General features: G+C 43.2%; 1 pseudogene; it reads left to right on the top strand.

The window, feature by feature from the left end:
* Positions 1-44,789: 44,789 nt before the first annotated feature.
* LOC118789158 lies at positions 44,790-126,477 on the top strand (annotated as a pseudogene).
* Positions 126,478-144,179: the final 17,702 nt, after the last annotated feature.

Here is a 144,179-nt window from a genome sequence, read left to right as displayed (position 1 = left end):
TTTACCTGGTCCCCGGGAGCCGAGGAGGCATTCCGCAACCTGAAGGGCCGCTTCACCTCAGCGCCCATTCTAACCCAGCCCGATCCTGCCCGACAGTTCGTCGTGGAGGTGGACGCCTCGGACGTGGGAGTGGGGGCCGTCCTTTCACAACGCTCCGCTTCCGACAACAAGCTCCGCCCATGTGCTTACTACTCCCACCGTCTTTCACCCTCTGAGCGTAATTACGACATCGGTGACCGGGAGCTACTCGCTGTTAAACTGGCGCTGGAGGAGTGGAGGCATTGGCTGGAGGGGGCGAAGACGCCGTTCCTGGTGTGGACCGATCATAAGAACCTGGAATACATCAGGTCGGCTAAGCGTCTGAACCCCCGACAGGCCCGCTGGTCCCTGCTGTTTTCCCGGTTCGACTTCACTCTGTCCTACCGACCGGGAACAAAGAATGGGAAACCCGATGCTCTGTCTCGCCTGTTCGCGCCAGCAGACGAGATCCAGGAACCCAGCACCATTTTGCCTGCCCGATGCGTGGTCGCAGCGGCGCAATGGGACATCGAGACCATCGTCCACGCCGCTCTCCGGACCGAACCGGGTCCTAGCTCCTGTCCCCCTAATCGCCTCTTCGTTCCTCGTTCTGTCCGATCCCAGGTCCTGCAATGGGGACACTCGTCCAGACTCGCCTGCCATCCCGGCGCCCGACGTACAGCGGTGTTCATCAGTCGGCGGTTCTGGTGGCCCACCATTAAAGAGGACGTCCGCAGCTTTGTTTCTGCCTGCTCGGTCTGCGCCCGGAACAAGACGCCTAACCAGCCGCCTGCTGGTCTGCTGCAACCCCTGCCGGTTCCCCGACGACCCTGGTCCCACATTGCGCTGGATTACGTCACCGGTCTGCCCCCATCTGATGGTAACACCACCATCCTCACCATCGTTGATCGGTTTTCCAAGTCCGTCCACTTCGTTCCACTCCCCAAACTCCCCTCTGCCAGAGAAACCGCCCAACTGCTTGTACACCACGTGTTCAGGCTGCACGGGCTGCCCACTGACGTGGTGTCTGATCGGGGTCCCCAGTTCACCTCTCACTTCTGGAGGGCTTTTTGCAGGCTGCTGGGCGCCACGGTCAGTTTGTCGTCCGGGTTCCACCCCCAGTCCAACGGCCAAGCCGAGCGGGCGAACCAGCAACTGGAGACTGTGCTGCGGTGTCTCACCTCCCAAGAGCCGTCAGCATGGAGCCAGCAACTGCCATGGGTGGAATACGCCATCAACTCCCTGCCCTCGTCGTCGTCGGGACTGTCTCCCTTTCAGTGCTGTCTAGGTTACCAGCCCCCCCTGTTCCCAGCCCAGGAGGAGGAGGTCGGCGTCCCCTCAGCGGCTGCGTTCATCCGGCGATGTCACCGCACCTGGAGGCGTGCGCGGCTCACCCTGCTGCGAGCCTCAGCCCAGACTAAGCGCTTCGCCGACCGCCGCCGCTCCAAAGCCCCCCGCTATCGCCTGGGTCAGCGGGTGTGGCTCTCCACTAGGGATCTTCCCCTCAGGACAGACTCCCGCAAGCTCACTCCTCGCTTCATCGGGCCGTTCCCTATTGCCAAGGTGATCGGTTCCGCGGCGGTCCGCCTTAAGCTACCGCTCTCTCTCCGCCGCATACATCCCACCTTCCACGTCTCCAGGATCAAGCCCGTCGTCCGGAGCCCCCTCTGCCCGGCTCCGCGGGCTCCTCCACCTCCTCGCCTGATCGACGGGACAAAGGCATACACTGTGCGCCGCCTGCTTAAGGTTAGGCGACGGGGGCGCGGACTCCAATACCTGGTTGACTGGGAGGGCTACGGCCCCGAGGAGAGGTGTTGGGTCCCTGCCAGGGACATCCTGGATCCTGCCCTCATCAGGGACTTCCACCGCCGGCATCCTGGCGCACCCGCTAGGACGCCTGGGGGCGTCCGTAGAGGGGGGGGTACTGTCAGTGCTCCGCCCCCTTAGCTGTCGTGCTTTTGTTTTCCTTGTGTTTTTCCTGCCCCGCTCCCCGCCCGGTCTCCGCCCGCCTGATTGCCTGCACACCTGCTTTCCATCCCCTCGTCTGCCCTGCCCTATATGTTCCCTGCTTTTCCCTGTCCTGTTGCTAGTTCGTCACAGTGTTTTTCGCCTGTTTCGTCCCCGCGTTTGCTTTATGCTTCTGTCTGCCTGTTTCCCGTTTTTCGACCCTGCTTGTACCCTGACCTCGTTTTTGCCTGCCCCATTGCCTCGTTCGCTTGATTGCCTGCCTGTCCGGTTCCCCGACCTTGCCTGCTCCGACTTCCCGATCCTCGCTTTGTCCACGGACTGTCTCCTGGTTTTCGACCCTGCTTGTTTTCGGATTAGCGATTTGCCTGACGATTCCATTAAAGACGCACGGAACCCGACGCTCCCGTGGTCCGCGCCTGAGTCCCTGCCTGAGCCCCGACAGAAACACTATCTGGAAGCCTCCTAGAGCCCAAAAAAGTGATTCCCAGGGAAGACAACCTCTCAATTTTGAGTTTACTGTAAATTGCCAGAAAAGCAATCTGGAAGACTCCCAGATGCAAAAAATTTGACCATGAAATTTGACTTTGACCACCATCAGCAATGAGTTTCCCATAGATTGCCAAACACGCATTCTGGAACACTCCCAGTTCCAAAAAAAAAAAAAAGATTCCCAGGAAAAACATCAAACATCAACAAAAAAAAAATTTTGAGTTTACAGTAAATTGCTAGAAAATCTATCTGGTATACTCCTAGAGTCCAAAAAAGCAAATCCCAGGTTTGACCACAACTCAGTGATGAGTTGGAAAGCCAGAAACTTTATCTGGAAGACTCCTAAAAGTGATTCCCAGGGAAGACAACCACTCAATTTTGAGTTTACAGTAGAAGGACTGAAAGGCAAACTGAAACACTCCTAGAGTCCATAAAAGTATTCCCAGGGAACACAACCACTCAATGGTGAGTTTCCAGTAGAATGCCCAAAACGCAATCTGGAACACTCCCAATTCCAATAAAGTGATTCCCAGGGAAGACAACCACTCGATTTTGAGTTCACAATGAAATGCCAGAGAAACTCTCTGGAAGACTCAAGCCAAAACAGTGATTCCCAGGGATGACAACCACTCAATTTTGAGTTTACAGAAAATAGCCAGAAAAAGCAATCTGGAAAACTCCCAGGGTCCATAGAAGCAAATCCCAGGTTTGATCTCAACTCAGTGATGAGATTGCAATGGAAGGCCAGAAACTTAAACTGGAAGACTCCAAAATGTGATTCCCAGGGAAGACAACCACTCAATTTTGAGTTTCCAGTAGAATGCCAGAAAGGCAATCTGGAACAGTCCCCGGTCAAAAAAGGAATTCCGAAGGAACACAATAACTCAATTTGGATTTTACAGTAGAATGACAGAAAGGCAAACTGGAACACTCCTCGAGTCCATAAAAGTGATTCCCAGGGAAGACAAACACTCAATTTTGAGTTTCCAGTAGAATTACAGTGCAACCCCGTGCAACTTGATTAATTGACCCTTTGGACTACGTCCAGGACCACATTTCACATTCCCTACACTTAAAAAAGGGGTTTTTTTGTAAACATCGGGGTGCATGTTTCCATCCACAAGTTCGTATAATAACAGACACGCATACCAAATTTGGTGTAAATCGGACTTTTATTTCTATACGTTTGGCCTGCCAGAAAAACAGGATGTGTGTTGTGTAGTGTTTTTATTTCTGCACAGTGTAGTGTTTTTGTGTAGTGTTTTTATTTCTGCACAGAATGATTCCATCATTACATTAACACCTTCAGTGCTTTCAAAACAAATTAAACAGCACAATTCAATGACATACATTCCTTTAATTACACCTATGTTCTGTTTTATACTATACAAATTTAAATATTCTGTAATAATAATCATCTTGTTGCAATACCAAGTTAAGTTCAGATTCTACAAAAGGAGGACTGTTGTTACATGACACACAGACTACTTCCTTCCAATACATTTTACCATATTAAATGAGGTACACTTTGTTTTAAAGTTTAAGAAGTAGAATCTATGTACACAAATATTTAAAAATATTAGCAAGCCACCTAGCAACCTAGTACTGCTTTCATATATTAAACTACGCTACAGAAGGCAAGCCGCTTAGACTGAATAAAGCAAAAAGAATGGAATAAACTTCTTACCGTAATTGTTCCTGATAGTGATGTGATCTGTGAGAGAGAAATTGTGGGAAAAATATTAAACTCATCTATGTTTTGTATTAGATGAGAATGGAGAAAACAAGTGGTAGACATTTGTTATTGTCATATATTATTAATAACTTAAGTTGAAAAGAGTGGGTTTCAAAGACAATGTTCTTCGGCTATGCAATTAATGTGAGACATGGTACAGAAAGTAACTTTTGTTTGATATGAGATATGAGAATCAGGCATTTTGAGAATGGAGTAGATGTGATTCTTTATTGTATGTGGTAGGATTTAAAATTGTGTGTAGAAAATTGTTGTAGTGTGCATGTGTTGTGTTATTTGATATGTGCTCAATAGGGAGAGAAGTAGTAGTAATTACATGAGTTTTTGGTGGCAGTGCTTCGACTTCTTTTTGAGTCTTCAGAGTGAGAGAAGAAGTGCTTTTTGAAATTCTGTTCGATTCGTTTGTAAAGTGACTTTGAAATAAGGTTTGTTTTTTGCTGTCTGCAGTGGTGGAGTTGATTGGACATAGCCCGATACGATTGTTGGTGATGCTGTCTCTTCAGTCTTCATCATCTTCTTTGGTGGAGTAGAGTCCATTTTTTGTAGAGGTTCAAGGGGAGAAAAAAAATCAGGTATCAGTTATGGAAGAAAGTGAGGAATGACTCTGCTGGTGAGGGTAAATTAGGGAACCTCTCAGTGTAGTGACTAATGAGGTTGCCAGATATTTTTGGCCAACAGGATTTAAAGGTGTGATTTGAGTTGGGTGTGAAGAAAGGGTGGACTTGGTTAATCTTATTAGCACAACTGTGTGGTTGAAGGTGCCAGGAGAAAGGTCATTTGCATATAGGAAAAAAGGAATTTAAAATTAATGTGGAAAATGTGTGTTTAGAAAGTAGGCCTAAATGAAATTGTAAAGGTCATTTGTAATGGAATAGAAGAACAGGAGACATGTATAGTTTTTAGGTATGCTTAATGTGTAGTTCAGAAATAATGTTTTATGTATCATGTGTAAATGTAATGTAAAGTCTGCTGACAGTGGTAGATTATCTGAAAATAGTACAGCGAATTTTGAAATGCCATACATTCAGTAGAGCAATGTTTGAGAAATGAAAGTGAGGCTGCTTGAGAAGTTGTGTATTAGTGATCGTTAAAAATTGGGAATGAATATTGTCAATGAATTGAGAACAAAAAGAGTTATGTTATAAAGAAGTGTTTATATAGTGGGCAGTGAAAGTATGATTGAGGTTTTGTACACAATTATTGTGTGAATTATTGTGCAGACCAGTTGGCTGGGATCTTTACTAGGATCTTCAACAGGTCCCTATCCCAGTCTGCCGTTCCATCCTGCCTGAAGTCCTCCACCATAGTCCCTCTGCCCAAAAAACCCTCCATCACCAGCCTCAACGACTGATGGCCAGTAGCACTCACCCCTTTGGTGATGAAGTGCTTCGAAAAACTGGTACGGAGTCACATCATATCATTCCTACCCCTCACCTTCAACCCACATCAGTTTACATACAGGGCTAACAGGTCTACGGAGGACGCTGTAGCCACAGCCCTTCACGCTGCACTGACCCACCTGGAGCAGCAGGTGAGCTACGCTTGACTCCTCTTTGTGGACTACAGCTCGGCATTCAACACCATCCTCCCCCACAGACTGGTGTGTAAACTATTGAACCTGGGTCTGCCTTACTCCACATGTCGCCTAGAGACTGCTGGTGTCCTTCTACCGCTCCACCATAGAGAGCATTCTCACTTACTGCCTCTGTGTGTGGTTTTCCAGCTGCACTGTGGCACACAAAAAAGAGCTTCGCAGGGTCGTCAAGACTGCTGAGGAAATCATTGGGTGCCCTCTCCCCACCCTGGAAGACCTACACAGTTCCCGCTGCCTCAAGAGAGCCCATAATATCATAAAGGACACATCCCACCCCGGTCACTCTCTGTTCGAACTGCTACCGTCAGGCAGACGGTATAGAGCCATTAGAACAAGGACAAACCGACGCAAAAACAGTTTTTATTCCATAGATGTACAAGCTTTAAAAGCCACAAAATAATGTTCACATTCACTGTGCAATAAGGGATCTATGCAATTAATGCTCAGGGTTCTTCACTCTGCAACAAGGGATCTGTGCAATCTTTCTGATCTGTGCAATTTTTCAATGTAGATATCTCCGGGTGCTTTTACTTGTGTTCTACCTTTTTTACTTTTTTATAGTCTACTTTTAAATTATTTTTATAGATTATTTTTCTAGTTTTTTATTGATGTTTGCACTGTTGAGGATTGCACTCAAATTTCGTTGTACATGTAACAATGACAATAAAGAAATTCTGATTCTGAAAGAAAGTTTTATAAGACATAAACAGGAGTTTGCACAATAACCAAAGAAAAAAGCAGAGAATACTTTTGTTGTGACTGAAAGCTTAAATTGAAAACTAAAACTATATGAATGGCAGACTTGATATGGCTGTGTATGGTTGTAAATGCTTAGGGTTAGGGTTTGTGCAACAGTTTAAGGAAGTTGTTGTTATTGATGAGAATTTCAGTGTAGTACTGTTGTTCTGGTTTAATGTTTAGTTTTGATGAAACTGTAAGAATGCACAGAGATAAAAGTGAGGCAGAAAACCTCAGCTCTGGAAATGAGAGGAGTGTGACTGATGAGTGTTGGAGATGTTTTTATTTCTTGTGATGGTTTTAATTAAGGGAAATACAATTTCTGTTGTAGTGCATTGAGAAATTTCATTGGGAAAAATTTGTGTTTTATAGTGCTAAAAGAAAAGTAGTTCATGAAAAAGTTAGTTCCAAGAGCTGAAGGAAAATGTAGAAATTGTGTGAATTGAAGAATTGTGAATGTGTGAATGTGAGTTGGGAGAAGCTATTGAGTGTTCAAGCACAGATGGGAGACAGTGATAACAGTGTAAGACCTGGAATGCATTGATAGGTACTTGATCTTTTTTGATGTGGTTTGTTTTGATGAGTAATCACAGTTGTTTAGTGTTCTTAGCTTATCTGTGTGTTGAAAGCTGTGAGACCATGTTGTGAAAGGTCATTTGCATACAGTGCTCATTGTGAGTGTCATGGAATGAAATGGAATTTAGATCTAAATGTGAATAGTATGTGCACTTAGTAAATAACATTGTAGAAATTATTTGTATTGACATTTGACAATGTTTTTAATAAAGTAGTTTTATGTACAGATTAAATGTAATACAACAATCATGAATGCAAAAGGAGGAATAGATATGAAGGTAATACATTTACATGTATCCTTGTCTGCATAAATGTAGGAGTGAAGGAGACATGTCCCATGTGTCACCAGTGGAAATTACACTGATGCCTTATAGGTAATAGTCTGATGTTTTCTGTGAATATTCTTTGTCATATATTGAGTGTGTATTTGAATTGTCTGTCATTTGATGTGCATTTGTTTAGTATGGTAAAGTATAAATATTGATGTGGCATGAGTGATAAGTATTGTAGATTTCTTTTGTTTTTGAAGATGGTTTTGGTTATTATATCAATAGTAGCCTATATGATGCAAACAGAAATGGTCTAAACATAGTTGTGGCTGATAATTGTTATTGTAGAGCGCAGAAGTATTTGATAGATAAAAGGTAATGATGGAAAGGTGATGAAGGATATGTATGTTTAAAAGAGAAGTAATATGAAAGACTCATTATCAAGGATTTAAAGGATATGTTGTAGAATTTGTGTGGATTGATTCTTAACTATTATAGAATGTATGAATCTGAAGTTTGGAGTGTCTACTGAAGTGTAGCTACAAAAGAGATATTGATAATACAGTGTGAGATGGGAAGGGCATTGATAAAAGCTTGATCTCCTTTATGTGCCAGTAGGAGTAGGCAAAGTTGATAAGTGTTAAGGGACAAAGAGTTGTTTGAATGTAGTTGTTAAACACAACTATATGTCATATAATCAGATGCAATTTGGAGGTAAAGTATATATGCGGTTATAAAGTAAATAGTGTTGCAAAGGTGATTTATATTAAAAGGTAACTATATTTTGAAAGTTAACTTATTTTGTGGAAGTTATAGTAGTAAATGCCAAAGATTAATGTTAATGATTTAATGTTGGTTAGTAAAATGTAAGAGGGAAAATATGCTATCATATACACTACAGTATTATAATTATAATGTTTGTCATGTGTCAACTGAGAATATATGTGTATACATGAGAATACAGAATACATCAAGAATACATAGTTAGTAGCAGTTGTGTCACATTGATATTAAATGCTGAGGACACATTTGAACTTTGGGGTATGGAAATATTTCCATGTGAAAAGTAGTTCATGTGAGGCAATTTGATGTTGTCTGGGTATATAGATATATATTACTATTTTGATGTAAATGATATACAAACATTGTAGCTGCATAGCTTTATTGTCAAGAAAGAAGATGTATCAATACAAATGTGTGAAAATCAATTTTTGTTTGTTTGCTCGTTTTAGTTCTCTAGGTATCAATGATGAAAAAAAGGTTTGGCAGATGAACACAAAATGTTGAGATTTTCTGTCACCAAAGTATACATTTTTGGTTCTCATTCTCAGGTGCCTCATGTTGCATAACATGTCAATGAGTGCATTATGGAGAAGAGGCATTTCTTCTGCATGGTTTTAGTGTTTGTTCTTTTACTGTTTTTATAAACATGATCCAGGGGCCTCTTGTGATACTTACAGGTATGCTTTGTAGGTATTATATAAGTTGTTATATGTAATACATTATACATTATACAAATACATTATATAGAGTATTGCTGTAATGAACAAATGAAATGTAGTGAAGGATATGATGTCATGGTTTTTTTCGGTAGAATTTGTGGGGGGTGTTCCTTAAAAGTGATTGGTGTTTGACAGGGTATATAAAGACTAAGGGTCTTTATATACACGCTGGTTCTTTGACCTCAATGCTGAATAAGCAACACTTGTGTTACATGACATACAGACTACTTCCTTCCAATACATTTACCATATTAAATAAGGCACACTATGTTTTAAAGTTTGAAAAGTAGAATTTATGGACACAGGTATTTAAAATATTAGCAAGCTAGCTAGCAACCTAGCACCACGTTCATATATTAAACTACACTACAGAAGGCACGCCAGTTAGACTGAATAAAGCAAAAAGAGTGGAACAACCTGCTTACCATATCATGAATAGCATGTTACGTAGACTCTTAACTGAACAAGTCGCTCCTTTGGTAATGCATGCGCTCCTTTCTTTAAATAAGTTATTCCATAACAAGCACGCTTAGGTTTTAGAAAAGTTATTCATAAATGTGTTCATAATACTAGCAAACCAGGTAATACATGCACTTCTTTCTTCAAATATATTCTTCCATAAGAAGCATGCTTCGGTTTTACAAAACGCATTCATGAATGTTATTCACAATACTAGCAATGCAGCAAACATCCTCTTATATTAAACTACATTATGAAACATTTTCATTACAGTGAAATTTGTCGACAGTAAGTAAATTCCTTTTTCAGTCCTTTTTCCTCAACAGAATAAATATCTTAACAGAAAAATTAAGTGCTGCAGTGTGATACAGCATACATGTAAGATGGCTCAGACTGAAAAGTTTAAAAGTGTTTTAAAGGATAATCTCAATAAATAAAACAATAAATAGACAGAAATCTTAATTCTGGTCAGCATGCCCAACCTTTTGTACAGACGGGTTGAAACATTTTGTAAGTGTTTTAGCTGACAATGTAAACTAAACAAATAGACAAAAGAAAAATCTCAACTGTGCTCAATATCTTCTGTACAAGTTTTAAACAAGCAAAGCTATTACCCTACAAGTTATGGGCAAGAAAGACAAGTCTGTCTACAGTCTCAGGTTTTAAAGATGCCCTGTGACAGCTTCTTGAATCACTCATTTTTGACAGTGCTAATTCAATCATTCAATTCAATATGCAATTGCATTTGTAATGTCTTTGTGTCTTTCCATTTTTTGTCGTAAGGCATGGTGCTGGAAAATGCTGATACGATCTTTTGCTGATATGATCGTAGTCGCACTGGGTACTAGCCTGGTGCTTGTTGAGGGTCCATTAACAACACTCGGTTGGGGACTGTAATTTCCTACTTTCTGTGTGTTCTAACAGGTGATACTGTTTCAAATGATGAAACAGGTTTGTGGTGTTGCCTGCCTTTGATGGCACGTGTCTTTGGCATAGATTGCAGTGCACACTGCTCTGTTTTTGTCAGATTGTAAATAGCTAAAATAAACTAGTGGACAGTAGACAGTGGATGGTTTGTGCAGCACACTTAAAAGAAAAAGTGTATTTCTCAAAATTATGTTGCAGATTATTCCCCAAACACCTGAATAGTCTTTCCAACTTTCCCTAATAAGCGAACGTTACTATCGTCCAAAGTAAGCTAGTTACACTCTGCTCCAACAATAACTACTATGCAATAGATAAACTATTCATTCATCACATTACCTCTGTCTGCTTCCTGTTTTTCCTCCTCTTTTCCTCTATTTCTTCCCTGGGCACCAGAGGGCTTTGGTCTTTTTGACATGATATATATATATATATATATATATATATATATATACACATATACATATATGTTATATATATAATACTGATATTAATCGTATCACATTTCACGGTCAGTGTCACTCACTAGTTCAGATAACTCGCCCATCCCCCACAATCAGGTAAGTCTAACTAAGAGCATGTGTGTGGAGGGGGGGTGATGCGCTAGGGTGATCCGGCGGGCAACCCAGAAAATACGCTATGTAGTTATATTGTAATTATGTTGTTTAGTAATATTTCGAAATAACAGTATTAAAATACCATTAGTAAAAAATAGTAAAAGTTAAAAAATCTGAATTTTTTTCTTCCCTCATTTGGGATGCCCCTATGGATGGACGGCACCCCTAGCATTCGCCAATACTGGTGAATATTGGTCAGCAAAGAGCTTGGGCGTCATCCTCGACAGTAACCTGGACTTCAAGGAGTACATTGCTCGCACGTCACGGGCCTGCCGATTCCTCCTCCACAACATCAGGAGGATTTGTCCGTTCCTGACAACATGCGCGACGCAGCTCCTTATCCAGGCCACAGTTCTCCCTCGACTGGACTACTGCAATGCTCTCCTCACAGGCCTCCCAGCCTGCACCACCCAGCCTCTCCAGCTCATCCAGAATGCAGCTGCCCGACTGATCTTCAACCTCCCCAAATTCTCCCATGTTACTCCCCTGCTGAAATCCCTCCACTGGCTTCCTGTCGCTGCCAGGATCAGATTCAAGACCCTGACCCTCGCCTTCTCTGCAATCAACAGGACAGCCCCTGCCTACCTCCAAGAACTCATCCAGCCCTACACACCAGCCCGACCCCTGCGCTCAGCAGCAACTGGATGCCTCGCTCCTTGCATGGTCAAGGCAGGAGGTGCTCGTTCTGCCAGACATCGGTGTTTCACCTACATCGCTCCCCAGTGGTGGAACGAACTCCCTCTCTCGCTACGGACAGCTTCTTCACCCCATTCCTTCAGACGGGGCCTGAAGACGCACCTCTTCAGACTCTACCTGGACTGACCCAGCACACAATTGCTGCCCCCCCCCCCCCCCCCCAATCAGTGCTGTGCTTTTTAAATTGTGCTTTTTAAATTGTTTCTTGTTGCCACCTTTACCCTGACGCTCATTGCGCCGTTTGAAGTTGTTGAAGTTTATGGTTTGAAAGTGTATCGTATTAGTTGCCCTATAGTAATAGTACTGTGTCCTCAAACAGACCTTGCTCTCAGCTGAGAACTGTCTCATTGTGGAACTATACACATCCTGTCCCCGTACTGTCGCTATACTTGTTGTATGCACTTTTGTAAGTCGCTTTGGATAAAAGCGTCTGCTAAATAAATAAATGTAAATGTAAATGTAAATACTGCCTATGCCACGGGCCAGCCCTGCTGCAGTGACAGCACAGTCTGTCTTCTCTGGGCGGCCGGGTCTGCCTAATTCAGCCCTTCTCTAAGGCAGGGCTGAACTCACTGATCTTTCTCTCTCTCATACTCAGTCTCTCTCACTCTCTCTCTCTCAGACACTCAATCTCTCTTTCATTTTCACACACTCAGCCTCTCTTACTCTCTCTCTCTCTCTCTCTCAGAGACTTAACCTCATTCCTGCTATCTGTCAACCTCATGTTACCAATCATACTTTTTCTTATATGCACTCCTTCTTTCACCTTCACTCTGTCATATATTTCTTTCTCCGTCTTTGTCTCTCTCACACACACATACACAAACATGTAGTTATGTATGTCTGACTAAACCACACACACATAAATGAACACATTCACTTAAATGATGTAATCATAATCTCAGGCTCATGCTCTCCCCACACAACCTGATACTGTCACACCCCAAGTGATACGGTGACAGTGTTCCCCTGCTTCCATTGTTTGGATGTTACAGTAATACTCTTCTGCTGGATTACCTGTTAGTGTGCTTGCAATGCGAAGCAGTGCAAGCAAACTGTTGTTATCCGATAGTTTTATTGTTCTTCTTCTTCTTCTTCTTCTTCTTATTCCACCAAATTCTGTCCCACTTCTCCTCCCACAGGTTTCGAGATATCGACCCCAAACCAACTGTAACCCGTTCAGTCTGACCCTGATCGGTGTGCTTGTATACAGCTAAGCTGTACCTGCACTCGTTCTCCAGTTTTTGTCATTTTTTCATCCCTTTTTTCCCATAGACTCCCATTCATTTTTAAAATCACCCCCTTTACACTTCATGGCCTTCCCACTCGGTCACTTTTCACCCCATAGCCCCCATACCTCACATGTTTTATCAGGACAAATCACCCAACACTCATACAAGACTGTCTTGACCTGCACCCATCTTTTTGTCTTTTTTTTCATCAGTGGTTTTACTCATTTTTTCATCTCACCATCGTGCCATTGACTTCAATTAATTTTTAAAAGCCCTATCACACGGTCACACTTAGGCCGTCAGCAAAGCTACCTCACATGCTGCTTCAAGTCATGCCACCAAATAATCATTGAAACCCATACTGACCCACACTCATCTTTTACTTGTTTATTCATCCCTCCATCCTCCCATTGACTTCAATTCATTTTTCAAAGTCTTGCCACTCGGTCACCTTTTGGCCTGCAGTCACAGTACCACATGTGCTGCCTCAGGTTGAATCACCCAACAATCATTGAAAGCCATACTGACCTGCACTCATCTTTTTGTTGTTCATTCATCCCTCCATCCTCCCGTTGACTTCAATTCATTTTTCAAAGTCTTACCGTGCGGTCACCTTTCGGCCTACGGTCATGGTAAGTCACGTCGGCTTAGGTCATGCCACCCAACACTCATTTAAAGCCATACTGACCTGCACTCATCTTTTTGTCGTTCACTCATCCCTCCATCCTCTCATTCACCTCAGTTCATTTTTAAGGTCATACTTGTCAGTCACCTTTGGCCCAACAGTCACCGTACCACATATGCAGCCTCAGGTCAAATCACCCGACACTCATTCAAAGTCATGCTGACCGGCACTCGTCTTTTTCTTGTTCACTCATCCCTCCATCCTCTCCTTCACCTCAGCTCACTTTTAAGGTCTTGCCACTCGGTCACTTTTCAACCTGTGGTCACAGTACCTCATATGCTGGCTGAGGTCAAATCACCCAACACTCATTGAAGCCATACTGACCCACACTCATCTTTTTGTTGTTCACTCATCCGTCCATCCTCCCGTTCACTTCAGTTCATTTTTCAAAGTCTTACCACTCGGTCACCATTTGACCAATAGCCATGGGACCTGATTTTGTGCTTTGGGTCATGTTACCCAACACTCACCAAAGGTGGGTGTGTCCCTAGCAACCATATTGTTTACCTTAGCAACTGCCTAGCAGACACGTAGTAACACCCTAGCAACCGCCTAGCAACACCCTGGCGACCGCCCAGCAACGCCCTAGCAATGCCCCAGCAACCATATTATTTACCCTAGCAACACCCTAGCAACCACCTAGCAACACCCTAGCAACCACCTTATATACCCTAGCAACCACCTAGTAACACCCTGGCAACCACCTAGATACAGCCTACCATCCATCTGGTTTAATTGTTCAGGCATTACAATGGGTATGTTCCCCTGATTTCATTGTTTGGGTGTTACAGTGATACTCACTGACACAGTGACAGTGACTGTGATCTGATTGGCTGATACAGTGAGCCTGTGGTGTTTGGGAGTTATTCAGGTCAAATATGTAAGCATCTCCCTGACCACACAGTGAACCAGCCCCTGGCCAGTCTGGAAAAAGATATTTGCTGCTCTAGCACTGTAATCTGGGGCTATTTACCCATAATTCCCTCTACATGTCCATCCACCATGGGGCCCTTGTTCCCCGTATGTATCACTGGTCAGTGTGACCCCCTTATCTTATTGCACTTAATGCTAATTACTGTTGTCTCCTGCTGTGGGGCCTGGAGTCACTGATGACATAGATTACCATCCAGATCAATACTTCCTGCTTCAGAGCAAACTGGCCTTACATATGTTAGTAGTATTATACTCAGTCATTCCATATACAGAGCCAATCCACACTAAGAAACACACATGCACACTCAAACAAGGTTTGCATGTGTGTAGAAAGTTTGTACTATGTTTAGAAACCATTGTTAGCATCTGTCAGCACTGATCACTCAGTTTTTAATCCTGTCCTCATCCATGCTGTTGTTACCATTAGCATCCAAATATTAACCCAGAATAAGCAGCAAAGTGCATACACAGATGGGTCAGCTGATTCCCTATTGTGGAAGGGCTGAGTTAATTGGATACTAACCATCAAAAGAAGCAGTATTTATTTCCAGAGTTTAAAGCGTTTTTTTAATTTTATTTTTTGCTTTTGTACTTCCTGCATTGTTCATTATATTGAATATCAGACTTGGATAAATGTCTCTCTTTATCTTAGTTGGATCACTCCTAATCCCACAATGAGTCTTGCTGGATGGCGGAGTGAAGAATTCCATTGAACTGTCCTCTGGCTAAGTCAAGGGCATGAGTGGGGGGATGGGGAGGGGGAGCTCATTTGAAGTTCTCCTTCCAGGAAAGGGCTTATCCATCGCTGAAAATGGAAGCTTTCTCTTCAAAGTGTTGAGCTTAAGAAAGTGCATGTGATCAAGACTTCCTGGGTGCAGCGGAGCATTTTGGGCAGGAGTGGGGAGCGAGGCAGAGAAGAGGAGTGTGGTGCAGCAGAGTGGTGTCTCTGTGTTTCTCTCTCTCTCTCTCTCCATCTCTCACTTTCCCTCACTGTCTATTCCACCACACATACACCGCACACAGCTTCTGATATGCAGGAATTCCTGCTGGTGATACCACCCTCTACACCTCCATCAACTGAGACATATAGCAATGACACATGCACATCCAAACACTCCCACTTCCACTTCTATGCCTTGAAAAGCTCTTTGGTTGCTTTCGCAGTATGTTTTGGGTCATTGTCCATCTGTATTGTGAAGTGCCATCCTATCAGTTTTGAAGCCATATCATCTATAAACACTAGTGACCCAGTTCCATTAGCAGCCATACATGCCTATGCCATAACACTGCCTCCACCATGTTTCACAGATGATGTGGTATGCTTTGGATCATGAGCCATTCCTTCCCTACTCCATACTCTTCTATTGCCATCATTCTGGCACAGGTTGATCTTAGTTTCATCTGTCCAAAGAATACAGTACCAGAACTGGGCAGGCTCTGGCAAAGTCTAATCTGGTCGTCCTATTCTTGAGGCTTACCAGTGGTTTGCACCTTGTGGTAAACCCTCTGAATTTACTTTCATGAAGTCTTCTCTTGATAGTAGAGTTTGATAATGATACCCCTACCTCCTGGAGAGTGTTCTTTACTTGGCTAGATGATGTGAAGGAGCTTTTCTTCACCAAGGAAACAATTTTGCAGTCATCCACCATAGTTGTCGTTCAGGCCTTTTGGTGTTGCTGAGCTCACCAGTGCGTTCCTTCTTTTTAAGAATTTACCAAATTGTTGATTTGGCCATTCCTAATGTTTCTGCTATCTCTTTAATGGGTTTGCTTTGTTTTTTTTTCAGCCTAATGATGGGCTGCTTTACTTGCACTGACAGCTCTTTGGGCTTCATATTGAAAGTTCACAGCAACAGCTTCCAAATGCAAATTCACACACATTTGGAATCAACTCCAGACATTTAACTGTTTAATTGTTAATGAAATAATGAGGGAACAGCCCATACCTGGCTCCTGGCCTTCTAAGTTTCCTTTGTGTCCCTTTTATCTCACAGCAATGATTAGTGTCTGGTTCAAGGGCAAAATATCATTGATGTTCCGGGTTTAAATATATTGAAATGAATTGTGAAATGTCACTGCAAAACAATTTCTGGAAATGTGTTCACTCAGATTGCCCCACGTGTACCTTAAATCTCTAGAGCCTAAATTCAGAGGAAATATCAATTATAACTAGAAAAGTGCATTTCAGGTAAGACAAGACAAGTGCAGGTCAAGGTGGTCTTGGATGAGTGTTGGGTGATTTGTCCTGAGGCAACATGTGAGGTATGGGGGCTATGGGGTGAAAAGTGACCGAGTGGGAAGGTCATGAAGTGTGAGGGGGTGATTTTGAAAATGAATGGGAGTCTATGGGAAAAAAGGGATAAAAAAATGACAAAAATGAAGGAAAAAAGGGATAAAAAATGACAAAAACAGGAGAACGAATGCGGGTACGGTTTAGCTGTCTACAAGCAACCCGATCGGGTCAGATCGTATGGGTTACAGTTGGTTTGGGGTCAATATCTCGAAAACTGGGAGGAGGGAGGAGAAGCGGTACAAAATTTGGTGGAATAATAAGAAGAAAAAGAATAAAACTATCAGATAACAATAGTTGTGCTTGCAATGCTTTGCATTGCAATCACACTAATAAAACAATCGGATAACAATAGTGTGCTTGCGATGCAAAGCATCAAAATCATACTAAATACATAAAAACTTATTTGTAGAGCACTTCTGAAAGATACAAGCAGCCCAAAGTGCTTCACAGTGGAATAAAAGACAGTATATTAAAAATGAGGGTGAAAATATGTTAAAAATAATCAACTATGTGGATAAAAATAATAAAAAACTGAAAAATGGAGGCAAAATCAGTAACAAACTCATTCTGTTCTCCGGTGTTGTGTTAGAGGAGGAGTCAGTACTACTGAACACTGTGATTAAAGCTAATTCTGTTCTCCAGTGTTGGGTTAGTGATTTTTTACACACACACACAAATATATATATATATACACACACATGTGAAATCATTCCGATTAATGATTCCGAATGTACTGTTTACATGAATAGATAATAGATACTCTAGCTAGCCAACTAACGTTAGTTCTAGAGTGGACTGGTGGCTACACTGTATGTACTACCTCAGGTTGCTTTATAGGATATTGAATAGAAACAGCAACCTCCGACTTTAACCTGAAAAGTAGCCAGCAAATTAAACACAAAAATCTAGCCTACAACTGTAATCCAAATGTACGAGTACTGTGTGTGAGGTGGGAGGGAGAGGTGACGGCTGCCAGAGATGTTTTCCTTGGAGACAGAACTCTCTGGTGTCTTAGGTGAGCTGAGCCTAACATCAACACCGTGTTGGGCTGCGGTAGCCAGTGGCCGTTGTCCCATAATTTCCTTCATTAAGCCAAAAAATGGAAAGTTGGTAGGGGCTGCACTAGGGATGGGCGATACCAGTGATTTTTGTTTCGATCCAATACCAAGTAATACTAGCGCTAGTATCCCGATACCGATATTTTTTAGTCTTGTTGTGTACACAAATCCAGGAAATACTTCTAATTTCTATGATGAAATTGCATCAAAAAATGCATTTAAAAGCTTACTTTTAAGACACTACTTGGTCTATGATTAAAAAAATCAAACTTCTCTATTTTGTTTTTCATTTATTTAACAAAACAGTGATAAAACAGTTTATTCTTCAACATTCAAACAAAAACTTTGAATAAAACAAAGACTTTCTTTGCAGCAAGAGAGAGAGAGAGACAGAGACACAGAGAGAGAGAGAGAGAAAGAGAGAAAACTGGTGACGGGCAAGTGACTCACAGGAACAATACATACAGAGCCATTCAGATTTGCTCTAATTCTTCTCCTCCCTATCCTCCTCTGAGAGAGAGAGAGAGAGAGAGAGAGAGAGAGAGAGACCAACAGTGAGACAGAGAAAGTGAGGAAAGACAAGAGACAGAAAAAGATAAAGACAAAAAAGAGGGAAAGAATGAATGAGAACCAGGCGAGAGGATTGCCATTTTCACAAGCAGTGAAATTCGTCTCATAGGTTCAAACAAAAAATTTAGAATAAAACAAAGACTTCCTTTACATCTGAAAAACATCCAGGTCTTCTGATTCATTTTTCTACATTTTTAGGTTTTTGTTTAGAAACAGCAGCATGTTTATATTCTTCCCCTTCAGTCGGTTTCTCCGTTGGCTTATCAGTTCTCCCGTCTTGGAAAAAACTCTCTCTGCGGGGACAGAGGAAGCAACGATGCCCAAGTATTTTGCTGCAAGTCTACTTAGGGATGGGAAAGTTTGTTCATGCTCTTTCCACCAGTGTAACGGGTCTTGGTCCGGGAGAATTACCCTTTCCTCTAAGTAGCGACGCATCTCAATGAGCGCATCAGTGCCTGCTGAGCAGTACTGTTGGGCTGACAGAGCTTGAGTGTCAAAATGCGACCATAACCCTCCTTTTGCTGTGGATGTGGTAGAGCTCGGTTTAAGTGCAGAAGACACTGGGGAGGCAGAACTTGGCACAGACGTGTAGGCCATGCATGGTGCTTGTGATATAGGCTCATGAATTTCTTGCATTTCTGTCAGAATTTGAATTTTTACATTTTCCACGTTGTCTTGGCTGCGAAAAACAAGGTTTTTAAAAGGGATGTCTAGGAATGTGCGAGCAGCAAGACTGTGAAACGTCTCAATGCCACGGAATCGCCATTGGCACTGCTGTAACAGTTCTCTGGAAAGTGTGTTTCCTTGACACTCCATGGCTGCAGCTGCTCTCAAAAGTAGAGAAACAAGAGGGATCACCTTCGACATGGACACATATTTTGCCGCAGAAGTTTCTCATGTTGCCTCTTCGAACGGTCTCAGGGCCTCAAAGGTTGGCTGGATCAAGTCCAGCTCTTCAGTGCTTAAGCAGAGGGCATTCTTTCCAAGTACACAAAGTGCGGTGATGACTGCTTCCCTCTGCTCCTGAAGTCTGTCCAACATATAGAATGCAGAATTCCACCTTGTTTCTACTGACTGAACCAGTTTATGCTCTGCCACGTTCAGCTGCTTCTGTATGTCTGTGAGTTTCTGCGTGGCTTTTGTGCTGTGGTGGAAAAATGATACATTGCTACTGCGTTTTTCCAAGAGCTGAACAATTGCAGGGACAGCTTTAATGGCATCTTTGACTACCAATTTCAAGGTATGGACGAAACAGGGGTAGTGTGTCCACCCAGCCTTGTGTACCGCAGAGACAACATGGGGACCACTGTCTGTGACAACTGCTAGCACCTTCTGAGTTATGCCCCATTCATCTGTGATTCTTTTTAGCTCTAAACTAATATTGACAGTTGTGTGTTGTTCATGGAAACAACAGGTTTCTATAAGAAATTCTTCCATTTGCCAGTTGTCAACAAAATGACATGTTACAGCCAAATAGGCCTCTGTGCACCTCGATGTCCACATATCTGTGGTCATCTTTACGCTGTTCGCACGCTGTAAAGCTGCCTTTAACAGTTTTTGTACATGTCTGTGATCCCTTCCATTAGCCGTTTGCGGCTTGGGATTTTATAGCATGGGTCGAGAGTCTTCACAAATGCAATAAAACCCCTGTCCTCTACAATTGAAATAGGCTGGAGGTCCTTGCATATCATCTTTCCAAGGCATCTTGTAATAAGTATGGCTCTCGGAGAGTCATCTATAAAAAAAAGAAAAATTCTTTAGCTACACTACATGTAGTTTAATCTTTATGTGCCACTAAACCTTTCATAAAAGCTTAAATAGGCCTAGGCCTAGTTTCACCAAGTAGCCACAAACAGTTAGAATAGGCCTACTTAATGACACATTTTGAATGAAACTACAGCCATTCCAAAATCTCTTAATATCCACCATTAGATAAAATTGATAAAAGTGTGCTAATGCTGACTTATAAAAGAGTAATATTCATTGTCGGTGGCCTTTTCTCTTCAGATATCAGCAAGACGTGGCTTTAAAACATATTTGGTTTTCTTTTTGAAAATATGTCCTATATAGGCCTATAGGCATCTAACAGCAGCCTAAAGCCTACTGACTGCAAAATTTGGGCTTATATGTAGGCCTAAAATAATCTACACCAATACCATGACTAGGGTTTCATACAATAAATATCCTGCACATCAATATCCTGCTTACATTTTACATGGTTAACAATTCTATTATCACCTGGATAATTCCTGCCTTTCTGAAACGCCTCTGCTAAAGAACTTTGCCTCAATGAAGTGGGGGTATCTGCCTGAAATTTCTCCATCTCTCATCATTTCTCCTATAACTGGTCATGTTCTTTTGGATGGCAATTTTTTAAACATTTCATGAGATTTGTGGTATTGCCACAATATCTGGCCGTTTCATTGCCATTTACCATATCAAAATAACTCCACACGAGGCTCTGTTTACATTCTGCCATTCTGCAACCGGCACTGGGGCTGAGTGACTGAGTCTGTTTCTGTGTGTGCCTTATTACAGACGTTGTTGGGTGCTGAGTGAGAAAGCGGAAGGAAAAGTAGTTCCTATTCAAACTAACCATTCAAAAAAATGAGCAAAAATACTATGAAATTAAATTAATGAAATCAGACGTTTAAAGCATTACCTGTTATCGATTTTTTAATATGAGGATCGATCCTTAAAACTGAACAATCAGGATCGAAATATCAATATTTTGGTATCGATCCGCCCATCCCTAGACTGCACCACTTTTGTTTTGGTCAGATCAGATTTGCCTTATAATACCCACTCTTCACCCCCTTCCAGTGGTTCTTAATTTGGTCAATAGACCCGTTTACCCACACTTCATTAACCTTCTCCCAAACTTGCTTAAACATTTACATTTTGCATTTATTTATTTAATACATTATTTATTTAAACAGCTCGTTGTTGCAGGCTTTGCGCCCATCTAGTCGCTCGACTATTCTTAATTCTTTGAGAATGTTTAACATAAGTGTACTGTTCCCGCTACGTGCTATATACCACTGTATGTTGACGCAGTTAAACAGCCAGCCAAACTCGGTTTTCACGAGCCAGGAAGCGAGCGCCTTGCTCCTTTATTGACAATGTTGGGGTAAGGCAGGTGAAAATTCAGAAGTGAAACTGTAATAACAAAAACAGAAAAGACTTAGAATGTCTCTTTGCCAGCATAGCAAGGTTACTGTATAACAACACAGCTGGCGAATAAGTGCTAACATTAGCCATCATCAGAATTACAAATAAACGATATGCTCATTAGCATGCAACGCTATCGTAAATTAGCATCACTGCGAAACCAGAATGCATTAGGCTACTGTAATGTCAATCTGCACATCAACGAACTAACACCGTGCATAAAAAGTAAATCTAGGTTACAAAAATATGTTAACTAAGATATTAAAAACCAATAAACTTACAGCCATTGCTTTCGAGGGCGTAAGAAAAGTACGGGAGAAAACATGCGCAACTTCTGTGCTTCAGGCAACTTGTTTGCTACCGGGGTTCCCTATCCCATATTACACAGCAGCGTATCTCTCGCAACGTATCAAAATAAAATTACATAATGAGTTAATGTGATACTATTTGTCTATCTGGACAGTATTTCAGTATTTTATATTTAAGCATGAATTATGATTAAGTGCCACAAGCAATGTGCATTAACCTTTACTAATGTAAATCAGAGGGCAGAACAATAAGCGCGGTCTCCATCGTCAACCATTTTTTTCGCACTGGCCGCTATGTTTTTTTTTAACTCTGTCATGCATAGTAAAATGTCAATACGTCATTACTTCGCATAATGAACATGCACAGAAAGCTCCAAGTGCAGAAGGCAATCCGACTGAGCGTCTACATGGCTAATATTTTCCTGTCGAACGGATTATCAGAAATCTACACCACCTCTGAATATCTGATTGAATTCTCGATGGGACTGGGGTATTTCATTCCATCAAGGTTTTTACACGAGGCGTTTTCATTCCGATTGAGCTTGAATCCGATTATTAACGGAATATTAGGTTCCATGTACACGCACCTGCTGTTTTTAATTTTAAATGGTTCTTTAAAGAATGTTCACCCGACTAAGGTTCTGATCGGTTATTGTACTTGTTGTGGCTAACATTTTGGCAACCCCACTCGCCCTTTTCACCTGCGTCGCCATATTGATTTCACAACGAGGCTTGGGTGGGTAAATGAATCTAGTTAAGCCAGCTAGTGGACACTCGACACTACAAATCTACTTTCTACTCAGTTATTTAGCGTTACCAGAGCGTTTAAGGGTGGTCTTAGCTACCTACTTAGCTTCATTCATATTTCAACCGTGTTTAGCGATTTTAAAAAAGCTAGCTAGCTAGCTAGCCAGCTGATGACTGTCATGCGAGATGACTGTCAGATGCGAAAATGAGGTAGCTAGCAGCTAGCTAGATAACAGTATCGAAACACGATTAACCTATGAATGGACAACATTTCAACAAGAATGATCATCAGACTAACACATACAGGGTACACAAACTGTGGGCAAAGTATGCCCTTTTGCCTTTGGGCACAAGCAGTAGGTTTTGTGTCAATGTTCCACATGCCATGCCCAGCTAATGTGAAATTCCCAGTATTTCATTTTCAGTATGGCCGCGAGGTGAAAAGGGCTAATGTTAAGTCTATGGCCGTTTCATCGCAATTGCTTCAGTATTGTAAATGTTAATTCAAAAACTGTACAATACACGGAAACATGAGTTAGAAAAGGCACAAGCCACCCTAAATACATTGTGAGTGAGAAAGGAGTAGCTTAACAATTTAATGTATTATATGCGTAGTGTAAAATTGTTGGAGTAATCGCAGTTTTGAACATGTGAAATTTCACTTGTTTTGTTACTGTCAACTCGTTAGCTAGTTAGCTTTAATACTAGGTGACGTAACAGTAGGCGGAGTCACTGCGGTTACACCCACTGAGTGGCAAAGAGACTACTGGGTGGCAGCGTTAGCGTTCAGCTTGAATGCCGCGACAACACAAAAGACACATCTAAAATGGGAAAGAGCCGTTGTGCGATTGACTGTACAAATAGATTCAACAAGAAATCTTTTTAGACTGCCTAAAGCTAAAGAAAAGAGAAGCAAATGGATCGCTGCAATTCGCACAAACAACTGGAATCCAGGCACCGAAACATGTATCTTACAGCTTTCCAAAAAAAAAAAGTTGTAATAAAATAAAAATATTTGTACAAACCTGTCCACATACAACCAGAATATCCATTGGTGTCCTTGTCACTTTAATTTCGCCAACAAATCCCGCCTTGAAATAGCCTACGACCAGGCTTTTGTGGACATTCTAAAACGCTAACGTGAAACAGCTTAACGTGGCTTAATGTTCCGAAACATCGATCAATGATGACCAAATTTCTCTCGGACATCTCTTGTCATAAACGCTTCCACTTGTCAAAAAATCAAAACAGAAATCCTATGAGTATGTGTAACCAAGTGACAGTATCCAGCAGAAATGAACAGACCAGATTGATTACTGGAATGGAGAATTTATTCAGGGTTACTACCTGAATCCAACAAAATTATTGAACTGGAACTTATCCCTCGTATAATATCTTACAATTTGGATTTTATTTTATGAAACCTTTTTTCTGTTTTCTTTTCAGTATGATCATGTATAAAGTAAATTATGCAAATGAAGATTTGTTCCACCTATAAAATAAAGTCTTTCTATAGTACCTTTGTTTATATTACATTGCTTTTGTTCAACAATAAAAAATAATAATAAAATAGATTCTCACAAAGTTTAAATTCACCTCCAAATGTTACTTTAAACGCTTCAATTAAACACAAACTCCATTAACAGTTGTGGACAATATTTAAACCAGTTTATAAACTTGTTACTTCGGCAACAGATTAAATGAGTCCTAACTGTGTGTGTTCTTATCACCACACTTCAGTTTAGAAGCAAAAATACTGTACCCAAAAAAATTGTATAGAGCTCTGTGTGTAATTTTTTCTTTTATACTCAAGTTGTCCCGGTGGGGTTACCAGTACAGCTCCGTCTGCTCTTCTCCGCAGTGTCCAGTGTCCAGCATCCAGGACTACCAGAGACAGACAGTCCGTCTAGCAGGAAAATATTGCAGAGTTATACATGATAGTGAAGCTTAGGCGAGAACCACACAACTCCTCAGACCTGCTATCTGCCTTTACATAGCCGATCTGAACCCATTACTCGGTTACTACAGTTATTTATAACACTTAGCATAAAGAAACACACACCTTAATGTTCTTTGAGTAATCAACTCATACTCAATTACCTTAGAATGTAACAAAATGCTGTTTTACCATGTCGAATTTCTGTCAGATACTTTCACTTTTTCTCGACGTACAAATTTTAACAAAATGTATTTAGCCTACTTGTTAGTTTAAACATTTAACATAACCCGCATGAAAATGCGTGCTAAAACAATGAGGTAGCTCAGGAACCCGCTTAAACGAGCCTGTCTACAATGGCGGCGATTTAGCAATCAGCAGTCGGTTTAAATTTAGTTAGTTAATATTGGGGTTAAATTGGGCCGGGGCTGTCCGCGGCTCAGCCCTGGCACATAGACATATGCTCTTCTATGTCATCAGGGGATGCTCAGCCGCGCACATCTTCAGTAATGTATATATTTTTACACTTTTCTCGTTCTTAATAATTCAGACAATGTCTAAAACACGTTTCCTGTAGCTGTGGAGAACACAAATGAGGTGATGTAAGAACTTGCGAACATCAGAACTTTCACGGGGTTTCCCTTTTTTTGTCAATGGGTTTCCTTACTTTCGCACATAACTTATTTTTTGTAGCGCAGGTATTACGTTACCTGGTTCGCTGTGTTTTCATTAGCGTTATTAAGCGTCTCATAGTTTTCAGTTAGCATTTGCTATATTTTTTTAATGTTAAATTGCTGTTTCCTCAAAGCTAAAATTAGCAAGAATTTTTCCAATTGCACCGGTTTTAGCATATGTGCTAAATGGCTAATCACACCGGTGTGAACGTACGCATGAAATGGTTAAACGCTACCTAGCAGATCAGCGACTCCAGTCACATGTCAGTCAGTCAGACAGCACAGATGGCAGTGATAGGTGGTTGGCAAAAATAGGTCAGAAACTGACACATTTAATAAAAGAATGTAAATTGTTCTGATATTCTGCTTAAACAATGTTTCGATTTTACTAAATGATAGTTTGATGTTAACGTAAAATAGTTTGCGGCAGGTGCCTCCAATCTTTGGTAGCTAGCTGTTACATTAAGCCAGCGTTTCTCAAACCTCTCCTGGCGGCCCCCTGTCCTGCGTATCTTCTGTCTATCCTTGCTGCTTGATTAAATCAGGTGTGCTCAGCTAATCAAAAGTGCCACTGATGAGTTCAGTCAGGAGCAAAGATAGGCAGAAGATTTGCAGGACAGTGGGCCACCAGGAGTAGGATTGAGAAACACTGCATTAAGCTAGCTGGCAAGCTCTAGTTCGAGCTAAACTGTCAAGCAAGCTAGCATGTATTGAAATCTCTCAGCCTTGTCAGGACAATCGTGGTTTGAGCAGAATAGATCAATTTAAATTACACTATGGCTAGGTAATGCAGGCTAGTTTGACCATTTCCTAGCTGTAACATTAATTAATGAAAAGGCACTAAGCTTGCAGTCTTTGTCTCATAGGAGCAAGACTTCATTTAAGTTTAGTTTATCAAGCTTTTTTTACACTCCTATTTTCACTTAGATAATAATTATCTGATGAACTAACTGGTTTTACTGATACTTTTACAGTAAGATGTTGTACCCCAAATTTTTGGGGTCATGGAATTTGATTGTGTTCTCTGTGATGGAATTAACTGTAATATTAGCCTACCGTTTCCACTGTGTATTGATGTGGAAATTAAAATTCTTCTATCTAGCTAGTTGGGATAATGTGTCTTCAGTGAGTGCACATGTAGTTGCTTCTCCATTTTTTTCACTTTTCTATCTATAGATTATGGTTAGCAAGATTGCGAGGAAATGGTGATTGAAATTTTTTGTGACTTTGAAAAGTCATGGAAAGGTCTGGAAATTTGAAAAGGTGTTGGCAGTCTGTGTATATTGTAATATTGTAAGATATAACTTAATTCTAGTTTAATGTGACTATTAAAAAGACTGTTCTATTTATATTACTTTGTATTATTATTCTCTCCTTTAGTGGTAACAACACCATTCCTATATTTGATACAGATACACAGGAGAGTGCACTTACAGAAAGATTTTATTGTCATCAGCTGTAGTTTTGCGCACTACCAACAGTATCTAGAATGACTTTGATTAGCATTTTAGTGTTCAGAGCAGAGGGTTGTCTCACCTTGTTATATTTTATTTACAGTTTGTCAAATGACGTCAATCAGATTTTGTAGTCTATGCGCACACACAATTGCACCCATGGCAACCCTGAAACTACAGAGCCCCCTCACATAACAAATCCCAATTTAACCCCTGATTATCATTACACTTCTCACATACTCATGTTAGAAGCTACTATACTTAATACACAGCATATTACACCACACAGAAATAACCATGCTCACCTATCAGGAAAATATTGCAAGGTTATACACGATAGTGAAGCTCAGGTGAGGACCACACAACTCCTCAGGCCTGCTATCTGTCTTTATTGTATTTGTATGGGAGCTTCCTATCCTAACCGGAAAGCAGTTGCTACTGTCCTATACCAGGACTGAAAAAAAATTCTACTGTCGTACTCTTAAAGTGACAGCAACTATTAAAAAAAAAATCAAAAAACACAAGCTGACTAAATTACAGCTGGGTTACATATGGACATTATCTTACATTAAGCGTTTTCCTCTCCATTGACGCCCATTATAAGGAAAAGGCTTAACGTGGCTTAATGGTCCAAAATAGCGTCTAATGATCACCAAATTTGTCTGACATCTCACATGTCATAAACACCATCTCCTATCAAAAAAGCAAAACTAAAATCCAAGGAATATGGTAATTAGGCCGACATTACGTTAAGCGCTGTCCTCTCAGTTTTGCTTTTTTGTTTTTGATCGCTGTTTGGAAAATTAAGTTACAAAACGTTTTCCTTATATTGGACATCAATGGAGAGTTTTACTTTTTTGATAGTAAATCGTGTTTATACCATGTGAGATGTCAGACAAATCTGGTGATCATTGATCGCTGTTTTGGGACAGTAAGCCACGTCAAGCTTTTTTCTTATAATGGGTGTCAAAGGAGAGGAAAACGCTTAACGTGAGATAACGACCATACTCCTAGGATTTCGGTTTTGATTTTTTGACAGGAGGTAGTGTTTCTGACAGGAGGAAGTGTTTCTGACAAGAGATGTCCTATAGAAATTTGGTGATCATTGATTGCTGTTTTGGAACATTAAGCCACGTTAAGCGTTTTAGAATGTCCAGGCTTTTGTATGCCTTCAGGCTTTACTTTGTGTATTTCTCCAGCGTCGAAATCAGGTACATATAAATGTCAGGAAACCCAATTCCTGGCCACATGTCAATGTCCATGGACCACTGGTTCTTTGATAAGTGGTAAGGATCACTGTTGAGTCCAGCTGCCTTTCATTTAAGCAGATAATCTTTTGTTTTATTCCTGGTTTCGCAGTTTCCCCTACTAAAGGCAGCCATGTTGCAGGATGTCTTGTCACTCAGTCCGACTGAGGGGGCGTATTCCGGTGGGAAAGTGACGTCAGTGCATACCCTCTATACCTACTAGCTTACTAGCTAGCTGAATAGCTAATCCAGTTCAGCCAAACTATGTAAGATAGCTAGCTACCGATCAATATTATCTTAAATAATTTAGAGATTACTTATTTCAAGATGCTTCTTCAGGTTAGAGGTTGACTCTTTTGAAGCGGATAGCAGTTTGGTTGCTGGCGAACACAGCTTGCATTGTAGGCCTACTGTTATGTTGCAACCTTATTTGAAATTTGAAAGTAAAATGGTCCCGGTATTTCCATGACATAAATGCATTGCGCTGGTTTCTGTCTCACTTTCCATTCTATTGTCTTGTGAGTCAGGCAGGCTGTGTGCTTTTTTTCCGTGAGGGGGCATGTGGGAGATATACCCCGGAGTTGCCTATCATTGGATAGATTTTCCAACTGAATAGATATTAAATGGAAAAAAAATAATGAAAATGAAGTTTAAAAAATCCAATGCAATCCCTTCAGTAATCTAAATAAAAAGTAACTGTAATTTGATTACCATCAATTTAAATGGTAACTGTAATGGAATACAGTTACTCATATTTTGTATTTTAAATATGTAACGCCGTTACATGTATTCCGTTACTCCCCAACCCTGGTAATGAACACTGTGAAGTGAATGCTTTTACTGTGAGATATTAGTTATTATTACCATAGTTACTGCATGCTTTCACTTCTGCAACTGTTCTGAGTACTGATTGTGAAAACGAGACCCTATTCAACAGTATATGTGATTTTTCTAAAAGATGTTCCTCCTCTCACGGCTTTGTGTTACAGTGGGGTTCCCAGTGCTTGCTAACCTGTGCTTTCTTTCTGTGTGGACCTCTAGTGGCTGTTTATTGGAGCCACCTGGGAGCTGTGCTTGATTGCTTATTGGAGCCACGTGGGAGCAGGTTTTTAAACCATGAGGCCTCTGGATGTACTCTCTCTTATTTTTTTCACTTTGAATAGGGACAGGGAGATTGACATTCATCGCCTCATGAGGAGTCGTTACTGAGTGATGGGCATGGATATTTGTCATGTACAGCTGTCTGCTGGATGGTGGTTGGGGGGCGGGTGCTGTTGTGCCTCAGGTGTATGCATCAGGCCACCTGGTGTGGTTGCCTGGTGTGGTACATACGGACCCCTGAAACATTCATCACCCTTCCTGTTATCATCTTCTCCATCTATCTACTTCTCCTCCACCTCGGTTTCTTATCCCTCCCCCTGGCTCTTTTTCAGGGATCCCACCCTTGAAATTGGAATCCTGGACATCTTTGGCTTCGAGGAGCTCCAGAGGAATAGATTTGAACAGGCACAGGTGGACTTATTTGCAAGAAAATGTAGCTCAGAAGCAGCTCAGTACCCAGGCTGTCTCTTGAATCTTGCTGCATGAACTACTTCACACAAATTAAGCTGGTGACTCTTTAAAACTGCTTGGGATTTACTGGAGAAATTCAGAGCTGTGGTCTCACTTCTGACTGTATCCAGGGTCCTACTCATTACAGGTCCAGAACCATAACCAGCACTCCACACTACTGCCCAGGCCTGGCATTCGGACATACCCTCAGCCTGAACTCAGCTGTAACCATCAGTCTGCTCAGGACACAACCAGTTGCAGTCAGAGCAGGAGAACTACTCCAAAACTATGTGGATCTGGTCGTGTCCCCAGAGGACCCGGGCACCATGCTGTGCTGGCAGGCCTATATTCCCGTGGGGTCCTGTTTGCTGCGGGGTGTTTACGCACAGCTCCCTGTATGATCATGGGTGTGGGTGTTCTCATCCCAGAGCAGTGACACCCCAGACACGTCCCCCTCTTGATGGAACATCTGAGTCATGGAGATTCCAAGGTATGCGCTGCTGTTGAGGTATTTATTCTCTGTTTTTACCCCCCGGGGATGTTGATTTTAATTTTATGCTGAGGTCACCACTCTGTTAGTAGGCTTGTCGCCACATAAACACATGTCCGAAAAGCAAGCAATGGAAGTCGGGCTGCTTGAAGATGTTTAAATGTAACCCTTCACAGAAAGGCATGCGATTGTGTTTTTTAAGGAAATGTCTACCCATAAACTCTTGCAACAAAGCATGTAATTGTGTTTTTAGGAGTCATTTGGGCAAAGTGCTGCCTGAGACGGGGTTTGATGTGGTCCTGGCTGCTCTTTATAGCAGAGAGGGAATGAAGACATTATCTTGGTGGTCAGCTCTTCCAGCTGAGTGCACAGTTCTGATGGCTTCTACAGCTGGGTTCTGTAATCTCCCGGAATTCCACTCATAGACACACCCACAATTCCGGTGTCATTATATGTTCCGGCATTTCTACAGGAAGAGGGATATGAGAGGTGGGATATTTAGATGCCTTAGTATTTTTTCCAGTCAGAATTTCTTGCTTTTAGGAGAGGCTGCAATGTCATTTGTGATTGTAGAGTGACAGTTTGGGGTGTGTCCAAGAAAGCACTGGTGTCAGCTGCCTGTCAGCATCGCCATCAGCGCAGATAAGCTCAGGACTCACCACAGTAGAAGTCTCAGTGCCAGGCAGGGTTTGGCTCTGAGTGACAGGACTGTCAGGATGGCCCGTAAAGAGGGAGGAGGGAGCAATAAAGCAGGATTGTATCGTCTGCTCAGAGTAATGCCCTTTGAATGTGGCAAGCATCTGCACATTCTCTGTCACATCACAACGCAAATCCACCCTGGAGAAAGCCGATCTCGTCCCTCACAGTCCTCCTCATTGTGACAGGGACACGCATCTGTCTGTCTCTCTGTCTCAGACCCAGCCTCTCACTGTAACATAGATCTTCTTTCTCTGTCTCTCCCTCTCTCCCCACATCTATCTTGCTTTCTCTCTATCTCTCCCCATCACCCCTGCTTGTGCTATGGATTCTCCATGGTGCCTGTCCATATTGCATCCCATGGCTGGGCCCTCTGCAGATAGCACTGTAAATTGTAAATCAGAGAGCTCAGAGGATATAAATGCTTGCCTAAAATCCCCTGGGGCTCCCCTGCGCAGGAAGCCAGGGAGGAGACACGTGTCAATGGACATGCTTCCCCCAGACTCCCCTCCAATCTGTCTGTCTGGAAGCAGGGGAATTGGCTATGACCTTCCAAGGACAGTGGCAAGGGACAGAGTGTAACGGGGCCATTGTGCTTCCTGTGATAAGGCTCACAAGATGACATCAGGGTCACTCAACAATGCTTGCTTCAATCAGAGGCATGAGAGGAACACCAAGGAGATTCTTTCCTGAATAAAAGTCTGAAGGTGTCTCCATCTCCCAATAGGAAATCTGGGGAATTTTCTTGTAAAATAAAGATCCAGTAGTGCCTCCCTCTCTTATATGCCTCTAATATGTCCTCCAATGCAAACAAGTCACCAAAGGCAACATACTGAAAAGCATGTTCACATCCCATTATGGTTAATGGTGTCGTCTATCCAGCCCCAGCTACCCTGCTACTTCTGCCCTCAGAGTGGTAGCCCAGCGCTGAGGTGCCATCCACATGCTGGGAGGAGAAACAGTGAGTGTCAATCAGACTGTGCATGTATAACAATGGTGCTGATTTTTCCATTCAGAGTGGGGGCAGGCTCTACGTGTATAGCAAAAAGAACACCCTCCCACCACCTTGTCTTCACCGATAAGTGAATTCTCTGTTTCATCTCCCTCTGCAGCTGCAGAAGAAAAGAATTTCCCCCAGCTTTCCTTTTCTCAGGCATTTTTCTCGAATAACCTGCTCCCTAATTAGTCACACATTAATTGGCATATTAGGTTCATTAAAATGTGTAAAGAGAGGTTGTAAGGATGTTAGGAAAAATATTATCACTGGAAATAGCTGGGGCTGGCTGTTCGAACATGCATGTATACAGTAATCAGGTCTGTTGTTGTGACATGGCTGATTAATTGACAGAGGAGGGCATGGATTTGTAATCATGAAGGGGTGCTCTTTAATTAATGAATCCCATAGCATGACCTTGAACTGCAGAAGAGAAGTGTCAGGACTCAGGCACGGACTCAGACGCGGACCACGAGTGCTCCAATTACAGGCGTTTATAAGCAAAATCCTCAAACAAGCAGGCAGTCCAAAAACAGGCAGGGTCAAAATACCAGGTAAGCAGTCCAAGGGCAAAACAGGGATCAAAAACCGAAACAGGCAGGGTCAAACCTAGAAGGCAGGCAGATCAGGCAATCAGGACAGAAGGGCAGGCAAAAAACGAAGTCGAGGAACAGGCGAGGCAAAAACCAGCAAAATCCAAACAGGGTAAACAGGCGGGAAACGAGACAGGCAGAAACACTGAAACGATCTGGCAAACAACACAGAGACAAGCAGGGTAGATATAGGGCTGGGCTGATAGGTGATGGGAAGCAGGTGTGCAGGCAGGCGGGTGGAGACAATCAGGTGGGCGGAGACAGGGCGGAGAGCGGGGCAGGGCTAGAACACAAGGAAAACAAAGGCACATGGACAGGGAAAAACAAAAACACAACAGCTAGGGGGCGGGAGCCCTGACAAGAAGGTGCTTCCAGGGCCTTGTATATGAATGAGCTTCCTTTAAAATAGGTATCTGTCTAAAAATTCCTGAAATATATAACAGGGATATATACAAAGGTATCTCTGATGTGTTATATCCCTGTCCCTGAAGGCTGAGAAAATGGTATACCTGTTAGTGAATGTACATACTGTATGTGTGTGCTTACATATAAACACGGGACAGAAAGGAGGAGCCATGTTTCTGTCTCCTAGACGAGGACTTTGTGTCCCTAATTAATTACAGCCTCTCCCCTATGCTGAGCTCATCCACCCCTCCATGTATTCTTCACCAGGGGCCTACAAATGCCACAGTTTCTAACAGCAGGTGAAACAAGGTCAGGCTCGTTCGACTTGCACATTGGGTGATTTCACACTGCCTCATCCCCAGTCCCAACCCCCCTCCCTCCATTCCGCCTTTACCTCTACACTATTCTTGGTGTCCTAGGGGGTCACAGTGAGGTCATGGGATAGATCCAGCAGAACCTCTGGTGCAGAAGAATGGGGGGGAGCTTTGTGCAGGATAATGGTGGGAGGAGAGTGGGAGCAGAATCTGGTGCATCAACTAGGGGTGAGGGTGAGGCGAGAAATTGTCTGGGCTGCCAGGGGCTCATTCACAGCTAGAGCACACTATCAGAGGTACAGCCTGGAATTGTCAGGGATGGAAAGAAACAGAGCTCTTCCTCTCTTCGTAGTCCTTCCTGAAGTGTATTGATTACTGTAGCTGAACCCTGCCCTCTAGTGCTGAGGAGGAGTTGTCCTCTGTATCTGGGCCCTGCTGCCCCAAACACTTCTGTGCTATATTCTTCTGTTAAGCTGCTGTGGTTTGGATGTTGGTTGTGTTTTTCAGTGCGTGGGATCTGATTATCTCCAGTACAGACCCACATTCAGTGAAAGTTTATCAGATTAGTCACATGGACAGTAAATGAGCATTGTAAATGACTGTGGATGAGGATTACAGCTAAGATGTAGCAATTAAGATCATGTAGCAGTTAAGTGTTTTGTATCTTTTTTTGTTGTGTATGTGCATATGTGTTTGTGTGTGTCTGCATGTTGCACGTGTGTCTGTGTGTGTCTGTGTGTGTACGGCTCTGCATCAACATGACCAGTGAGAGGATCCACCAAGTGCTCTTCCAGCAAGAACAGGAAGAATGTCTGCACGAGGGAGTCACTACACTCCCCTGGCAACCAGTCTGCTGTACTGAATTTCTTCTTCCAGGTACTGGTATTCATGAGTGGGGTGCAGGTGGGGGCCCTTCAAAACTCAACTTCCCAACTCCTTAATTTCGGGGTGTTACGTGCGGCGTGTGGAGTCTGGGCCGTCTGCGTCTCAGTTTCAACCCCCCCCCCCCCCTCTCCTGACGCAGGTATCCCGCGGCGCTGCGCCCTGCCTCCTCGTTCCAGCGCAGCCAACCAGAAACGGGGCGCCCCAATGATGCTGGATTCTTGGGGTGCTCGCTCGCTGTTTTGATCCTTCGTGTTCATCATTTGCTTACAAACTTGCCTGTACTATGTTTTTGATTTTGCATCGTTTATTGACTTCGATTGTCGATCTTGTCTCGGTTTTGGTTCCATTCGCTTGTCATGGGAGGAGGACAGGTAAGCTGGGGGGTCCCCATGTGAGGGTTCGCTGTGTTAGGGTTAGGTTAGAGGCGGGTGCCGCTTCTGTGTATTCTTGGTTAAGTTAGTTAGAGTAGGTAGGTTTTTGTTTGGCTCTGCCATCCCTTTTGTTTTTTGTATTCAGTTGGATTTGTATAGGTATGTAGGGTTGGTTTTTTTTTGTTTTGTTCTTTTCTTTGGCACCGTCTGTTGTCCTCCCTCACCCCACTTTTCCTGCGAATGTTTGTCATTGTATATCGTCTTGCTCTCCTACATTGCTCCCACGTCTGTGCTTTCTTTGCCCCCCTGCACTGTCCAAGCCAGCGGAGGCTGGTTGTTTTCTTTTGTGTTGTGTCCCGCATACGTACCCCTGGACGCCATTACCCATCTGGGACGTAACACGGGGGGGACTTCATTTCAGGAACTTAATACAAGTCTTATTTTAGACTGCCATTTGTTCCCATTTTTGCAGCAACAGGAATCACTTCCACCCCTGGAACACCAGACGCCATTCAGTGGCAGAGCATAGCAGCTGGGATGGAACATAAGCTTGCCATTTCTGGGTTGTTAGGCATGGTTAGCTTGGTTGTCTTCCTCAGGTCTCTGCTGTTACTCTCTGCCTTAGAAGTCCCAGGGCTTGCTCTCAGCTCTGGATGAAGAGAGCCAGGCCATGCGCCCAGCTGAACAGAACTTCTACACGAAGTTGCAGGCTCAGCTGGATGCAGATTTTTACTGTTCACCAAGGATGGCAACAGCAACCCGCCACCGAAAGACCAGGGCCCCTCCTTCACGATCACGCACTACTCAGCCAAGGTAAAGACAGCCAGAATTCAACTGAATGCCTGTATGTGCACTCCACTGGTGAGGGCTTTCTACAGAGAAACTGATGGGGAACTACACAGAGTGAGATCACTTATACAGTAGAAACTTTGAGTTACACAAATAGAGTGAGAACACAGACAGTAGAAAGTTACTGTGAGTTCTGTGAGATCACTTGTACAAAAGACACTTACTATGCCTTATGCAGGAAGTGTGATATTCCACACAGAGACTGATTGTAGCCTACGGAAGATGTGTGACCACACAGAGGAACTAAGGGTGAACTGCATAGAGGAGGCAATGGTGGCTGTATAGATGAATACGATCAAATGATCAGTTTGTTATTCAGAATACGATCAAATGATCAGTTTGTTATTCAGCAGCTTCAGGAGTTGATCATTTGAATCAGCTGTGTTGGAGCAGGGAGAGATCTAAAACATGCAGGACATGTGGCTCTCCAGGAGAGGGTTGGCCACCCCTGGCTTATGTCATCAGTTTCCCACTATTTAGGATGCTATAAGATGTTCTTTGTGAGCAGAGTCCCCCTGCAGCTGAGACGGACCGGACCGTGAGAGGGTGATGAGTGTGTAAGACTGCAACAACAGTCCAGACTGAAGTTCTTTGTGTAACAGTTTATTAGTTAGCTTACAAGTGCATCAATTTCACCGAAATCCAACAGTTGCTAGCAGCAGGGCCCCCCCAGTCCCCCCCGTCTCCTAACCTTTACGTAGAATGGGGATGGGGAGGGGTGCACAGCAACCTGGTCCTGTCCCTGTGTCAGAGCCACAGTCGACACAACTGAACGTATGTAGCTCCTCCCTCCTTTGCTTCGACCGCCACGCTGTCTGGGGATCAGTGTCATGCTGCCACTGGTATTCTCTGACAGGTTTAGCGTCAGCTCCAAAGGACAGGGTGTGACAGAGGGATTCCCACATTCCACCAGGCTGGAGGGGTCACACACACTCCTCACTGTGGAGCAGCACTTTTCACATTCAAAACAAGTGGAAATCGGAAAATCGCAATCCTATATGCTTCATGAAATGACAAACTTTTTGCAGCTTCAAAATTATGTTTTTTCTGTGTTCCATCTTGATGTTTGAGTTCTGCTCCACTCGTTCTTCTCATATGGTCATCTGTCACAGAAGCGTTTGGCCAGGTCATTTCATGATCAGTTTTTGTTTATGTGTCTTCTGACCTGCAGGTGACCTATGAGCTCACAGGATCTCTGGGTCAGGGATGTCTGATTCACTTGTTAATGCTGTGCGATGCTACATCACATAGGCTCCATATACTTGGCTTTTGTGCACAGCTGTTTGTTTGTTTGCATGGCAATTAAGGCAGCAGAAGGTGGAGCGTGATGTGGGAGAGAGGACAAAACATGCAGATGGAGAATGAGACCCTTGTGAGGAAGGTCAGAGTGGCGTGCACGAGGGCTTTCTTCCTCGGATGGGCACTCAGGGAAGGTCAAAAGGCCACGCCCTTCCTTGTGCTCTCGCTGAGCAAGGGAGATCTCCTACAAGTTTGTCAAGCTTGCCATCACTCATTTGGCACCCTGTTAAAAGCTAAGGAATGTGCAGTGTCCCTGTAACATTCGTGTGACGCACTGCAATGCAGCAGGGAGAACACTACACACTGCCTCTCCAGAAGAGCGGCCAGGGTGACGCTCGGCATCCAACACCTCGGTGGCCATGTCGATCCACCAGTCCACCACCCATGCCATGTCCCCAGTCCTGCGTCCCCATGGTCAGGATGGGCTCTGATCCTTGGCTGGGCACCTCCCAGCTGGCTTCCCTGTTTAGATGCAGCACGTTCCTTTTCTTCCCCAGGTGAAAGGTCAGCTTAACTTGGGAAGGCTTCAAAAGCATTTAGCAAGCATTGAGCACTATTTTGTCTCAAATGTGAGGAGGCAATTACCCCTGGCACCTTGTTTATTTAACGCTAATCATGCACTTTTCCATTCATTTGCTCCCTCTCTGTTGATTTGTACGCAGACACACGCGCATCCATTGTTCGCAGGCCTGCTGCCTCTCTGGGGCACACTACAGCAAGAGTCTAGCACAGGGAGGGGGCCCGTTTGGGCCCTCAATGCTCCTATTGTTCGCAAAGGGGACTACAGTGTGTTTTCAGAGGCAGGCAGCTTCACATCTGGAGTTATTGTTTATCCTGGTAATCCCCCCCTGACCCCCCCCCCCCCCTTCTCACCACACAGCCAGCGAAAATGTGATCTGGTTTTACCTGATTTTTGGCTGGTTTTCTGGAGGGTGTGGGGGAAGAGAATAATGGCACCCTTTTATATGACGACAGTCAATCACTGGAGAAATGTGTGTGTCCCCGTTGACATGAGGCAGGCTGAGGAACCTTCAGTTCCAGCACTGTACTCACAGCTATCTTATAAGCAGTCAGCAAAACCTATTCACAGGTAATTCAATTAAAATATACAGAACTCTTGAATCCTGCAACTCCTTTCAAATTATGAAGCACCTTCAAATTCAAGTGATTCTCATTTCCACATTTTATTTCTGTGTGTAATACCCCTCAGGTCAATGCACGCTACACCACCCTTTCAAACACCAGGAGTGAAGGGAGCTCCGTGTGGTCCCTATTTTAATGAAGAGGCTGAAGTCTTTAATATAAAAGGAAATGATGCTTTATTAATACAGTCTAGAAAGACAGAATGAGAGCAATAAAAAAATAACACACACTTACACGCAACACTTCCCACTCTGCTCAGAGCTAGGATAGCCTCAAGATCTCATACCTCCACCTGGTGCTCCTGCTAGAAAAAGGGAGAAATCACTTGTCACAAGTGTATACCTTTACAGCACACTACAAGTGAAATAGGCACGTAAGCAGAATGTAAAGGCCATGCAAATAAAGCCAGTAGCACAGCAAAGCAAATGCAAAACAAAATACACAGCAAACCAAACCACAGTAACGTAAACCACTTTTTTTGGTAACTGCACGCACAAGCGGCAGAGCGGGTTAGCTAGCAATAGCAACATGGGAAATGGTCAGGCAGACATGCAAGCAAGCCAGCCTGCCAAAACTCTAAATCAAAGCACAACAAAAGGAGCGCTACACAATAAACGCACTCAGCATGGTTGCTGGCTAGCTAGAAACAACTTGCAAATCAATACATCAGAGGAACAGCGATTGACCATGCGCATGCCTAAGACCAAAAAAAAAAAAAACAAAACAAAACCCAATAATTTGCACCATTATACACAAACAACTAAAACTGTATGTCTACATGCGATATTTACTTTACCATTCCGGCCAGAAACTAGAGACCTCAGTCCGGCACACACACTCCCGTCCAACACTCCAGGTTCTATGACCGTGAAATGATCAAAAAAGGAATCAATTTAAACCAAACACAGTATATCTACATCCCTGATTGCCCTAAATTTGAGATCCTTTACCTGCACACAGTGGTTACCGAAATACAGTCCCTGGGAACACCACACCATGTGGGATAGGGCAATCCTATATACAAATACAAACAACAGATTAATCAAAAAACTGTACCAAACACAAAGTAAATTTACACAGCGCCTACCTTAAACACCCACGTCCCACATGCACCCAATGCCGGCAGCGCTGCCACAGCAAGGTAAGGACCCCAAAATTGAACTCTGCCTCATGCCTGTTCAAAACTCTCTTTTTTATTGTGTCTGTGAGCCAATAGGAACGCTACTTCCCATTGGTGTGCTGCTCGCTGACTACATGTGGTAAAACAGCTGTAACAACAGACTGTAGTTACCTACCTAATGAAGCACCACCATCACCAAAAGACATCTATAGAAGCTAACGCATGGTAACACTATTATGTTTGGTTAATTACCTGTGCAATGAGTAGTTATAAACATGAGGAAGATTCTCTGGTCTGGAATTTGTGGTTGATTAGCAGTCTTGACTGGGAAGTGAGAATTTAATAGAAATTACACGGTCTGAACCCAGTGTTCTTAGAAATTAATGCCCTTGTTTATTGTCCAGCACTCTGAATACTGAACACAAATGACACCAATTACTAAAACTCCTCACTTAACCAACATGTAAAATAATTAAAAGAATTGATTTAATTTAATGATGATTATTAAAGATATTAATTATCAATTAAATCGCCAAATTCGTTGATAGGAAATCAGCAGTCTGGTGGATCAACCTTTGTCAGAATTATACAAGCACACTTGAATAGATTAAAAAGGTTTATTGAGCAAGACAAAATTCAGAGTCGGGGCTACAGACCTGGTCCAGTACCTTAACAGACACTAAATTATATAAAGACATGGGTGGATCACGGAATGGATGTGTGAAGAGAAAATTACCCAATCCAATTGTTTACCTCTCCCAAGGAAGAACACAGGAACCACTCACCATAGCGGCAAAACTCCAAAAGGAAAAATCTGCAAAGTTGCAGGAGAAACTGAGCCACAGACTGGATGACTGAATGGATGACTGAGCGTCTATCTGAGCATAAGGCTGAACGTCAAGACTGAGCATAGGCAAAAACTGAGCATAAGCAGAAACTCACAAAAACTGATCCAAGAGTCCTGTTCTAGGCCTGACTTAAGAAGAAGCTCTCTCCACCTCCCTGACCCACGCATAATTAATTTTATGGTGGGGGAGTGCCTGGAAGTTTCTTCAGGACTTAATTTAGTGCTTCAGATCCCAACATCTGGAAATACCAGATATATTTTTGAGATTATCATTTTTGCAGTCAGCTCTTCATGAGCATCACCTCGTTTAGCCAAGGATTCTACATCTGAGGGGCAGATTAATGCTTACCAATACACAAAGCGGACTCAACACACCCTACTTCTGCTTTTATCTGGCAAAATCAAATGTAAATCCAAACTGGCAATCATTAGTTTGAGTGCGACTACCCAGCAGCAAACGATTCTATCAGCATTTTCCAGCACCGTGCCTTACGAAAAAAATGAAAAGACATTAAGACATTACAAATGCAACTGCATATTGCATTGCAAAAGACATGCTTCCCATTAGCACTGTCAAAAATGAGGGATTCAAGAAGCTGTCACAGGGCATCTTTAAAACCTGAGACTGTAGACAGACTTGTCTTTCTTGCCTGTAACTTGTAGGGTAATGGCTTTGCTTGTTTAAAACTTGTACAGAAGATACTGACCACAGTGAGATTTTTCTTTTGTCTATTTATTTAGTTTACATTGCCAGCTAAAACACTTACAAAATGTTTCAACCTGTCTGTACTAAGGGTTTGGCATGCTGACCAGAATTAAGATTTCTTCTTCTATTTATTGTTTTATTTATTGACATTGTCCTTTAAAACACTTTTAAACTTTGCAGTCTGAGTCATCTTACATGTGTGTTTCACACTGCAGCACTTAATTTTTCTATTCAGACATTTATTTTGTTGAGGAAAAGGGATTTTACTTAATATTAGCCTACTCATGCATATTTTGATGTTGAAAAAAGATTTTATCATTATAATTGTTTGGAATGTTCTACCTCAAATTTGTGAAATGTTCTGCTGTTTGGCAAGGGTTTGTCATGTTCTGACCATAAAGAATAGTTTAAAACCACAATTAACCGTGGTGGTGGAATTGGCTGCGATGCAAGGGGCACCAGCTAAAATCTTGCCTAGAGTACCAAATTGGTCAGGGCCGGCTCTGGGTTGGAGCGTTGCAGGCCTGTAACCATAGCGGATCAGCTCAGAGTGAGTGCAGTGCCTGGGAAAATGTTGCATGGAGTGACATCGCATAAGGGCCAGCTTCCAGCCTCATATCGCGAACTGGGCCCTTCTTTTTTTAAACACATATTTTTATTGGTTTCATACATTATACAATACAGAAGTATAAGAAAAAACAAGTGCATAACCGCTGCACAAACATTGCAGTAACTACACCCTTCCCTCATTTAAACAGTTGGCATTACAAAAAACACACATTGGGAAGACAGTTAAATAATAAATAAAATAAATACATTAATGTAAAAGGTTAAATTGCACATTATAAATTGCTGCATTGAATAATTGATGATACAACCATATCAGCTCAGGGTTCTAATGCTTCATCGATGTTTTCATTTCTTACAAAATCCAAAAACAACTCCCATGTTTAGTAAAATTCAGATGGTTTACCTTTCACTAAGTAAGTAAATTTTTCAAGGGCCAAATTATATGAGAGTTCTTTCAGCCACTGACCAAGGGAGGGGGGCCAGTATTCTTCCAACATATAGCAATCAAGCGTCTAGCCTGCAGTAAGCAGAGGTCAACCATTTTTTTTTCCGTTTTAGACAGAAAAAGGTTAGACGGACAAAGGCCCAAAATGCATAATTTAGGATTCAGTGGTATTGGAGAAGATGTGAGATGTGAGATATACTGTACTATTGAGTTCCAAAACTTTTTAATCTCATCACATTCCCACATACAATGGTATAAAGTACCTAAGTGAGTATTACACTTATAGCACTGGTCTAGGATATTAGGATCAAATTTGTTCAACTTTTCAGGAGAAATATAAGTTCTCATTATCCAGCTATATTGTATTAATCGAAGTGGAGTATTAATTGTTTGTGTTTGTGTTTTTGAGCAAATAGTACTCTATTGATCCTCTTGGATGTCATCTTGTAAATCCCTTATCCACGCCTGTCTCTGCTTTTCAGTGTTGTCCTTATGGTTTTCCACCAATATATTGTACAGTTGTGTAATTTAACCTCTCCCTTCACAATTCTTCATTGAAAATGTTTCTAGTATGGACATTTGGGGCAATATTACAGAATTCTTTAGGTGTGCCAGAAAAAAACTTCTAATCTGTAAATATTTTAAAAAATGTTTCTGAGGTAAGTAATATTTTTGCTTGAGCTCATCAAATGACATTTTATTATTGTAAAGATCACATAGTCTTACAATACCTTTTGTTGACCAATTTTTAAAGCCCATGTCATTCTTAGCTGGTTTGAAATATTCATTTCCCCAGATCGGTGAAAGGCAAGACAACAAATATTTCTGTACTTAATGCCAGACTCTAATTGTATTTTTCAGAAAATGGTTATCTGTAGTTCTTTTTAATTTCTTAGGGGGAGCAGAGTATAAGAAACTATCCAGGACTAGACCCTTTGAAGATAAAAGTTCAATTTGTAACCAGGACAATGTTGATTCTTTAGAAAACCAAAACATTGAGGATCTTATTTGAGCAGCCCAATAATACCAATTTAAATTAAACAATTTAAATTGCCTCCATAAAAATCTTCTTATACGTGGAGCACGATTAACTGAAAATCGCTGCGTTGCATAATCAATGCTAACTGGCTGGGGAGCTAACATATAGTTATCTAGCGATAGATTTGACAAACATAGCTAGTTAGGCTACATATCGGAACGATTGTTGAAATCTAGCTACTTAAACAGGTTGGCTGCTTCCTTTGTGATACTCTGACTAAGCCCCTGACAACAGCAATGCTTACATCGCCACATAAAGTATGGTTAATTTTATTTCACTTGCTAGTAATCAAGCTAATGTAGGGATCCACACAGTTGTTTTTAGGTATAGATCTACAGAACTTACTAATTATTATGACTGGGTGTGTAACTGATATCTAGTTAACTGTTTGCTATAACGGATATATTTGTTAAATGGGGCAGTCGCATCATTGACATCTTGTTCGAGTTCCGTGCTCGAGCACGGGTAGCGATCACACTGATGTGTACCACGCCTGAGTCCAACTGAACTGTGCCCGAACCCATCTCTTCAAGCGGGCCCGGGCACAGTTCAGCGTACCGCACCCGGGCACAGTACGGAGCGATGACACTAGTCAAACGAACCGGACTTTGGGGGTCAAACGTGCTCAGGCATGGTACGGATTGCCTAGTGTGAGTACACCCTAAGTGTTATTAGGGCACTCCGTAGTGAAGGGGGGAGAAGACCCTCATTAAATGATTCCACATATATATCCAACAGAGATCTTATTAGTTTTTCTTCAAAAATTTTATAGATATCTATTTGAAGTCCATCCGGACCAGGTGTTTTACCCCCCTTCATGTTAAGAATAGCATTGGAAATTTCCTGTTATTCCAATTCCTTATCTAATTCACATTTTGCATGTTCAGACATATGGGGGATGGCTAGGTTATCTATCTATCTGTCTCCTGGGTTAATGTATTCTCTGGGTAATCTGATTGATATAGGGCCTTATAATATGAAACAAAAGTCTGATTAATTTCTAATGGGTCTGTAGTTATTTCCCCTTATTCATTTCTAATTGAATTGATTGCTCTTTCTGAATTAAGTTTTTTAATTCTCTAGGCCAGTAATTTACCTGGTTTTTCACCCTGGTCATAGAAATTTTGCTTCAGTCTTATTAAACTGTTATTAAGCTTTTGAAGTGGAGAGTCCCTCATACTCCGCTTTAAGAGCAAATAGTTCCCGATTTAACAGCACTGAGTTATCTGAGCTAACCTTTTGCTCCAGTTCTCTAATTTTCAAGTCTAATGAGTTCATTTTCTGTCTAAATTTATTAGTTCTATAACTAGTGAAACTAATTATTTGTCCTCTTAAATATGCTTTGAAAGCTTCCCATTTAATCGAGGCTGATGTTTGAGTAGTATTCATTGAAAAAAAAATCTATTTGCTCACCCAGGAATGCAATAAAGTCTGGATTCTTTAGCCATTTAGGATGTAAGCGCCATCTATTGGAATCTCTAATTAACTGCCCATCATTGTATAGTAGTGATGCAGGGGAATGATCTGACAAAATGATGCTATCATATAGACACTTAGTTATATTGGGAAGTAAAGACATGGAAATTAAGAGATAATCAATACAGGAGTAGGATTTAAAAATGCCGAATAACATGAATATTCCTTCTTATTTGGATTTTGTATTCTCCATGGATCACATAAATTTAATTCTTTAATAAACTGTTGTATTTTCTTTCTACTTTTGGAATGCGAATTATCTGTATCTGTATTATCTGGATCAAGTGTGCAGTTAAAATCTCCAGCCGTCATTACCTTACCTGGAAGGGAGGATATTAGTAAAAATAGTTTCTCAAAGAATGATAGATTGTCCTCATTTGGACCATATACATTAAATAGATTAATGTTTTCTTTTAGAAGTGTTCCCTGTATTACCAAATATCTACCAGCTGTGTCCGATATAATGTTATCCACTTGGAATGGAACAGACTTGTGAATCAGAATCATAACCCCCTTGGAGCGAGAGGAGAAACAGGATGCCAGTACTTGCCTTGCCCATCGTCTACGTACCTTCAGCAGTTCTTCTTTAAGTAGGTGACTCTCTTGTATAAATACAATACTGTAGATGAGTCAAGCTGCTATAACCTAGTAATAACCTTTTTCATTTTAGTAATTTTAACCATCCCCCTCACATTCCATGAGATAAATTTTAAATTCTCATTTGAGTTTATCATAATCTACATCACTGAAGATGTGTCCAGAGGCATCAGCAGATGTATGTACACTGCTAACACCCCGATTCTATCAGTGACAACCAGGAAAGACTGGGTGACAACCATGAAAAGTGTGGTGACTACTGGAGAGCCAGTGACAGCTCGGAGAGACGGCAACCGCGGCAGAATTGGCTGGCAACCCAATCTGCATCCTCTGTGAGGAGGAACTCCAAAAGCTACAATGAATCCAATGGGAGGATACCCCCAGGGGTGCCCGAGAGGAGGGGAGGATGAGCACCCCAGTCGGACGGACACAACAGCATCAGACCCAGGAAATGAACAAACAACTATGAGCAAGCAGTGCACATGTGGCAAAATCTGCAAGAACGACTGCGGCTTGAAGATCCACCAAGTGAGGATGAAGTGTTTGGTGGGAGTAGGGGCAGCACAACGCACAGGTGTCCAGCTTGGTCAGACGCAGGAGAAGCCACGCCCGAAGTCACCCCATAGTGCCCGGAACCTCCAAGTGTTGCAAACTAATCCCTCTAACATCAAGTCTGACAGGAGGCGGATCAAATGGCCTGCAGCTAACATGACTTCACTGTGGAACCAGTTTGATGAAGATGTCAACCAAATTCTGGAGGCAATGGGGAAGGGGGAGGCTGACAGGAAGCTACAAGCCATGACAACAATCATTGTCAGCATCGCAGCTGAAGGGTTCGGAAAAGAGGAGGGCGACAGTGTAGCATAGTGGTTAAGGAGCAGGACTCGTAACCGAAAGGTTGCCGGTGCGATCCCCGCTGGGACACTGCTGCTGTACCCTTGGGCAAGGTACTTAACCCACAGTTGCCTCAGTAAATATCCAGCTGTATAAATGGATAACATTGTAAAGAACTGTAACCTATGTAAGTCGCTTTGGATAAAAGCGTCTGCCAAATGAATAAATGTAAATGTAAATGTAAGAAAGGCTCCAGAATACCCTATTTAAAGAACTAAAGAGCAGTGAAGATCCACAACATCAGGCAGGAGATGAAAGTGCTGAAGTCCCAGTACAAGGAGGCAGAGAAGAGGAACGCATTGGCTTGGCTCAGCCAATGCACATCCTATGAAAGAGGATCAGGGTCTTCCGCCAGGCAGAGTGGCATCGGAGGCGGCGTCGTGAAAGGGCCCAAAACCGTGCTGCCTTTATCGCCAACCCTTTCAAGTTCACCAAGGAGTTGCTGGGGCAGAAGCGTAGTGGGAGGCTGGCCTGTTCGCAGGATAATGTAGACCAACATCTGAGGCAAACTTTCAGCAACCCGGAAAGAGAGCAGGAGTTGGGGGAGTGCAACATCCTAATAGACCCCCCTGAACCGGATGCGCAGTTCGACATGTCAGAGCTGCAGCTAAAGGAAGTCAGAGAGGTCATCCGAAAAGCAAGGGCAAGCTCTGCTCCAGGACCAAGCAGCACCTCGTACAAGGTGTACAAGAACTGCCCCAAACTCCTGCTGCGTCTGTGGAAGTTCCTACGAGTCTTCTGGAGAAGGGGAAAGATTCCAGATCAGTGGAGAGTGGCTGAAGGGGTATGGATCCCAAAGGAAGAAGACTCCACCCAGATAGACCAGCTCCGCATCATCTCCCTGCTGTGTGTCCAGGCGAAGATCTTTTTCAGTGCCGTTTCCAATCGGCTGTTCACCTACCTGGCCAAGAACACCTACATCAACACATCAGTCCAGAAGGGTGGCATTTCTGGGATGCCAGGCTGTCTGGAGCACACGGGTGTGGTGACACAGCTCATCAGGGAGGCTAGAGAGAACAAGGGCAACCTGTCAGTGTTGTGGCTCGACCTGGCAAATGCATATGGCTCCATTCCACATAAGCTGGTGCAGCTCACACTGACCAAACATCACGTCCCCAGCAGAATCAAAGACCTCATCGCTGATTGCTACAGCAACTTCAGGATAAGGGTCTCTTCAGGAGCATTAACTGCATTAGCTGGCACAAGGTGGAGATCGGCATCATCACAGGGTGCACTATCTCTGTGACATTGTTCTCCCTAGCCATGAACATGCTCACAAAGTCTGCTGAACCAGAGTGCAGAGGGCCCAGAATGAACTCTGCGCAACGGCAACCACCCATCAGGGCCTTCATGAATGACCTCACAGTCACCATAGAATCAGTCCCAGGCTGCCGGTGGATTCTGCAGGGGCTCGAAAAGCTGGTGGAGTAGGCCCGGATGCGTTTCAAACCAGCCAAATCAAGATCAATGGTGCTGAGGAAAGGGAAGGTGGAGGACATGTTCCAGTTCAAAATTGCAGGCACAGCCATCCCAACCATCTCAGAGAAGCCAGTCAAGAGCTTAGGCAAGGTTTATGACAGCTCTCTGAGGGACACAACATCGATCCAGTCGATCTGCACTGAGTTGGAAGGCTGGCTGAAAGCCGTGGACAAGTCTGGCCTACCCGGGAAGTTCAAAGTCTGGGTGTATCAGCATGGCATCCTTACCAGAATCCTGTGGCCCCTCCTCATCTATGCAGTTCCAATCTCGACAGTCGAGACCTTAGAGAGGAGGGCCAGCAACCACTTCAGGAGATGGTTGGGGTTGCCAAAGAGCCTGAGCAGAATCGCACTCTATGGCCACAACAAACTGCAACTGCCCTTAAAATCCTTGGAGGAGGAATTCAAGGTAGCAAGAACCAGAGAAGTGATGCAGTACAGGGACTCAAGCGACCCAAAGATGGCCAAAGCAGGGATCCAAGTGAGGACTGGCAGGAAGTGGAGGGCAGAGGAAGTGGTTCAGGAAGCAGAGACAAGGCTGCGTCACAAGAGGCTGGTGGGAGCGGTCACACAAGGCTGAGCTGGGCTAGGATCCTTTCCAACTCCCCAAATGAACACCATCAGAGGGAAGGAAAGGCGCTGCCTAGTTCAGGAGGAGGTGCGGGCAGCAGTGGAAGAGACGAGAACCTGCAAGGCTGTGGTAATGAAGCAGCAGGGAGCTTGGACAAGATGGGAGAATGCGATTGAGAGGAAAGTGACCTGGGCTGAGCTTTGGAAAGCCAAGCCACACCGCATTTAATTTCTCATCCAGGAAGTGTATGATGTGCTTCCAAGCCCATCAAATCTGCACACATGGGGCAAAGCAGAGGCACCAGCATGCCCTCTGTGTTCCAAGCGAGGAACCCTGGAACACATCCTCAGCTGCTGCGCAAAGGCTCTTGGAGAGGGAATATACCGATGGAGGCATGATTAAGGCCTGAAGACCATCGCTGAAGCTATCAGCGCAGGAATTGAGTGGGCAAAGTGGTCTCGACCCTCCAAGCAGGCCATCGTCTTTGTCAGAGCTGGGGAGCAGCCAAAACCTGCCGAAAGAACATCTGCAGGCATCCTGACCTCTGCAAGGGACTGGCAGCTGTTGGTGGACCTCGAACGGCAGCTGAAGTTCCCCAACCACCTTGCAGCCACCACCCTGCGACCAGGCATTGTGCTTGTGTCTGAGTCCACCAAGCAAGCTGTGCTGCTGGAGCTGACAGTCCCATGGGAAGATCGCTTGGAAGAGGCCTTTGAAAGAAAGCTCACGAAGTACGCAGGACTGGTTAGTGACTATCATCAGGCTGGATGGAGAGCGAGGTGTCTCCCGGTAGAGGTTGGATGCAGGGGATTCACAGTCCGTTCCTTAGACAGAGCATTCAGCCATTTGGGCATCGAGGGAGAGAGGAAGAGGAGAGCTATCCACAGCACCACCAATGCAGCAGAGAGGGCTTCAAGATGGCTGTGGCTAAAAAGAGGAGAGCCATGGAGTCAGAAGTAGCTAGCCATCTGGACACAAGCTGGGGTCTGATCAGCCCCGGCGGGGTCACCTGGAGGAGGGTGTATGATGTTGAAAGACCCGAAACACCCGATGATTACAGGAACATCACTGAAGATGTGTCCAGAGGCATCAGCAGATGTACAGTATATACAAGTGTGCCTGTAGGTTTAAAAGTCAATATTTAAACCGAAAATACCGCTGTAGCACACATGACGACTTATTATGCGTCTTCCTTTCAGTTTTGAGTAACATATATTAAATGAGTGATGTAGAAATGTAAACATATGTTGTGCTTTATAAGTATCTCAACAAAGAAAACACTGAGATATTTAGCCAATTGAACAAGTCTGCCGAAATCAAAATTGCCAACACACGTCCCTTATCACATTTGACTCAGCTGTGTGTCTCCTGAGTGAGGCAAACCTTGAATAAATTTTTCGGCCTCAGTCGGAGATTCAAACTCATGTACGCGTCCGTCCACCTTCAGGCGAAGCTTAGCCAGTTAGATTATTCTGTAACGAATGACGCGGGATCTCAATTGCTGTTTTACCCTGTCAAAACGCCTCCTCTGTTGGTGCAGCTCCATAGATAAATCAGGGAAATTTCACCGAACAATACCTTTCCTTTCGATCTGGCTGCTCGCATCACCCGGACCTTGTCTTGGAAGTTTAAAAACTTCATAATAAGGGCTCTTGCTGCGGGGGTACGACTGGATGGTGAGCGGCCAGGGATCCTGTGTGCCCTTTCAATGATCGGCGGTGTAGGGAAGGCCTCAGGTCCCAACACTTCTGGCAGCCATCCCTCCAGGAAAGCAATTGCGTTGTCCTTTTCCACCCCCTCTGGAAGATTAATCAGCCTAAGGTTGGATTTCCGCGAGCGGTTTTTGAGCTCGTCCAGCTTGGAGGTAAGGAGAGAAATGTGTTTCACAAATGCTGTTTTGCCTTTCTCTGATTGTACAACGTCTTCCACGTTGCTAATTCGTTCCTCTGCTTCGTCCATGCGTTTGGAAAAATCTTGCACTTCCCGTTTGACCTCTTGAATTGCATTTAGAAATTTTGTAACAAAGTCATTTCTCATCATATCAAGTTTTTGGATAATATCTAAGTTTCGGGAAGTTTCTTCAGTGGCCGTTTTAGCTGCTTGTTGCCGCTGGGTTGGGCTAACATCATTCGAGCTAGCTAATGCAGTGAAATGGCAGCACTCCCTTGTTTGTGCTCTTAGTATTGTAGAAAACAAACTGAGCAGGACCTGAGGAGTTGGGATGAAGGGGATTTCTCTGAATCAATGGGAAGGGCTCTGTGAATTAATGCATGCCCATGCAAACCAAATCATCAATATCTGGTGGAGTTTGATTTGGGTTAGACAGCTCCAAGTTTCTGGTATGTAGTGAATGAGAGCCATGTGTTCAGATGTTTTTGCCAAGGGAATGGCATTAGAGAATAAGGGGGTCATTTGTTTCACAGGCCAAGTCCTTTAGCTGTCTGTATTTTGTGGAGTTGGATTGCTTGTATAAGGAAATACATTGTGCCTGGTCATGCATTGACTGTAATCAGAATGACAAGCTTAGATGGGCTGAGTGGTCAGGTTTTTTTTTTTGTCTTTTCATTTCCCTTTGCGGTGTGGTCCAGAACTCCCTCTTTGACATCACCAGCAAATTGTAGTGCTGCACTTCCTGCTTCATCCAGTGTGTCTGGCCCAACAGAACCAAGCAGCTCGACTCCTTCGACAGCTTCGATGTGTCCACCCAGCATCACTACGTCAGGGTTCTGGAGATGGTGAGGATGATCTGTTATGGGTACCCGGTCCGGTACACACCCCCCTCCAGGGGCTGTGAGCCCTCACTGCCAGTCACAGCCAAGACACCACCATATAATAGTATCTATTGCTGCTTGACATTCACAGGAAGCTCTTTGGCATAAGTCATGTTTCTCAGTGGACATGTCATGTTTGATAGACTGGAAAATTTTGTAAGTCTAGCTGTCTATTTCTTTTTTGGTTAAAAAAGAATACCTTGTCTGAAGCTCTCACTTTTTGCAGACGTTATAAAATGAATTTGAAAAGTGCTGTAAATATATAAGCTTAAAGATCATGGGAAGCTACACAGTAAGATATGATCAAAGCTTAGAAGCAGGGAGAATAAGCCCTTCTGGAAATTTCCAAATTCCCCTCTTCACTAATGTCAGCTTCTTAAGGTGCCACGAGCTACGGTTCTCAGTGCCTTCACCCTTCCCTGCTCTGTCACCCTTCCAGTAAGGAAAGAAGACAGTGTTCCAAATGCTCACCATTTTGAACAGAATGTAAGAACAAACCTCAGCAGAGCCAATTTCCCATAAATGAGCTCACCAGGCCATGTCACAGTGACACTCCTGGAGAATGGGAAAAAAAACATCTGAGGTTTTTAAAAGAACAACAGCTATGAAGACTCCCTTCCCTCTCTCTGCATTTACCTTTTAATGGGGAGTAGTTATCAGTATCTCACCTCATTCAGTAATGGATAAAAGGACTACAGGCCTTATGCTGACATTTCAGGCAGATGAAGGTGGACACAGCAGGTCAGTTGGTAAGAATAGTTTCCACCACCCTGCAGTAAACACAATTAATCTCTCAACTGCACCAAGCCTGTTCACTCTCCCAAAATCTGAGGTGCAAGTGTCCTCAGTTGTCTTGCTTGTTATGGGAAACCGCAGTGAATGTGGAGTAGGACTTAGAAATCAGTAATCACTGCCAGGTGAAAGATCACAGTGCAGTGCACTGAAGATGGGGGGGTGAAGTGCCAAAGAGGATTCTTGCCTCTTTTTTTCCCTTGGTCTCCCAAATTTACTACAGAATATTCTTGAAACCTATTATTTAATTGAGACAACACTCAAGCTAAGGAAAAAAACAAGAGCGCACAAAAAGGCCATCATGGCACCTGAAAAGAGTAACTCTCTGATATAAGCTCCATATTTCATTATTAAAATTTTAACAACACTAGGTAGAGCTGGGCTGTAGCTGCAAGGTCTCTCAGTGTTCTATACGACTGATTCTCAGTCCTGCTCATGGGGTCCCCCTGCTCTGCACGTTTTCCATCTTTCCCTGCTCTACCAACCTGACTGAACTCATCAGTGGCACTTTTGATTAGCTGAGCACACCTGATTTAATCAAGAGCATGTTAGTCATTTCAATCAGGTGTGTTTGGAGCAAAGAAAGATAGAAGATATGCAGGACAGGGGGCTCCAGGAGTAGGACTGAGAAACACTGTTCTATACCATGAACATCTGGCTGCATGTGACCACCACCTTTCCCATAGGTGAATGAGGATCTTAAGGCTGTCCAAAAGGCTGCTGTTTTTGGACTGTAAAGTCCAGAATCTTTGTTTAAGCTGGGACTCCTGTGGCATTTCTATGGTACAGCTTCTGAAATTAATGCCACTGCTGCCATTTGAATGAATGTATCGCTGGTAGTACAGATTATCCTACTTACAGAGGAAGTGTTATAGAGGAGGTGTTTTAACAACAATGATGTTGCATAATGTTTCACTTTTTTAACTAACAGAAATTCTACACTGCAAACTGCCTATGGTTTTACTAGTGTCTTCCTCTAACACTAAACAGCTTTGACACACTTGTTAACTTTTTCCCCACATTCATTACTGTATAACACAGCTTGTAAACAACCACTGCTTGATCTGCTATTGCGCTTCATTACAGATGGCCCTACATGCCTTATGATGGAGACATTCAGCATGCAATTCTCCAAATGCCAAGTATCACCAACTATTTTGAGGAATCCAAAACCATTTAAGAAAGGAAGCTGTTCAGCCTGAAATTGAATCAATTCCTGCTGGCAGTACTCCCTTATTTTACCCAAATGTTAAAAATGTTCAAAATTAGACTTGTCAATAAAGAAGAAAGGATGTTTCTATGTGGCATAGTGATTAGGTCTTCAGTCAGATTATATCCAACCAACCAATGAATTGAAATCTATTTACTGCAGCACTCTTAACAGGGGAGCTGAAGAAAAGGAAAACTAGACAGGAATCAAAGCGGAGCGCTTCACATGTTTAATGCATTTCAAAAACATGTTACATATCCAATGGGAAACCCTCACATGCTGAAAGATGATATAGCAACTATTGAAAACAAAATAAGAATGATTCACACTTGAGGTCTTGAAAATTATAAAAATCCTATCCGAGAGACAAAAACTGCCCTAGCTGTTTGGCTGACTTATATAATTAAGCTTATTTTAGAGGAAACTGGGCGGCAACAGATCTGTGTGTCCATGATCTTTTTTTCTACTTGGTGGTATTCTCATCCTTTTGAACTCAATCAACCTTCCCTCCTTCCCAGTATCAAAGGAATGAAAATGAACACAGCCTGTGGGAAGAGTGATTTTTTTTTTCTTCTTAGAATCTTGATGAAAAGGCAGGCCTCTGTCTGCCGCTCTGGCTGAAATCTCAGATGGTCCTCGGCTTTGACTGTCACTTCTGTAATTTATAAATGAATAATCTCTGCTTCCCCCCTAACATTTCACCATGTGTCAGGGTGTGGGTCTTTGTTTTGGGTGGCGGCACACAGGGAGGGTGGTGCGTGTCATGTGGTAGAGGTGCATGGGTGTTTAACATCACAATGGGGTGACGCCAGCCCAGACGGGGGCATGCAGCGGGGGGTCAGCAGAGGGTTATGGCTATTGTGATGTAAATCCATCTCTTATTCAGAGGTTGGGCTTGAAATAGAGCTTATGCACTGACGTCACTTTCCTGCCGGAATACGCCCCCTCAGTTGGACTGAGTGGCAAAACATCCTGCACCAGGACAGCACTGAATGTAATGTCGGCCTAAATACCATATTCCTTTGGGTTTTAGTTTTTGCTTTTTTGTGACGAGATGTCCGAGAGAAATTTGGTGATCATTGATCGCTGTTTTGGAATATTAAGCCACGTTAAGCCGTTTCATTTTAAGCATTTTAGAATGTCCGCAAAAGCTTGGTCATACTTCAAGGCGGGATTTGTTGGCGAAATTAAAGTGACGAGGACACCAATGGATATTCTGGTTGTATGTGGACAGGTCTGTACAAATATTATGTTATTACAACTTTTATTTGGAAAGCTTTAACGCTACCCGTATCGGTGCCTGGATTCCAGTTGTTTCTGCGAATTGCAGTGATCCATTTGCTTCTCTTTTCTTTAGCTTTCGGAAGTCTGTAAAAAGATAGCTCCGATTTCTTGTTGAATCTATTTGTACAGTCAATCGCACAATAGCTCTTTCCCAGTTTAGATGTCTTTTTTGTGTTTTCGCTAACGCTGCCACTCAGTAAGTCTTCCTGCCACTCAGTGGGTGTAACTTGCAGTGACTCCGCCTACTGTGACGTCATGTAAATAACCTCTATTCATGGTGGTTTCACATCTTTTGTGGACACTCTGTGGGTGTGACCTTTCATTTAGTGTGCTGGGCTTCATGGTGGTGCACATTCATCAGGAGCAGAGGGTAAGGCCCGTGGATTAATATTGGTTTATCACAGGGCTTAAAGCCTCCTTCCAGGGGGGGAGGGCTCTCAAATTGTGAGTCCTTCTCTCTCCCCCTTGGCCCGTCTCTGGCGTCCTTGTTCATCATCACATCCTCTCCACTCCTCTGTCAACTTGCTCAGACCCTCCTGATCCTCCTCACACCTCCTCCTCAATTGCAGTCTTTCTTGACTCCTCCTGGGCTCCTCTCCTGCCTCTGTCTGTGACAATACTTCGTAGATCACCCCACAGCATCCCCACACCTCCTCCTCAATCCTGGGGTCCCCTGGCTCTTCTCTGAACCCTCTGATACACTTCTCTCACCTCACAGGCGTGCTGGTGTGAAAGTAAATCAGGGGTTGTGGACCTGTTTTACGCTGCATGAAAGCTCTTCGTGTAGAGTCTGGCTCTCTTGTGCTCAGTGTAGAGCATGGACAGAGTGTGGTTGATGCTCAAATTAATGTAAAATATTGTGAGGTCAGAAAAAATGTACCATTCAGTTAAATGTGTCAGTCAGAGCTGAGGGCAAACAGAGCCATGTAGAGAGAGTCACGTCAACGGAAGTCCAACATGCTTTATCGTCACGTCATTCACGTAGACTTCAGATAGTTCCAGGAAGTTCTCGGCAGGCAATTTGAATGCGTATATACAGAGACACAACTGCGATTTTTGGTAATTAGTAGTCAGTAAATGTATTGATTTACAATATTTATATAGCACACTGACATGTGTATGTAGTTACATCAATATGTTTTTTTAAGTAAAATTCGGTACTATTTGAGGATTAGTGTGAACAGCTAGCATTACCTGCTTTGTTGACATATTTTAGGCTAACGTTACCTTGGTTAAAGAGCGTGTTGCTGTTGTTTATTGCTTTGAATTGTTTTTTTTATTATTAAGTTCTTAAACTTGTATGGTAGTCAAGAGCAATCATATCCTAATGTTTATTGATATATTTAGAGGGAGGGGAAGGGAAGGAATGTTTCAAAATTCAGATCAGATTAATTTTCTAACATTTCTTTAATTCATGGTGGTTTCTGTAATCCCATGGTAACTGAGGGCCTAAATAATCTTACATGAATAATCTTACATGAATCTCGAAACATGAATAGCATGTCAAGCAGTCTGCCTGTGCCCTTTCCTCCGTGTCATCCTTGCATATAGTCCCCACCATGGTTTGCTGTGCTGCATGGGGATGCTCCAATCGCTCTGAGAAAGGAGTACGAATGTACGGTTTCCCCACTGACATGGAGAGGAGAAAAAATGGTTGGCTCAAGTCAGCAGGAGCAATCTTACTATCACTAAAGATTACAACAGCAAAAAAATAGTGTGAGGTAATCATATTAATAGGCTGTTCGTGGTTAATGTTATGTGTTGCTAACTTTATCCAATATCCTACCCTAATCTAGTGTTCCCTAAATCTACTAATTTAGTGGGGGATAATCCACTAAAATGCTTTAATGCACATGTTAATTTGATTCAGATGTGCTGATAATATACAATCTGATTCTTTAACGTCTTACTCTTTAAAAGTGCATCACAAATGGTCTATTCTGCTGCAACTCTACTGCGCTGCTAGTATTTGCTGATAACTTCCGGGAACTATTGAGAGGCTCCACGATCCATCATTGCTGTAAAAAAATGGTCCATTGGAGCGAACAGAGTTGACACAACTCTCTCTCTACATGGCTCTGAGGGCAAAGTGTCAGACACTGCTCCTGACCCCACCCCCTGGGCAGGCAGCAGGAAGATATAAAGGTGTGGTTGTTTCCCTCCAGCATGGAGTCATGTGTGCATACTGCACAGAGAGCAAGACCTCCCTTCCAAAGCTGTGCTTTTTTTTTGCTTTTGAACTAGAATATTACTGAATGAATCAGGGAACCCACAGTGTAGTCCTCTGTATGCAGCTGAAGCTCCCACAGGCTGCTGGCTGGGAGAGCAGCAGAGCTAGCCGTCTACACGGAGGCTTCAGCCATTTCCCACTAAAAGGCACAGGGTCATAAATCAGACCCTGGTTCTCAGCACAGCATTTGTGCAGTGCTCTCCCACTGCTTACCCCACAGCCCCCCCAACCCCCCCCCCCCCCACAAATACAGTTTTTTTTAATGAATTAGAGTCTGATAAGACGTTATAGCAGGTGAAGGTAAATTGCCTTGCCATTGCTTTTTCACCTCAGTAATTTAATGTGAAATGTCTTTTGGATGGTACTGTGCTGTATAGCTTAAGAGACTTGGCTTGTAATAAGCACATTACAGTAGTAATTCTCTAGCAGTGTGCTACTGTCATGCCCTTAAGCCATGCATATGAGGAGATGGTATGTCAAATTTAAGGTATTTGAGTCATCCTCAATTAGGGTATCTGCCAAGCTAATGATCGCATTTCTTTGTGTTTTGGTGTATTGGGTTGCATGTCTGCTTTTATAACAGAACATTAAAAATCATGTTTTTCTTCTGACCAGTATCTAAATCACTTTCACATCTCTTGAAACTAATTTGATGTCCATTTTTCATTTTGTATATGGGATGTACACATTAGAACCACCATAAACAGCGTGCAGCTACATAAAGCATTACCTGACAACCAAAAACATGACAGGTGGAAAGAAACCTAAATGTGAACATGTACATTTGGTCACATCCAGGACATCTGGCCCTGCCATCAGGAGTATCAAGATGGGGGAGGGTCATCAGGACACGTAAGCCTCCTGCAGTGCATCGTGGGATTGGACAGGGTAGTTGAACATTTCCCTGCTTCTGTGTGGTGTCAGCCCATAGCTCTGTCCAGAACTGCATTTTGATTAGCTACAGAAATCCGATCACAAATCTTTATCACAACTAATGGTGGGCTACTTGTCAGGGCTCAGGCAAGGACTCAGTCGCAGACCACCGTGCGTAGATGTCCGGGCAGAAGTAATCCGATGTGCAGATCGTAAACAGTAAACAGGCAGGGTCGAAAACCAGAGAGGCAGTCCATGGGAAAATCCAGGAACGGTAAATCGGAACATGCAGGGTCGAACAACAGGCAGGCAGAGAGATCGGGCGATCAGAACAGATCGGCAGGCAAAACTCAGGTCGAAAAACGGGCAGGTCGAAAACGGAATAAGGCAGCGAACAGGAAAAATTGCGGGGACGAAGACAGTCAGAAAATGAACTGCTACGAACTAGCAACAGGACAGGGAAAAGCAGAGCAGATATAGGGCAGGGCTGACAAGGGGATGGGAAGCAGGTGTGCAGGCAGGCAGGTGAAGGCGATGAGCAATCAGATATGCGGAGAACCGGGCGGGGAGCAGGGCAGGGCTAAAACACAAGGAAAACAAAAGCACATGGATGGGGAAAAAACAAAAAAACAATGGCTAGGGGGCAGGAGCACTGACACTACTGGGCAGAAAGTGGCTGAGATTATGTGTGTATTTCTGTGTGCTCAGCCAGAGGGTCTTTGGGTCCTGCTCACCCCACCCCAAGCTCCATTTAAACTCACCTCATTGTGGCCATATGTGACTGTTCTCAGGGGACTTTCAGGATAAAGGCAAAATTTCAGGATATCAATTATTTTTATATATGTACACAAGAGGTCCAAGATCCAGGAGTCTCTTTGTATTTTATGTTCCCCAGGCCCTGTATGGCCATCTATGACTCCACATTAACATAAGGAAAGGGGGTGAACCAAAGTTCAGAAATGATGCTGCTCCTGTCTGGGTGGGACTCTGTCATCTCTCAGCTGCATTATATTGCATTATATTATATATATTATATATATTATATTGTCAACCTCACTGCTGTACAGAGTATCCACAGCAAATCTGATGAAACCTAATGTTTTAATTACATTATTGCTGGTGGGGATATTTTGTTGTTCCCGTCATCTTCCACCACAGCAGTAGATCGCTGTCGGCTGGCAGTGGTATCTCCCTTTCATAAGACAGCATCTCCTGACTGTGGACGTGTTTGAGATCATGTCCTCTTTCACAGCCTCTCGTGTACATGTCCCCAAACAGGTCTCCCATTGCTGTTAAGGCTGTTTTGCCCCTGCTTGTCCCAGAACTCGATGGGTGCACCTCTGTTTCATCATCAACAAACTTAAGTGCCATTTCCTCTTTAATGTGTGCATGCACTTGCTCCTTCTGGTCCTCTGGTAAGTGAATTAAACAATGAAAACGAGGATCCAAGTATGCCGCTTTGTTCAATAGCATAAATGTTCCTTCTTTATTTTTGTCATAACGCTTGCATAAATCTGACTGGATCTTTTCGGCCATTTCCCTCAAGCTAGGCATTGCGTCTGACATGAGTGTTTCAACTTGAGACAGGAGTACATGCTGTAAGGGCAATACAGCGGAGGCTGTAGGATATTTGAATGTGGACAAAGCTTCGGTGGCAATCTTGAAAGGTTTCAGTGTTTCTCGCATCTGTTCAACCAGGGACCATTCAGTTGTGTTCAATTCGAGATTCTACAGTTCTTTGTCAAATATTACAGCGGCCACTGCTGCTTGTTGTTCTGAAGCCCTGTAGATCATGTCATAGGTAGAATTCCACCGTGTTCCAACATTTCTGCTGTATGGCTACTACTGAGCTGCGTGGTTTATAAGACATAATCTTTGAGTTCCCAGGTCTCAGAAATTACATGTGCTGTAACTGTGATGTATGCATCAGTAGCTAAAAAAGTCCACCCATCAGTAGTTAGAGCAATGTTCTTGCCGCTCAGAATCTGGCATACATTTTCACGAGTGGTGTCATAGAGTTTCACAATGTTTTTAGTTACTGTGGATTGGCTGGGTAAAGTGTACCTTGGTTCAATTTCACGAATGAAGTTTTTAAAACCATCACCCTCTACTAAACTTATTGGTCGCATATCTTTACATATAAACCTCGTGAGCTGCGAGGGGACAGGGGAGTAGATTGAGGAAAGAAATTCGTCAGTCTTGGTTGTTTAGCAGCAGGTGGATCTATCGAGTCATCTTTCAGTTCTTTGCATTCATCTGGATGATAGTGCTGCATGTGTGCAGGTTTGTAGTGCTGCTATGATATGGGGGTTGTGAGCGGTGTTGAACAGACAGGGAGCTCTCCTTGGCCGACATCAGAATCATCTCAAGTCGGTCAACAATACCCTGGAGACCTTCGCGGCAAGTATGAATAACCTCTGGGTGCAACTACAACAACTCCAGCTTGCACGGGACGCCCCAGTGGACCCTCCCTGCAGCGATGCCTTCAGTCCCTGCCATCCCAGGTTCGTCGGTGGAACCGCCAGAGACGGATCCGGACCCGGTCCTGCCTGTACTGCGGCAACCCGGGCCACTTCGTCTCTAATTGTCCGTTAAAAGCCAGCGCTCACCCGTACCAGGGGAGATACAGGTGAGCGTAACCCCTTTGTCTGCCTCCCCAGTTATTCGTCCTCTGTTGTCTGCCTCTCTTTTTGTAAGCGGTCAACCTCAAGTGGTGGCAGTTCTTATAGACTCCGGAGCAGACGGCAACTTCATCGATGCCAGCCTTGTCCAGCAGCTCGGATTGCCTCGGGTCCCGCTCCAGACGCCCCTAGAAGCAGTCGCCATCACTGGCAGGCCACTCGTTACTATCACCCATGTCACCCCCCAGTGAGCCTATTGCTTTCCGGCAACCATCGCGAGGACATCATACTCCGTGACATGCTGGGCCGGTTCGTATTCGTGTACTTAGATGACATCCTCATCTTCTCTCAGTCGCCCGCTGAACATTCGCGCCATGTCCATCAAGGGCTACAGAGGCTGCTGGAGAACTATCTGTTTGTCAAAGCAGAGAAATTTCATCAGGATTCAGTTGCCTTTTTGGGATGCGTTGTCTCTGCCGAGGGGGTCCTAATGGATCGGCGCAAGGTACAGGCGGTTGAGGAGTGGCCACGACCGACTTCCCGTCGCGAGCTCCAGTGATTCCTCAGCTTTGCCAATTTCTACCGGCGGTTTATCCGCAACTTCAGCTCCGTCGCCGCTCCACTCACCTCTCTGACATCCCCTGCCTGACGCTTCTCCTGGACCCCGGCCGCCGCTGACGCATTCCTGGAGCTTAAGAGGCGTTTCACCACCACGCCGGTGCTCATTCAACCCGACCCTGGCCGGCAGTTTGTGGTGGAAGTGGACGCCTCTGAGATGGGCGTGGGGGCCATGCTCTCTCAAGTGTCAGAGCAGGACAACAAACTGCACCTGTGTGCCTTCTTTTCCCGGCAGCTCTCCGCATCGGAGCGCAATTACAACATCGGTGATCGAGAGCTGCTGGCGGTGAAGTTGGCATTGGAGGAGTGGAAGCACTGGCTGGAGGGAGCTAGTATACCATTTCTGGTGTGGACGGACCACAAAAACCTGGAATACCTCCACACCACTAAACGCCTTAACCCCCGTCAGGCTCGCTGATCTCTGTTCTTTGCCCGATTCGACTTCGTCCTCTCATATCGCCCATCATCCAAGAACGGCAAACCCGATGCCCTCTCTTGTCCGTCCTCCTCCTCATCCAAGGAGGTGCCCGAGCCCAGCACCATATTGCCCGCTCGCTGCTTGATAGCCGCGGCATCATGGGACATTGAGTCCCGGGCGTGTTCATCCCAGCGCGGGAAGGCTGGTCCCAGTGCATGTCCTGCTAACTGTCTTTTTGTTCCTGAGTCTGTTCGCTCCCAGGTTCTGCTGTGGGGACATTCATCCAGGCTGGCCTGCCACCCAGGGGTTAGCCGCACCATCGCTCTCATCGAACAGCGCTTCTGGTGGCCCACTGTGGAAAAGGATGTCCGCAGCTTCGTCTCTGCCTGCTCGGTTTGCGCCCAGAACAAGCCCTCCAATCGCCCTCCAGCGGGTCTGCTGCGACCTCTGCCGGTGCCCAGAAGACCCTGGTCCCACATTGCCCTGGACTTCGTCACGGCTCTGCCCCCTTCCGACGGTAACACCGCCATCCTTACAGTAGTTGATCGGTTCTCTAAGTCCATGCATCTTATTGCTCTGCCCAAGCTACCCACCGCCAAAGAAACCGCCAAACTCCTGATCAACAATGCGTTTAGATTGCATGGGCTGCCGATAGATGTGGTGTCGGATAGGGGGCCCCAGATTACTTCCCACTTCTGGAGGGCGTTCTGTAAGTTATTGGGGGCATCTGCGAGTCTGTCCTCAGGTTTTCACCCGCAGACCAACGGCCAGACCGAACAAGCTAATCAGCAACTGGAGACGGTGCTGCGGTGCCTCGCCTCGCAGGATCCCCGCTCATGGAGTAAGCAGCTGCCCTGCGTAGAGTACTCCATTAACTCCCTGCCAACCTCCTCCACCGGCATGTCCCCATTCCAGTGCTGCCTCGGTTATCAGCCCCCTCTGTTCCCAGCTCAGGAGGAGGAGGTCGGTGTCCCCTCGGCGGAGGCGTTCGATCGCCGCTGTCAGCGGACGTGGAAGTGCACCCGGACCGCGCTCCTGCGTGCGTCCGCCTGGATCAAGCGGGCTGCTGACCGGCTTCGGACCAAGGCTCCCCGCTACGTTCAGGGGCAACGTGTGTGGCTGTCCACACGCGATCTTCCCCTCCGAGTGGAGTCCCATAAGCTGGCCCCGCGCTTCATCGGTCCTTTCCCCATAGCTAAGATTATCAGCCCCGCTGCCGTCTGGCTCAGGCTTCCACCTACTCTCCGCCGCATCCACCCGACGTTCCACGTCTCTAGGTTCAAGCCTGTCATTCGCGGCCCTCTCTGCCCGGCTCCATGGGCTCCTCCGCCTCCCCACCTGATTGACGGGTCCGAAGCCTACACCGTATGTCGCCTGTTGGGAGTTCGCCGTCGGGCCGCGGACTCCAATACTTGGTGGACTGGGAGGGTTATGGCCCCAAGGAACGGTGCTGGGTCCCGGCCCGTGACATCCTTGACCCTTCCGTCATCACTGACTTCCATCGGCAGCATCCTGGGCTGCCTGCCGGGGGGGGGGGGGGGGGGGTACTGTCAGTACGGCAGTTTCGTAGCCGGCTTTGTTTTCGCTCTCCATGTGCTCATGGTTACTGTTTTCCCCTGTGTTCCAGCCCTGCCCTGTTCTCCGCCCTGTCTCCGCCCATCCATGCCTGATCACCTGCCTACCTGCACACCTGCATCTCATCCCCTCATCAGACTCACCCCTTATATGCCCTGTTTGTTGTGTGATCGTTGCTAGTTCATCTCAGTTTTCCTGTTTCGCTACCAAGCCGTTCTTTGTTCTGTTTAGCCTGCTGGTTTTGCGACCCTGCTTGTTCTTGTTACCTCGATTTTGTATTTTGTTTTTCGGATTTGTTTGCCATGATTTCTCTGGTTTTGGACTGTGCCTGCTCTGACTTTGTTTTTGGATTACGATTTGGATACAGTAAACTCGTTGTTTCATCGTGTCTTCCTGTCTGCGCCTGAGTACTTGCTTGACCCTCGTGACAGACACAGGCTGTGTGTGGGTGCGTACATGCTGCACTGGTGTCACTGAGCCAGCGTGTCACCAACAGCGCAATTTCCTCCACCAGTCATCTTCCTAAATGATGAATTAAACATCTTAATGGCCTTATTTAGTGGCATGGGTGCTGTTTGCTGATGTTCAGGACTAAATGTATTGCCTTTTTATGAAAGGAGTGTTTCCTGTTCATGTAAGGAGCCTTTGGTGGCTGTCAGGGTGTGCTCCTGTAATTAGCCTACACAGGACGTCAGAGGCTGATCCAACATGTCTATGCGTGTGTGTGACACGCACATTTTCTATAAGGGGTTAGTACAGGGAACAGACCCTCCAGCATACGTTAAGTTTTACAGGATTTCCCAAGCTTAACAGGATCTAGGCAGTGTGCTGTAGCAAAAAAGGCCAACAGGATGTTGGGATATATAGTCAAAAGTATTGATTATAAATCTAAAGAGGTTATATTGAAATTATACAATGCTTTAATCAGACCTCACTTGGAATATTGCGTGCAGTTCTGGGCACCACATTATAAGAAAGATATTATGGCTCTTGAAAAAGTTCAAAGAAGGGCAACTAAATTAGTTCCTGGCATGAAATATAAAAGTTACGAGGAAAGACTCAAGTTACTTAACCTATTTAGACTTAACAAGAGGAGATCTAATAGAGGTTTTTAAATTTATAAAAGGACTTAACTATAATAAGGTTAACTATAATAGATTTTTTAGGGTGAGTTCAGTCTGTAGAACAAGGGGACATAAATGGAAACTAGTGAAGAGTAAGGAAGTACTATTTTACACAAAGAGTTATCAATACATGGAATAGGTTGTGATAAGTTCCCAGTTTTATTTAGTACCATATATATATATATTATATGTAGTGTATTATGTCTCCTCTGTAGTGTCTGCAGCAAGGATGTCACACATCCCTGCTGAATGGCTCTGCCAAGGTTCCCATGGCATAAGACCATTTGTCTCCGGCCCGCCACATAACTCAATCCTTTGATATGTATGACCATGGACTGTATATCAACACACCACACAACTTGATTCTTTAGAGATTCTCTCAGCACAGACAGCCCAAATGTCCTGAGTTTGTCTCTCCCTTGCGCATTGAAATAAACATCAATTCTCTTAAGAGAAGTCGTCAGTGTGTCCTTCATCGTCCTGCATTTGGTTCCACGGAGACGGGCAAAATATCCTAACAGTTGCCAGGTCACGTAGTTGATGCAGAGACCCTTGCAGTGTTCAAGTCCAGACTTGATGCAGTTTTGGATTCTCTTTAATTGTAATGGTGAGCTTAGTTGGGCCAAATGGGCTGTTCTCCTCATAATATGTTCTTCTTCTTATTAAAAGAACATCATGTTAAACCACAGCCATTAATTTACTGTAAACACACCATTCGCAAGGATCAGAGAGCTTCATAATCATAACAACAATGAGGATAATGTGGAGAATAATGATAGGTTTGAATCTGCCCCCTGGCTGTCCTATACTGATATGCTTCTTTTTTTCATGGTCATTTTAGTACACGTTTATATGTGTACTGTTTGTGTATCTGTTGAATGACTCATGTAAGTGAATGTGTCACTTTGTTTTTTCTTTAATTGCTTATCATGATTGATCCTTAGATAATAAACAACATCTGTTTTTTGGTTCTGTTTGGGTTGTGTAACCATTCCGTGTTTTTCCACTTCAGGCAATGCTGTATGTTTTGAAATTACAGTAAATACAGTGTAGTTAACGCAGTATAAAACACTGCAGGAAACTTACGCTGTTGGCATGAGTCACAGGAGCATCTTTTATTTATATGTTTTTTCATTTATTTGCTCACTTTTTTGTACAGCTGAAATGGTGTGGAGCCATGCCTGCGATCCATGCTGCCTGTGCGAATGTCCTTACAAACGAGGGGGACAAACAAATTACCCATGAGCCCAGAGCTTCCTCCTTCTCTTTCTGCCCCTATCCCAAATCAAAGGGGACATCTACTGTTCATTTCAAGGAGAACGGGTAGAGAGGTGATGGGAAGGGGGGACGGGCTGATTTCACCTCATCCCCCTGAAACACACATGCATACAGACAAGCATTGTCCCCCATCTCTGCAGACCACTCACCAGTTGTGGCCTTGTCCATGGAGGGCGTCAGAGATCAGTTGGGCGGATTTGAGTGTGAATGTGTGCATGTGCATGGGGTTAGGAAAAATAAACAGAGAGGCTTTCCCCCCATCTTAAATCTCTGTAGGTTTAAAAGCCCCAAGAGACAGCAGATGATAGGCACCAGATTTAGGTAGATATCAAATCAGAGAATGCATATCATATTATAGCATTAAAGGAAGAACATTAGACTTAAACAATTAATACTATAAATTATAAACTTGCTCTCTATAAATTTGCTCTCAGTTCTTTATCCCTTATGTCAGCCCCCGCTGCCTGAGCGCCTGGCTTTGGCTGCGATGATGATGAATGCAGAGTTGGGAAGGAGGGAGGTACACATAGGATTTTACAGAACAAATGGAGTTGAGGGTAGGTCACACGTAATTTAATAATATTGTTAGTGCATCTGTGCTCCCGGCAACCCTCAGAGGCAAATGGCCAATGCAAGGATGAAAGGTTGTTTACAGGATGAGAAGTTAAAGAGGGCAGAGGAATGACAAAAAATGAATTATATCTGCATCAGCTGCCTCATTGTTGTCGTTGTGAATGATGATTCAGGGGACAGCAGTGTGACAAAGTGAAAAGAAGCAGGGCTCATAACCAAAAGGATGCTGATTCGATGCCCCATCAGGGCACTATTGTACCATTGGGTAAGGTAGTTAACCCACAACTGGCTCAGTAAATATCATATATTCTATTTATACAGCTGTATAAATGGAAAAAACTGTAACCTGCTGTATGTAAGTTGTTCTGGATAAGAGCATCTGGTTAATGACAAAAATGTAAAATGTAATGCATTATGGGGATCATTCCTCCCAAGGTTCCAGAGAAGAGTGGAAAACAGCTGGAACCAGGGGGCAGCTGGCTGCTGAGACATTTCTGCTCCAGCTCTGTGCCCGTACCCCTGGCTACGGAAACCCTGGTGCACCCCACCACTGGACCGGCAGTGAAGCTGGCTTCCCAGCAACCCGCATTTGCCTGCGACAAAGGGGGCAGGGTGGGAGGTAGGGGCATGATGTTGTCCTGGAAGCAGGCCCCTCCCAAACCAAAGAGAAACCCCAACACCAGGTTAAGTGCCTCCTATGAGACGGTCAGTGCCTGCATCAGTATTGGCCCCAAGGAGACCCCTGCTGATGGTCAGTCCCCCTCCAGTCCCAAAAAACTCTCCACTCAGACCCTTTACCTCTTCATCTTTAACTCTTCAGGGATGATGTTCGGTATGTATCAGTGACTTGAGACATTGTTTAGATTCACAACTGAAAATTTCACCACAGTATAAATACCTTTGATTGAGTTGTGTAACTTTTCTTCTATGGGAGAATATTTTCCTCTGTGCAATGATGTCTTTAATTCATATTTTCTTCTCCACTTAGCACTTTTGAATCCCCGCCCTCATAGTAATGACTACAGTACCATGAGGAAGGTCCCACCTCCAAAGCCAAAACGAAGCCCCAACACCAAGCTGACGGGGTCCTACGAGGAGATCTCTGCCCTGTCATGTTTCTCAAAGTGGGGGTTCTGCCTGGGGGTGATCCAGTGGGCGGCGTCATGCTGAGCCTCTGCCGGTCCCCAGAGGACGATAATATCTACATTGAGATGGTGGGCAACTCCTGAGCAGCAAGCCTCCCAGAGGTGGGTGGCCCTGAGCTAGGTGAAGCTGTCTACGAGGAAATGAAGTACTTCCCATCCCACCAATTTTCTTTCTGCACACTGGGTGTCACTGTTATTAATTGGGGTGCTCAGGTATATAGGTAGCCAAGTTCAATGTTCTGGTTAGGTGTTTGACTCCGGAAGGGCAAAGGGTTTTGACCGCTAGGTTCATGCTGGGCTCATGCTAAGGTCATGCCTGCTGTAAGATATACCGCGAGTTTGTTTAGTTTGGTGTTTAGGGAATGGACATTGAGCTTTATCTGTGACTGCTGTGGAATAAATAAGGATTGCTTTGCCACTAAAGAACTGTCTGCAGACTCTTTGCTGAACAATCTGGTAGGTTTAGCAAATTTAGCAACGTCAAGTCTAGCGCGTCAGCCAGGTCATTCCTGGGATTAAAACACTTCAGTAGTTCCGTATTAGACAGAACTCCTTTAACATTTAGTCAAAAATCCTGCTACGGGTGGAACTTTTGTTGTAAAACATCGGAGTCTTTGGCACATTTGGAACTAGAAGCTGCCAAGAGCCATCGGAATTCCATGTAGATTATTGTTGGATATAACTTGAGAACCTACTGGTAATGGAGGATATTCGTGTTTGATACTGAAGTCAGGCTTTGGAGCATCGCGATCATCTGATGACTGCATGGCGCCCTACACAAGAGGTATTGTAGTGCTACACTGTTAAATGGCCATTTAAATTGTGTGTACACATACCCGGGTATAAAATCTAATGTATAGATGTGAAAGCCGGCAGATAATTGACTTTGTGTTTGAAAAACTTTGCGACGTTTGCATTGACTGTCTTGATGTAGCGAACTATCATTTAAGTGACTATCATGGAGATGAGCAACATGGACTTGGTTAGAAGGACTGGCGTAGCCAGTAGTGTGGCTAGCGGTGTTGAAACACAGACTCGCAAACGTGCAAAAGCACTTGTTGATAAGTTAGTCATGTTTCAAACTGATAGAAAGATTAAGCTGGACAAAGCAAGCAGCATAAGGAATTCAATGCAATATTTAAAGAATGATCAAACACAGGTACAGAATGCTCTTAAAGAATTGATTGACGTTTGTAATGAAGCAAAACGTATTCATGAGTCACTGTTGGGTATATTGCCAGCTGACAAAAAAGGAAAAGATGAAACTTGGTTTAAAGCAAAAATGATGTTTAATGATGAATGTATTGCGGAAACAAAGGCTTGGGTTTTATCACGTACTGAAAGTGGCAATGATAATGTTTCAGATGTTTCACACGAAAGCTGTAATGTTGGTTCAAATAATAGTGTTGGAAGTTTTGCATATGGAAAGGGTTATGCTAAAGCAAATGAATGTATGTGAAAATGGTAATAATGGGGATGATGTCAATCAAAATGATAGTGTGTCTAATGCTGGTAGTAAGCGCTCAATTCAAGAAAGCGTTAGCAGTAGGAAATCTAGTACATCCTCAGCCAGGAAAAAAGCTGAGGCTGATAGGGCTGCACTTGTTGCTCGAGCTGCAGTTTTAAAGGAAAGACATGCTCTTGAGGAGCAAGAACAACAGTTAAGGAGGAAAAGAGAGCAGCTTGACTTGGACACAGAGTTAGCTGCATCCTCTGCTAAATTGGCCATATTGCAGGCGTCTGATCAGAGAAGTTGTTCTCTAGCACCCTCAAATGGCATGAATTTCCACTATGTGGAAAAGGAAAAAACGAGATTCGAATCTCTCAATGTCTTAAATCCTATGGCAAAGGAATACAAACTGGATTATGGAGACCTACACAACAAAATGACTTGACAAAAGGACCATTACTACCTAATAACACTATCACCGGACGTGCGCAAAAGGCAATTTTGAGCAGTGAGCAGTGGTGCAAAGATGCTTCAAAACATCAGCACAGGCCCAATGAGCTACAGCCGGAAAACTTGGAAACCTCTGACTTTCAATACCAGCGAAAAATTATGCAGCAAGAGGATGAGGAAAGGCAATTCGTATATCATCCAATCAGTGGAAGTCCATCCAAAGACATACTTGCCATTATGTAAAGGCAATATGATATCACAGCAGCCCTGGTGCAACAGCATCGTTTGTCGTCTCTGCCACTACGAGAGATTCCAACATTTGATGGGGATCCTCTCCAATACAGAGCATTCATGAAAGCCTTTGAACAAGGAGTAGAGGAAAAGGCAGGGAGTGCAGACTGTTTGTATTATATAGAGCAGTTCACCAGAGGACAGCCACAAGAGTTGGTGCGTAGCTGTCAGCATATGGTGCCTGAGCATAGCTATGCAGTGGCGAAGGGTCTTCTGCAGGAACACTTTGGGAATCTGTGACGGTCATGGAGAGACCGCACATGTCCACTGCCTTCCTTGGGCACGAGTTGCCTTTATGTGAACTCCGCGACACTTGCAAACACACACACGCTGACAGATGCCGATAAGAGCCATCAAGTTTAAGTCAATGCGATGCCGCTATTGACGGACTTAATGTTGTCGCCCACGAAATCTACGTTTTATAACGGTGAATGAAAACGCTAGACAATCTTGTGATTATGCTTTAAAACATTTTTATTGTGCTTAAGTAGGCGCGCAAACTTGAGTGCCCTTTATGTGAACTCCGCGACACTTGCAAACACACACACGCTGACAGATGCCGATAAGAGCCATCAAGTTTAAGTCAATGCGATGCCGCTATTGACGGACTTAATGTTGTCGCCCACGAAATCTACGTTTTATAACGGTGAATGAAAACGCTAGACAATCTTGTGATTATGCTTTAAAACATTTTTATTGTGCTTAAGTAGGCGCGCAAACTTGAGTGCATTAAAAAAAAAAAAAAAAAGAACAACGTAGCATAGTCATACCGTGTTGAATGCTGCTCCTCAGTGTTGGCAAGTGTCTCTCCGGTGGCAAAGGAGTGCCGTGGGGAAACAGCGTAGCGTTTATTTCGTTCCGGCCACGATTGGCCCAGTTTACCTTGCTTGTGGCCATGAGGGGTGACAGAGACGGCCCTGATCAAGCCGCCTCCGTTTTAATCCTCATGTGTCATTTTGTTGAATTGTACTTTGGCTAAAATCTGCTGTTTAAATGTTGTAGGGTGTTATGATGCTGCATCAGGATTTGTCATGTTGTTTGTGTTGATTGATTGTTTTATGTTCCCCCCCTTTATGTGAATGGTGCTGGTCACCTGGGATATGTCTGTCTGTCTAGTCTCATGGAGGGAGTCTAGTGTTGGATGTTGGACTGTGAGTACTGCTGCTGTAATATTGTTCTCTGCCTTTTCAAGAGAGACCTAGCAGATTTTGTACTTTGTTTTGTAGTTATTTGCGTTCAGAGATTACTATTTTTTTGTTTGCCTTTTTCTTTCTTTTTCTACTTAAAACTATTTTTGTGTTATTTGAACTTTGAATATGGACTCCTATTGATTAGTTTTAACATTAAACCAAAAATAAAAATTACTTTTTTGTCCATCTTATTCACTCGCACTCTGAGTTTTTGGCCTGACCCAGGAGCCCTCAGTGGCGCCCTCTCGTCCATTCCTTTACAGAATCCATACAAAATCGCAACTGCTTATATGAAAAGGGCCTTGGCCTGGCAAACAATTAAGTCTGAGGATGTGAAAGCACTTCAAGCCTACTCCTTATTTTTGCGTGGCTGCTGTAACGTAATGGAAGAGCTACAATATGTGCAGGAACTGGACATGCCTGTAAACATAAGGACCGTTGTCTCAAAACTGCCATTTAAAATGAGAGAGCAATGGAGAACTAAAGCACATGACATCATGGAATTAACTAACCATAGAGCTCACATCACTGATCTTGTCCAGTTTATTGAACGCCATGTCAAAATTCTATCTGACCCTCTGTTTGGTGACATACAGGATCCATCATCTGGTGCAACTGAGATAAAAACTCTCAGTAGGTCTGAATTACAGCCCAGAAACCAAGTAAAGAGAAGCATTGTGGCCACTGCTGTGACATCTATAGACGTGTCTGAGGAAGGAAAGGAGTTAACTTCAGACCCGGGAAAGACTGAGGAAGTGAGATGCCTTTGCTGTGCTCGTCGCCACCCAATGGAGGAGTGTAAGCAGTTCAAAGGAAAGATGCACAGGGACAAAATTCTCTTTCTGAGGGATAGGGGAGTTTGCTTTGCATGCTTACGTGACGGTCACATGAGCAAGGACTGTGACAGGCGCTCAACATGTAAAGTTTGTGGTCAAACTCACCCCACCGTGCTTCACATCAAAAGGCAAATAGCTCAGGAGAAATTAAAGGTGTCTGAGAAACAGCTGTCTTTGCTCCAAACATGCAAATACAGGGGTCGGTAAGGGCAGATGTGTGTTATCCATCCTTCCTGTCAAGGTGAAGTCTGCAAAAGGAAACTGCATCATAACAACCTATGCTTTTCTGGATCCTGGTAGTTCGGCCACATTCTGTTCTGAACATCTAATGCAGAAGCTGAACATTACTGGTAGAAGAACCAATTTCCTGTTGCGGACAATGGGGCAAGAAAGGGTTGTTCCAGCTTACTCTTTGACTGGTTTGGAGGTGTCTGATCCGGACAGCAATAATTTCTATGGTCTCCCTGAGGTACTTACACAGGAGGAGAGGTGAGCGTCTTCCACAAAGTAGAATCCTTCCTGATCTACGACCAAAGCGGAGTGCTCCCATAGGTGATATGGGAGCCCTTGGTTGTTATTCTTTAGGAACTGAATAAAATAGTGGTTAAGGCTTGTAGCGAACCTAAGGTTAACCGTTAGCCACATTGCGCAATCTGTTAGGCCTAACTGTTAGCCGCTAACAGAGAACAGTTAATGCTAAGGGGTAGTAATTGGTAACATTAGCTTTCTGAATAATTTACCACATGCTTTAATTCACATGTGGCAACCACAAGGCCTGCAAGGTAATTTTTGTTGACCCGCGAGATGATGTATAATTCAGTTATAAAAAACCGCCTAAAAGTTGCATTAAACATGTCTGTACTACGTTTCCCAGTGTGCTCTGTTCCTTTGCGCATTTACATCCCGTTCACCCCCCTTGTTAAAATACAGACGTAATTAAAAAAAGTCTGAGTCAGATCACCGTGTCAGCAGTAATACATCTATTTATCATTAGTTAAAAATTTGTTGATTACAAACAACACACTATGTAGCCAATGAAATTTAGAAATTCAGAATAAAAATATTCAGATATAAAACCATGAAGCAAAAAATGTAATTTGTGTCATTCTGTGGGAAATATACAGTCTGTTAATCTGTCTTTATGCTGTGAATTTTGATTGGCAGTTTAACTGTGTTAACGCATTCAATTTGTTTCAATTGTTTTTTTCCCCCCTAACCACCACATTTGATTTGGTTGCTACTTTAGCAAATACATATTTTTTACAATGTATTTTTCTACTATCAAGTTGTAGTTAAAATATTTTAGAAGTGTGTGTGTGCTTTGGCAGTGCTTTGCTATCCAAAACAAAACTGAATTTGAGGATTTTTTTTAAAATGGTACATCCCTGCTAAATGCTTGTTGGTTCATTCTATTTTTGTCATTAAAAGTAGAAGTATATCATTGCAATGATTGCAAAATAGATTAAAACCTAGACTGGTAATTTTTTTCTCTAAAATTATGCTTTTTTTCTACTTGGGTTGGATTTGAATGCTAAAACATATTTTCTGTTTTACAGGTGGCTATCCAACATGCTGTGGAGCTGTAAATATTGTGAGTTGAAATGTGATAAGAGGGGATTCTTGCTCAGACACTACAGACTAAAACATGGAAGCTATAGTAGAACAGTTCCCTTTCCATGTTTGTACAGAGATTGTCCCTGTACATTTCATTCAATCAATTCACTAAAGGCTCACTTGTCCATTGTGCAGTCCAACCTCAAGAGCGTATACAATTTTCATGTCAGCAGTGTGATTTTGTGGCATGCTGCACAGATGATATGTTTTTCAAACATCTTCGAAGTACACATCTAAAAGTTCATCACAAAGTTACCTGTCCATTTAATGGATGCGATTTTGAAACCAATGTGTATTCCACATTCAATGCCCACAAGAGCAGAGAACACAAAAAGCATAACTGGAGGATGTTCAAGACTGAAATTGTCTCTTGGAGTAACGATACTGTAAACATAGGGGATAATATATTGAATGATGCAGCAATTGAGGATTGTGAGGATAATGGGGATCCCAATGATGACCACAATGATCTAGAGAAACAGCTTGAAGAGAACTTGGCCCTGCTTTTTTTAAAAATGGAAACTATCCTACAGCGATCAATACAAGAAGTCATTGAACAACTTGTACAGATCAATGCATTGTCAGAACCACTGTTGAACAAGTCTGTAAATGACATTTTAAAACAACACATGGTACACAGTAATGCCACGGTAAACGAGTTGGTGACTGCCATCACAAAGACTAATGCCATAGAAAAATTTTGTGGCAAAGGCGGTTCTCTATCAACAAATAAGAGGAGAGAAATGTACCAAAATAGAACTTTTCCTGTTGTGCAGCCAGTGGAGTTCATCATTGACAGATTTAAAAAAGACACTGCTGTATACGTTCCTCTAAATGCAATGCTACAGGCAATGTTGAACAAGACTGATATCATTAACAAGGCTTTAGAAGTACCGCAGTCACTGCCTCATGAGTACTTGACATACAGAGATGGCTTACACTACACTAAAAATGAGATGTTTCAAGGAGATGGTTTCAAAATTTCACTTGGATTGTATATTGATGATTTTGAAGTTTCAAATCCTTTGGGCACATCCAAGAAAAAACACAAAATGACTGCAGTTTACTGGGTTATTGCCAATCTCCCTTCAAAGGACCGATCCACATTGCACTCCATCCAGCTAGCACTTTTGTGCAAAGCCACACATGTGAAAGAACATGGTTATGGAAAAGTTCTTGAACCACTATTAAAAGATCTACAGTCTTTGGAGCAACAAGGTGTCTATGTTGACAAGTTGGGGTCATTTGTCAAAGGTACTATTCTATATGTGGCTGCAGATAACTTGGCTTCTCATTCACTGGCAGGATTTTTTGAGAGATTTTTGGTTGAGCGCTTCTGCCGATTCTGCATGGCATCGAGACACGAGATCCAAGAAAAAGAGATATGTCCAGGCTCATTTACACCACGAAGTGCACAAATGTACAACCAGCAAGTACAGGAAGTCCAGCAAGACGCCACTTTAGCAAAAGATTATGGAGTTAAAAAAATGTGTGTGCTGACTGAGTCCCTGGCTCATTTTCATGCCGTTACAGGCTACCCCCCTGATATACTGCATGATCTTCTTGAAGGTGTTGTGCCTGCAGAATTGTCTCTTTGCTTGTCACACTTGATTTCCAAGAGATTTTTCACATTGGAGGTCCTTAATAATGCAATTAAGACCTTTCCATATACTTCTTATGATAAGATGGACCAGCCTCAACCCATTACACCGGGCTTTCAGGCAAAAGGGACCATAGGTGGAAATGCCCATGAAAACTCTGCCCTCATAAGGTTGCTACCCTTACTGATAGGTCACATGGTGCCAGAGGGCGAAGATGCCTGGGAAGTACTCCTACTCCTCAAAGACATCATTGAACTTGCTTTAGCCACAAGTCACACAGTAGAATCAGTCGACATTCTACGAAACAAACTGTTAGAACACCGGCAACTTCTACAAAACACATTCCCACAATACAGGTTGCATCCAAAGCATCACTTCATTGAACATTACCCTGACCTCATTATGGCTTTTGGTCCTCTTTCCCATGTCTGGACAATGCGTTTTGAAGGGAAACACAAATTCTTCAAGAAAGTTATCCGTACTGCCCAAAACTACAAAAATGTAGCTCTGACTATGTCACTCAAGCATCAAAAGTTAATGGCATACTATTTAAATGGAAGCTCATTTTTCAAACCAGCAATTGAGATTCACAAGGTTACCACATCAGTAATAACGTCTTACCCAGAAAATGTGCAGACCATTCTTGGTCAAAAGGTCCCAGGACTAACCACAGTCCTTGCTGTGTCCACTGCTTTTGCAGATGGAATTCAATATAGTGCCGGCATGATTGTATCTGCAGGTTCATGTTCAGCACTGCCTGAATTCAAACAGATAAAAGAGATTTTTGTCCTAAACTCAGAGCTAATGTTTCTTTGCAGCAACATGACTTCATGGTATCATGAGCACCTACGATGTTTTGAGCTTTGTGAAGAAAACAGTTTTACTGTACTGGAACAAAAAAATTTGAATGATGCATTTCCCCTTTCAGCATACAGATATGGAGACAGTCAAATCGTAACACTGAGGCGTCACATTGTCTTGAAATGTACAACTTGAAGAGTTCTCCTCACATACCTAATGTGAATTGTTTCCTATAGATGGCGGCACCTGAGAAAATGACGATGAGGGTCATCTTTACTGAAGCAGATATACGAAAAGTGACACTGGAAACCAGACCCACATCTATGGAACATTTAAAGAGCATGTTGCAAGTCTCCCTTGGATTGCAGTACTCATTTGATCTTCAGTTTCAAGATCCTGAGTTCAATTTTGAACTGTGCAATCTAACTGATGTCAGTGACCTTCCAGACAAACCCACTTTAAAAATAATTCCCCAGTTAGAATTGACCCCAATCGGGAGTGGTGCTGTTAGTGAGGACCTAAACAGTTCGGCAGATACAGAGATTTCTTCAGTATCTTCATCATCAATAGAATGGCAAGAAGAATGGCCTTTGATTTTTGATATCCCAAATTTTTCTGTAAATGTGGAGTATCGCCTTAGACAAGCTGATCTGAAACATCTTGAGGATGGTTCTGTCTTTAAAAAAGTCCCAAAAGACATGAAGCATGAAATGCTGGAAAAGATTGCTGAACACATGTACAGCTACACAGCTTACCCGACCAGTCAACAATATGAAAGTGTAGCCAAATCCCTAATCCGCAAACATCCTTCTCTTAGGGAGAGTGCTTCAGTAAGTGGTTGCAGTGGATGGAAGAACAGCATAACTTACAAAATGGCCAATTATAGAAGGAAGAGAAGCAGATCTGGATGTCGAGATGTTTCTGTAAATGCTGGCAAACGGGGGCGCCACGCCCAAGATGCTCCTGTCAATAAGTCAATAAAGAAACCAAAAAAGGGAGAACTCAACTTTTTGCCAAATTTTCCAGAAGGGTTTAATGAGACGAGGCTTGAACAAGCACGCACCGAAATGGAGGACGAAATGAAAAAAAAAACGCCAAATGGAAGACTGATAAAACAACATATGGACCTGACTTTTGCCTTGAGGAGGAATGAAGTTGTAGTGACGGCACCACCAGTCAGTCTTGTGATGAAATGCTGGCCTGCACTGTTTACAAATGATCAGGTATGCATAAATAGTTTTATGTGGTCAGTTGCTCTCCAGTTGTACAGCACACTAATGTCTTCCTTGTTTTATTTATTCTTTTTATTAGATTTGTCTGGAATTCAAAAGGATTGTGGGAAAAGACCTGCAGCAGGAATTTTATTCTGCCCTTGATGACCACACTACCCGACTTCTGGACATTTTCAAAGCCAAGAAGGGCAACGTGGGTGAACTTTTAGGACAGCTGTTGCAGCAAATGCAGGTAATACTTTATTTGCTGAACAAAACAACAAAGGAAACACATTGCCTGTCTGTATGTATCTCAGTGTTTGTGTATGTGAGTCTGTCTGTGTTAGCATCTGCATATATGAAACTGTTTTTCATTTAATGAATCAGTTATCCATTTTCTGTCTTACAGTCACTGGATCCCACAGAAAAACGGACCGTTGTACTAAGAGGCCTTCCCCACTTACTCGGTGACAATCCATCCGAGTTCTTCAAATCTAGCTTTGTAAGTGTTCAGTTAGTTCATAATGTGCAACTTTTATAATTTTACATTTATTATGTAATTTTAAAAAGGTGAAATTTACAACTATCATACATTAAGAGCTCAAGCCAGTCCATAAATGATCTTAATTTAACTAAAAATGCTAGATTATTCTTGACATAACCAAAATGAATTATAATTGCAAACAAGTTTGAAACCTGCTTGTTATATGAAATGCCACCCTCAGACAATTTGCAGATAATCTTCCATTATAAAATTAGAATTATAGCGTGTAGTTCAATATTCTGCATAGGCTTCTACAACACCTTTTCCGTATCCTCCACCAGGATTTCTGAAACAAGATCTAATCCTAATATTAATTATAGATTTTTACCAAAGTGTAGAATCTGTAGGTCAAAGACAGAAAGTCTGTAGACAGCTGTACGGATGATGGAGTAAAACAAGGATTTTGTTTTTTTTTTTCTATAGCAACAGATTTTTTTTTTTTTTGTTCATCATGACAAACCAATATGTGTTTTCACATTTCTGACCCGATAGTGTGTGAGAGGTATGAAGGAAAGGCTCTGTAAGTGTATTTGTATAGGACAGGAGGAGTTTTATTTTAATAACATGATTATATGCAATATCTGTATATCTTACTGATCACTCAATTTATCTGAAATTCTAATACCAATTATTCCCATTTAACTCACACTGACCTGTACAGAAAGGTGGATGAGCATTTTGCCCACAGTCCACTGAATAGGATACACAATCTCAAATAACCCTGACAAACCCTGTGTTTATGTGCAGTGCTGACTGTGACTGTCCTGTATTAAATAATATCATATATAAACAACCATGTAATTAAAGTTTTCCCATTTCAGTCAAATAGTGACAGAATGAAACAAAACGTTCCTTCAAATAGTCCCTAGACCAATATTGATTTTAAAATGTTAGAAAATTTGAAAATGCTTGACTAAATACTACTTATTTTGTCAGTATAAAATGCTTTTCATGCAATTCCTGTTCTGTCATTTGCAATGGTAGTCTGTTGAAATTAATTAATTTTATTCACTAATTGCTATATTTCTGGCAATCATTTTATGTTTATCTGTAGGATGGTGATGACTCCTTTGGCCAAATGGACGTTGGGATCTGTTTGGTTTATCCTGAAGGTGTTTCTCCCCCGCCGTCAGATCTTCACCCAATGAGCATGAAAATTGTCATTGAGGGTGAAGTTGTTCTGGAAAACCTGACGACCCTGCCAGATGCTGTGTGTCTCCTTTTTGGCCTTACATATGGACTTCACCTAGATTACCCCAAAAAAATGAGAAATACCCTCCAGTTCATTCAAACGGTATTCTTTTCTTTGGGAAACAGTGTGTTGAAGCCGAGGCTTCAAACACTGAAAAACCAACTAGTGTAAAATGGTGCAGGTACTGTTTGTAGTGCCACTGTAGTGCCAATTTGTAGCCACCGTGATGAACCAAAGTTAATTTATTCAAATGTGAAGGCATTGATGTGTGGTACAGACATTTAAACTGTGAAACAGAAACCTTCCTGTTCATTACTTGTTTTAAACAATTGTTATGTGCCACCATGGTAGTTCCAAATTTAAAAAATGTACAAAGTAGGGATGCTCATTCTTATCAAGCAGTTCCCCAGTTCACTTGTCAAAGTGAAATGTGTGTCCTATATAAATGCTACCTCAGTTTTATTTTATAAGATGTTATTTAAGCATGTTTGCACAAGGTTTTAAATGTTGGAAGAATTCTTAGAATGTTTTTTACATAGCACTTTACTTAGATTTAGTGTTATTTTTATATTCAAAATGTTTGAAATGTTAAAAATTGTTGTTTTTATTGGTTACATGCAGACTAAGCACTTTACTCGCAATGTTTAAAATGTTTTTGCAATAAATTTGTAGGTAAAAATCTAATTGTCATTTTGTTTATGTAACAACAGATAGTATACAATTGTCTAATGTAAAAAAGATTATAATTACAATTTACATTTAATAATTCTAACTAATAGACATGAGTAATAAATACTGATAAACATGAGTTATAAATACTAATAAACAAGAAATAAATACTGATAAAAATGAGTAATGATTACTAATATATGCAAGTAATCGTTCAGTTAATTACTCGTAAACATTAGCTTTCAGGACTTGAGTTCTTTAGTAATGGATTATCTTTGACGCAAGACTTTATGTAACCAGAGCTTGAATTTTTTAGTTTTTGATTTTGTAAAAACTCAACATCCCAGGGCAATCGGTTACCACGCACAGCTTTAGTAATGATTACTAATTTGGGTTTACAGTGCATAAGTCACAAAACCCCATTAGCCATGGACTGCAGTGCCCAAGGGCTCTGAGGACGGTTATATGAGTTTTTCTGTTTTTTGGCTGCCTGGTCTAACCTATTTGGTGGCCTGAGAGTTACAGACACCAAATGCCTATCGGTGGGCTTGTTTTGGCAGCATGCAGCCAGCGTTGCAAGGCATGAGGTGCAATCTGAACACAAACCTCTCTTAATAAGAGGGAGATGCATGAGATTCATCTGGGGAGGTGCAGGTCAGAACAGGCCTTCATGTGGCCCATGATTCATTGCTGTAGTAAAATGCTCACCTGGCTTTTACGGTGCATTTTTATTGCCACATGCATTACAGATTTACCAACAGAAACTGGGTTTTTATCTACAATGGGAAGTGTTTTAGTTGAAGGGGCCATATGTGTCTGAGCCCAGAACATCCTGTTTTAACATTCTCCTTAATTATTGCACTCCTCGTCTCTATTAGACAGCCAGGTATCTGAGTCGAGCGAGATGTTCTTCCTCTGCTGTGGAGAGGTTTTGTGTGTGTGTGTGTGCGCGTGTGCGCGTGTGCATGCGTGTGTGCGTGCGGTCAGGAAATATCACTCAACAATATCAGCACAGTATACACACAGGCAGGGATTCACACAGGAGAAGGTATAGAAGAGCTATATGATTTCTGGCACCCCTAGAGCCCCTGTTTGTTCTCTGCCCTGTGTTTGAGGACTGGGAGATCAATAATGAATGAACATGAGATGTGGAGAAGTGGGACTGAGTGGAATCCAGACTGCACAGACAGGACTAGCTCTCTGGTCTCCAAGGATGAGTCACCTTGCTCCCTGTCCTTGCTGCAGACAAACAGGCAGCATCAGAGAGGGCTTCAAATTAATGCTCTGTGTTGGTTGTGACCTTTGGAGCCAAGGACGCCTTAGATACGGTGTAGGGAGAAATTTCTGGAATTGCCAAGCAGTGTATCCTTTCTTAATGCAGGCTGTCACTCATGTTGATTGATGTTCTTTGGCAGTAAGAGATACAAGTGGGATGAGAGATCAGCTTTGTGACAATGAGAAACCAGCTCTCCAATAGTGAGAGATATCAACTACGCAACTGTTGAGACCAGCAATACCAACTCTCTGACACTGAGAGAGATCAGTTACAATATATGAGAATGAGAGAGATCAGATGTTTTACACTGAGAGGCACCAGCTCAGTAACAGAAGGAAATAGCCAGCCTACGCATCTCCAAGTAGATGGCATAGACTTGTGGTAATGTAAGCAAAGCTGAACATGGTGCTCTACTAAGCTGCTGAATGCAGGTCCTTGATATAAGATCATACAGGCAGCCCTTGCAATTCATGGGAGGGCATTCTGGAGGTCCCGAAATACAGAACTATGCTAATAATATTCACTTAGGTGCAAAAGATGTTTCTGATACAAACCAATCATATTTATTTCTGCAGGGCAAGAACGCCAACAGCCACACCGCCATCTACCCCCACGCGCACTGCCACGTCCCCGTCCCCTGCTCTGTGCCTGTCGAGAATGGAAACCTCTTCAATGGTAAGTGCTGTCCTAATCCAAAATGCTATCCTCAGCTTGAACAGCAGTCCATTACAGCCTCACACCTCAGCCATGAGAGGTAAATAACCAGCATGGGGAAATTAATCAGAACAGCACCTGTCCTTCCACTAGGTCCACAGTCACACAGGCAAGGAATGTAACTTTGGAGGAACTGGCCATGACACTGTTTCATAATCTCTCACATAAAAAGGAGAGGAGCGTGTGGAAGGGAGAGAAAGTGAGTGGGAGGAAGCTAGAGAAGGAAGGAAAAGAGATGGGACAGAGGGAGAGAGAGCCAGAGAGGTTATATCAGGCATCGAGCGGTGACAGCAGCTTCCTCTCAGTTTGGCAGACTTCCCCACCGCTGTCACCATCCTGTGTCCTTGCCCCTCCTTGGTCCACAGTGCCTGTCTTCTCTCACTTAGTCTGGTAGCTGTCGCTGTGTCACTGCTTTCCAGGCTAACTGGAGGATGAGGGCCAACCCAGCAAGTTGGATGTCCCCATAGCATCCTCGTTCCACAGACACATCAACATCCACCACAGCCAGGTGAGCGAATGTCCTCACATTCCCCCTGCCCTGGCATTAATGGTGGTGCTCGGCATTCATTTTGCCAAGTTTCCAGGTCGCTCCCACGAAAACACAGGTGGTCTCTGCCTACTCGGCCTGGTTCAACAACGTTCCCACCTTGCAGCATAGCAGTATGGAATAATCCACCAGGTTTGGGAACATGAAAGAGCATGGCAACATAAGAAGTTTTAATGACAAGAGCAGGCCATTCAGCAGTGTTCCTGCTTCCACTACAAATCCTGACAAGTTGTTCTAGGCATGTATCTCCTACTGAAAAATAACTTCCTAGAGAGAGCTGACACACGCATGATGTTGGTGTGATGTTTGTGCTGTTACTAAGATGTAAAAATGTTCACTCTGCTGTGAACTACCCCCGGACCTCAGCCGTCAAGCCAGGGCACTGTGGAGAGTGCACCAACACTAATCCAGTGCCATAGAAAAACCAAGTGGATGAAGACTTGGCGGTTTTCATTGACCCTAGCTTTTACTTTACTGTACACAGATTTATTTGAATAGCAGCTTCCCTCAAGACAAACCAGCAGTTATGACTGAATCTAGGGGTAAGTCACATGCAATAATTGGATTGTGTAATGGCACTGTTCCCGTCAAAGACCTTTTCTAAAGATTATGTCTGCTGCACAAGATGTACAACTTGCTATGCTTTAATTACTCAGTGTAACCAGGACACAACATGGAGTGTGTAATCTGCTCAGTGATCCACTACACAGACATTCTATTGTGGCCATTGTGACTACTCAGCTCCCGTTTCTTGTCCATTCCCCATCAAGCAGGGTCTAGTAGGTCACCGGAGGCTTCAGTGTTGTCTGTGTTCCAATGCAGACCATGCGTTTTAGACCACACCCCCAATGAGCAAATCAGAATCAACTTCAACAAACAAAGCAGCAGAATTTTAAGTGTGCAATGCACTAATCTGACTAGCTGGTCCATATATGTCAAAAAAGGTCTGTCTCCATTCTGTGAATACATCCTCCTGGTGTTCCAGCACTGTTCTCTGTCTCTCTCTCTCCAGTTAATGTGTGTCTCTTCTTCCTGTTTAGTGTTCTTACAGAGGAGTCACCTCAACTCCTCTCCCTTTGGAGTGGGAGCTGCTTTCTAAGGTCGGGAGGGGAGGCTGGGTGTGCTCCTGAGATTTGGAGACGGGGTGAATTTGGCCAGTTTTTTTGGTCTGCTTTGATCTCATCCATTGAGGAAATTCCAGTTCTGCGTCTGATTGTTGGATTGACATTGTATGGTGCTAAGGTGGCCTCGCTGGGGTCCCCGAAGCCCAACAGTAACAGGGATCCTTCCTCGCCAGGATGAGCCGCTGTGAAAAATCGAGAGTGTGGTATTCTCAAATGACCTTTATCAAATTACACCTGGTAAAGCTAATGCATGTGTTACCTCTCAATACTGCAAGCAACAGCTAATTGATTCCAGTGTGAACAGGACTTTAAGTAAGACATAATCTTTGCTGACATTGCACGCATTGTAGTGCTGTTTAGCATCCAGCTCATGGTAATATTTTATTCCCGCCCCGCACATGGGTAGTACTTGATATAGAAAAGCCAGAGCTGTAACAAACTGTAACATTATTTTCATTATGATAACAAATGGTTGAGAGGTCTTGAACATATGCTGCATCTATTTATGGGTGATGCATGGGACTGAAACCATGACCAGCATTCCAGCTCCTTCAGCTTTAACAAGATGAAACAGCTCTTCCTTTTGTCATGGACCTGACTTGCAATTCTCTCAGAGGAGGGACATAACGAATTGCCACCTAAAACAGAGCAGCAAAATGTATGCTTAATTACTTTTGCAAACATGTAGCGAAAATTTGTCCACAATAATTGATGCTTGAAGAATTTTAATATGAGCTCAACCTCTCTGCTCAGTGTCCATTCAGATAGAAATGCCAAGGCCACATTGCACAAACGTACAAATATCTTTTTAAACAAACTTGAGGTGCATTTTTTTTTTCCTTCACTGCTTCCCTCTTCTTTTATGGACCTCTTTGTTCTGATATCTTGGTATTCATGGGTCACAGCCAGGTCTGTGTCACAGCCTTTTTCACTTTTCTTTTTGCCAACACTGTGTTTACATCCAGGTCAGACGTTACTGTCTTAAATGGAGGCAAAAAATGGTATGTCTGTAATTAATTTGGTTTGAGAGAGGACCCAATGGGAGCCAGCACTGTCTTAGTCCACTTTATCCAGGAAAATCTGACAGCATTATGCCATGTGAGCTGACAGTTTCACATGGAAGGACCCAGCCTATTGTCTAGAACAGGGTTGTCAAACATACGGCCCGCGGGCCACATCCGGCCTGCACAAAGATTCAAAACGGCCCGCACATCAACCAGAGGATGTAATACAGGCCCTACTATTTCCGTCAACTCTTTACAATTACCACAAAACGTAATTCGTCATCCATCCACTAGGTGGCAACAACCTATTTCAACTAATCAGCTAGTCATCTTTCATGACTAAAGAAAGATCGCGAGCTAGCTACTTGCTGGCAAGAAAATGGTGTCAAAGTTAAGAAAAGTTGATAAAGAGTGTCTGGCCTTTCAGGAAAAATGGACAAACGCCCACCTCTTTGGGGATGTTAACAGTAAGTGTATCTGTTTAGTTTGCTCACAGCAAGTAGCTGTTCCAAAGGAGTATAATATTAGATGGCATTACCAGACTACTCACGCTGAGAAGTATGATCGCTACACTGGCCAGTTGCAGGAGGAGAAAGTGAAGGAGTTGGTGGCTACATTAGCATGGATTGAGGACATCGCTGAACAGCTGACACAAAAGCTCATTCAAAAAGTTCAGGGATTTGTTGCTTTTTCCGTCGCAATTGACGAAAGTACAGATATAACGGATGTGGCACAGCCGGCGATTTTTATTAGAGGTGTTGACTCTACTTGTAACATCACAGAGGAATTCGTAGAACTGGTACCCATGACTGACACTACTACGGCTAGCGACATCTTCAGTAGTCTCGCTGCATCATTGGATAAATTGGGAGTAGACTGGGCCTGTGCCGTAAGTATGGCGTCAGATTTATGTCAAAAGTCGCGAGCGCAGAAAATATACTTGCGAGCACACGAAACATGCTGCGAGCGCAGAAAACATTCTCACGCACAAAGCAGCCACCACGCGCGAGAGAATTTCTGCTTTGCGCTGGCCAAGCGAGCATGTTTCTTGCGCTCGCGAGAATGTTTTCTGCGCTCGCGACTTTTGACATAAATCTGACGCCATACGTAAGTCTTGCGACTGATGGCGCACCATCAATGATCAGTGTGAAAGCTGGAGTTGTGGCCAGACTTCGAGAGGAAGTGTAGCAGTTTGGAGGGGGTGAGTTTTGGAATTTTCATTGTATACTCCACAGAGAGGCACTCTGTTGTAAAACACTGAAAATGGACAATGTCATGGCTGTTGTCATCAGAACTGTCAACTTCATTCGAGCCAAAGGGCTCAATCACCGCCAATCTGTAATATTTTTTATGTTAAAAGATATGAAACAAAAAAGTTGGAAATGTATTGAAATGGAATCAAATAAAATAAATGGGAAATTAGCCTAGTAGTTGTTTTACTGATTCCCAATGAAACGGTGTTCAAACTGTCTTGAAAAAACGAATCGTACTGCCATGCAGATTTCATGGTTGCCCTTTTTGAATGGATGGTCAACGATTATTTGGCCCTCGATGACCTAGAAATTTAGTGATGTGGCCCTCAGTGAAAATGAGTTTGACACCCCTGGTCTAGAATGTCGTTCCATTGTCTCTGATGGGGTGGTACCAGTGCTGCTGGTTCCTGTCTAGTCCAGCTTTGTTTTCTTCAGGAAGTTGCTAGTTATTTTCCACAGTTTTCCACAAGTCTGGGTGGCCAGTTCTCAACTTGACTTTGATCTCATCATAAATTGATATGTTACCCTGTAACCTGTATCAGTAAAGCTGAATGAGAAGCTCTGCCATGTCCTCCAGGTCCTGAAACTGTTGGAAGTAGAAAGGGTCTGTACATACTAGGCATGTCACGATACCAGAAATTTAGGAGTCGATACCAATACCAGTGAAATTACATTATTCTCGATACCCAGTTCTATACCACGGTAAAAAACAAAAACAAAACAATAAATCTCATGTACTTCAACATACACTCCTTTATTAAAACATTTGAACATTACATAAAACAACAACAGTGGCATATAGCCTTCAATTAATAAATAAAAAGAAACAACTATTAACATTACAAAAAAGAACAGTGGCATCATATGTTCTGTGCCTCTGAAAAGCTTCTAATATGGTTGGCTGTGTATGTGTTTGCTGACTTTGCTCCTGCCTCTCCTGGTCGACATCCTCCTCTGGCTAATACTGTGAAAGGAAAAGTATGAGAGTTCAGTTATCAGGTATAGCTCAATGACTGTTAAGAAAACAGCGGGGGCTGCACACACAATGTACTACACACACACCCCTATATACTCAGAGTGCAAGCAGTAGTTTACATTTTAAGTTTAAATATTTATTTAAAACGTTAACATTATATTTTGATGACAGATGATACAGACGGAACGGTAAGGACAGTAGCCTACTACTACGAGCTATGGTTACATTACGTTAACCTAAACATGGTAGCCTTTAATGTTTAGCCATTGCAAACGTCGTATGGAACACAGCTGGCTACACAGCAATGCCAGCTGTCTCAAACAAAAATAATGGTAACGTGTATTTCAGGATAAGGATAACAAGGATAACACTTTGGATACGTTGTTAATGTAATGTTAACATGGATTGAAACTCACTCACCTTAATGTCTGCCCCTGATGATCCGCCTCGAAAGCAAAGTACTTCCATACATGACTCTTACTGTTCTCTTACTGTTACTTTCTTTTTGACGAGTCGAAGCGGAGCTGTCGCTACAGCTACACTTGTCGCCATCTTCCAAGTGTTGTTGTTCCTCCGTGCTGGTTGGCGTGATTCTTCTTCCTTTGGCAGACTAGAACACTTCAGAATATAATTTATTGCCAAAAAGGTTGCCCCTACAAGGAATTTTTTGATATGATGATGCTCCATACAAATACAACACTAAGTACAATGAGTAGTAAAAGCAACAAGTACTGAAAACCAAACAGGCGTATATGCTGCCCCCGTCAGGTCCGGAAGAATTGCATCCCCAATACCTACAGTACTGTAGAAAAACGAGTACAATCATGTTTTCAGAATTTTGTTGTCGACTTGGTACTGAAGCATCGGTACCTACAGTACTGTAGAAAAACGAGTACCTTCACGTTTTCAGAATTTTGGCATTGACTTGATACCGAAGTATCGGTTCTCGTGACATCCCTAGTCCATACTGCATGAAGTGATGCACTGTTTGATATACTGGTATCAAATCAGGTTCATAGTGCCAGATGTCAAGGAGAGAGAGCACTGTCACAGAGATGCTCAGCCTCACAGTATGACAACTCTGCCTGCAACTCCACCCACCATGGCTATGATAAAACATGTCAGTCTGAGCTTTTGTTAGCAGTTGCAGATTTTTTAACCATTTGTCAGTTATCAATAAAATATGACATAACAATGCCCAAGACAGGATGCTCTACACACCATGGAGTAATTTCACAGTAATCAGTGAAATTTACTTATATTCTCTCATATACATCTGTTCATTCTCATTCTTTTAAACTTTAGCACAAGCTTATAAAACTCACAGTGCCAATACAGTCCATTAATATTACATGTCATTTATCTGGAACCAGTAAGAAATATAAACTAAATAAAATACCTGTGCCACTATTCTGTGTATTAGAGTGAATAAGGATGTGTTGTATTCTCCACAAAGTAAAACTGTGTAGCATACAAAGTCAACACTGATTATGCACTGGCAAACCAAACAACACTAGCAATTTGTAGCTTGCTTTATTTCTGTGTGACATATTATAGTCACTTTGTTTTATATGTCTTTTTGAGCTGGAGTCATGTGGAGCAGACTTGTTTGTGGAGCAGACTTGTTTTTGGAGCTGAGTGGGCTGGTACCACTTTACAATAAGACTACTCTTATAAAGGGTTTATTAATACTTTATAATTGGTTTATTAATTAGGTCATAAACTTTATAAATCATTAATAAGCAGCTACAACGCATAGGTTAAAAAGGGCAACAGTGACCTGTTGCTTGCCAAATAGTGAGCCCACATCTCCCTATACTGTTAAACCTCAGATCTCATTGGATACTTTGCTTAATTTGTCTTCTCCATCAGCCCACATTTATACCTGTCAGCTTCATCGGGTATATGTTAATAAGTTACTAGTATTTAACCACCATCAGCATGTCTTAATAGTCAGGAAGGTTAATTTGGCCTACATTAACAAATGAAACTACCAAATTCAGACTAAGAACTTGGCAATGTTGTTTACCTTGACTGTCACTGTCATGACTGTCACAGGTGTTGATGTGACATATGCTGCCAGGTGGTTATGTACACAGGGTATTAAGGTGGTAGTATTGTGATGCTTGGGGTTGGTTGGCATCTTCTTTAGGACAGAATTCCAGGTGTGGCACAGTTGGTAACCTTCCTTTGCTTGGTTTACTGCTCGCTGGGCCCACTTTCAGATATCTCTGGCCTGCCTAAACCACCCATATATTAAGTTACTAACATTTATAAATGCCAAAAGGGCGCCTTATTGTAAAGTGTGAAACACACAACCATATAATAATGAGTTACCAATATTTATAACTGCTGAAAGGGTGCCTTATTGTAAAGTGTGAAGTACATCACCATGTATTTATGAGTTACAAACATTTATACCTGCCAAAAGGGTGCCTTATTGTAAAGTGTGAAGCATATCACTATTTGTTAACTAGTTACTAGCATTTATAATTGGCAAAATGGTGCCTTATTGTAAAGTGTAAAACACACAACCATTTATTTATAAGTTACTAACATTTATAACTGAACAATAAGTACAATAAGTACAATAAGACAACAGAAATAAGGAAAATATCTTTATTTGCACACTACAAGACGGCTGAGCACAAATGATATTCAAATTCAAACTGTTTTAACTAAAACTGTGTAGCCCTACTCTATATGGTCATTAAATCTTAAAAAATGTCTTCAAAAATGTGGAAACTCACCATGTTCCTATGTTCCATGTTCACCATGCTCTTTTTAATCTTGAAACTTTAACTATATGTTGCTGTATTTTAAGACTCTTTTTCACTAACTTGAACGAATAACAACCCAAATACACTTTAAACTCTGTGTACATGTGTAAAATGTAAATAGGCCCTTAGACAGTCTTGTTTCTCCTAATCGGGAGGAGTGTACCCCCAGCTTTCATACTCTCTATTTTCTCTTTTATGTCTACATCTCCTTGAATTGTAGCCTCACACCAATTAGCAAAGGCCAACACTGTCTCTCCACTGGGCTTCTTGGAGAGTAGCTCCTGACATACCTCAGGAGCTGCAACAGCTAGCTCTCCAATTGGTGAAGTTGACACCACAATGTTTCTGTCAACAGCCTGCTTGTGGAAGGCCCTGGTCATGGTCTTTGCCTTCGGTAATGTTTTGAGGATGGATTTGTACCACAGTACAATTTTGCTCGGTGATTGTACTAGGGAGGAAATAAAATAACATTAGACAAAAATCTTTAAAAAGTATCACTGCAGAGAAAACCACACTAGACAACTGTGCTTCAGCTGTATGGACTTGGCTGGTGTTGAAGAATTCTCACAAATGTTTACATCTGTTCTACAATGTTTTACCACCTGCAATAGAACTTGAAAAAGAAAAGTGACCCTATCATCTGTTTCTTCTTACACAGGAGGGACTGTAATGTTGTTTTTGTTTGTCACACTGTCCTATTATTTCCTCCTGGCTAGGCCCTACCAGTGGCATCAAGGAGAATTAAAACTGGGTTCTCAAACTTGTACCATGTGACAAGCCTTCTCTTGAATCACATTTAAAGTAATATTTAATTGTCATTTGAGTAAGCCATGTCCATCTTACCTAGGGCACATAGGCGTAGATTTAGGTAGGGATGGTAGGGACATGTCCCTAACAGAGGTGGAAAACCCTGGCTTCAGAAAGTAAAAGTCCTACCACGTATTTCTAGCCATTCACTAAACAAGGTGATTTCACTAATTAGCTCCTCTACCTGGCTGAAGAGTTGTGCTAATTAAATGCAGCTGGTGTAGTGCATGGGTGGAACAAATACGTGGCAGGACTTTTACTTTCTACCCTACCTGCATCTACGCCTATGCTATGGTATTCCTAGTTTACATTCATGCCGGGGTTATTAAGCAAGATCCAAAATCTCATGGTTAGTTTTTCGGGCGACGCTAGAATAGCTAATATTTTTTGTGTGTGGTCACAAATCAAATTATGTTCCAAAGCACTTGCATATCCTGCTACCATCTATCACTCTATACCTTAGAATGTTAGTTTGGATTTCAGATTTAGACTAACTCTAAATCTAAACCAGAGAATGTTACTTTTTGTATGACCTTTACAAGCTACCAGTGCATAGACACTCCTGTAACAATTAGCCAAACTGTCACTTACCACACTGGAGAAATTTCTTGCACTCTTTCTTGTGTTTCTTGGCTCCCTTGCGGTGCTTCTTTTTGAATTTGTGCTTGCGCTTCTTGGGAGTTGAAGATGAGGATGAGGATGAGGATAAAGAAGATGAGGATGAGGATACAGATGATGAATCAGAGGTTTCAGGATCATTCATGGCAATTGGATCGTCCATGGCCTCTTCCTTTGGTTTAACTGAAAAATACAAATAAATCAATGAACGAATCAATGAGGTTTTAAATGTGCACTCATTTAACATAATTTAGGCCCTCAATCATGGCAGCACCCCATGCACTAAAAAGTGAGGCTGAGATATTTTCAAATTCCCCAGTACATGGTATCACCTTGATAACGCCCATAAAACCACCTCCTTTGTTGATGTCTAAAACAAGCTAATTCTAGCTATGTACCTGTGAGGGAGGACAATTGTCCACGGAGAAAATCTCTTTCTTTTTCCAGTTCATCAATTCTCTTCTTCTGCCACTCCAACTTCTCTTTTAGAAAGTTCACTTGTTGTTTTTCCTTATTAAAAAGCACTGTTGCAGTAGGGGCTAGGTCAGAGGCAGAGTCTTAAAAAAGCAGACATTTACTAGAATTAGAATAATGGCAGTAGCTCTACTGTACTGTATAAATGGGAGTCATTGGGAATATTATGAATCAGGTCAGAATCAATTCTCAACTCAATACACAGCTACATTAAAATTCTAAATTTCTATTTTGAGTAACTCTTGCCATGTGCGGGCCCCATACAAAACGCAAGACACTGAAGCTGATTAAGTGGTTGCAGAAGAAACACCTTCTGAAGAAGAAGCTCAGATGCACTCTTTGCCACCACAATATGAAACTAGTCTCTGTCACAAAGAAAGACCAATACATCTGGTATGTGATACAGCCATATCATTGAATGGAACAACATCACACTTATACTATGATTGTCATAATAATCATCATCATCATTGTCCTCATCATCATCATCATCATGATCATCATCCGTCTTTCTTTTCATTATTATTTTTACTACTACTGTACAGATTAATAAATCTTAAGGCACATTTAAGCACTACTAAACTCATCTCATTAATAGTAATGAAGTGTGAAGTGTGTACAATATATCACAACACTAAATAAAAAAAAATATATATTCTTATAATTTTTTGGTATGTTCATAGGAGCTGTAAAAGAGCAAGTCATGGGAGAGTCTCCAAAACGATCAGAGCTGGCTCCCTCATTGAAAAATCTAAATCATCTCTCTTCAGTTGGATGAAGTACATTTACAGGTGCTATGCTGTTTTCTCGTATCAACACATTATAAGCACATACTTTTACAGTACACATATGGCTACAGAAGTCTTATCAATGTGTTAAATATTATTCCTCTCTACCACAGATTCTCACAACGGCTCAGGCTCAGACAGATTGATATGATCGATGATGATACTGCTGGCAGTTCCAGAAAACTGAGTAATATGGCAAGGCGCATTTGAGAGGTCTGTATTTGTGCAATGGACAGACACAGAAGGGAGAGCAGACAGTGTCTTGGTGGTCACAAAGAATTTGTGGTGATAGATGAGAGCTGCTTCCATCATCAGCGAGAGGTTTGTATACCTTATCTTTCCAGTTTGTTTAAAACTTGAGCCTCTTACAAACACCACTATTTTGTGCTAACCCAATAACCAACCATCTGCATATTTATCACCCAAGCCTGCACATACATGCACAGGCACACACACGCATGTACACACACACACACACAACACATTAGAAACAAGGTTGTTTTGTCGCCTTCTTCAATGTAATATAAATATTTTTTGTCAGTACTCCAGCCCCCTAGCTGTTGTTTTGGTGTTCTCACTGTCTGTCTATGTGGTGTTTTTGTCTACTGTTTCCTTGTGTTCCAGCCCTGCCCTGCTCTCTGCCCTGTCCCCGCCCACCTGCATCCTATCTCTTCATCAGCCCCAGCCCTTTAGATTTCCTGCTTGTCTCTGTCTTGTTGCTAGTTCTTTGCAGTGTTTTTTGCCTGTCTCGTTCCCACCAGTATATTCTGCTTTGTAGTTTCCTGTGCTGTCCTTGCCTGTTCCTCGACTTCGTCTCTGCCTGCCGTTTTGCCCTGCCTGCCTGATCTGTCTGCCTGCCTGGTTCTGACCCTGTCTGCCCCGTCTTCAACACCCCGACTTCGTCTCTGCCTGCCGTTCTGACTTGTTAGCCTGATCTGCCTCCCTGCCTGGTCCTGACCCTCGTCTGCCTTGTTTATGACCCCCGCCCCTCGTCTGCCCCGCTTCGGACTGCTTCATTGGTTTTGACCCTGCCCGTTCTGAAATTCTGTACTGGCCCTGCGACTTCTAATAAATCATTTAGAACCTGAGTACATCTGGTCTGCATTTGAGTCTGTGCCTGATACCTGACATTTTTATTGAGTACTTGTGCCTGGGAGAAAGTATGGTACCAACCTCTTGGAGATTTCTGTTCTGTGGGATAAATGAAAATCTATTTTATGGGAATTATTCATTTATATGTTTTTAAATCTTTTGTATATTATAGACTGGGCATGCTTGTATAAGAGAATCTAACATAACTCAAAGAAAATGCTTGAGACATCAATAGGGACCATTTTTGTATAATTACCCATATAGGATGTTATACTATGTACCTAATCATTAGTATGGTAATTGTAAACATGATGTGAAACAATGTTTGCTATAATTTGTGTGCATTATGTTAATTAAGATACTCCCCTTTTAAATTGAAGTTGTGATTTTTTTTCTCTTAGTATGCACATGGATGGTTTGGAAATACCTGGAGAAGGGAGAAATGGGTCTTTGGAATGATGAGAGTTAAAGACAAAAGGCTTTTAAAGACAGTTAAAGACTGGTGTTAAAACTAGTGGAGAAACAATCACGACACCACCTTGTTCCTCTGATCAGAGGAAGGACAGGACAGGACAGGACAGGACAGTTAGGACAGGAAGCAGCATTATCACCCCTATATGCCCTCCACTCATCATTATCAGTGATGAGTGGAGGGCATATAGGGGTGTGTTGAGAAACATGGGATACAAACACTACACCATAAACCACAGGAGATAGTTTGTAGATCCCCAGTCTGGCAATCATACGCAACATATTGAAAGAGCTTGGGTGACAATCAAAGGACATGTCCGTAGACTGAGAGAAAATTGCACAGAGAGTTTCTTGAAGGAGCACCTCATGGTTCTTGAATGGTCTTCCTGGCTTGGCTCTGGTCACCCTGATGGGCCACTTGGATGCTTGTTCAAGGATATACAAAAAGCCTTTTCAGTCTGAATCTCATTATTTCTTTACCAGTGTTCTATTCATGATTGAGTAAAGACGGCTTTAACATCTGAATTTGAGTATCAGTCGTACTCAACAGTTTCATTATTTTGAAAAGTGTTCATTTTCAACATGTGTGAATAAATATGTTAACCTTCTGTTGCATCTTACTTTGCATTTCACGTGACAAATTTGTATTTGGTAAGTATAAATGTTAGTAAGTCATTAATAAATGGTCATGCGTGTTACACTTTATAATAAGGCACCTTTCAGCAGTTATAAATGTTAGTTACTCATTAATTAAAAACAATGTGTTTTACACTTTACAATAAGGCTCCATTTTGCCAATTATAAATGCTAGCACAGTAACTCATTAACAAATAGTGATATGCTTCACACTTTACAATAAGGCACCCTTTTAGCAGTTATAAATGCTGGTAACTCATTAATATATCGTTGTGTGTTTCACACTTTACAATAAGGCACCCTTTTGGCAGGTATAAATGTTTGTAACTCATAAATACATGGTGATGTACTTCACACTTTACAATAAGGCACCCTTTCAGCAGTTATAAATATTGGTAACTCATTATTATATGGTTGTGTGTTTCACACTTTACAATAAGGCGCCCTTTTGGCATTTATAAATGTTAGTAACTCATTAATATATGGGTGGTTTAGGCAGGCCAGAGATATCTGAAAGTGGGCCCAGCGAGCAGTAAACCAAGCAAAGGAAGGTTACCAACTGTGCCACACCTGGAATTCTGTCCTAAAGAAGATGCCAACCAACCCCAAGCATCACAATACTACCACCTTAATATCCTGTGTACATAACCACCTGGCAGCATATGTCACATCAACACCTGTGACAGTCATGACAGTGACAGTCAAGGTAAACAACACTGCCAAGTTCTTAGTCTGAATTTGGTAGTTTAATTTGTTAATGTAGGCCAAATTAACCTTCCTGACTATTACGACATGCTGATGGTGGTTAAATGCTAGTAACTTATTAACATATACCTGATGAAGTTGACAGTTGTACATGTTGACTGCTGAAGGGACAAGATAAAATAAGCTAAGCAACCAGCTTGTTCTTGCCAAATAGTGAGCCCACATCTGTGTGTGTGAAAACTGTTATAACCATTTATTAATGATTTATTAAGTGTTTACTAATTAATAAACTAAAGTTAACATTAATAAACTAAATTATAAACTATTAATAATACCCTTTATAAGGGTAGCCTTATTGTAAAGTGGTACCAAACATATTATGACGAGAACAGGCCATTCGGCCCAACTAAGCTCACCATTACAATTAAAGAGCATCCAAAACTCTATTCACACATGGGCTCACTCCAACATGAGGCCGGACTTTGTATTAGGGAGCTGGCAGAAAGAAGTTCGTCACATGTCCGGTCCGACTGATTCGGACATTTGCGTTCTCACATGCAGCTCCTCCGGCTAAGGGCCGGATACGTTCCGGCTTTCAGTGCATGTGTGAAAGGGGCTTTACAGTCTGCTTTCTATTAGACAACCAACTTCGAACCCACTGCGTGATAGATCCTGTAATTCCTGCAGATTTCATTTTCACTGTGAGCCTCTCATGTGGTACTTTGTCAAATGCCTTTTGAAAGTCCAAACAGATAGTATCAAAAAGTCTAAACACACTGTAGCGTCCTCAAAAAAGTCCAGGAGATTTGGTAAGCATGACCTCCCTCTGCAAAAACCATGCTGGCTATTATTTAAGATACCATTTTGTTCAAGGAATAATTCCAAATTGTCCCTAATGATGGATTGCAGTAATTTACATGTGATACAAGCTAAGCTGACAGGCCTATAATTTCCTGGATCAACCCGGTCACCTTTCTTGTAGATAGGTACTACACTGCCATGTTTCCAGTCATCTGGTATTTCTCCATTTTTGAGAGATTGTAATAATTGTCAGAGGCTTGTAAACCACTTCTGCTAGTTCCCTGAGAACTCTTGGATATATTCCATCGGCATCTGCTGCCTTATTTAAGTTTTTGAAGTTTATCTAGTACTGCATCATTTAAATCAATTTCCTCCATAAGACTCTGAGAACTGAATGCACCCGAAGGCATATGTGAAAACACTTCACCAGTGAAACTCTCCACAAAGTAACTATTTAGCGTGTCAGCAATAGCTTTGTTATCATTAACAATAACTCCATCCTTATTTTTTATACCTCTTATCTCATAATTATCCTTTTACGACTGTATTATTGAAAAAAGCATTTAGAGTTGCTCTTTGCATCTAGTGCAATCTGTCTTTCAAAATGCCTTTTAGCTTCCCTTATTTTTTTCTTAACTTGAGTTTGCATATTACTGTATTCAATCTTATTACTCTCTGAGCTGTCCAACTTATATTTTCTAAATAATTTCCTGTTAAAATTTTTGTTTCAAACTGTCCCGTAATGACTTATTCATCCACAGTGGATGCTTCTTTTTCAGCTTCCCTTTTCTCACTTGCGGAATGAATTTACGCTGCACATCCAGAATAATCGTTTTAAATATGCACCACATTTATTTCACAGTTTTGTCATCTAGAAGAGTTACCCAGTTTATATTCCTTGTATAGTTACGCATCTTAATTAAGTCAGCTCGTCTAAAGCTGAAAACCCTAGCACTGAAGAATGCAGACTTAACTTGCCAAAAAAACTTCAAATGTAATTGTACTATGGTCACTTGTTCCAAGTGGCTCCCTTACCTCAGTACTGCTGATTCTATCAGGATTATTACACAGAACCAGATCTAGAACTGTGTTCTCTCTTGTGGGTTGAGTAACAGACTGTATCAAAAAGCAGTCATTTACAACATCTAAAAGCTCTTCTTCACATTTACCTTGACCTGACACAGCTTCCCAATTAAATGAAGGGTAATAGAAGTATCCCATTACTATTGTCTCACCCCCCTGACATGCTAGTTTAATATTATCAAAGAGCATACTGTTAACACTGCTGTCTGAGGCTGGAGGCCTATAACATACTCCGACATTCAGACCCTTTACATTTTCCCTCAATATTTTAATCCATATGTCTTCACTAACACCAAGGGGCTCCATTCCTGGCATTTTAAAATTATCCTTTACATAGAGAGCTACACCCCCTCCTCTTCTATTGGTTCAATCTTTTCTTAGCAGCTTGTATCCCTCTACGTTATACTCATCCCCATCCCCTGCACCAAGCCACATCTCTGTGATCCCAACAACATCATAATTACTATTACTCATAGCAGTTTCTAGTGCTAAAATTTTATTTTTTATGCTTCTAGCATTTAAACAGAGGAATTCCAGGGCACTGCGTGTGTATTTCCTGTCTTTCCTTTCCACTCCCAGCTGCTCAAAACCAACTCAATTACAGTGCTGCTCTGACTGATTTGCAATCATGGTTCCCTCACTACTAATAAAATACTTAGCCATGGTGTGGTCTATTCCAGCAGTCTGTCTATCCCTACCCATCTCACTGTATAACCTCCCTGCCCCCCCCAGACCCTAGTTTAAATAACGCCCTGCTACTCTAAGCATATGCTGGCCCAGTGTAGCTGTACCCCTCCGGTTCAGGTGTAACCCGTCCCACTTGTACAGGTCACCCCTATTCCAAAAGGAGTCCCAGTGCCCCATAAACCTGTACCCCTCTTTCCTACACCAGGCTTGCTTCCCTTTGCTTGCACGTGGTACCGGTACTATTCCAGAGAAGACTACCGTGGAGGTTCTGCACCTAATCTTCCCCGCTTGCTCAATAAATTTGTCCTGCAGAACCCCGAACCTACCCCTTCCTATGTCATTGGCTCCAACATGGACCATGACCACTGGATCCTTCCCTGCTCTGGCCAGGAGCTTATCCGCAAGCTCCAGGTAGTCTCCAACCTGCGCACCAGGCAGGCAGCAGACCATGCGAGACTCGTTGTCGCGCGAACACATTATGCTATCTACCCCTCTAATGATTGAGTCCCCCACTATCACTAACTCCCTTTCCTTGGAGGATGAGGCCGCCTGGGTGCCCTGGGGCTCTTCAGTCCTCCCACTCTCAGGATCGTGGGCCAGCTCGTCCTGCAGTGGCACGAAACGGTTGGTCACCGCAATCTCTGGAGATGCCGCCCCTCTTGGAATTTTGTGCCCCTTTCTACACCTGTGCCCTACTGTAACCCAGCTCTCTCGCCCTGTCTGGTCTGTAGCTTCCCCCCTACCTGGCTTTGGTGAGCACACTATCTCCCAATAGGGCATACTAATCAGTTCCTGGAACTCTTAACAATTCAGGATTACTGTGGAGTCCAGCTAGTTGGGCCTCATGATCAAGAATCTTGTTCTACAAGTGCTCAACGAGTCGGTAACAATCGCAGATGAACTTATCCTGGAGTTCTCCCTCCAGAAATCCGATCATCCAGCAACTCTCACACAGTTTTGGCCATATTTTTCTCCCCCAACTGAACACACTTGCCCTAAATAATGATTTACTGCCGAGACAGAATTACCAGTTGAAAAAGAAGTGCTAAAAGCACCGAGGTGGTTCAGAACAGTCAAAGGCAGAAATCAAACACAAGAAATGCCACTTAGTCTAGATACAACAAACTACGCCTACAGTTCAGCAAAAGCAGACGCGCTAACACAACCAGAATCAGGACATCCTAAAAACAAACACAGAAGAATAGTAAAAACAAGGCAAACAAGAGAACTGGCTGGCTAGCTAAACTACCCAACTAGCTAGCTAAAGTATGCTACCTAGAGATTTAAAGATTTGCTCCTGAGAGGGCGTAAAACCACAAAAAAACTTCTTGTCAGCTAGAATATGTGCCAAATTAGCTGCGTTTGCTAATAAGCTAATTCATAGGCCAACGCTTCAACAGATGAAAAAAGTGGAAAATTCCCTCTCTGTCCCCTAATGGGAACAAAAGATTCAGCTTTAGGAGCAGGTCAGACCTACCCTTATTCAATAGCTAGGTTTATAGCCTCAATTTTTATTTTTATCCGTTTGGATGTTGAAGCAGACAGACCCCTTCACAAACACAGCACAAACTCGTCAAGCGAGGGCAGTTGAGCAGAGCGTTAGTCTTTGCCTGACCTTTGTGTGCAATGACAGCCCAGAGCAACTGGTCAGGAGAGACAAATTGAACACAGATAAATGCATTGGCTTGACTGATGTTGAATGTCGAAATCTTGTCTTGTGAGCTGTGCTCACCTTAATCCGGTAACATTTGTGAAGAGTGTTCTTTCGGTTTCCTGCTTGTAGGATCCCTGCTTTCCCATTGAGAAAAACAGATTGTTCTCAAGTGATTTTTATCTGCACTCTGGTTAACATTTCGGATCAATTAATCAGGAGCAAAGATCAATTGATCTTTGCTTAAATGCATCAGGTATAAATCAGCACATCCCAAGGGATACTGGGTGTATGGGAACAGGCATCAGGCACACGGTAATTGATCTGATTTGAATTGCATATCAGGTCAACAGCTTTGGAGATGCTATCAATACGGCATGAATGAGGCGTTCCTCTCTCCAGATCGGAAGAAGGTGCTTAATAAATTATGATAGAAGACATTCCCAAAATGTTTGGTTTTATTTGAGATTTAAGATAATGTATGGAATACCATTACAGAGAAGTATAACCAGACAGACAGGATTGGCTGGCAGAACAGAGACAGGGAAAGCATGGGGATATCTGCTTTGATGTCATTACTCCTAAACTGAGTCTGAATGAGGGAATGAAAGAAGTTTGTGTGTATGGTGTGTGTTTGTGTTATTTGATTGTGTTTGTTTTACGTCCCTGTCTAGGGTTTAGAGAAGTAAAAAACAAAAACAAAAAAAAGTGCGACAACGAAAACGCATACTCTATTCTTTATTAGAAAAAAAAGAAAAAAATAGACAAGAATATAACTACAGCTCTCTGCACCAGGAAACGGTCTCTTTGAATATTGGCACCAGAAAGAAGGCCAATCACCTTGGAGCAGGCGGAGTGATTGGCTAACTGCATGGGAACGGGCATGCCTACATCATGCACAGAGAGAGAAAAAACAGTATCCAAAACCCAAGGGCTATAACACCCCCACCACCAAAAATCAACATCTCATGTTGACTCAAATTATAATTAAAATGCACAGGACAGAGTGTCAGTCAGAACACTATCCTTACCTCGCTTGTATCTTATTTCAAGGTTGAAACCTTGAAGATGCAAAGACCAGCGCATAATGCGCTGATTAGAGTTTGTCATCCGAGATAAGACAACCAGTGGGTATTGTCCATGTATACGACCACCGATATGGAGTCGGGGTAGAAGCCAACATAAACCTGAAGTATTGCAATGCTAAATACAAAGAGCCAATGTCTCTCTTTGCTTTGATAGCGCTGTTGCTCCACTGTATTGTTTTAAGAACTTTTTTTGAGAAGTAGCATAACAGGGTGACCCCATAACATTGCCATCCTCTTGTAATAAGAACAGCACTTGATCCAGTCGCACTGCATCCACTTCGAGTTTAGTTTAAAGGTTGCTGAAAATCAGGAGCCAAGAAAACAGATTGATTACAAAGAAGTGCCTTGATATTCATCAAAGGCAGCCTGACCAGTCAGCAGTAGGGATGTACCCGAATCTGAATACGTTATTCGAGGAAAGTACAAATAATGCGATGGAAACAGATATTTCCTCTACCCGAAAGTTGCTTGTTATATTTCGGAAAAAGCCATGATTGACATTGTGCGTTAGCCATTATGTTTCTTCAAATCGATTCATATCATCATATCTTGGCAACAAGATAAAAAAATGCCATTCTCTTTGCAACATAGGACGTTTGATTTCACTAACTAGTTGTTTCAATTACTACACATTATTGAAAAGTGATCGCTATAATTCTGTAGTTGCCCCCACTGCGTCAGGTAAAAGCAGGCAGCAGGCTGAGAGCTGACCGTTACTGGCTATCACTCAGGGAACTCTGGCATCGAGGAGGAGCCAGGTGTGGTGGATATCCCCCTGGTCTGGCAAATTGGACTCCACATTTTGATGCCTTCCGGAAAATAATAAGTCCTCACAGCAGCCTGATGTAATTATTGGTTGCTTGGTTTATTGCATATGGTGATCAATCACAGTAAACTGGGTTGGTCCGCGGAGCAACAGGTGTATATGCGGTGTGTATACATTCACAAACACTCCCCAATCACTCTGCCCTCCCTTCAGCCTGCATCCATCCTTTATGCCTTTTCTCCTATCCCAGACCACAATTTCCAACTCCTCCAGGCTCCTCCTTCAAGATCATCCCATTTTTCCATTTAATACACCCATATTTAATTTTTAAGCTGTTACATCTACCCCACCTGGAAAGTCCCATAAACTCCATAGTAATTAATTGTATATTATTTTTAAACACTATTTTTTAACACTTCTGAAATTTCCCATTATTTCCACTCCACACCTATATGATTTTTAAACATAATTAAATAATACAGAGTTCATTTTCTTTTAAAGCATATATGCCTGGAATATTACCATTATTGCCAGGCCCATGTTTAAATAATAAAAAAGGTTAAATAACTCCAGACAGCGGTGGTACAGACTGTAAGAAGGCACACAGATATCTATGTGCCATAAGCTACAAGGTTAGGCCTTAAAACAAAGGGTTAATGTAAGAACTAGGCCCCGTCTGGACACAGCCCAGGAGATGGGCCACTGGAACAAGACAAAGACGAATTAAACCCCGCAAAGGGGGGGCCGTTGGCTCAGCACTACTATGATGGGCAACTATGACAAATTGCAGTAAATCCACATACAGTTCACAAGCATTTGTCAGTAGATGTCAGCTAGGCCAAAGCCGGCAATCAGCTCTTATTTTCTAGCTGTATGACTCCTAAAAGAAAATATAAACCTAAAATGGGATGCATATGTTAAAAGGAGGCAAAAACATGCTGACACACGTAGGGGCATGTCAGGGGGAGAAGATACAATAAGCGAAGGTGGCATGACTATGAGTCAGAGAAAGAAGATACAATAAGTGTGACTGTAAAACAATAGGAGAAAGTAGCATGACTATGAAACCAGAGAAAAAAAGACACAATAAGCGTAGACCATAAACCAATAGGAGAAGTGAAGGGAGAGAAGATACAATAAGCGTGGACCATGAACCAATAGGAGAAGGTGGCATGACTATGTAACAGCAACCTTGACTTATCAGGGCCAAGGCCAGGCAGCAGACTTTCTGTCCTACACAGATGTCTGCTTTTTCCCTGGAACCACCACAAGTCAATCCCATAGAGACAGTGTCTGTTCCACGACCCTCAATCCCAAACTTCTTAAAAACATCCAGTAGGGGCATTTTTGCTGATAATTTGATAAAAATTAAGATTGACAAACCTGAAAGTAGTACCTGTAGACAAATGGTCCTTAAGATTGGGTTAATAAATATCAGATCGCTACAACCTAAAGCTATATTAATAAACTAATTGATTACTGATCACCACTTTGATATCTTATGCCTGACTGAAACTTAGCTTAAACCTAATGACTTTGTTGCTCTTAATGAATCAACTCCTCCCAGTTACTGTAATCACCAGGTCCCTCGACCTACTGGTAGAGGTGGCGGCGTTGCTGCTGTACACAGCTCCAAACTCTGTGCCACCCTTAAACCTGGCTACAACTTCCATTCGTTTGAACTGTTAGTACTTAGCTTTGCACATCCTGACAAGACTGCATTTCAGCTATTTACCCTTGTAATAGTTTACAGGCCACCTGGCCCTTACAGTGTTTTCTTATCAGAATTTGTCAACTTTTTATCTGACCTGGTTGTCAATATAGAAAAGGCTGTGATAGTAGGCAACTTTAATGTGCATATGGATAATGAACATGACCCATTCAGAACAGCTTTTTTGTCCATCATCGAACCCATTGGACTCTATCAAGCTGTGGATAAACCCACACATTACCGCAACCATACTCTAGATTTGGTCCTCACATATGGAGCAGATATTAACCAGGTAGAAATTATGCCACACAATCCTGTGTTATCTGACCACTATCTCATCTCTTTCAATTTACCACTAACGTGCTTTACATACTCTGAGCCTAGATCTTCTTCTAGGCGCACGTTTTGCTCTCTTACAGCCAATGCCTTTATCGATGAGCTCCCTACATCATACTACCTTGCACAAACGAAATTTCCTCTAGTTTATGTTCAAACCCTAGCTCACTGAAATTAACCTACTCGTCGGACAGTATTGACTCTACTTTGCGTAAAACTGTGGATGCCGTTGCTCCCCTCAAAAGGAAGAAAATCACAGACAAGAAGCTAGCACCTTGGTCATAACGACCATACTCGTGCTCTCAAACAAGCTACGCGAAAACTCGAAAGAAAAATGGCGGCTCCACCAAATTACAGGTTTTTCTCCTGGCATGGAAGGAAAGTCTCCTAACCTACAAGCATGCCCTCTCAGTTACCAGATCCAAATATTTCTCTACCCTTATTGAGAGAAACAAGGACAATCCTAGGTACCTGTTTAGCACTATCGCCAGATTAACCAAGAGTCCTGCATCAGTTAACCCAACCATACCAGCAATTTATAGTAGCAATGATTTCATGAACTTCTTTGATAATAAAATCTTAAAGATAAGAGACACAATACAAAAATTCTCAACGACTTCTGCCTCCTGCCTGGCCAGTCCCATTCCAGATTATGTAGGTATGTCTATTAGGCCCGCCTCATGCTTTGACTCTTTTATACCCATTGAATTTGGCGACTTTTCTTCTTTTATCAATTCATCTAATAACTCTACCAGCCAGCTTGACCCCATGCCAACTGGCTTCCTAAAACAGCTATTGCCTGCAATTGGCACACCGCTATTAAATCTTATCAATGCCTCCCTTACGTCTGGACACGTACCTCAGCCCTTCAAAGTAGCAGTTATCAAGTCTATTCTGAAAAAGCCCAATCTTGATCCCAATGACCTGTCAAACTATAGGCCCATCTCGAACCTTCCATTCCTCTCAAAAATTCTGGAAAAAGCAGTATCAAAGCAACTCTGTGCCTTTTTACACTCTAACAACATTTTGGAAGTTTTTCAGTCTGGATTTAGGCCTTACCACAGTACGGAAACCGCTCTCCTGAAAGTGCTCAACGACCTTCTACTCTCCTGTGACAATGGCTGTATCTCTCTTCTTGTGCTACTAGACCTAAGTGCAGCCTTTGATACCATCGATCATCGTATCCTCCTCGACTGCCTCGAAAACCTGGTTGGCATAAGGTTGGTTTAGGTCTTATCTATCAGAACGATATCAGTTTGTCTCCATTAACAATGAATCCTCTGCTCGTTCCAAAGTAAGATATGGTATACCTCAAGGATCTGTGCTTGGGCCTCTGCTCTTCTCATTATACATGTTGCCTCTTGGCAATATCATCCGTAAACGTCACATTAATTTCCACTGTTACACGGATGACACTCAGTTATACATATCAGTCAAAGCCGATGTCCCTCTGAATATATCAAACATGGAGGCCTGCCTAACAGATGTAAAGAATTGGATGGCCCAAAACTTTCTCCTCCTTAACCCAGACAAAACCGAAATATTGGTCATAGGCCAAAATTCAATCAGGAGCAAACTCACTCATTTTACACTGGACCTTGATGGTGTCTCCCCTGCCCTGAGTGCAGCCATCAAAGACCTTGGTGTTGTTATTGATCCTGAGCTCTCTTTTGAAACTCACATAACTAACACCTCTAGGACTGCCTTCTTCCATCTGAGAAATATAGCCAAAATCAGGAAAATCGTATCAATTAATGACGCAGAAAAATTATTCCACGCCTTTGTAACATCCAGATTAGACTACTGTAATGCCCTCTTGTCAGGATGTGCAAACGTCTCATTAAAACCCCTTCAGCTGATGCAAAATGCAGCTGCTCGAATATTAACTAAAACTAAACGCTAACTGTGGTTAAAATCAAAAACTAATCTGTTGGCAATGCTTATGATGTTTGCTGGCAATAACTTATTTCCACCATGTAACAAGCTTAATCGTCAGCTCCGTCAAGCTCCGCTTTTCTCTGGGGGGGGGGGGGGGGGGGGGGGTTTGAAAGTGGCAATACTCATAATTTACATATGGGGTATACACTTTATCAAAAATTTTCCACCACAGAGGCATCATGTGCGAGAGCTAGCGAGACAAAAGCCCGGTATGGCAGCTGGATTTCTTTCAAACCCCCGCAACCTATACATTAAAACTTTTTTTTTCAGTTTCTGATTGTTCAATGTCCCCCAGTTAAAAGGGAGGGGGGTGGGCTTCAGACAGTTCATAAAACTTAGTTTAGTTAATTTAGTTAGTTGTCCGATTTAACATGACTTCCTGTATAAACCACGCCCACTTCCGGTCTACTATCCGAATACAGATACAGAGACAGATAATTTTGTTGGTTGAACAGATACAGATACAGATCAGATAATGACATCTCTGAACACCTCTAGTCAGCAGACCAAACAAAATCGCAGTTATGATGAAGCAAGCTTCCTGCGAAAGCCACAATAATAACCACCGTTAATAATAATACTAGATCTATAACCATGATAGAAACCAGTGTACCTCTCTCTTAAGAGGTAGGAACAGGAAAGGTGGTGATTGCCTCGACTTTAGCAGCGACAGGACGGACTTGTCCCTGACCTACTTCTTTACCTAAGTAGGTAACAATCACTTTACCTAACTCACATTGTGCCAAGTTCAGAGTGAGAGAAAACAATACGCAAAGTTTGCATGTGATCAGACCAGGTCGATGAGTATACCACAATGTCATCTAAATAGGCCTCACAGTATGGGACACCTGCTAGCACCTTATGCATGAGGCGTTGGAACAGGGCAGGTGCGTTTGTCAAACCAAAAGCCATGACTGTGTATTCCAGGAAGTCATTGAGGGTCACAAAGTCTGAAATTTAAGCAGCTCTGGGTGTTAAGGGCACTTGTCAATAACCTTTAAGCAAGCCCAGCTTGGAGTCATAAGCCAACCATGTCAGCCTTGTCAACACAATTTTCCATTCGAGGTAACGGGTCCAGTTTGGTGATTGCATTAACCTTCCTGTAATCGGTACAAAAACAAAAAGTTCCGTCTGGCTTTGGTACTGTCAGGCTTTCAGGGGGAAGGACCCAGATTCAGACTGGGATGACAAACCAGGTGTTTATTTGAAGAAAATCCAAAATCAGTAGTAGTAAAACAAGTCAAAATCATAGAATCCACAGGCAGACAATCCAAAAATACGAGGCAAGTTCCAAAATCCAAAAAAACAGGCAGAAAGTCAAGAACTCGAGCGAGCAGAAAATAAAAAGGCAGGAACGAAACAAATATGCTGTGACAAACTGGCAGAGAAACAGAGAAGATAGAGAGATATATATTCACGGGCTAGTGATGAGTAAATAGGGAACAGGTGCACAGGATGGGCTTCAGGTGGTGGGCAGATAGGCAGGACAGGAGGTGGGACGAATGGGCTGCAAACAAAAACAAAAGCACATGCACGCAAAAAAACAAACAAAAGACGCACCCACACAGACAGACAGGAGGACAAACAATACAAGCAGGACATCATGTGAAAGTACTGACAGGTACTAATATGCACAGAGCACTCCATGCACTACAACTAGGCACTGCTAAGCCATTTTCCACTAGATATGTAGCCTCAGACTGCATGTCATCCTTTTAGTTGGATTCACCCGGTACGCGTGCTCTTTAATCAGCGAGTGATCACCCACATCAATATCATGATAAATGACATTTGTCCGGGTTGGGACATCAGAAAATAAATCAAGATGAGATTCAATTAGCTAGACAACATCTTTCCAATTAGCAGAAAAATGCGACAAATGAGAGTCTAACTTTCCTAAAATCTTGAATTTTGCAGTTGGGCAGAAGTCATTGGAACATTACGGAGCCTTAAACCATGCTCCTCAGGACAGTATGGAGTTGGCAGGGTAGAGAGAAACCACAGGCACAGCGAATTCTCCGTCATATTGGCCTCTCATGCAACATACAACTTGAGCATGATGACATGACACACACGAGTCTTGCATTTCTGATTGGGAGCAGAGATGACATAGTATGTCTCACTAAATTTAAAGTCAACAACATAGGAACCTGAAAACTTTGCCTGCAGAGCCGAACCGACAATGGGTAATAGAACCAATACCTTGTCACCTTTCTGAAAAGAGCACAAAACAGATTTGCAATTGAAGCGGATTTTCATTTTAGTCTGAGAAGACAACAAAGAAACACCAGCAGCTTCACATGCACAGTGCAGCTGCTCACAAAATGAGCTAATGTAATCCAACACGTCGTGGCTGCAACTAGTCTCCTCAGGCACCAACTTCTCGAAGTAGTTTAAGAGGGTCATGCAGAGTGTGTCCAAACACTAAGCCAGCTGGACTGAATCCAAGTGATTCCTGCATTGTTTCACACACAGAAAATAAAAGCAGTGGTAGCCCCTCATCCCACTCTTTTGAAGAATCTAAACAATATGTGCATAGCATTGACTCAAGTGTCTGGTGAAACCTTTCCAGAGCTCCTTGTGATTCAGGATGGTAAGTGCTAGACACCTCATGCCTGATTGACAGCTGATTAAAACATGTTTAAACAGAGGAGACAAAAAGTTAGAACCTTCATCAGTCTGCATGACTTTGGGTAGCCCAAATGTAGAAAAGAACTTGACTAGCGCTTTCACAATGGCCTTTGCTTTATTAGAATGCAGCGGAACAGCCTCCGGATAGCATGTAGCTGCGCACATCAAAGTCAGCAGGTATTTGTTACCAGATTTTGTCCTAGGAAGTGGCCCAATGCAATCAAGTATGATGCACTCAAACGGTTCTAGGTCAAAGTGGAGCAGGGGGGATTTTCTGGTTAGGCTTGCTAGAAAGTTGACAGCTGTGGCATGATCTACAGTACTTGGTCTTTAATTCAAGCCAAAAGAAGTAGCGGAGAATGCGATGGTATGTCTTAGTAACCGCCAAATGACCTGAAAACTCATGATCATGACCTAAACTCAATACCTGACATCGGAATTTCAATGGGGCAACCAACTGATAGTCTGTGTTCCAACCCAAGTCATCAGAGTCTGACAGAGTGCATGTTCTCATTAATAACCCCTCGTGCCAAAAGTATGCAACAGATTTACTAGCAAGAACATCTGCGGCCTCTGTCAGAGATCGGCATTTGGCTAGGGAATGATCCTTTCTCTGTTTGGGTGTGATCAGCACCTTATCGATAGAAAACGACAGTTCAGGTTTAGCACCATCAGTGAGAGACAGAGAATCAGGCTGCTTACTCTTTGGTGACTGTGTAGGAGCTGAATCGGGCAAACGAAAAGTGGATGCGGGGGAAAAAAAAGAAAAATGAACGACCCCGTCTTCCGAGTTCTGTAACTCCAACATCGGATTATCGATAACGTCTGGTAAAGGAAGCACTTTTCCACCAGCTAAATCGTTTCCTAAAATAAACGTGATTCCCTTCATGGGTAGTTACTCTAGCTACTACAGATACTCTCACAGCTCCGGATATCGACTCGCATTGTGCATGCACAGTGTGCGACGGAACTTTAGGAATTCCAAATCCAATTCTGTGAACCAATATATCTGAGCCACAGGAAGTTTCTTGTGAAAACGGCAAAACAGAATCAATGATAACAGACTGTGCTGCACCGGTAGTAAGACCTTGTGGCAATAAAAGCATTTGCAGAATTTGCTTTGCGATGTCTGTTTGGGAGTTTTCAAACTTCTCCAGCTTTTCCTAGAGCTTGAGGACAGAGATGTTTCTCAACAAGGAGAAGAGGTGAAAATAATGTCTTGTGTATCAGAACGAACTCATCAGCACAAATAGCGACTTGTGCAATGGCTGAAACCCTCTGATCATTTAAGTGGCTAACTACAGCCTCCAGGATGCACATCTTAAGCTCTTCGAGAAGAATTAATGCCCAAAGCTGTTACCCTCTGTCAGGGCTCAGGCACGGACTCAGACACAGACCACAAGTGCTCAGGTTCCACGAAGTTGAGGAACAGGCGAGGTCAGCACAGAAAAGTCCAAAACAGAATATACATGTGGGAATGAGACAGCCAAAAAAAAAACACTGCAACGAACTAGCAACAAGACAGAGACAAGCAGGGTAGATATAGGGCTGGGCTGACGAGGAGATGGGATGCAGGTGGACGGGCAGGCAGGTGGAGGCGATCAGGAAATCAGGTGGGCAGGGACAGGGCGGAGAGTGGGGCAGGGCTGGAACACATGGGAACAGTAAACAAAAGCACATGGACCACATAGACAGACAGGGAGAACACCAAAACAACAGCTAGAGGGCTGGAGTACTGATACCCTCCACTTTTGTGAGGCACACCATCTATCAAACATGCTTTCTTTCTCTCTAGCGAACTCAACATAAGTTTGAGTCTCAGTTTTTCTGAAACGTTGACAATAATCCTCAGGTACCAACTCATAGGCATTCAAGATCGTGCTTTTAACAATTTCACAGTCAGAACTCTGTTCCACAGTGAGGGAGCATGGAACATCCTGGGCCTTTCCCGTTATCACACACTGCAGTAGCAAAGTCCACACTTCAGAGTCATCTCTACCCTTTCAAAATGAGAGAAATACTTCTCCACCTCCCTCTCAGAAAAGGGTGGAACCATTCTCATGTTTTTACCAACGTCAAATGCAGGCTCATTGCAATGGAGACTCAGGAGAAGGAGCTGGCTGAGGCACCCCAGTGCCCCCGACAGCCAATTTGAGCTTAAGTCTTTTTAGCGCAGATTGTCTTTCTTCACATTCATGTTCAAGTTCACGCTCTTCCATTTCTAACCTTTTAAGTACCAATTCGCATTCATATTCTAGCCTCTTCAGTTCGAGTTCTTTCTCAAAGCTCAGAGCTTCAACCTCAGCTCTTAGTTTGGTTGCTTCTAGCTGCATCTGTCTCTGTAATTTACTTCGCTGAATACTGGCAGCAGATGACAGCGATGGCTCAGGAGAACTTAGCACCTCCAATTTCACTGAAAGCACTCCTTTTTCCACCAAACTCATTTTTAAGGGAAAATAATAAAGCAAAACAACAAACAAGTGTTCTGACGGAAGGATTGCATGACAACCCAGCTGAAACACTCTTACTAACTGGAGTTCACTCTGTTAACACAGTGACAGCTCAAGACAGCTCTCACTCAACCAAATACTCGTAGATGTTCAAAAGACTTGATTCAAAATCTCCCAGATGAGGCCCCAATTTTCTGTCAAGTACCCATCTACGGTCAGGGAAGTAACAAAAAAAAAAACAGTGCAACAACAAAAAACGGATACTTTTTACTTTATTAGAAAAAAACAAGATACAAGAAAATAACTACGGCTCTTCGAAACAGCTCCTGTATAGTTCTCAAAACAGTCTCCAGTACACCACTCTCCAAACACCCAGAAATGGGCTCTTTAAATGTTGGCGCCAAAAAGGGGGCCAACCACAGGACGTAACAGATTGTGTGCATTGTATGTGATGGGATGTCACTGCACACTTGTGTGTTTGCTTTTTGGAGTGTGTTTTGTGTCTTTCTGTATTTATTTTTGTGTGTAGCAGTGTTTGTGTGTATGTGGCCAGGCCACAAAAACAATCCCCTTTACAGTTTCATTTGAACAGAGGTGCAAAGCCTCATACCTTGATATCAGCCCACACAGATCTCCCAGCCGGTGCTCTTTAGGTCTAATCTGGGTGCTGGAAAATTCCTTCCGCTTTGCTGAATGGCTTCTGCTCTGTGAGCAGGCCTTGGGTCCGGTGCATAGTGACAAACAGGTGACCCTGCAGGAGAGAAGGCACAGCGTGTTCCTGCAGCGGGGAACATCAGGGTCTAAAAATAGGCTGGCAGCGAGGTGTATATTATGAATTATCTGGTTGAGCATTGTGGTGAAATAGGGCTCCCTCTTGTCACATCTCTCTCACCCGCTTCTGTGGTGGCCTCCATTCCTCAGCTGCACCACTGGCACGGTGTTCACTGGCACTGCACAGCAGAAGCATTTGTGGGTCATGTTGTGCGTCTTTATTTAGTCCTGAAATTTTGATTACCTACCCCGCTGACGCAGCTGGTGGAAGATGCTCTCTGTTACAAATGACCCCCTCCCCATCATTCACAGAGAGACATTCCTGGATCAAACGGATGCTAATGACCTAATGACAGTGCAGGGGATGTTTAGGTGCCTCCCACCAAACCCCCAGTAGCTCTGGCCTGGAGGTCTACTCACTCCTTTAGGAAACATCCAATGGGTTGCCCGACATGTCCTTAGCGTAGGGAGTACAGTTGCTCAGCATTAAAGTGTTAACAAAAAAGCGCCTCTCATATATTATCAGCTATAAGATATTATTATGAATGTAGCCTGCTCCTAGAAATCTGAGCAGAGTGGTTATTTCTAATAGATCCATGCTGATACTTCATCTAGAAACGTTCTCTGGCAGATGGGCAGAAATGAAAGGTGTGACAAGTGGTGCCTCTTCCATAATTAAGTTACAGAGCATGTTAATGCTGTCAGAGGGGCCATGCAGGTACTAGCATTAGAAAAACTCCAAATCAAATACTCTTGGGTTTGGGGAGTAACAGAGAAACTTTTTTGTTGAGAGACCTGAACTTTATGTGAGATTATTTCAAATTCTTGCTATTATTCAACTGGATTTGATGAGCAAATGCATGAATTAGTGTACATTCTACCTTCTTTTGAGTGGTGTGCTGGCTTACAACTTTATACTTTTGATATCTGCAGGGGATTGGTGGCTTCTGCAGTCTGTGTTTGAAATTCATGATTTTAAAACAAATGGAGAACCCTTTGTCCCTTTTGGACTGCCCTTGATCTATTCATTTTAAAGCTTGTTTTCCTGGACGGGTCCTCTTCAATCAGCCCCAGTCTCTGACATTGTTAAGAGAGCTCTGAGATCTGAGCAAATACACCCATGTGGTGTAAGGTAGTTGAGGAAGACAGCTTCCCCTTCAAAACAGAATCATAACTGATGCAACGTTTCCTGCTCAGTGTCTCCCTGGCAGTAGATTGAGTGACAGTTTGGGGGAGACAGAGAAAAAACAGGAAAGCTCTTCCAGCTTAGGTATTTCTCCAAAGTACTCTCAGCCACTGTCTATGTCTTTTTGAACCTAAGAAGATATCCAATGCCTACACTGAGTAGTTGTGTCTGCAATGGAGGGTAGAGAGTTCATGATATATGAGCAGTCCATTATGTCATTATCTTCAGCAAAGATGGAATTTATTGTTTTGAATAATGAAACGCTGAACCACTCTTGGACCATGCTGAGTGATTGTGATATTGTGATTTTGTGTCAGTTGTCTGTAGCCAGATGTAATGTACGTTACTGACATCTCTCGAAGGCTGTCAGCGATCAGGCTGCAGGCTTGCACTTTGCTGAACCAGCCCCATGTGAGTTCAACCACACTGTGATTCCCCTTCCCATCAGTCTCATTTACCTCAGGCAGGATGTCATATGTGTAGCCCCCGCCCTGTGGTTGGGAGGCTAGACCCACAAGCAGACTTTGTACAACTACGCCACTCCCAGATTGAAAGGGCGGGAGACCCTGTTAGGATGTAGTGCTAGGCCACGGTAGGCTACACAGGTGGGTGTCTAAATAAATGAACAAAAGCAAGGCAAAAGTACCAAAAATATATTATATCTTTATATGGTTAGCTAGGCAAGCTAAGGTTTATCTTTTTCTTTATTAAGGTAGAAACAAAGGTACACAAAGGTACTAAGATGCATCAATCTAGGGGTAGGGGCAGATCACTGTTAAGTTCACTGGCTTCAATGGAAAGGCACTCACAAGAGACTTGTACAGCACATCCCATTTACAAGACAAGCAGCACAAGACTGTTAACAGCACAATGCCCTTTGGAATAATTAAAAGAAACTAAGCTTCCCTAGTAGGGTACCACAATTTAAAGAGACTAAAGTGATTAGAGGAAGGATCACAATAGAAACTAGGATTCCTCCAAATAGGGCATCACAATTTAAAGAGACAACCAGACTTAGTAAAAGTTACCTCGTAGTAGCGGTTTCCCATCAACTCCCAGCAAAAAAATTTACCAAACGGACGCATGAGACACCCGTAGCAAATATGATATGAAGCCATGGAATCTCTAGGTAGTGTATTACAAAATATAACTACACGCGAAATACTAAAATATTGATATTACCTGTTCTTCGCAATACACTGGTATCACAAGTGACTATAAGCAAATCCCAACAGCCGATCCGCTCCCAGCAAATACAATTTACCAAACGGACGCATGAGACACCCGTAGCAAATATGATATGAAGCCATGGAATCTCTAGGTAGTGTATTAAAAATATAACTACACGCGAAATACTAAAATATTGATATTACCTGTTCTTCGCAATACACTGGTATCACAAGTGACTATAAGCAAATCCCAACAGCCGATACAGCGGGGATGCTGCCTAGACTTCCCGGCTAGCAACCGCATAAACAACGATAAGTGCGAATGTAGCTAGTTAGCATTTAGCTAAACCAAACCCAACACAGAGATACACACATACAGCTAGCGCCGATTTAGCGACACAATATGAGAAACATTGCAGCTAGAATTTCTGTTCCCCATTATCAAGATGCTGTTTTAATGTGGCACAAACTTTTTTAAAGTTACCTCCTCAGTGATGATAGGTCTGCTCCGTGAAAACTTTGCCTGCCGGGTATCTTATGATAGGTCCGCTCAATACTGACTTTTCCAGACTGCTGACAGCAATGTAGCAGGTAATCTCAGCCAACTTCAAAACGAAATACTAATAAAAATACAAAATCTGTATGAAATACATTGCACCTAAACTGTGTAAATCTACACTGCTAGGGAATGGATACTAAAAAATACTACAAGGTTTAACATACCTCTGATGCCACATACCGTGTGTCCACCAAATGCTATTTGGTATTTGCTATTTGTTTAAGTGTTCATAAACTCACTGAACCAAACCAACTATCGTTAAATCATGCTAACGTTAGCAAGTTTTAAATTAGCATATACATTTTTGATGCATTTTGCTGGTTTTGTGAAACATATTGTTATAGCTTTATGTTCAATCCACTGATGTGTAACACTTCTAGTAAAATTAATAGCCTAGTGATACTTTAGCTGGTCAGTAGGTATTAAAATCACTATAGTGCCCTGCTGTTATTCCAGTTAGAATTTTGCTAGCAAGATTGGCCCATGAACTAGTTAAATAACGTTATCAAGACCAGTTGGTAATTTGGTTCGTTAGCGAACAGGTAGGTTAGTAATTTGCCGGCGGGACTCTCATGGTTTAATACCGTAACTGAAAGTTGTGTATTTAAGTAGTGTACTGGTGTAGCTGCTTATGAGCACATTAGCAGCAATACTGAGCTGGGTGAGGTTTACGTTAGCTTGCCACCAAGCCAGTTACAGGGCCCGCGCACGCGGTTCGGGTGTGTGTATACACGGTGTGTTGGTTCACACGTTTGTCGGCGCGCACAGTGACAACCTTTGGACTATACCCAGAACACCGTGGCCATGGTGATGTGGAAGGTGTAATTTTGTCATAACTGTGGTGCGTTCAGAAAGCATGAATTTACTGCCACTGCCTCCGTTGCTTCCGATGTAATTACAAAGCAACACCGAAGAGAGAGGTGGTGTGTCCAGCTGCCGACCAAAGAACACCAAACCTGTGTGACAGAAGCTGTGATAGCAGCTTGTAAGTGCCGGCCGGCCTCGGTGGCAGGGCTGCCTTCGTATTTACATTGGAAAGTATGGAGGCGACGGTGACAAATGCTCGCTGTGTTAAAGCACCACAGTTATAACTTGCTCGGTGATTGTTGTTAAGCTAAGCGTACCCTAGCTTGGTATTGCTGTGCCAGTGTGCTAATGAGCAGCTGTGTAGGTTTGTGTCAACTACTGCTGCAGACTCCCGTCTTCTCACTCGGTCCTGATGGTGCCTTCTTCGAAGAAAATGGACTGTTGTCTAAGCAGGAAAGCATTTCATTGATATTATACATTGATGAATTTGAAATATATAATCCCCTTGGTACATCCAAGAGGAAGCATAAAAATTGTGGTTTGTATTGGATTGGACTGTAACTCTGCTTTGTCCTCCATCTATTTGGCTGCTTTAATCAAAAGTGATGATCTGAAGTGCTATGGGTATGAGAAAGTGTTAGAACCTGTAATTAATGATCTTGTAATTTTGGAACAGAGTGGGATATTTGTAATAAAGTTGGGCAGAACAGTAAAAGGCACAGTTCATTGTGTGGTCGCTGACAACCTTGGTGCACACAGTATTGCTGGATTTGTTGAAAATTTCTCAGGGTCATAAGTATGTAGGTTTTGCACTGCAGAAAGATCAGAGTTCCAGACTAAAGAAGTTAGAAGTGGAGTCTTTACTTTGAGAACCAAATACATTCATGCAGATAATTTAAGAATCCTTGAGGAAAATGAATTGCCCAATTATTATGGTGTGAAATCAAATTGTATTTTGTCAAAGCACCTCTCATATTTTGATGTTACCACTGGGTTTCCTCCAGATATTGTGCACAATATTTTTGAAGGAATTGTTCCTTTTGAACTTGCACTTTGCCTCAGTGTATTCATCTTAACAGACCTAGCAGGCAGATCTTAACAGACCTGAAGGACATTGTTGTTCAGTGGACGGTATATTGAACATTATAGAGATTATGATCTCAAAACATTGCCAGGCAAGGAAGTGGAACTTATTGAGCCACAAGAACTACATGATACATACCCACTGGCAGACTACGAAATTGGAGGGATGCGTCTTGTCACATTGAAAAGATATATCCATGTTTAAAGGGTGAGACTTATGAATGTGATGTTATTTTATTAAGTGGGAAAACAAAAGCCAGACTCATACACTACTATTGTGTTCTCAAAACATATTTACACAGCATGAATGGTGTTTCAATCAAAAGTGGTATTCATGATTTGACTGAAAAATACTGAGTTAGGGCTGGGCTACATAGCCGTCGCGATATATCAAATAGCTATTTTTAGTGCAATAACAGCTGTCCCCAGTATGTGGCATTAGGTTTCTTCCTGTATTGTTTTCCCTTTAGTCATATCTGATGCGGGGGCATACGTCCAGTTTTCCGATGTGAAATGCTTCTGGGTGAAAAAACGCCACTCATATATTCAATGTTGATATCACAGCAACAGCACTATGCTGCTTCCATGTGGTAGACAGAAACACATGGCTACAAAGATAAAGAGTGAAAACATATGCTATGTGTTTTTCAAAGCTAATAGGTAAGTTAACCAACATATAGATACAATTGATATGTTTTTGCCCCGGAAGCATTTCAATGAACATTGGAGGTGTGCTCTCACATCAGGTATGACTATAGGGGAAAAAACATGGGAAGAAACCTACCGCTACATACCGGGGATCGCTGTTATTGTGCTAAAAATAGGGTGCCCATACATCCTCTTTTTTGGACACATTTTTTAGGTCCCACAAAGATGACATGTCCGGGAAAAAGAGGACGTATGGTCACCCTAGCTAAAAATAGCTATACGATATATCGCGAAGCCCTTCTTACAGTAGGCGAATAACAGCACATAAATTCTAAGAGCACTGTTGCTACAGTTGCTTAACCCTATTTTATCATTTAATATCTACACTCAGTTGCAGTTTATTAGGTCCACCTAGCTAAAACTAATGCAGTCTAATTCAACAGTCCTGCAATAAATTCTCTCCCATATTATTCTACTTCAGGGAAGTAGACACCCCTATCAGAAATTAGTTAATGGTACTGCTAGAGGGGATTTGCCTCACATGTTGAACCTTACTAACTGTGCTTGTGCTCTTCTCTTAGACTGCCATGGCTGGTTTGATGCCTGCAAGACTGAAGGTGATTTTGGGGGAGAGCAACATTGAAAAACTGAAAAACTCTTCCAAATGGCATATCAGAGTCACTAGATGACCTTCTCAGCAAGATAAAGACTACCTTTGGGTTAAAGGGCAACATCAGACTGCAATATATGGACCAAGATTTTGGCAACAACTTCTTCAATCTGAATTCTACCACTGAACTTCAGGATTTGGGGAAAATCAAGGTGATCCACCAGCAAACAAATCCACCTTTGATCAGTGCCACTGAGACAACATCTCATTCTCTTTCACTTGATTCTGATGACTGTGATTTGTTGACATCAAATGACACAGTAATCCTCTCAGCCCATGAGTCTGTCATCTTGAAAACAACAGTGGCCAGAGGATTTTCCAATTCCGTGTTTTTCATATGACACGGAGCTGCAACTAGAGAAGGGGAATTCTGAGTACCATTTGAGCCACTGTCAGCTCCTGAATCAAGTCTGATATCATGAGTAGACTAGCAGGAGAAATTTACCAATACAAGGCCTACCCAGAGGATGCACATTTCTGCATAGCTGCAGAGGCCTTCATCAAGAAGCACCCCTATTTGAAAGAACCTGGCTCATTCAATGGCTGGTATGGTTGGAAACAGCAAAACCAAGAACCCAGCATTAAGGACTTCAAGGACAGATGGCCTGCACTGTTCCAACAGAAAGAGCTAGTAATGGAACTGAAGTGATCAGTTTGTATCTTGGTTTTGTTAGAGTGAGCTTTCATGAATTGGTCATAATTTGGTGAGGTTGAGATTGTGGTAGAAAACCTCTCCCAGTCTAGGCCAATCGGACTGGATACTCCCTCTACACTTGTGCTGTAACAATACTGAATTAAACAATGTTATAAAATAATCGAAGAAAATAAGTTAGGAAAATAATCTTCAGAGTCTGATGCAATTGGTTTATTGTATATGTGCGCAAATCACATACAGTAAACCAGACTGGTCTGCGCGGAGCAGTAGCGTCATCAGTCATAACCCCAAGCAGTCCCCCCAAGCAGTCCTAAAATCCCCCAAATTCTTTTATGGTCTTACCCCCTCCTTCAGTTTCATAACACATCTTCTGACCATTGTCTTTCATTCTGGCATCATTCTTGTTCCATATTTGGTCTTTCCTGTACTTGTTGCCAAGCTTACATCTGTTTAATTATAAAAATAATTACCCCGCCTTGGCTGTACACTATTATCTTCAAGGCCGCACATATCTAGTATACAAAAAATTATTAAAGAATATCAATCCTGCTTCGGCTGCCCCCTAATATTGCCGAGGCCATGCATACCTAATCTATGTATAAAAATAACTATCCTTTCTTAACCTGTTCTGCCTTGGCTATATTCCACGAAGAATCCATGTTCTGCAGCCCCCCTTTTACAGAGTCCAACTCTTTTATCTTACACTCAAGGTCCATCCTCTGAGCAGCGCTCGAACAATGTCCAGCTAAGCCCCAATAACAAGCCTTACTTGGCATACAGGTATCTCACAGCTGCTTACCCCTCCCACAGTCTTCTGTACTCTTCTGACCCTTCCTTTTAGTTTTTACTCACATGCGTACAAAGCAAGAAGTTTATTTAAGGTTAACATATTAAATTATCTGTGCATAGTAAAAATAAAGTGGTTAAAGTCAAAAACTAATATATACTGGCAATGCTTAGAATTTACATGTGGGGTATACACTTAGTCAAAAATTTTCCACCACAAGATTAAGTATAACACTGTGCTTACTGACAGAACTTACATTTTCAGTTTCCATATTTGTTATACTTTTTGGTGTATTGACATTTTGGCAGTTATACAGGCATGCTTCAGTGGTTACATTGTTGAAATTGAGATTGTATGCAGGCTGAGGCCAGTTGCATTTCCTTTGATTCAGGATACCATATCCCTTGTCATTTGTTTTTTGTTTTAGATCAATGCAGAGTTCCAGAGGCTCATGGCTGTTCCTCTTGAGGAGAAGTTCATGACCTGGTTAGACATGCAGTCAAGTCAGCTGATCAGAGTCATCCCTGCCAAAGGAGGAGCAACACGCCAAAAGACTGCTGACATCATGGACACTTTGGGCCAGGTAGATTTGTATCATCAAAGGAGACCCTGAGTTTCCTTGGTAGCTAAGAGGGGTGTCACTGTTTATCTGTATCTTTATAGATACATTAACATAGGCAGACCGATATTGACCATGTCTTTCATATGCAGGGAATGTTTTCAGCTACTCAAAAGCTACACCATTGAGCTCATATCCCGTTTTCTTTTTTATGAAACTCTAGCATCATAAATATTTGTTTTGATTTGTCTGGGCCTACGTTATTTCTATGTGGATTTTGTACTTTGTAAAACTGAGTGGAATTGATGCACGTTTAACAACGGAAGAAAAGGATTATCGTATTTTTAGTCTGCATTCCTTGGTGAGCGCAGCAAGGTATGACATTTATTCATTTTATTCACGTTTCCATGGAAACGTGTGAACGATTTTATTGTTGTACAATGTAACTAAACTTTGCCGCTGTTGATATTTTCATATAATGAGTTTGACTTTGGAACAGGGTTGTGAAGTTTGTCGTTTGTATGTTTTGATATAGTTTTCACGGTGCTGTCTGGTGATTCGACGATATGGATTAAAGTTGCCGTTTGAACGAACTGTTACTGTGATGAACTTAAACTGAATGCTGAGTGATGTTGAAAACGTGGGAATTGCGTTTTTGCGCCCTGAGTGTCGAAAACAGCGTTTCTGGAACTCTTCTGGAAAGTGAATGCTGAGTAATTTTCAAAGCTGGGAACAGAGTTTTTCGGTTCTGAGAGTGTTGAAAATTTTGTTTCTGGATGTATACTGAATACTGAATGCTGAGTGTGGAAATGGTTTTTGTCACTGGCCTTCAACTGAAAACTCATTACTGAGTGTTGAGTGACACTGGGGATCACCTTTTTCAATTTAGGGGTGTTCTAGATCGCGTTTCTGGCCTTCCACTGGAAACTCATTGCTGAGAGGTGTCTGACCCTTCAGGTCATGTTTTTGGACTCTGGGGGTCATCCCAATATCGCAGATATCGCATTTTTGACCGTCCACTGGCAACTTTTTGCTGAGTGGTGGGTGACACTGAGGATCACGTTTTTCAAGTCAGGATTGTTCCAGATCGTGTACTGGCCATCCAATTGAAATTTATTGCTGAGTGGTGGGTGACCCTGGAGATTGCGTTTTTGGACTCTGGGGGTCATCCCAATAGCATTTCTGGCCCTCCACTAGAATCTCATTGCTAAGTGGTGGGTGCCACTGAGGATCACATTTTTCATCTCAGGGATGTTCTAGATCGCGTTTCTGGCACTGGAAACTCATTGCTGAGTACTGGGTGACCCCTCAGTCCATGTTTTTGGACTCTGGGGGTCCCACAGATAGTGTTTCTGGCCATCCATTGGAAACTCATTGCTGAGTGGTGGGTGACACTGGGCATCACATTTTTCAACTCAGAGGTGTTCCAGATCATGTTTCTTGCTGGATGGTGGGTGACCCTGGGGATTGCAATTTTGGACTCTGGGGGTCTTCTTCGATATTGCATTCTTGACCGTCCAATGGAATCTCATTGCTGAGTGGTGGGTGAAACTGGGGATCACGTTTTTCAGCTGAGGGGTCATCCAGATCGCATTTCTGGCCATCTAATGGAAACTCATTGCTGAGCGGTGGGTGACCTTAGGGATTGAGTTTTTGGACTCTGGGGGTCATCCAGATTGCAGTTCTGGCCTTCCACTGGAAAATCTTTGCTGAGTGGTGGGTGACACTGAGGATCACATTTTTCAGCTCAGTGGTGTTATAGATCGCATTTTTGGCCATACAATGTAAACTCATTGCTGAGTGGTGGGTGACCCTGGGGATTGTGTTTTTGGACCCTGGGGGTCCTCCAAATAGCATTTCTGGCCCTCCACTAGAATCTCATTGCTGAGTGCTGGGTTACCCTTCAGGTTATGTTTTTGGACTCTGGGTGTCCCTCAGATAGCGTTTCTGGCCATCCATTGGGAACTCATTGCTGAGTGGTGGGTGACCGTGGGGATCCTGTTTTTGGACTCTGGGGTTCATCCACATCAAAGTTCCTGGCTTTCGAATGGAAACTCATTGCTAAATGATGGGTGACCCTGGGGATGTTGTTTTTGGACTCGGAGGTCTTTTTTTTGGTCTTCAATATCTCATTTTTGACCTTCACCTGGAAACTCATTGCTGAGTGGAGGGTGAGACTGAGGATCACGTGTTTCAACTCAGGAATGTTCCAGTTTGCGCTTCTGGCCATCCAATGGAGACTTATTGCTGAGTGGTGGGTGACCTGGGGATTGTGTTTTTGGACTCTGGGGGTCATCCAAATGGTGTTTCTGGCCTTCTACTGGAAACTCATCACTGAGTGCTGGGTGACCCTTTAGGCCATGTTTTTGTACTCTGAGGGTCCCACAGATTGTGTTCTGGACATCCATTGGAAACTCATTGCTGAGTGGTGGGTGACCTTGGGGATTGAGTTCTTGGACTCTGGGGTTCACCCAGATCGCATTTCTGATCTTCCACTGGAATCTCATTGTTGAGTGGTGGGTGACACTGAGGATCACGTTTTTCAACTCCAAATCTGTTGAGGTGCTCCAGAAACCATCACTGAGTTGTTTTCAATCCTGCGAATCAGTTTTTTGAACATTAAAAACATTCCAGATTCATTCTGTTTCTGGACATCTGATGTAAAATCAAAATTGAGTGGCTGCCTTCCAAGGGAAATCACTTTTTTGGACTTGGGAGTATTCTAGATTGTGTATCAGGACTTTCACTGTGAACTCCAAATTGTGTGGTTTTCTTGCATGCGAATCGGTATTTTGGACCCTGCAAGTGTTCCAAATAGCATTTCTGTCTTTCTATTGGAAATTCATTGCTGAGTTGTGGTAAAACCTGTGATCTGCTTTGATGGACTCAAGGAGTGTTCCAGATTGCGTTTCTAGCATTCAACTGGAATCTCACTGTTGAGTTGTGGTCAACCCTGAGAATTGCCTATTTAGGCACTTGGAGTCTTTCAGATTGAGTTTTTGGCCGTCCACTGTAAACTCATCACTGAGTTGTTTTCAATCCTGTGAATCAGGTTTTTGGACTTGGGAGTCTTCCAGATTCAAAATTGTGCAGTTTTCTTGCATGAGAATCAGCATTTTGGACCCTGCAAGTGTTCCAAATAACGTTTCTGTCTATCTATTCGAAATTCATTGCTGAGTTGTGGTAAAACCTGGGATTTGCTTTAATGGACTCAAGGAGTGTTCCAGATTGCATTTCTGGACTTCCACTTAAAACTCAATGTGGAGTGGTTGTTTTCCATAGGAAATCACTTTTTTGGACTCTGGGAGTGTTCCAGATTGCGTTTCAGGCATTCTACTTGAATCTCATTGCTGAGTTGTGGTCAACCTTGAGAATCGCCTATTACAGCTCTTGGAGTGTTTCATTTTGAATTTTTGGCTGTCCACTGCAAACTCATCAATGAGCTGTTTTGAAACCTGCAAATCAGTTTTTTGGACTCTAGGAGTCTTCCGGAACATGTTTTTTGCCATTCACTGAAAACTCATCACTGAGTTGTTTTCAATCCTGCGAAGTAGTTTTTTGGACCTTGAAAGTATTCCATATCGTGTTTGTGGACATCCAATGTGAAATCAACATTGAGTGGTTGTCTTCCAAGGGAAATCACTTTTTTGGACTTGGGAGTCTTCCAGATCGCATTTCAGGATTTCCACTGTGAACTCAAAATTGTGTGGTTTTCTTCCATGCGAATCAGTGTTTTGGACCCTGTAAGTGTTCCAAACAGCATTTCTGGCTTTCTATTGGGAATACATTGCTGAGTTGTGGTAAAACCTGGGATTTGCTTTGATGGACTCAAGGAGTGTTCCACTGGACTTCCACTGAAAACTCAACATTGAGTGGTTGTCTTCCCTTCAAATCAGTTTTTTGGACTCTGGGAGTCTTCCAGAGAAAGTTTCTGGCTGTCCACTAGCAACTGGTTCCAGCTCTCTGCAACCATCTGATGAAAAGCTATTCCAAAATAATCAGTGTCGGGGTGGTTATCAAGCTATATCCTAACCCTAACCCTAACCCTAACTTTTTATCATCCTATATCCTAACCCTAATTTTGGAACCCTAACCCTAATTCAGCTGTATTTTCAATACAGAAAGGACGAATGAGACCTTCCCTTCAGCCGTTTCCTTGTGGTGCTGAGCAGCTCACTTGGCCAGGCTTGGTTAGTGCTTGGATGGGAGACTGCCTGGGAATACCAGGTGCCATAAGCTTTTTCCCTCGACAGGAGGCGCTATTTGACCACAAACAGACATTTCAGTCACCATATTAATTTGCATTACTATTATTATTTCATTTCAGCATCTATTAATTTGTTTTTTGATAGAATCATGTACAGTTAGTTAATGTGACCTGAGGAAGGGCAGACGCCCGCAGCCGGCCAATATAACTAAAAGTTCCTCACCTGGAGGCTCTGAATCTGTCAGACATAACAAGTAATCAAATTGCACTCTGGAGTATTCGGAGAGGCATTTTTTTTCACACATGTGGCATTTATAGAAATTTCTGGCTTTGACGTAACCATCTACTGCTGAATATGTAAATGTGCAGTGTAGAATTATGGGGCAATCAAACGTTTTTTTATTGGCCCGACACGATAAATTTAAAAAAAAATTCTGTATTTTCAATACAGAAAGGACAAATGAGACCTTTCCTTCAGCCGTTTCCTTATGGCGCTGCGCAGCCCACTTGCGGGACGTGGCTCAGACACTGCACTGTGGCTTTGCTGGGCTGGGGACCCTGAGTGAGTCTCAACAACATTATTAAAAGCAGCAGAGAAATGTACAGCAGTGGAGGGGTTGAGCATATGACAACAATGTGCTAGAGCAGGGGAGAGAGATCTCGAATAAAATGGGCATGTGATCAGAGAAATTGCATCACATACTTCCATGTTAAAAACAGGTAGACCACATGATAAAACAAGATCTAGTGTATGCCCGAGCTTATGTGTAGGACCTGTCACAAACTGTACAAAATTGAAAGAGTCAATAACCTGCTCGCTACCTGCTCACTACCTGCTTCCGGTCGCTCGCTTCCCAAACGCCAGACACGGACGCTGATCGGCTAGGACCCAGCCAGAACCCAAACTCGGAGTTTTTGCAGTTTCCAAAAAGAAAAGTTACAACTAACCAGAAAATTACAACTCGAACTACAACGCTTATCTAAAGAAGGAAATGGCGTGTAATATGTATAGTTACTCCTTCTCCGCCGGTAGTGCTAATTTCACCTGTGAAAAATATGAGTTAAATGCTAGGTTGATGGAGAAGATGGCAGAATTAGAAGCACGCATTCGCACCTTATACAAGATTAAGGTTAGCGAGGAGTTTATTGAAATAGATGAAAACGCAAGCCTACGGTGCACCACCAACCACCTGTTCACATTTCAAACAGGTTCTCCCCCCTCAGTAACACACCGACTGAGAAACCTGTTAAAAGAGCCCTGATAAATGGTGATTCCATTTTGAGAAACGTGAACGTAGAGACTCCAGCAACCATAGTTAATTGCATTCCCGGGGCCAGAGCATCCGACATCGAAGGAAACCCTTATGTTCGGACATGTACCTCAGTCCTTCAGGCTAGCAGTCATCAAGCCCATTTGACCCGAATGACCTGTCGAACTACAGGCCCATCTCAAATCTCCCATTCCTTTCAAAAATCTTACAAAAAGTTGTAACAAAGCAACTTTGCTCCTTCTTACAGTCCAGTAATATTCTGGAAGTCTTCCAGTCTGGATTTAGACCACATCACAGCATGGAAACCGCTCTCCTAAAGGTAATCAATGACCTACTTCTCTCCTCTGACAATGGCTGTATCTCCCTACTTGTGCTCCTAGACCTAGGTGCAGCCCTCGATACCATTGATCATCTTATTCTATTAGACCGACTTGAGAACCTTATTGGCATAAGTGGAAAGGCTCTATCCTGGTTTAGGTCTTATCTTTCAGAGTGACATCACTTTGTCTTCGTCAACAATAAGTCCTCCAAACTCTCCAGAGTAAGACATGGAATACCACAAGGATCCGTGCTTGCACTGGTGAGTGGGGCACCCTGGGATGGGAAAAGTACGGCAGGAGAATGCACGAGGGACGCCATGGTGCGTGAAGCGCATGGGTGCGCTTCCCGAAGGGGAGGGCAGTGTGACGGAGTGCCATCACTACAGTTGAGTATGCGCTCTGACTGCCATACCAACGAGCCTGGCTCTTTGGCGTCACGGTTAAAGTCGCAGGGTTGGTACCCTGTAGACCTGGGTTCGAGGCTGGGTGGGGTGACTGCTCTCGCCCTTTGCTACAAACTCAGTGTCATGGGATGACCGAGAGGTGATAATAAAAAGAACTGATGAAGTCAAAAGGTTGGATGAGGTGATGGTGGTTTATTGCACTCAAGCCGTGACTAGCAACAACTAATAACACTAAATTAACTATGAGAGGGAAAAAAAGGGAAAAATAACACACACAAACAAAATGCAAACAACAATTGCTTAAGCAGGCCAAAAGAGAACACATCAATTATGCTGTGATTCTCTTTATACTCTTTGCCCTCCCCCTACTGACTGAGTGTTGCTCTTATAAAGGCAATGAGCCATCTTAGACTGAACTACTCAGAACAAAATAAATCAAGTTACTCAACAAAAGCCATAATGCAATAAATACTGGCATACAAATATCACTCTGTCACATCAAAATTGTTTCCTGGATATTTTTGCTTTTTATAAACCAATGCAATTAAATCATAAAAGATTAACCAGCAATCACTGGAAACTTCCCCATAGTCACCTCCCATGTTGGTCAGCCCCATTTGTCTGCTCTCTCCCAAACCTACAAGTCCCATCAGCTCCCAGTCCTCGGGTCCTTTGGCTGATGGAGTCTGTCCTGCTGGTGCCCTTGGATGCACAGGTCGGCCCTGTTTCCCCCCAAACCACAAACATTTCTTTGATTGACAAAGAAGAGGTGCAATTGACAAAAATATTGTCCAAGATTAGAAATGCTTAAACACTCACTTGGCCACCCTGCATGTTAAGACATTCCACCTGTCCTTCTTGATTTATACAGTCAGTGGTTTGGGTGTCTTTTGGTAGGAGGCAAACAAAAGAGCCGGTGAAATGGGAATGGTAGATAGTACCATGATATGTTTGCCCTTCTGCTTAGTTAACCTAAGTTCATGTAATGGACATGCACTCAGTTACACTTACACTGTTTCACTATGCAGTTTTGCATGATCTTTGGTGCTAATATTTAATGGCTGGTGGGCCCTGTTCATTATAAAAATGTAAGAATGCCAGCCAATTACTGGGGGAGTAGTGGATACTTCATGGCAATAGCATCAACTAGTCAGTATTTTCTTAATGTCAGAATATAACAGCAAATGTTATTCTGTGGGGTTTTGTAAGGATTGTTTGATTATGCAGCCATCACAATATAATGTGGGCATCTCCTGATTTTGCAGATTTCCTCAAGTCTTTCTTCCTGCAGACAGTGGAACAGGGTGTTGGTAGATGTTTGGGAGGAGGTAGATTATCCATGTCTGTCCATTTTATTGTCTTTGTTTCGTGCATCTGAACTAGGCATGTGCATGTTCATTGTGCTTATTTACACCAGACCGCAGCATTTTCAAAGTGTATCCTAATGAAAATGCACCATATGTAAGTCATGCTAATGTTTTTGTTTAAATAGCAGGCTATCAAGTTTTATTGATCTTCTTGCAAAAAAGGCCAATGGAGGCAATTCACTGCTACTCACTGTGCATTACTTCAAGCAATGATACAAGCATTTTTAAACATGCACAATTACATTCACTGTCCAAATAAAGGACTACCTGCATAATGTGTAGCTGCCCCCGACCATAGATTTTCCTAGTCGACTAGTAGTCATTAGTTCAAGCCATTAGTCGACTAGCCATCGCACGTTTTTGACATTAATTTAATTATTTAAATAGGCTATATATATTTTGGGGGCATCAGAAAATGGTTTGAGTTCCAGGGCAGAGGAAGAATGTTATAAGTAACATTGTTAACACTCTGCTATGTTACAGAGAAATACAAAACCGTAATAATGAGCCTTTAAAATATAAATTTTACAAGCACACGCACGAAGGGAGCCGCCTGTTAATGACAATGCTAACGGCAAAAGCGGTAATGATTCTGAACAACCAGCAAGGAGAGTGAACATTTTAATTTATTTCAACACAGTGTAACATAATACAACTTATGAACTTGTAACACCAACACAATAACTTGTGATAAATGATAAATAAAAAACAGAACATGAAGTTAAACATGCAGTAAGGCAGGTAATTTAGCTTCCCCAGTCCCCACGAACACTTGGATAGCCTAAGCCTAATAGCGCATATGACAATATATTTATTTAAATGCATATAGCCTTAATTTTGCAATTTGTTAATGTTAATTAAGCCATTAATCATTTAGCATAATGGAATAACCCTTTCGCGCGTAAGGTCACACTGGTGTGATTAGCCATTTAGCACGTATGCTAAAACCCCCGCAAAAACTATGAGAAGCTTAATAACGCTAATGAAAACATGACGAACCATGTAAGGTGACAGCGCGCTACACTGCATAAAAAGAGGCTAAATTACGTGCGAAAGGGATAATAACGTTAGGCTACTTAGGGGAGAACCAGGACGAAAGTAACACTTTTCAGATAAACGTCATTTTATAAGATAACGTTACAGACAGAAACTAATTTTCGTTGTGATCAACAACTCACGTTTGTGTTCTATCAATACCAGGTGCAATATTATACAAATTTAGAACAACCTCGGTAGTATAATATAAAAAGTATAGTTGTTATTGTAAGAGGGACGAAAGAAACAACTGTTACAATCGTCCCGACAATGACTCCTGACAGTTAAAGCTGACTTGCTTCTAAACTGAGAAACTTTGACATGGCAAACTTCTGGATGTGATAAAGTACTAATTAATCTGTCAAATGATCATGACTATGACACATGAAACAATAGACACAACTTTTCATTCAGAAAAAATTACAGCTGAGTGAATTTACTTTCTGTGATGGAAAACAGCTTCTCAGGTATAACTGCGCAAAAGTATGAGGTATCCATGCGATTTTTCGGGATTCTGGTAAGTGTTGTATGCTGTACAAGCTGACGCAGTCAGGCATATCAGACTTGTATGGGCTCGGAGAAAATCGCTGTGTTACTTTCGTGACGGCTCTCCCCTACATGTTTCAGATGATAAGTCATGTCTGAGGTCGACGAATGATAGGCGAATCTTTGCGCAGAGTTTGCATGTCACCTTGGGGTCGTCCTTTACACAATCGAAATGATACCACACTTTGGATGATCTCCTGCCTCACATAGTCTAATAACCAGTGGCGGCTCTAGCTTGTATGGCGCCCTGTGCGAACCCCCCTTCAGCGATGATATGGAAAATGGCAAAGTACTCGGAGGATCTGAAGGAAAGGAACCTCCGCTTCAAGGAGGACCGAGTTGTGGCCAAAAAATTCAGCAAGCTCTCCAAGAAAAGAAGATCGCCTACTTTAGAGGGGGGCGATAACAAGGAGATCCGTTAAGTTGCTTTTCTGATGCTCGCCTATAGGTTTACGACGGAAGGATAAGTTTTGCTTTTTTCAACTTGCACATCGTTTCTCAGGTTGACTTATTCTTGTTTGTTCAATTATCTCATCGTTAAAGTTTGTTTCAATTAATGCTCGAGGTTTGAGAGACATTACAAAAAGAAAGGCCTTATTTCTTTATGCAGAAAGCTTTGATGCTGACTTTTGCCTTATCCAAGAGACTCACACTGTAGATGAGGATTATAATTTTTGGAAATCCCAATGGGGGGAGGATTTATGGATGTCTCACTGTACTCAACGCCCAGCAGGAACTTTGACATTGAAGCACAAGTTCAATGGGAAGATTATTCTTACACAAATTGATCCCCATGGTCATTATATCCTTATGATTGTCTCTTTTAATAATCAGATTTATCTAATTGGTAATGTACAACATAAAGGAAAATAAGGATCTATTTGATACATTAAACACAAGTATTGAGCATCTTTTAGGTAGGTTTTCAGATATGAAAATTATCTTGGGTGGAGATTATAATACTACAGTCAATGATCGAATTGACAGATGGCCAAGCAGAGATAATGAAAACCCTCTTATGATTGACTTTATGAATGAAAGAGGCTTAGTTGATATCTGGTGAGTTAATAACCCGACCTCTAAAGAATTCACATGGAAGAACAAACCTGGTACTTTGCAATCACAAATTGATTTATGGTTAGTCTCTGAATCCTTATCTTAGACAAGGTCGAAATTGTCCCAGCCCATCTTACAGACACAAAACTATTGTGTTACAATTGAAGTTATCACCAAATATTAAAACCAAGAGAATTCCTTCATATTGGAAACTTAATAATTCATTACTTTTAATCTCTAAATTTGGAAATTGGAAATGTAATAAATAAATATTTAGAAGCTGCTGATATTGAAAACTCTTATGGAATACATTGGGAACTCTTAAAATTTGAATTAAGGAAATTCATGATGAAAACTGCAGATTTAAAAAGAGAAAGAAAGAGGAGAACACTTTGTTTACTGAAATAATTGCTTTATCCTGTCTGTTACCTGAAAATATTCAATTCAATTCAATTCAATTTTATTTGTATAGTGCTTTTTACAACACAAGTTGTCACAAAGCCGCTTTACATTGATCCCAGGCCTGAGACCCCCTGAGAGCAAGCCTAAGGCAACGGTGGCAAGGGAAAACTCCCCAATTAACAGGAAGAAACCTTGAGTAGACCCCAGCTCAGAGGGGGAGCCCATCTGCTTCTGGCCGGCACTGGACAGATAGAATTAGAGAGAGTCTTAAAGTTGTACAATGTACTTTAAGACATTTAGGTTAGATAGACAGCAGTAATTAACAACATAGTAATTATGAAATCTATCCTATAATGTTCGGTTCTTGGCACGCAGTTGGCTTGATGGGCAGGGCAGCGAGGTAGCAGGACTGTTCATAATAAATCTTCTGGAACAGATAAGCTGACCTCTGAGTTTTATAAGATGTTTTCCAAAGATCTAGCCCCCTTCTTGCTTAAAGTTTTTATTGAAAGTATCAAGAATGAAAAGCTTCCTCCTTCTCTGTGCCAAGGCCTAATTAATTTAATACCCAAACCAGAGAAATATCTATTATTATTGGATAATTGGCGTCCCATATCCTTATTAAACAATGATTATAAGATTATTGCTCTGTTTGGCTAATGTTTAAAAAATGACATTATTGATGAAACCCAAAATGGCTTTATGTCTGGTAGATATATAATTGATAATATAAGATTGGTGCTGGATGTTTTAGACTAGCAGAAAATAGAGTAGCAGAAAATATTTTTATATTAGTTTTATTCTCTTTCTAGATTTTCGTAAAGCCTTTGACTCCATAGAGCAGGGGTAAACAAAGAGCAACAACCGTATGCTTTTGTTGTTTCCTGAAGTCTCGCACAATAGACAATACTTCCGTGTCGCCACACAGGGGGCTGGTGGCAGAAAGTGGTTTTGGCTCCCGTAGACTTACATGGAAAATTCACAACTTTCTCAATGTTATTAAATAACTTTACCATGTTTATATAATGTCGGTATAATTTTTTTTTTTGCATTGTAGCAGTCACATACTACCAAATATATTCTCATCAACATCATCACATGAGTACCTTTAGAGGTTTATTTTAATGCGGGTTTTCCCCCATAAAGACAGCTGACTGAATGCATGTGTCAGCCAGCATTTAACAGTCACCGACCGTCTTGGCTAGTTCCGAGGTAAATTAACTGATTGATTATCTAAGTGCCTTAGATAAAACGTAAAACTTCACATTGGGATTTCGTTTTTTCTTAATATTACACCTGACAGCACAACTCTTAGCTATTACTATTAGGCTACCGGGGATCCATTGATATGTGGCTAACCTGCTACCTAGCTGCTAACTCTAGGTAACATTACTAGCCTGCGCAGATTCCCCATACAATCATATGATCTTCCCCGAATCGGACACGTTACCTTTACAATTTTTTTAATTGTAGGCGCACAGAATCGTTACTGTAGACAGATATTATTTAATATACATCTGATAGATCGTGTAAAAATTATAAAATGTAAGATTACATAATGATAACACAATAAAACAAACTGTCGAGAATGATCAATTTTCTATTGGTACTGGTTAGGCTACTGCCTGGTGGCTTTCTGCCACCAGCTAATGCTCACACGCCGCAATGTTTGTAAATATAGGAAATGCAAAGGTAAAGTACCAAATAATCATAAATAGCCTACCGCATCCACCTTGTGGTAAAACATATGAATGAATGCTCATTTAGACCTATTAGCAATGTTGATAGGCTAATTTAGACTGATACGCTGTGGTAGGCTACCTGCATTTAAAGGGCTCAAATAGGCTATTTTTTGCGGCTCCAGACAGATTTTTTTTTCTTTCTGGCCAAAAATGGCTATTTAGATAGTAAAGGTTGCCGAACCCTGCCATAGAGCATCAATTCATATTTAAAGCACTTGATCTACAGTGGCTGACAAAAGTCTTGTCGCTTATCCAAGTTGTAGGAACAACAAATAATAACTTGACTTGTAGTTGATCAATTGGAATCAGAAATGGCTTATATGAAAGGCAAAGGCCTCTAGATGATGCCTTGATGAAGTCTTGTAAGGTACGAGAGGTATCCCTGAAAATACTACACAGATGCTATCCTGTTATCTCAAACATGGTTAAATATAGATTAAATATTGACCCTTTTTGTTTCTTTCTGTAACAATGTGGATGAAACCATAGCCCACTTATTTTGGGATTGTGCCTTTAGTAAATTTTTTTTGGAATGATACTAACACATTTATAAATAGCATACTAAATGAACAACTCAAATTAAATATTGAATGTATATTGTTTGGGTTTTTTAATGATGTTATATCTGCAAAGAAATTGTATGTCATTCATCTTATTTTGTTACTAGCAAAATTTCATCTGCACTCCAGCAAATTTGCGAAACAGAACCCCAATTTCTTGGTTTTTATGTCTTATGTTAAATCTTATCTAGATACAGTGAAGCATTGTTTGAACCCCAAAGCTATTAAGACTAGAAATCTGTGTAATGAGTATAATATATTGTTTTTTTTTTACCTTGAGCATATTGTTCTCTTTTATATTATTGTCTGTTGTTAAAACCTGTTGTGAAATGCATTTTGTAAATAAAATTGTTAAAAAAAAGAAAAATTCCTAAGGCTTTATGCAGGGTTCACACGAGCTACTCACTTCAGCTCTGCCACATATATAAATACAAATAAAAAAGAGAATCGAATTATTACACTATTACCCTATTGCTAAATATACATGTCATTATACATTATGTCATTATCAGACTTTCAGAATAGGAACCAAATGAACCATACAACCCCAAAGGCACCCCAAAAGACTCAATATATCACAAAAGATACAAAATATCAGCATAATATAGACGTCTTTTAAGTTAGCCTGACAGCATTGGAAATTCCCCTTACTGAGCTCAGGACCTAGTCAGTACAGTCACAGAAAACCTTTATGATGTCACCTCAATGAAAGGTAACCAAATCAATGATGTGCTAGTTAGGTTGTAATTGTTTTTCTTCAGGCTACACACATTATCATGATGAAAATGTTTGAAAATATTTCCAATGTTATGTATGCTAGTTGGACAGAAAATGGAATATTGTCACCCTATGTGTAATACCATAGCAAGCAACATAGCAACAACAAACATAAGTGTTATCCTGTTTCATTACATGCATAATAATATACTCATAAAAAGATGACATAGCTGCATACCTTTATCTTTTGTGTGGTTCTGCTCCTCTTCCTTCCTCTTTTTTCTAAACTGGGCACCTGATGGCTCAGACCTTTTTTTCTCCATTTGTGTTGATTTGGTACTCGAGTATGAATACATTACCTATGCCCCAACACTGTCAACCAAGAGTCAAGACTAAACCAATTCACCTTGGTGGTGTGCAGACTGGTTTTATATTATTAACGATTTCGCACAAACCAGAAAAAATGCAACAATATGTCTGTAAAACTATATATTCAACAGTATTGTGAATGAATTGTGGTTTATTTGGTAGCATTTCGTAGTGTGACTGATTTTACATTTACATTTATTGATTTAGCAGACACTTTCATCCAAAGCGACGTACAAAAGCGCATACAGCAAGTACAGTGACAGTACGGGGACAGGATGTGTACAGTTCCACAATGAGACAGTAGTTCTCAGCTGAGAACAAAGTCTGTTTGAGGACACAGTGCTAGTGTCAGAACTCAGGCAGGGACTCAAGCGCAGACAGAGGAGATAGATGCCAAAAACAGGTTTAATAGTCCAAACGGGTAATCCACAAAACGAAGTCAGGGCAGGCAGAGTCAAAAACCGGGCAGACACGGCGACCAAAACCACAGGGCAAGAATGAGGAACGAAGTCAGGAAAAACAGGCAAAGTCCAAAACCAGAAAAACACAGCAAACATTCCAAAAATCAGGTCCAGAAATCGTAGTCAAAAAATAAACAGGCAAAGCAAAGGAACCAACAGGCAAACCAGAACAGACGGCGAGTAGCGAAACAGCAAACTGAGACGAACTGGCAAACAAGACAGAGACAAGCAGGGAGATATAGGGCTAGGCTGATGAAGTGATGGGATGCAGGTGTGCATGTAGGCAGGTCGAGACAATCAGGTGGGCGGAGACAGGGCGGAGAGCGGGGCAGGGCTAGAACACAAGGAAAACAAAAGCACATGGACAGGGAAAAGAAAACAACCGGCTAAGACGCCGCAGTCATGACAGCTAGCTAATTAATACAGCTACAGAGTATAGGGCAACTAACAAGATCCACTTCAAAACAGCGCAATGAGTGCCAGAGTAAAGGCGGTAACAATAAAACAAAAACACAAAAAGCACACGGCAAGTTTTAACAGCACTGATCCAGATGGGGAGCTGAAAAATGACAGCAGATAGGAGATTGTGTGATAGGTCAATCCAGGTAGAGTCCTAAGAGATGTGTCTTCAGACCATGTCTGAAGGATTAGAGTGATGGAGCTGTCCATAGCGGGACAGGGAGTTCGTTCCACCACTGGGGAGTGATGTAGGAGAAGCGTCGTTGCCTTGGAGAGCGAGAACCTCCTGCTTTGTCTGTGTGAGGAGCAAGATGTCCAGTTGCTGCAGAGCGTTGGGGCTGGGCAGGTGTGTAGGACTGGATGAGGTCTTGGAGGTAGGTAGTCAGTGGCCTCTCAAGAAAAACAACTACGTCTCATTCACCACATTCTTTATGATGCCCTTAAAATTTTCAACGGATATAAATGTATCTAATTTTAAATCTTTCTGTAGATTATTCCACGTCCAAGGTGCATAGTAAGAGAATGCAGTTTTCCCCAGATCTGTCAGAACCTGGGGTACATTAAAAAGCAACCACCTGGAGGAGCGTAGCGGGTAACTACCCGAGATGGGGCAGAGAAGGGTACAGAGGTAAGCTGGACGTTTACCCACTATCGCTTTATAGATAAAAATATACCAGTGCTGTTGTCTGCGAGTGGTCAGTGATGTCCAGCCCACCAAATCATAAAGAATGCAGTGGTAAGAGACTTTGCATTTCTAATAAAATGTATCGATGCATGGTATATTGAAGCAAGGCTCTGTAAAATGGAGGAGGTTGCATGCATATAAATATATATCACCGTAATCGATCACAGGCAGAAAAGTAGCTTCCACAAGTTTTTTCTTAGCATTAAAAGTAAAACAAGATTTATTTCTAAAATAAAAGCAAATCTTCACTTGGAGCTTCATAACTAGATTAACAATATGGATATTAAATAAAAGCTTGTCATCTATCCATATACCAAAATACTTGTATGGGGGCTTGTACTTTGTTTACCTTACCCAAGTCATTTATAAAAATAGAAAACAAAATAGTTCCCACAATGGAACCCTGGGGGACACCTTTGGTTAGCTCAAGAAAATCAGATGTGTAGTCCTCTGTATAGACACACTGGGTTCAATCTACAAAATAATTTCTGAACCATTTAACAGCGTTAGGACCAAAACCAACATTCCTAAGTTTGTTCAGCAGCAATTCATAATCCACTGAATCAGACGTCTTTGTCAGGAACGGGGATCGGGACACAAACGCGGACCACCGGGTAAACGGAACCAAGCGTTTAATAATAATCGTCGGGCAGTTCGTCGTACAGGGGCAGGCAGGGTTCAAAAACACGGGGAAGCAGTCCGGGGGCAGATCCAGGATCGGGAGTCGGGGCAGGCAGAGTCGGTAACCAGGTGGGCAAGAAGAGTCAGACGGGACCAAGACGGCAGGCGAAGGACGAAGTCGGAAAACAGGCAGGATTCGAAGAACAGCAAGCAGATCTCAGGTTAACTAGAGCGGGGACGAGACAGGAGAAACTCACTGAAACGAACAAGCAAACAGACAGGGACACGCAGGGGAGATATAGGGCAGGGATAACGAGGCGATGGGGTGCAGGTGAGCAGACAGGCAGCGGGGCGGGGCTGAAACACAGGGGAAACAAACGAAAACACCGCGACTAAGGGGGCGGAGCCCTGACAGTACCCCCCCCCCCCCCCTACGGACGCCACCAGGCGTCACAGCGGGTTCGCCAGGGTGTCGGCGGTGGAAATCCCGGATCAGGGCCGGGTCCAGGATGTCCCTTGCAGGCACCCAGCTCCTCTCCTCGGGACCGTAACCCTCCCAGTCCACCAGATATTGCAGACCGCGCCCCCGACGCCGAACCCTAAGCAGGCGGCGCACGGTGTGAGCCACCGCTCCGTCGATCAGGCGGGGCGGCGGAGGAGCCCGGGGAGCAGGGCAGAGAGGACTGCGGACAACGGGCTTAATCTTGGAGACGTGGAAGGTGGGGTGGACACGGCGAAGAGAGAGCGGGAGTTTCAGCCGGATCGCCGTGGGGCTGATCACTTTGGCGATGGGAAAGGGGCCGATGAAGCGGGGAGCCAGCTTGCGGGAGTCCACCTTGAGGGGAAGGTCCCGGGTGGAGAGCCACACCCGCTGACCCTGGCGATAGCGGGGTGCCTTGGAGCGGTGGCGGTCAGCAAACCGCTTAGCCCGAGCCGAGGAGCGGAGCAGTGTGGTGCGCGCGTGTCTCCAGGTGCGACGGCAGCGCTGCACAAACGCCGTTGCCGAGGGGACCCCCACCTCCTCCTCCTGGGCCGGGAATAGGGGAGGTTGATAGCCCACACAGCACTGGAAGGGCGACAGCCCCGTGGAAGCAGAGGGAAGGGAGTTGACGGCGTATTCGACCCAGGGTAGGTGCTGGCTCCACGCCGACGGCTCCCGAGATGTCAGGCACCGTAGCACCGTCTCCAGCTGCTGGTTGGCCCGCTCGGTCTGGCCGTTGGACTGGGGGTGAAAACCAGAGGACAGACTGACAGTGGCCCCCAGTAACCTGCAAAACGCCCTCCAAAAGTTAGATGTGAACTGCGGCCCACGGTCGGACACCACATCGGAGGGTAGACCGTGCAGCCGGAATACCTGGCTAATGAGTAGCCGAGCGGTCTCCCTGGCGGAGGGCAGTTTGGGTAAGGGGATGAAGTGCACGGCTTTTGAAAACCGATCCACGATGGTGAGGATGGTGGTGTTACCGTCAGATGGTGGCAGGCCAGTAACGAAGTCTAGGGCGATATGGGACCAGGGCCGTCTGGGGACAGGCAGGGGTTGCAGCAGACCAGCGGGGGGTTGGGTGGAGGTCTTGCTCTGGGCGCAAACCGAGCAGGCGGCGGTGAAGTTCCGGATGTCCTCCGTCATCGTGGGCCACCAAAACCGCTGGCCAATGAACGCCGCTGTGCGCCGGGCTCCAGGGTGGCCAGCGAGCCTGGATGAATGCCCCCACTGCAGGACCTGAGAACGGACAGGCTGGGGAACAAAGAGGCGGTTAGGGGGACACGAGCTGGGACCCGGTTCGTTCTGGAGGGCGGTGCGGACGGCGGTCTCGACGTCCCACAGCGCCGCTGCGACAACGCATCGGGCTGGCAGGACTGTGCTGGGTTCCTGGGAGTCCTCGGCCGGGGCGTGCAGGCGCGAGAGGGCGTCGGGTTTACCGTTCTTCGAGCCTGGTCGATATGACAGGGTGAAATCAAAACGGGAGAAAAAGAGAGACCAGCGGGCTTGTCGGGGATTGAGGCGTTTAGCTGATCGGACGTACTCAAGATTTTTGTGATCAGTCCACACCAAGAACGGAGCACTCGCCCCCTCCAGCCAGTGCCTCCACTCCTCGAGCGCCAGTTTGATGGCCAGTAGTTCCCGGTCGCCGATGTCGTAGTTACGCTCGGTGGGCGTAAGGCGGTGAGAGAAATAAGCGCAGGGGTGGAGCTTGTTGTCGGCGGACGAGCGCTGAGACAGGACCGCCCCCACTCCCACATCCGAAGCATCCACCTCCACCACGTACTGACGAGCGGGATCGGGCTGGGTAAGGACAGGCGCCGAGGTGAACCGAGCCTTCAGGTCGCGGAAAGCCTCCTCGGCAGCCGAAGCCCAGGTGAACGCTTTGTTGACCGACGTCAGGGCGGTGAGGGGAGCCGCTACGGTGCCGTAGTTGCGTATGAAGCGACGGTAGAAATTCGCGAAACCTAGGAATCGCTGCAGCTCCCTGCGGGAGGTGGGGCGCGGCCACTCCTCGACTGCGCGGACCTTCTGCCGGTCCATGCGGATACTACCTGCCGTGATCACGAAGCCCAGGAAGGAAGTAGTGCGCTGATGGAAGGCACACTTCTCCGCTTTCACGTACAGGTGGTTTTCGAGCAGGCGCTGCAGGACGCGGCGGACGTGCTGTACATGCTCAGGCAGGGAGCGAGAGAAGATCAGGATGTCGTCGAGGTACACGAACACGAACTGGTTGAGCATGTCTCGGAGGACGTCGTTCACCAGGGACTGGAATACGGCTGGGGAATTCGTCAGACCGAACGGCATGACCAGATATTCATAGTGCCCCGAGGGGGTGTTGAACGCCGTCTTCCACTCGTCCCCCTCGCGGATCCTGACCAGGTGGTAGGCATTACGGAGATCGAGTCGCGTGAAGACGGTAGCGCCCTGTAGCGACTCGAAGGCGGACGACAGAAGAGGCAGGGGGTAGCGGTTCTTGATGGTGATGGCGTTGAGGCCCCGGTAATCAATGCAGGGACGGAGAGAGCCGTCCTTCTTCCCTACGAAGAAGAATCCGGCCCCCGCAGGAGAGGAGGAGGGGCGAATGAGACCGGCCGCGAGAGACTCCTGGATGTATTTATTCATGGACTCGGTCTCCGGTGGCGATAAAGAAAACAGTCGCCCCCGAGGGGGGGACGAGCCGGGCAGCAGGTCGATGGCGCAATCATACGGGCGGTGAGGAGGCAACGATGTGGCGCGGGACTTGCTGAACACCAGTTTCAGGTCCATGTATTCGGGCGGCAGTGCCGACAGGTCCGGGAAGTCCTCGGGAGCGGAAGCGATCGGTGACACAGGGGTAACGGCATCCCGAAGGCAGTGGGAGTGGCAAAAGGGGCTCCAGCCCAGGATTCAGTTGCCCTCCCAGTCGATGTGGGGGTTGTGGCGAGCTAACCAGGGGTGACCCAAGACCACGGCGACCTGCGGGGAACGGATGACGTTGAGGACGATCTCCTCGCGGTGGTTGCCCAAAACGAGGAAGTTCACCGGGGGAGTGGCGTGGGTCACGCGAACCAGGGGGGCCCCGGTGATCGCGTGGGCTTCCAACGGCGAGTGCAGGGGGACGCGGGGCAGGCGCAGCCGGGCTGCCAGGTCGGCGTCGATAAAGCTGCCATCTGCCCCGGAGTCAATCAGGACGGAGACGGCGTGGCTCTGACCTCCGACGAGCAGGGTGGCAGAGAACAGGGGACGGGTCTGGGGAAAGTGACGCAGTGGGGTTACACTCACCTGTAATCCCCCCGCTGCGGGTGACCGCTGGCCCTTGGCCGGGCAGTTCGCCACAAAGTGGCCAGACTGCCCGCAGTATAGGCAGGACTGGGTGCTGAGTCTCCGTTGGCGCTCCGCGGGAGACAGGCGGGTGCGGTCGACCTGCATCGGCTCGGACGTTCCCGGGGATGGTGGTGCGGGGCTCCTGGCCGCCATCGGGAGGGGTTGCTCACGGACGGGACCGGGCAGGCTGCTGGACGCTCTCTCCCTGCGTCTTTGCGAAAGGCGCTGGTCCACGCGGATAGCCAGGTCCACCAAGGCCTCGAAGCTGGCAGGCAGCTCCCGAGTGGCCAGCTCGTCCTTGATGGGCTCCGCGAGACCGTGGAGGAAGGTGTCAAACTGGGCCTCCGCGTTCCATCCGCTGGTGGCGGCCAGGGTGCGGAAGTCAATCGCGTAATCCGACACCGACCGATGCCCCTGGCGAGCCTGCAGCATCTCTCTCGCTGCCTCGCGGCCCTGCCTGGAACGGTCAAACACCCTTCTCATCTCGTCGGCGAATCCGGCATACAAGTGGCAGAAGGGAGCGCCGGCGTCCCAGACCGCGGTACCCCACTCCCTCGCGCGGCCTGTCAGCAGGGTGATGACATAGGCGATCCTCGCCCGGTCTGTGGGGAACGTGGAGGGTTGCAGCTCGAATATCAGGGAACACTGCGAAAGAAACGAGCGGCAGGTTCCCGGGTCCCCCGCGTATGACTCGGGGGGTGGCAGCCAAGGCTCCCGGCTGGGAGGGGCTGGCGAAGCCGGTGGGTAGGCAGCCGCTGGCGGAACCGGTGGGTAGGCAGCTGCTGGCGGAAAGGGTCGGCTCTGCTGGTTGAGCTGCAATTGTTGCAGCCGCGCCGAGACCTCGGCGAGGCTGGTGGCGAAACCCTCCAGGGACCGGCTGATGGAATCCAGCTGGTTCTGGTGTCCCCTCAGCAGCGCTCCCTGGAGCTCCAGGGCCGTCCTCAGCTGCGGTAGGTCTGCTGGGTCCATGCTGGCTTGTTCGTTCTGTCAGGAACGGGGATCGGGACACAAACGCGGACCACCGGGTAAACGGAACCAAGCGTTTAATAATAATCGTCGGGCAGTTCGTCGTACAGGGGCAGGCAGGGTTCAAAAACACGGGGAATCAGTCCGGGGGCAGATCCAGGATCGGGAGTCGGGGCAGGCAGAGTCGGTAATCAGGCGGGCAAGAAGAGTCAGACGGGACCAAGACGGCAGGCAAAGGACGAAGTCGGAAAACAGGCAGGATTCGAAGAACAGCAATCAGATCTCAGGTTAACTAGAGCGGGGACGAGACAGGAGAAACTCACTGAAACGAACAAGCAAACAGACAGGGACACGCAGGGGAGATATAGGGCAGGGATAACGAGGCGATGGGGTGCAGGTGAGCAGACAGGCAGCGGGACGGGGCTGAAACACGAAACAAACGAAAACACCGCGACTAAGGGGGCGGAGCCCTGACAGTCTTAGATAAATCCACTAATGAGATCATTTGTCATAACCATAGCAGCAGTAATTGTACTGTAACCAGTTCTAAAACCAGATTGAAAATTTAAAATGTTATTATCAAGTAAAAACTGTTTTAACTGCAAGTTTACCTGGGATTCAAGGATCTTTCAAAGATTTACAGACTTGAGCAACAGAAATAGGTTTAAAATCAAATAAATCCAGACTTCCATCAGTTGCAGTAGTGGCGTAACATGGGACAGATGTATTTACATTTAAGCTGTCAGGTACATACCCAGCACGAATAAAATGTTTATTAAACTGATTAACTATGGCAGCTTTGTCCTTTATTTCATCTGAGCCAACAAGAATATGCTCAGGGAGACTTGAAGCAACATGTGTACCTGGCAAGGATTGAACTTGTTTCCAAAATTTTGAAGGGTTATTTAGGTTCTCTGTAACTGACTTAAGATAAAACTGTCAAGGGCTCAGGCAAGGACTCAATCGTAGACCACAAGTGCGTCGGTTTCCGGGCAGATTTAATGAAATCGTAAGGCAGATCGTTAAACAGTTCACAGGCAGGGTCTAAGCCAGAGAGGCAGTCCAAGGGAAAATCCAGGTATGGGAAAGTCGGAACAGGCAGGGTCGAACAACGGGCAGGCAGAGAGATCGGGCGAACAATACAGAGCAGCAGGCAATAAACGGATCAAAAAACAGGCAGGTCGAAAACAAGAAACAGACGGAAAAACGGCGGGGATGAAACAGTCAGAAAATACTGCTACGAACTAGCAACAATACAGAGGCACGCAAGGCAGATATAGGGCAGGGCTGACAAGGGGATGGGAAGCAGGTGTGCAGGTGGGCAGGTGAATGCGATAAGCAATCAGGCTGGTGGAGAACCGGGCGGGGAGCAGGGCAGGACTGAAACACAAGGGAAAAACAAAAGCACATGGGACGGGAAAAAACAAAAACACAACAGCTAGGGGGCGGGAGCACTGACAAAAACTCTGATTTGGATTTTCTGATCATTAAGGTGCACTTGTTCCGGTTCTAAACGTAGTCCAATCAACAGAGGAGTTTGAGAATCTATCTTGGGCCCATGATTTATTTCTTGAACAAATCAGCTCCGAAAGACTGTCCAAGAACCAGGGATTATCCCTACCGCTGATCCTAAACTTCTTAATGGGAACGTGTTTATTAAAATCAGACAGAAAGCTTGAGTGAAAATATTTTCATGCCAGTTCCCATCCGGAATCTCTGCTAAGATCACTGGAATACAAATCGTGCAGGAAAGCCTGCTCTTCAAAACTTTTAAAATATCTTTTAAAAATGAAACATGGTTTTTGCATTGGGAATTTTTGTATTCTGACACAAGCAATTGTACAGTGGTCACTGACATCATTGCAAAATATGCCAATTGAAGTGTCTTTATGAGATGTATTTGTTATTGTTGATATATTTATTTATTGTTGTTGATTTATTTTGTGCTTTAGAATTTGGCCTTGTTGGTGCATTAATGAGTTGCACAAGGTTTAAGGAATCATGCAATTCTTTAAAGCAATCTGAGGTCCCTGAAAGCCAGTCCCAATTCAGATCACCCATAAGGATGAATTCAGAATCATTTAATTCATGTAAAATATCTGAAATAGATTTGAGAGCATCCTTTGAGCATAGGTGGAGTTTGCGGGGAGGCGGGGGGGGGGGGGCCATTGCCCCCCTAGCGGCTGAAATATGTCACTACATTGAGTCTAAAATAGATTGGATTAGATTAGATTAGATTCAACTTTATTGTCATTACACATGTAACAAGTACAAGCCAACGAAATGCAGTTAGCATCTAACCAGAAGTGCAGTAAGCAGCAAGTGCAGAGGATATATTATCTACAGTTATATGTATGTACAGTATAGTATAAGATCACTGCTATGGACATTTTTTGTACAGATGGGTATATACAATGTGATATGTACATTATGAGGTCAGTAGTTATGGACAAATTTACAGATAGATATATACAGTTGATATATACAGTGTATAGTGTATATAGGTCCAAAATTAATCTAATTAATAATTCTTAATAATTAATAATTCTTAATTAATAATTATTAATTATTAATTAATCGCATACATAAGTATTTGCTGTAATTTTTTGACACATTATTTTTTCTGTAGTTAATCGAAATTAACACATTATTTTGACAACCCTACAGTAATGCAATAAAATAAAATGATTTTAAGAAATAAATCTGAATTCTATTATGTTTGGTTTTGTAATAAATTCATTTTGAGCCTTCACATTGAGGATGGCATAACAGCAAACCTATCACCTGAGAATATAGTGGACATATACGTGGGACGCAAAAAAAGGCGTTTACTTCTACACTAGGTAGGACACTGGTTATTTAATATATCCCAAGCCTACTGTAACAACAGACGACACTGCTGCTGAACATTTTCTAATTGTGTGCGCGCTATAAGTTGGATATGAGTGAGTATGCATTGTTTCATAGTTTTCAATAGACAAACATTAACACGAAATTAGTTCACGTGTACACTAAATGTTTTAAAAGGGTACATGAAAATGAAAGCCTAACAATATAATTAATATAATATAATAATAATAATATAATAAACAAATTGATATTTCACTTTTAACAGACTTTAACTTTATGGTTAGTGCGCTTCAGTTGTGGGCGCTCATGTGTAAAAGACAAATACCCTACGTAAGCCTGTGTGTGATATAGAACAAAGTGGTCAGAAACTGATTTGATGCGCTTTGTTGTTTGGCTTTATGGCAAGCTTGGCACTATTGTCTTTTACTGTATGTATGCGTAGCACACCACGCAATAGTTGGGACTGTGGACTGACGTCAGTTAAAAAATGTCAAATGACAAATGATTTATCCGAACCGTCGTTACCTACAAACTGTGAGAAAGAGTCCTCTCATACGATAAAATAGTCATTAACATCATTCGATTGTGAAGATACAGGATCTTGTTTACTTGCACTTGAGAATAGTAAATCTTCAGTTGATGAAGTGGACTGACTGACTGATGATTTGACTCAAAAAGTCTTGTCGAAGAGGTTGAGAGTTGTCTGGACCATAAAAGTGTGAATTCACTCTTCCTGTTGTGCCTGTACTGTCTTCATCTAGCATGAAACAGCAAGCTTAAGCTCATTTCCCATTATCTTCTCCAAGGAACAGACGAGTGTTGTATTTGGACAGAATTTAATGAAGAAAAGGTAAAACTGAAATAAATACAAATACAGGTACGGGTAAGTATAAAAGTATTACAAATTATAGTTATCTTACTAACAATCTTCCTTTCACAGGTTTCCAACCGGATTAACAGGAAAGTATGCTTCTTAATGCTAACGTAACATAACTGTCTAACTATCCTTTTCCTTTACTTTCAGGTTCATAAACAATTACTTACTGGCAATGCCGGGAGAAAACACCAGAATAAAGTTGTTTGAATGAACATGAACTTCTCTGTCCTCTGTCTTTCTTACGTGTGTGACAGATTCACGCTGTTAAACTAAAATGGCTGCCTTGGCAGGTCACAGGTCAAACTAAAACTCTTCAACTTAAAAGTCTCCTTTTCCAAGTTCTCCCCCTTCCCATTACATCACACTCCCCGCCTGGCACTTTTAGAGTGCCACACTTCGACCTAAACTACCTCTGACTCCAACAGTAAGACCACCTCGGAGACAGGTCTCAGGTAAGACTTGGGGGGCTGGTGGGACACGACTTTCACTTCCACCTTCCTTACTAGTCCATCTGCGCTCGGGATGGCCTTCATGACGATTCCCTTTGTCCATTCATTTCTTCTGGCTTGTTTGTCCTTTAGTAGCACTAAGTCTCCTTCCTTTAGGTTTGGTTTCTTCACGTGCCATTTCTGTCTGGCTTGAAGCGTGCTCAAGTACTCTTGTCTCCATCTGGCCCAGAATGTATCCGCCAAAGCCTGAACTCTTTTCCACTGATGTTTCAGGATGTCGGCTTCTGCGAAGTCTCCTTGTGGAAGAGACGGAGTGCCAATCTTCTGCGTAAGCAGTGTAGCTGGGGTAAGTATCAGAGGCACTTCAGGATCTGAGGAAACTGGTAAGAGTGGCCTTGAGTTGATAATGGCCATGACCTCTGACATTAGAGTGCATAACACCTCATGGGTGACCTTTGATCTTCCAGCTTGGAGTAACATTGAATCAAGGATCCGTCGTGCTGTTCCGATCATGCGCTCCCAACTTCCGCCTATGTTAGAGGCATGAGGGGGGTTAAAGATCCAAGTGCACTTTTGGGTGCGAAGGTAGTTCTCTACACTATCCTCTTCAGGGCATTTGCCTAGGTTCAGCTGTGTACTAGCCCCTACAAAATTGGTTCCCCGGTCTGACCGCAACTGTTTTGCTGGTCCTCTGACCGCGAAGAATCTGCGGAGGACATTTATACAGCTTGAGGCGCTCATTGACTCTATCACTTCTATGTGAACTGCTCTTGTGGACATGCATGTGAACAATACTGCCCATCTCTTGCTGTTGGAACTGCCCCCTCGGGTTCGGCGTGCCCCTACCTCCCATGGACCAAAGACGTCTAGGCCCACATAGGTGAATGGAGGTTCTTGTTGCAGGCGTTCTTGAGGTAAGTCTGCCATTTGCTGCTGTTGCAATTTGCCACGCAATATTTTGCATGTCACACACTTGAAAATAAGGCTGCTGATGGCTCTCTTGCCTCCTACTATCCACAATCCACTAGCGCGCACAGCACCTTCAGTGAAGTGCCTTCCCTGATGTTGAACTCTTTCATGGTGGTGACGAATGAGCAGTGTGGCAACATGGTGCCTACCAGGAATCAGGATCGGATGAGTCTCATCTCCAGGTAAGTCTGAGTGAGTGATGCGGCCTTCTACACGCAACAGGCTTTCTTTGTCTATTAAAGGGTGAAGTTTCTTCAGAGGACTGCATGCAGGTAAGTCTCGATTCTGCTGAATGTACTGTATCTCTTCTGCATACACCTCCTGCTGCACGGCCTTGATGATGATGTGTTCCGCCATGGTAAGTTCTGCACTGGTCATACTCATTTTACAGAAATGCCAGCCAACACACCGTGGATCATGCAATGGCTTGTGGTGACTCTGTGCAACATGTTTCAGCCGTGCTATGGCGCTTGTCAGTCTGCTCCAAGACGAAAATCTTTGGAAGCGCTCTGTGTTTAGCTGTGGTCCCTGGACCGTAGTCAGGAAGGTTGTGACCTCAGGACGCAGCTCCACATCTGAATCTGGATCAATCAGTTCAAAGTGAGTGTTATCTGAGGATGAACTGCCAGGTTTTAGCAAAAACTTTGGTCCGGTCAGCCAACTGGAAGTTTGCAACTGGTTTGCAGACAAGCACCTAGTGGCATGGTCGGCCGGATTGTGTTCTGTGGGCACATACCTCCACTGGCACGGATGACTTGACTGGCGGATTCTTTGTACGCGGTTGTTCACATAAACATAGAATCGCCGGGATGTGTTGTTTATGTATCCCAATACTACCTTGCTGTCAGTGAAGAATGTTGTCTTGTCCAGTTCTTGACCTATGTCCTCTCTGACTTGGTCTGCTATCTCTGTGGCCAGCACTGCAGCGCAGAGCTCTAGTCTTGGGATGGTGAGTTCTGCCAGAGGTGCGAGTTTGGCCTTGCCAAGGATGAAACTGACTTCTTCAAGACCTTCTTCAGATTCCACCTTCAGGTAAGCTACTGCTGCGATGGCATTTACTGAGGCATCTGAGAAGATGCACAATTCTGTGACTATGGCCCTGGTGAGTGGAAATGAAGCATAGGTGCGTGGGATGGTCAACTTGTTCAGTTCTT

The sequence above is a fragment of the Megalops cyprinoides genome, chromosome 14, assembly GCF_013368585.1.
Source record: "Megalops cyprinoides isolate fMegCyp1 chromosome 14, fMegCyp1.pri, whole genome shotgun sequence".
Lineage (NCBI taxonomy): Eukaryota > Metazoa > Chordata > Actinopteri > Elopiformes > Megalopidae > Megalops > Megalops cyprinoides.
The sequence above is the reverse complement of the archived record's forward strand: the minus strand, read 5'-3'. Positions and strand labels throughout refer to the sequence as shown.